General features: G+C 41.1%; 4 protein-coding genes across 4 annotated transcripts; 3 read left to right on the top strand and 1 right to left on the bottom strand.

Annotated features, from left to right (window-relative positions):
• Positions 1 to 9916: 9916 nt before the first annotated feature.
• Positions 9917 to 46234, top strand: col28a1a (collagen, type XXVIII, alpha 1a). The gene is made up of 35 exons (XM_069176782.1): positions 9917 to 9996; positions 11126 to 11273; positions 12470 to 13035; positions 13350 to 13370; positions 13545 to 13604; positions 15628 to 15681; positions 15780 to 15824; positions 16419 to 16445; positions 16636 to 16680; positions 16792 to 16836; positions 21092 to 21145; positions 21253 to 21321; positions 21448 to 21516; positions 22713 to 22781; positions 22970 to 23038; positions 23127 to 23195; positions 23291 to 23359; positions 24151 to 24219; positions 24327 to 24398; positions 25337 to 25405; positions 25717 to 25788; positions 27179 to 27247; positions 29101 to 29169; positions 29376 to 29444; positions 29526 to 29594; positions 29796 to 29864; positions 30002 to 30070; positions 34880 to 34948; positions 35060 to 35140; positions 36491 to 36526; positions 36626 to 36662; positions 36982 to 37536; positions 39571 to 39719; positions 40813 to 41080; positions 44922 to 46234. The coding sequence occupies exons 2-35, from the start codon at positions 11144 to 11146 to the stop codon at positions 45092 to 45094; spliced, it is 3525 nt and encodes a 1174-aa protein (XP_069032883.1). The 5' UTR covers positions 9917 to 9996; positions 11126 to 11143; the 3' UTR covers positions 45095 to 46234.
• Positions 46235 to 46978: 744 nt separating this feature from the next.
• Positions 46979 to 50078, bottom strand: c1galt1a (core 1 synthase, glycoprotein-N-acetylgalactosamine 3-beta-galactosyltransferase 1a). Its single transcript, XM_069176563.1, is given in 4 exon segments — positions 46979 to 46982; positions 48279 to 48343; positions 48477 to 48614; positions 49473 to 50078. Coding segments are annotated over 4 exon segments (813 nt in total).
• A 6527-nt stretch (positions 50079 to 56605) lies between these two features.
• Positions 56606 to 104801, top strand: LOC138214405 (rho guanine nucleotide exchange factor 2-like). The gene is made up of 23 exons (XM_069176005.1): positions 56606 to 56838; positions 67510 to 67672; positions 68314 to 68381; positions 73843 to 73891; positions 74178 to 74310; positions 75059 to 75168; positions 76394 to 76537; positions 76889 to 77139; positions 77365 to 77490; positions 79077 to 79194; positions 79832 to 79908; positions 81142 to 81313; positions 83171 to 83247; positions 83382 to 83554; positions 90185 to 90252; positions 91287 to 91475; positions 92382 to 92465; positions 93317 to 93366; positions 95318 to 95353; positions 95434 to 95481; positions 97811 to 98137; positions 99863 to 100025; positions 100949 to 104801. Exons 1-23 carry the CDS (start codon positions 56776 to 56778, stop codon positions 100975 to 100977), a joined length of 2718 nt encoding a protein of 905 aa, XP_069032106.1. The 5' UTR covers positions 56606 to 56775; the 3' UTR covers positions 100978 to 104801.
• Positions 93374 to 95309, top strand: LOC138214406 (uncharacterized). Its single transcript, XM_069176006.1, has 2 exons — positions 93374 to 94483; positions 94520 to 95309. Exons 1-2 carry the CDS (start codon positions 93919 to 93921, stop codon positions 95008 to 95010), a joined length of 1056 nt encoding a protein of 351 aa, XP_069032107.1. The 5' UTR covers positions 93374 to 93918; the 3' UTR covers positions 95011 to 95309.
• Positions 104802 to 108778: the final 3977 nt, after the last annotated feature.

Below are 108778 nucleotides of genomic sequence, written 5' to 3'. Positions count from 1 at the left end.
CAGTGTTTTCCCAATGTCCAAGAGAAGCCCAAAAAGTTTTGATTAGTCCACAATCAAAATATTCAGTGTATTATCATGGAAGGAAACAAATTATTCACATTTGAAAAGCCAGAATCAGAATTTCATCTTTTGTTTTCATGAGTTCAGGTAAATGATAAAGTTTGAGGTCATAGTTTGATGCGTTACATCATAAAACTGGTGTTTTTTTTGTTTTTGTTTTCCTCCTCTCAACAGTACTCATGCACATTTAGTTGAAATAATCCAAAGAAGCAGATGGCTTTAATACTTTTTAATACCGTCAAATCACACAAACAACTTTCAGTTAGTTTTCAAACCTTTCAGACTCGATCCAGAGCAGCTGCTGAACATGCGGAGGGTTGGACGCTGGTGACGCTTCTCTAAAGTTCTGTTCATGAGGCAGCTTCACTTCAGCTGCCCTGATAAATGCCTGTGATGAATAAAATCTTTTAGAATTTAGACAGAACATATTGAGTGGGCTACGTACTGAAATCACGTCAGCCTACACCGTACACAACACCTCTGCAGGCTGTAGAATCAGTTTGCTTTTAAAGCTGCGGTTCCCGACCTGTTGTGCCTGTTATTGCTTTCCCACCTGAGACGTATTCTGTAACTATCGGTGTGCAGGTGGGTTCAGTTCATTTTGTGTTGGTGCAGCACAGTACAGGTTTGGTGCCCCTCGTGTACCTGTACATACCTGTACATGCCTGTACATCCATGTCAGAGCTTTCTGTTGCCTCCTAATACATTGTGTATTTCTGAGGCCCTGAAGGGTTACAGTGTAGAACATCACTTAATTTACTCACTTTCATGTACAGCTGTTTCCAGGTGTTACAGCAGAGTCAGTATGTACGTATCAATCAATATCTATTTGATTGGATTTTTAATCACTTCATAATATTGATCTTTTTTTAGAAGCCCCAAAGTCTCTCATTTTCACCCTTGGCAGCTGCAGAAAGACCCCCTGAGGTACAAGTCGTACCCTTTGTTGGAAACTAAACTGATGACTGTGTTTCTTGGTTGCTTGTATATTATGTGTATATTATATATATAGATATATACTGTACTATATGTATATGTATATATATATATATATGTTGACTGTGTTTATTGGTTTGTTGTATATAATATATATAGATATTTAATGTACTGTATATATACTGTATATGCTGTGCATTTTATATTTTATATTTATATTTTTTACTACTATTTACTGCTATTTTATTTTATTGCTTTCTATTATATATTCTATTCTATTATTTTATTCTATTGTTCTATTATTGCTTCTGTATGTATGCTGCTGTGGTGAAAAAATTTCCCCTCGGGGATTAATAAAGTATATACCTACCTACCTACCTACCTACCTAAACTGGCAGCAAATTCCTACTGTGAACATGAGCTCTACTGAGCAGCAGGGGGCAGTATGAGCAGAGAAACTGACCTTCAGCCACAAGTCAGACAGAACAACAGAATTCAACTCCATCAAAGCTGTCTAATCACAGAGAAAGATTTGTACCTACTGAGAGCAATAAATGGTGGCAGCATTAAAACAGGTACCCTGAGGAAACATGTCTTAATATGGTCTTTGTATTGCAAATATTTGAAAAGCTGCTGCCACATGAAAAACCCAATACTACTAACACTAAATTCACAGCTGGAAACCGTTTTAATTATTTAAAATACATACAATACAATTTTTTAAAGAAAACAATATTTAAAAGAAATGTAGTATTGTCTTTGATGAACATATGACATGGTTACCTGTATGTACCTGAACCTGATGAAACCAGTGTACTGAATGAAAGCTGTTTTTTTTTTAAAAATGCATTTCAATTTTGTATTACATTCTAAAACATGTTTTAAACTGAGCAAAAAAATCTGAAAAGTCCTAAAAATGACTGTAAACTAGTGAGTGTAAACCTCACAACAATATTCAAGATTGATTGTTTAAAATCACTTGAATTAAGATTGGAATGTTCTGATTTTAAAGCACAACCACCAAAACAAATCACAAGTCTTGATCACAGCTGACTGCCGGGATAGAAAACTGTTCCAGAACCTGAACCCACGTCTACATTCAAGTGGACTCATGCAGAGTGAGGACAGGACCATCAGTGGGGCAGCGTACTGCTTCCTGAATCACTCTTTTTAAATACGCCTTCATATTATCCAACATCATGGCACCAGCTCGGTGTGGATGCTCAGAGCAGAGCTCATGGATTTGATTGGCAGATGAGAGCCGGTGCTAATTCAAACAAGAGAATCAATCAAACCCAATCTGAGTGCATGCTGCTAAGTGAATGGAGCCTGTCCAGACACAGACAGAAGGCATTCCTGTGCAGAGAAAAGATGCAAAGCAACAGAATGAATGTTATATTCTAGCTTTTTAATAAAAAGAATACATTCAGCATCTGTAATTTAATTACATATTTTTCCCAGTAACTGTAACTGCTACAGTAATGTTTATTTTCTAATTTATTACATATCATTAGTTAGTGTATTAGATATTATGTGTTATTGCCATTCCTTTTGTTCATTGTGGGACTGCTCAGTGATGCTCTCCTGTCCGATCATTTAGGTTATTGCACTCTGCTGGTCTATATAAACAGACCTGCTGCCTCTGTGAGGTCACTCTTTAAAGGACATCAGTGGCTGCTGCACCTCCTCAGAGCTGGCTGACCTGGGACAGACACATTAAACAGACTGAAGTGTCCTGCTGGCGTCTTTGTTTGTGCCCATTTAGAAACCTTTGTTGCTCCATGTCTCTTTCTCTTCACTTCCTGTTGTCTCATCTCTGTTTGCTGTCGAACAAAGGCAACAAATACTCCAATTATTGAAGCGAAGGTGTTAAATAATCAACATTGGCGTGGAACAGTCGGAGATGTTCGAACTTCAAGTCCCTTTAAAAAGGTTCAAAACAGCCACACCCTCCACTTCCCACAAGCCAGGTAATATCTTTTCATTCAGAACCCCAGTCTGTAACTCAGGCTGGAAGTTTTTCTTCTGTAAAACCTCAACACTTTGTTTCTCTGGACTCCCAAATTCTTCAAACTGTATATAGCAACTAATGATATCTTTTTTATTTATGTTGTTGTTTTGTAAGTGTCGGTCAAAATTTCCTAAAGAAATGTCTTGCTATAAACAAGTACTCATCATTCAGAAGGACCTACTGCAGTTATGTTAGTATGGATTGTTATCATGTAATAATTTGGATGTGATATTTGAAAGTTGCAGTAAATCAAGGTGGAAATAATTCAACTATAAAACAATGGATTTAAGAACTGAACTACCTGCATACATCAGGGTTGGGCAAACACACTTTCTGTCTTTTTAACCTTTATATCTTTTATATTACATTGTATTTTTATATTTCATTTATATTTGATATTTCCCTTGTGTTGCACCGACTTGTCGTACAGTTGTATTACATACAATGACGATAAACTGAATGATAAATGCCCAAAACTTCTGAGCTGTGACAGAAACTGTGATCAAGGAGGAAATTATCTCCATAAAATATAGCTTTAAACTGGTGTATGGATGCGTATATCATTTGAGGAGGAGGTGATAATGTCAGCAGCTGTAAAAGAAGTGTGTCCCTGCTGCGTTCAGCGTGAGGTTGGAAGAGGAGTCGCCTGGAGGAAAGCAGCTGCCGTGTTCCAGCAAGTCAAGACACTGCTGTTATTGTTGCAGCATCTGCTCCATCGGCCTCCACCCACGCAAACTATCGCCTCCATCTCCCACACTTCGTCATGGAAACGTCTTCATCTGCCGTCACTGCTCGTCTCTGTCAAACCCTGCACACACGTTCAATCATCTTTTTGGGTTATGGTTTACTTTGGAAAAAAGAATCAATCATTTTAGAGAATCTCAACGCTGGTCATTTGCTTTAAGGAAACAAGGGCAGAAACATTTAGTTGCTGTGTTTTTGTTAATCACTGAAATAACTCATTTACTGGACACAAATATGTTTTTTTTATCACTTTAAAACTTTTGTTCTGTTTTGGGAAAAAACAAGATATATAACGTAAATTCCAACCAACAACTTGCTCACAAGTTTATTTTGTCACTGTAGAGTATACTACTCAGTAAACATCAATTCTCCTGAATACAGTATTATTATTAAATTCTTCAGATCAGTGTAGAGCTCAACAACAAGGTATCATCGAAGCTATATTCTGTCGACATCATCTTGAGCTGTAACAAATTTTGATCAGCATTTTTTCTTTTTTCTTTCTTTCTTTTGTTTAAAAACTCTCTTATGACATTTCATAAGCTAATTCTGGAAATTACCTTGGCTGTCTGATATGGATGATTCAAAGAGCAACATTTATTTATACCTTTGGCCACTGGGGGGCAGCAGAGCCAGCTGAAAACATAACGTTGATTTACATGTAGACTTTTTCACGGAGGACTTGTAGTCACAGCAGGAAACACATGAGTGAAACACATTTTGTTCATGATGGCTCTGTTCTATGAAATGTCCTGGTGATCCAGACAACATTCATCAGCAACCACAGGGTGACATTGACGTCATTGTAGATGTGTGTCAGCCAATTCATGAATAAAGTCCGATAATCGCTCTTCTTTTATTTTTATTTTTGTCTTTACCAACTTCTGAGAACAATATTTGTCTCTTTATCTGTGGTCACCAGCTAACCAGCAGCTTTTCCCTTCTCTCCTGCAGTTTGGAGGCCACCACTGAATTTATTCGAGCTTTTTGTGCTAAATAAGCTGCCTGGTATACAGGGTTCAGAAAACCAAAACAAGTAACTAAAAGAGGCTGATGAGCTCTGGAGAACAGAGGGCAAATGCACTGAATCTGTGATCATTTAAAATGGGTCTGTCATCGTGTGTGTCACGTTTCACATTATATATACTGTGTGATCATTTAATCCATTGTTAATATAAACATATCAATTAGTGCAGCTTTCATTGTGTATCTAACAAATGTTCTGCTTAAAGTTTAGTTTTAATGGGAAAGTAAAACTGTTCAGTAAAATTCTTTGAGTTAGCTGCTCTGTGGGCAGAATGAGGCACATTTCACTGCAGCTTTTACAGACATAAAATGATCTTCATCATCTTTGGGGGTCGAGACTGTCCACACAAAATCTGTCGTTATTTTTAAATTATCTACACAATTCATTGCGCTCATGCATCACTCTAAGTTTGTCTTGGAGTTAATCCTTCAGAAGTGTCCTTTTCCTTTGAAGGGCTGATGTTTATGATGCTGTTCTGTTCTCCTTGTTAACCTCGTAGTGACCACAGTAACTACCAGACTGAGCTGTGGATCACAATCTCTGTGTTGAACACATTACCATTCCGCCAAAGGTTATTAGTTTGTATTTTAGATACCACAGTGGACTTTGTGTCCCCCCCCCCACCCCCCCCCACACACTAAAGCTGGCCATGAATAAGCATGATGCAATGTGAGCAGACATGTCAAAAAAAATCCAGTGCATATTTTTCACATGCCTACCAGACCCCGGAGCGAGGCTTTGGGACTGATAGTATGAAGCTGTCACACCTGCCACTGTCTGGAGTGCCACAGGGAGCTTTAACAAATGATCCAAGCATGGCAAGTTGAAGAAGACTTCATACCTGCGAGAACCTCATGTAAGCATCCACAGGCTCTAAAACTGTCTCTCCAGCCCGGTGCTGCAGCACAGATAGTGACATGTCCCACTTTGAACTTACATTTAGACAATGCTTCTTTTGTAAAAGTTGAGCCCAGTCTGGGTGAAGTAGTGCTCGAGGCACAGTGGCTAGAACAAACAGTTTAGATGTCGCTGCTGAATTGTGTGGTATTCATGCTGATTAAGTGTTTCCTTGAATAGATAGATTTCTCTGAATAAATCTCCAACAGTGTCATCAGCAACTGAGTGTAATATTGCTTAATTAAATATGGGTATAGTTGATTTGTAAATGATTGCATTCTGTTTTTATTTCCATTTTACGTCCCAACTTTTTTGGAAACAGGGTCGTACTTGACTGTTGAAAGCGACTGTTCCCAAAGTCAAGAATAACTATTTTATGACTAACAACCTCACACACTGGTTTTCAGGTTTCTTCCAAAACTATTGGTATGAATTCTCCTCTCATTCATTTCTTTTCAACATTACTCGTGCATGGGAGCCGCAAGGCCTCCACCAATAGCAGCGCTCCGCATCGCTGCGCTTGTGTCCACTGAGTGTGTCAGCATGCAGCCGTGTGCTCTAGCCCATTGGCCTTATCAAAATATGTTGAGCTACGGCAGGAAGTTCCCTCTGAACTCGCAGTCTGGTATTGGTGTTGTTGCCGCCTGGCTGTGTTGTCTTTAGGCAGAGCTGTCTGCAGACAGTGCCACCACCAGCTTTACCACCAGTCTCTTCCCATACACCCAGCAGCATCAGGCAGGCACCCACGGCTGCTTTCGGACCACATACGAGCACCACACATTCAAGACAAAAAAACAACCTTTTTGGGGCCCTCAGCAATGGCATTAGGAATGTGGGGTGTTGTACTGAAAAGCCTGACAAAAGGTTTTCCATGTAAGGCTGGCAGTGACATGGTCTTCAGATGGAGCCTGCTCACTTGTCATGCGACTATAAACCTTTTAGTTTTCTTTGAACTTTTCCAACCTTTCATCTAAGTTGTTAAACTGAGCTTGATCGTTCAATCTTTATATTACAAACAGTAGTTGAAAAAAACAATCTGCGCTCTTCCTGATCCTGACGCTCCAGTGTGCTGCTGACTGGTTTATGTATATAAAAAAATCATTTCAGTCTACATTTTCACCACCAGCTATTCTGCGGAGGTAGCATCCACGCTCCTGACATGACAGGAGCAAACTTTATCTGCTGATAAAGATTGGACGAGATGGTCATCAGCTCCAGTGGACCTTTTGAGTTCAAGTAGCTTTAATACATGTTTAAAGTTGAATAAAAAAGACTTTTAAAAAAAGTGCAAATAAAAGCTTAGGCAGGCAACAAATATATTTTTATGAAATATAGTCAATATTCGAATGCTTCTAGGAACAGTCATGTCCCTAAGAAGACACACATGATGACAGCTTTAAAGCTGCACTAATCAACATTTTTATAATAAGAAAGGATCAAAAGTCTTACTGTATATTGTGAAAACCTTGCACAGAGTGACACACCTGAACTATCTGCGACTCTGCAGTTCCCTTCACCTCCATGGAGCGGTTTAGCTTCTTTCAGCTCATTGTTTTAGTTTTACCGCCCATGGCCTTTTAGTTTGGTTCAGTCTCACAGCTCTCATCAACCTTGTTCACAACAGCAGAGCAGTCTATTCAGTCACAAAGCTCTGATAAACATCAGACACTGTTTCATTATCACCTACCAAAAAAAAAAAAAATTTCCCCTCGGGGATTAATAAAGTATATACCTATACCTACCTACCTACCTACCATTAAGCAGCAAACAGACAGTTAGCTACTGTAGCTCGTTAACATAGTTGAAAACTAAACGCAGTATAATTTAACAAAGGTGAAGTGCCATTAACAGATTTTAACACGTTTTTGACCAGCATTTTTGAGAAATAACCATTTTCTGTGTTTAAAAGAAGCTTTTTTAACAACAAATTTTCGAGTGTAGTTTAGTGTGTATGAGGACAAAGTGCTATCAGATTGATATATCATATAAGTTGAGGTTCTCTGAAGGAATGTTTTCTCCAATGTTCCAGGTAATATTTGTTGAATGATTGCTAAGTCTTTGCAGAGCCAGCAGTGGCAGTGCTCAGACATATCAATGATTTATGTCAGGAATTGGGCATGAAGCCTTATCTGCAGCCTGTCTGTTTGAATTATGGGAGCAGCTAATAGAAGTTTCTCCTACTGACATCCTGCAGGTATAGTTTCACAGAACTACTCAACGCTCTCAGGTTACCACTCAGAACACAACTCCATAAAGATTAGCTTCAAAACATCACAAATCGACCTTTTACTCCTCCACACCCCGAATCAACCGTATTTCAGTCTAACCCCAGGAACTGCCCTACTTCTGTCCTCCTCACACTATAAGTCATTTTAAGTGTGCATGTTTTGTATTGGACTGAGCGGGTCATGATTAACGCTGGCTCACATTTTCTGCCCAATGAATGAACCTTTACCTGTACCACTATACATTTTTCAGTGTATTGGTAACACTTTACAATACTCTGCACAGAAATATAGCAATTACTAGGGAAGGAGCGAGAAAGCACTTGGTAGTCAATGCTTCATTAATTAATAAGTTCCCTGATCCTGCTAACTCCCAGTTCAGCACTATACATAATTATTAGTTACCTGAGAATCTTTTTTGTATTACCTCAAATTTATATTTCTGTGTCCCTGCAAGTGAAATAAAGCATCTTGCTGAGTAATTCTAAAGTATATTCACACCCCTGTCATTTATTGTAACACTGCAGATGCACTCTCTTTAAAAATAAATGTAGTATACTGTCAGTAAGACATGAACACTTCACATAATGTGTCTATCAATAGTTATTTGACAAGTAATTTAACCAGCAGGGTGTGCTCAATCACTACTGCAGCTCACTTCAAGGCTGTTGGAGCCAAAAGGTACCACCAATCAGACAATTTGAGTTTGGTGTAAGTTAATGATCAACAATATAATTTTGCAAAATTAAAAAACCTTTTATTTTGTCAGTTACTCCAGCCTGAAACTTAACAGGTCTACTTGAACTGATCTCTCAGGGTCATTTAAGAAGCTGCTGAGAGGAAGAATCAGGACACCAAGTTCATGGAGAATGTGAACAAGAGATGCTATATAACATCGTTCAATGACATGAGGTAAAAAAACCTAAATAATATTGATATGCTACCAACAAAAGTGCAAGTGCCTGTGAAAATTGTGAAGGAAACCAGTCAAAGAGCAGCCGCAGGCCCCTCACACAGGATGTATATGGATTCAAACACAAATGAACCGAAAACAAATTCTTTGCTTTCTTTGGATAACGTCTCTTTCAGGGCAGGCCTTGCTTATTTCAGCAAAAAAAAAATAAAATAAAAATGCAAAACCATGTTCTGCATGTATTCCAACAGCATGGCTCAATAGTAGTACTGTATGCTCAAAGTGAGCATATATATTTGATAAAACAATACATTTAAATATGGGTTTACATGATTTGCAAATAATTACATTCTGTTTTTATTTACATTTTACACAGCATCCCAACTGTTTTTTTTTTTAGAAACGGGTTGTACACAATTGATTTTACAGCTGTAGTTACTAGTTAGTGTGCAGACGTTTTCCATCCAGCTCCTGTGACAGATTGACCAGCTAAGCAGCTAGCATCGACTGCACATGAAAAAGGTGCGCTAATATGCTCCTAACATGTAGTTTAGTTCTATTTAATCATGTTTTTTGGTCATTATTATTATTATTGTTACAGTAGCTGCTACTGCTCTACATTTTAAATTCAGGGCGTTTTGGAAAAACATTATAACCTTGCTTTTGGTGCTTCTTCTTAAAATAAAAAATAACAAATTGGATTACTTCTTGCCACCCATACGTTTTAATTGTAGTATTCAATGCTCTATTTATGAATGCAGTAGTGTAGAGCATTTGGTCACTTTATCCCAGACAGTAGCAACAAAGTGATGCAGTGTTAGTTTGTTTCCAGAGAGATGCTTTGCAAAATAAATGCAGAGAATCTGTCATTCAAAGTGTTGGAGCTTTGTAGAACAACACACACCCTTTTTAAATATAGGTTACTGCAAATGCCATCATGAAGTTATGACTGAAATGTAATTCTAACTGCATGTTAATGTAATACACTCGTGCCTTGTCCCTTAAGTAAGGTTTTATTGCGAAGGCAGTGACGGGAAGTTGGCGCTGTTGCAGAGTGTCTGTCTTGTCAGCGGTGCTGTGCTGCAGGTTGGACTGCAGGCGGCTCGACAGAAGCAGCTGCAGCAGAACACAGGACTTCATCTCTGATGGATTAACCTCCAGCTCTTCTTTCATCAACACGCAGGTACGGGACCTTACGACAAATTACGTGATGTGTGACGCAGACTCAAAACTCTTTAAATCATATAGTCTGCTGCAGTTCAACTCTTGAGCAGCATATTCATATTATTATTATTATTGCTGCTGCTGCTGTTGTTGTTGTTGTTGTTTTTAGCCAGTTATTAGTGCAGACACACCATACCTGTAATTTCGACATTATTTTGTGTAGCAACAGGAGCAGCAAAGTAAAGCAGCTGTACTTCTATAAAACATTTGATTCCTGTGTATAATTGAAATATTGCGACAACAATGTAATTAGTATAATGAATAGCAGGAATGGGGGAGTTATAGTTGGAGTAGTAGATTACCTATTTTAGAATGTACCCGTGGGCCTATTACACCAGATATTAATATGATCAGATATAGTGGTAGCAATAATTATATCAGCATACTGATATAACTTTTTACTAACTGCAGTAGTGATGAGGGCAGTAGAAACAATATTCTATCATTGTATGAGTCATTTTTATGTCATAATATCCGTTTTTGAGATGTTGTCAGTGTCTGAATTAATTAACCAGGGAACGGTTTCTGTTTCTGACACAGATTTACTGTATTGATATAAATCACTGCTGATTGTGGACTTGCCCACAATAATGGAAACACAGAATAAACAGCTTTTTAAAGACACTTCAGGATTTTGTTTTATTATCTTCCAGTATATATGATGCTGTACTGTCTGACCCTAATATACTAGCAGCAGTAGGTGTCTATTTGTTGTGGTAATTATTTTGTTGCAGTCATGGCAGTGTTCATTGTACTCGGAGCAGCAGATGTTAGGTTAGGTTAGGTTAGGTAGATGTATCAGAAGTATTGATAAAAAACAGCAGCAGTAGTGATTCGTACTGTAAAAGCAGCCATAGAGGTGACAGTAATGATGTCAACCAGCAGAGAGCAGATAGCTGAGGCCACAGACTAAAGTATCTTCATCATCATGGGACAGACCAGATCCAACTGTAGATCCAGGGAGCACTTTGAGTCCTGTCTCCCTCCTGTGTCCATGTCACGTCACTGCAGCTCTCCTACCTTTCACTAACAGTGGACTGAAGTCATAGCAGCACAATCTACCACTAGAGCTGCTCTCTTCTCTGCAGGCCAAGCAGCTGGACTCTATGATGACGTTGCGGTGGCTCATGAAGGTTTTGATTCTTACTCTGGCGCTGTCCGGCCCAACCCGAGGCCAAAAGAGAAGGAGGAAGGGACAAAGAGATGACAACCAGGTCATCGTTAATGAGGCCAAAAGTAAGTGTTGTAACATTTATCATAGCTATACATCACCTTGGCCAAAGATATGCTGCTCATGGAGAAGTTGGGCACTGATGAAAATGTAAAAACTATCTCCAATGACGCATGAGCCATGTAGAAATGTTGATGTGTCGGGGATTTGTGTGTGTTATGTGTGTTTATTGTAATGCTCTGTTTGACTGCAGAGGTGATGTATATATGTATATGTATGTTATAGCTCGGGACACATATGATTTCATTGTGACACCATGGTCCATCTGGTAATATTTCTCCATGAATCCTCAGCGGACTGCGATTATCCAGCATGACACTGTTGAAAATTAGAGCCTTTCCAATGCTGGAGCTTTGAGACCTACACCACAGATGGAAAACGCACCGATATGTTTTTAGCAAAGTAGCAAAACTATAATGTAGAAATGTGCTGAACAAGTCAATGTCTTGTTTTAAAAAAAAAAAACACACCTACAAACACATGTGTAATAATCATTTGTAATTATAGCACTACATTGTATGTTGCAGTTGTTAAAGTAGGGTTATAGGGCTGCTAGGAAGCGTCATCCATAGAAATATATAGTCATCATTTGTTGATTCTATTTTGTGTTAATCTGAATCTGTAACTAAATCTGCCAAAATAAAAGTAGTGGAAGGAAAGGTACAATATTTTCCTAGAAAAAGTAATGCAATAGAAAGATGAAAATACCGCAACATGTATTGACCAGTACCTATAGCTATGTTTAAGAATAAAATAAATCAAATATTAATACACTGGATGTTATTGATATCTGTTAATTATTATAAACATTTAAACATTTTAAAGAAGGATCTGTACTTAAATTTATTGATACTCATATAAAAGTGTCGATAGCAATATATCTGTAATAAACCAGTATGATGTGATGATACTGGCAGAGCCAGTCTGTTGGTGAAGCTTTGAAGTTGTCTTGTTGTTCCAGGAGAACAACTGAAACATTACAATTTGACCAAAATAATCAACAATCTCTATCCACTCGTTCTAAAGCTTCTGGTCAGTGGTTGTGAAGATGTCTTGTTCTGGACTCAAGTGGTGGATGGGTGGAGGGATCAGTTCTTAGGATCAGTTGCTGGAGAAACAATGGACTTTTTGAAATATACAGATGTGTACTTTGTCTAGCTTCTGCTGGAAGGTAAACCTCCATCTCTTCCTTCCTGCCTAGTCCTGATCTGTCCAGTGGAAATCATGTTCATCGTGGACAGTTCAGAAAAAGCCAAATCTCTACTGTTTGAACGACAGAAGGAGTTCATCCTGCGCTTCAGCACCAAGCTCATGCAGCTCCACTCGGCCGGCTGGCGCGTGCGGCTGCGCCTGGCCGCTCTGCAGTACAGCAGCACCGTGCTGGTGGAGCACAACTTCAGAGACTGGCAGGACCTGGACGTCTTCCACAGCCGGGTGGTCTCCATGACCTTCATCGGTCACGGCACTTACTCTGCATACGCCATCACCAATGCCACCAAGGTGTTCAGCCACGAGACGTCCCCCAGCAGCCTGAGGGTGGCGCTGTTGATGACGGACGGAGCCGACCACCCACGCAGCCCCAGCGCTGTCATGGCTGCTGCTGAGGCCAAACAGCACAACATCCGAGTGTTCACCATCAGGCTGTCCGGGCTGCCCAGGGACGGCAACATGGGGACAAAGCTGCGGTCCATCGCCAGCGCCCCCCCACAGCAGCATGTCCTCAGCCTCACTGACAGCCAGCTGGACAACAGACTCTTCAATGAACTGGTCAGTGATGTCTTATAATCTGCTCATCATTGAGACTGACACGATGATGAAGTTGTTACACAGACTACTGACATTCAGAGGGAGTACAGACGGTATAAACATACACACACAGTACTCGCACTGGACGACCCGGAAATATGCATTCAAAAAAAGAAACTAATAGTAATTAAAAGAGAAATAGAGAAAAGAATATACAATAAGGACACATTTTTAAGAATAAACTGTGAAAGCGACCATTCAAAAGTTCTACAGATGTACTCCACAGGTTGCCTGTTAAATAATATTTTGTTTGTTTCTTTATTTTCTTCTTTTAGAACACGGTTGTTAAAACTGGGGTAAGTAAGACAAGATTGTTGAATAATACACTAATTATCTGAGTAAATATATTCAAATAATTGTTGTGTATTTGGAATTTTATTTGCATTTTTTTCTTATACTTTGTTCGAAAAAGAAAAAATATATAATTAATGTAATAAGATATTTTGTTGTTTTCCATGTCTTTATTTCAGTGCCCACAGCCCAAAACCTGCCTGTGTGAGAGAGGGGAGCGGGGTCATCCTGGAGGTCCGGTACGTCTGTTAGTGCACACCCATAGGGACGTCACCATCCCAGATATTTGGACGTTTTTACGAATACTATTTAAATACCATGATTCTCTTGAACAAATTCAATACAAAAAAAGCTATAAAATGGATATAGTTTGTCTCTTACTAAAAATAAAAAACTGTTGCATGTATTATGTTAGCCTAAACAACCTTTGTGAACGTTGAGTGGATCATTGCTACAGCGATGCAGCGGCAACAATGCCCTAAAACTAATAATACCATTTCAGGATGTTGTTAATATATATTATATTAAATTAATGACTGGAACGCTCACACCTTGAATTCTGCGAACAGATCTGGATGTCTGTCTTTGATCTGCTCAAATAAGTTTGAAGTGTTTCCTTATTTTGTTCCAGACGCTGTGTGACTTGTTTGTATTCTGGCTTTTAGTTTTCTATGACTGGTCTCCGATAAGCCGACTCAAACGCAAAATATCTCCAGACTCGTGGTGTTTTCTCTTTGAGAACCAGTGGACCCTCCCACATGTTGTTGCTCCTGTCCAGTATCTCCAGCATCTCCAGTACCACAGGAAGATGAATAGAAAAGTATCAGCACGTTTTTCATATTTTGGAATCATTTTTCTGTGAATGAGGCAACCAGACCAGATGTAGTTTGTTAATCTCTTTACTGGATGACAGGAGTCTCACTACTGACCAGTAGAGGATGTGTTTCTTCTTTACATCCAACACTGTTAAAATTTGGGATCGAAAAAACTATTGTAATAATTGTGGTATTCTTACAATCATATCGTTAGTGGAATCAAAAATGTATGTATATATTAAAAGACTTCGATCCGTTTTTTTAAAATCAAGCTGGAATTATAAAAATGGTGAGAAGATTTCATGGAGACCTTCATATTAGATTATGACATAAATTGTGTATAATAATCAAAACTCATTTTGACCCAGTGGTTGATCTAAAAGGGAGGTCAGGTGGTCCCCTGTAAGCACTAGAGTAGAAACTATCAAGGTCTGGACAATAAACCTCGTATGATCTGCTCATACAGTATGTATCTGCACCATGTGTGTGTTACATGCATACATTTACACAATCCACAAGTTTCTAAAAATTAACGTCCAGCCAACCAATCAGCCAAAAACTCAACTGTAATTTAGCAGGAAGTGAGGCGACATGATAAAGGAAATAAAAGGAAACTGGTGTGTAAAGAAGGTACATTTATTCATGTATATTGACTGACTTTGGAAACAGCAGTTTCTCAAAACAACCCCGACTCTCGGTCCACTAACGAGCTTTTTCTGGAGCTTTCAGTCATCTCTTGCCTTGGGTTGGGACTGTTTGGTCCAACTATGTTGATCCTGACTTTAAGTGATATTACCCAGCCGTTGTATTATTCTGTAGAATAAAATCTCTACTGTATTTCATTGACGAACTTGCTAATAGCTGCTTTGCACCAAAGTGATGAACAGGTGAAAAGATCCAACTGATCAGCTGATCAGGACAAATTCAACTTCTCTCATTAACAAAGTGGATAAGAGCTGCTGATATCTTACAGACTGGCCTGTTGTGGTCCAGCCAACTGCAGGTTGACAGTAACTTCTTGAGCCACACTGAGCCCAGTAAGTTTCACATAGGGACTTGTTATACCTCGATTGCCAGGCGGTCTCCACCAGCAGGTGCATCTGGCCTTTTTCCAAAGCAATACAGGGAAGAGACGTGAAAGACCAGGAAATGTTTCCCACAATGCAAGTGTAGCAGGTGATGAGAGTGCTGTTTTCTCTGGCAGTGCAACCAAAGAGAGGCCCTTAGAAAGACGCAATGGTTAAGGATGGAGGATTAGCCGAGAGCAAACACACCGGCTGGGATGATCTGAGAAACTGCTGCACTGAGGTGCAGGTTTGTGTTGGAGCGGGGTTACAGAAAGGTCACGCTGAGAATGCCCTACCTCACTTTAACATACACCAGTCAAAACTAAAAAGGGGCCTGAATATTCTCATTCTGCACAATATTTCCCTTTACTTTCATCTAGGGGAAACCAGGCGAACCGGGGTCTGATGGAGCTCCAGGTCCAAAGGGATCTCGGGTAAATCTCTATTGTTTCCATAATCCAGCGCTGGTAACGGAAAGAATTGCATGAAGTGTTGTTTGATGTGCTGTTTTGTCTGGGCTCGGTCACTGTAGGGGGAAGCTGGTATTAATGGACGTCCAGGAATGGAGGGCCTTGAGGTAATCATCACATACTTTCCTCTCGCCTGGGCTGTTGGTTTTCAGCACATTGTGTTGATATGAGTAATTTGACAGTGTATTTTCAACCCTTTGGATTGAATAGACCTCTCTTCAGGTTTCAGGTTAGGTCTACTTTACACTTGAAATGGTGAAGAAAGTGTAACATTCAAGGAAATATATTAATTTGCTTTCTTGCCGAGATTGAGATGAGAATTCAATACCTTCAAAAATACTCCTAGCTTCTAACTTCTAAAATTCACAAGTATCACGTTGTAACTCATGTTTGTACACAAAGAAATGTAAAAAGGACAGTTTGTGGGGGAGTTATTTCTTGATAAAGATATCATCGAGGTCTGTACGGTGACAAATGTATTCGTTTGCTTCTGAAGTTTTTTAAATGTCTATAAACTAGCAACTGCTTCAACAACCAATATGATATAGCCAGACGTTTGGCCAACCACTAACCAGCATGTAAAGAGAGGACAGAAAGTAAAGTTAACTTTGGGTGGTTGACAGACATTCTTCTATATTGAAGTGATGTTCATTGGACAGTCCACTATCTGATGGGAAAGCTTTAAATATTTCATTTTATAGGGACGCCTCGGGAGCAAAGGAGAAAAGGTATGTATTATTATTATTATTATTATTATTATTATTATTATTATTATTATTTCAATTACAGTTTTTATTTAGGACAAATTCCCCTTAAAGAACATAGATAGTCCATTCTGACTTGGCTCAGTGCCCAGATCAGAATTTTTTTTGGTATTGAGCTTGACTTACCTCTTTTCTAACTGGTTGTATTTTCCAGGGAGAACAGGGTGAATGTGGTGCCGCCGGTAAAAAGGGTGAACAAGTAGGCTTCATGTTTTGTATTTGTTTTTTGTTTTTTTAATTGACATGATGACTGAGTGCTGTTGCAGAGTGCTGTATATAAAAGCAGTGATATTGTTTTGTTAATCCACAGGGTTCAAATGGACCTCTTGGCCCCCAAGGCCCCAGAGGAGAGCAGGTGAAGTTTATACCATTTATCCTAGTAACCAATGTTCTTTACACTTTGTTGAATGTATAGTTACAGAACATTTGAAACATCAGTATAGCCTAACACAATCCTGTACAACAGCTCTGCCAAGAATCCTATTTTCATAAAGCTTATCAACGTCAAACCTTTGGTGACATTTACACAAAGGCAAAAATGTAATTTTTTTCCTCCTTATGTACAACTCTGTTTCCAGAAAAGTTGTCACACCGTGTAAAATGTAAATAACAACAGAATACAATGATTTGCAAAGCATTTAAACCCATATTTAATTGAAAATAAAACAAAGGCAACATATCAAATGTTGCAACTTTGACCTATTTTTGTTTTTGGAAAATGTATTTTGACTATAATGGCAGCAACACGTTTCAAAAAAGTTGTGACAGGATCATGTTTACCACTGTACTGCATTATTTTAACAACACTCTGTAAACATTTGGGAACTGAGAAGACCAGTTTCTGGAGTTTTGAAAGTGAAATGCCCCATTCTTGCTCGATATAGGATTTCAGCTGCGCATTTCCTTTGTCGTAAGTACCAGATGTTTTCAATGATTGACAGGTCTGGCCTGCAGGAGGCCAGTTTATCAACGGACTCTTCTGCTACAGAGCCATGCTGTTGGAATATGTGCAGAATGTGGATTGGCATTGTTTTGTTGAAATAAGAAAAGATTTCCCTGAAAAAGATAACAAGCTGGGGTGTCCCTCTCCTATTTCGCACAGATAATGGTTTCTTCTTTGGAGAGTTTTAACCTGCATTTGTGGACGCAGCGATGAACTGTGTTCTCAGACAATGGTTTTTGTGATTGTTCCTGAGCCCATGCAGTGATTTCCACTCCAGAATAGTGTGTTTTTAATGCAGTGCTGCCTGAAGGCCCGAAGATCACCACCATCCAATATTGGTTTCCAGCCTTGTCCCTTGTGTTCAGAGATTTCTCCAGATTCTCTCAATCTTTTAATGATATTATGAACCGTAGATGAGATGCAATTTTAAGTTGAGGGACATTTTTCTTAAATTGTTGTTAAATTTGCCCATAGTCTTTTACCAAGTAGTGTACCTCTCTGTCTTCAATGCTGAGAGACTTTGCAGCCCAATCCCAATTTCCACCATCATAGACTTTGAGGGTTTAGGGCAGCCCCACTGTCAAATTGTCAAGTTCCTGCGGGCTCTCAGGCAGACATTTTGAGCCCTTTTAGTCCACCTTCCCCCATGTCTAACTTTGCCTAAGAGAACTAACGACGGTTCATAACAAAATTGGTGACGTATTAAACGTGGTTGTCACGGAGCACAAAGCAAAAAAAAATATATTGTTGCACTATTTGCCCAGCGCAGTATTTCACAGAATGGTGAACCCCTCCACATCTTCATGGCTGCCAGACTCTGCCTCATGGGATGCTCTTTTTATACCCAATAATGTTACCGACCTGTTGCCAGGTAACCTAATTAGTTGTGAGATGTTTCACCAGGTGTCTTTTTTTTTTTAACATTTACGCAACTTTTCCAGTCTTTTGTTGACCCTGTCCCAACTCTTTTGAGACATGTTACTGGCATCAAATTTAAAATGAGCAGATCTTTTTCATTAAATGTCTTTGGTCTACTTGCAGTTAAATATGGGTTTACATGATTCCCAAATCATTGCATTCTGTTTTTATTTACATTTTACACAGCGTCCTAACTTTTTGGGAAACGGGGTTGTACATCTATTTAAGTAATTGTAGTGCGCAGCATCTTCATTGAACGTGACATGGTCAGTAACTTTTACAAAATAGTGAGGAGTTTTAATACGCATAAGAAATCAGCTGAACCAAAATTACTGGAGTGGTTGAATATTTTTCATACAGACTTGAAGCAGGTGGAAACAACTAATCTTGCTCTGTCTAAAGTTCAGAAACATAAAACATGGTATGTTTTTATGTATTCTGTACACAGACAGATGTTTAAAAAGACAAACCAACTGGTTTTAGAAGTTTTTGTGCTGGGACAGTTTTTGTCCGTTTTTGCAGTCAGCTGCAGTGACTGCATCCTCCCAAAAAAAGCAAGGTTACCAGGTTTGCTAACATCGTGCCTAAAGTGAGAACAAAACCAAGAACCTGCACTCACTGATCTGGCATCGTGTGCTAGTTGTCTATCAAGAATTTGTTCCAGCAGGTGACTCATCCACAAACTGTTAGCTAATGACCAATAGAAGTGTTGAAGGGTATATTTCTAAACTTTGGACGGTATCAGGTTAGCTGTTTCCCTCAAATTCCAGTCTTTATGGTAACACAAACCATGTCCTGACTCCAGCTCTGCACTAAACTCACAGACATTGATTCTCACTCTCATAATAAAGTGAATATGTTGAATCAACCTTAAAAAATATTTATCAAAGTGTGGGCTTCATATTGACCTAATGTAGACTAGAATTTCAGTTGGTGTTTGTGCTTTTAAACTGGCCCCGACCTTCAAAGTAGAATTTAAAAGCCTGATATTCATATTATGGAGTAAACCTTTGAAACAGACACGTTTTGGGTGTGTGGTCAAATTGAAAGATTCCTGTGTCCCCCCACATCCGCGCCGAAACAATTAGTGCTGCAGTGAAAGCTACACACTCTGAGGCCATCTCCTGCTCTGCACTTGTGGAATGTGAGTTGTGGATTAGGTCTTATCCCCTTCCTAATGTAGCCTTTCTAAAGCAGGGAATCCAAGCTTGCAATGTTTGGTTGTAGTCTTTGGGCAGACGTGGTCCCAGAGGATTAAGATTTGGGCACATATTATCCATTCCCTCTTCTTAAATGCTTGTTGCCCCTTTCAGCATCAGGAGAGCAACAGCAGCCATCGTCAGAGTCTGACCAAGAGTCTGTCTCCAGTTCCCATGAAATCTACCTATACACACACACACACACACACACACACACACACACACACACACACACACACACACACACACACACACACACACACACCATTGTGAGGAACGCTACACACACTATCAGGGGTTTATTCATGTATCTGTCATAGCACATATTCCCCATCAAAATATTAGCATCCACCAGTCCTTATACAGTCTTAAACAGTATTTTATGTCCGACAGATGATAAATTTGTTTCCGTTTAAAGGACCAGTTGTTTATTTCCTGGAGTTTTCCCTGGTGGAAGCAAGGTGTCACAGAGAGGGGCAATAGTGGTGCCCATAATAGGATCATCTTCCAGGAAAGCATTCATGTTATTGAACTTGTTGGCGAACATGAAAAGTGGTGTAAAACAGGAGTTCTTAATATTTGTCTGTCGAGCACACCTTCAGAAGCCAAAAAAGATCTGGTTTTCATGTGCTCAGTGTCTTCATCAGCTTAGCATATCTTGTTTTATTTCTTAAACTGTGTTAAGCAAATCTTATTAAGTCCTTACCATTGTGTTAACTCCTTGCAGATGAACAATTAACTGACAAGCTCTCTGTTCACAAAGTATTACTTACCTGTTTGCTGCACAATAACCAACATGGAACCTGTATGTTGGCCTCAGCCTGACACCAAATGTTAAATCCATCCAATATGACCATGTTCACTTTAAGAAACTGTCACTGACCAGCACACAGATCAATGTGAAGGAGTGAGCCTAAGTAAATTACTCTTAAAGCTTTCAATGCAATTAATTTATTAACAACAGCAATGTGATCCAAACATCATTCATGTTGTGGTGTTCACAAATAATTTTGAATCAGGAGCTTTGATTGTAAATAATTGACTTCCCAATTAAGCTTCCGTGTGTAAATTGACCGAATCTTTTGTGCATTAATGCCTCAGTGTCACACTCTGTGACCTCGCATGGCTCGTAGATTACTGAACCAGATGAGTAGATGAAAAGGATTTTGAATTGTTTCCTCTTTATGTGTGATTTTATTGCAATTCATGTGTAATTAACCGGAGTGCCTTTTATATTTTATGGCTGAGATCGGCTGTTGCGTCATGACATGCGCCAACTGACACGACACCAGACAGGAGTCTATACTCTTTCTTTCTTTCTTTCTTTCTTTCTTTCTTTCTTTCTTTCTTCTTTTCTTTTCTTTTCTTTTCTTTTCTTTTCTTTTCTTTTCTTTTCTTTTCTTTTCTTTTCTTTTCTTTTCTTTTCTTTTCTTTTCTTTCCTTTTCTTTTCTTTTCTGTCTTTCTTTCTTTTGTCTTTCCATTATATTTTTATATTATTTATGAAATCAATTTTGCTCACTTGCCCTTTTGTGTTTTGCTCCTGTCCCAGGGATCCAGAGGGGCATCGGGAGACCAGGGTGCAGAGGGAGCATCTGGTTCTAAAGTAAGACTGGATCTAGATCTGAAGTCTCAGATATTTCAAACTACTTGGTATGCTCACAAATTAACGATATGGGCAAATCTCTACGTTTATTTTACTCCCCCTTAAAGGGTGAGCGAGGACCAAGGGGTGCACCTGGAGCCCCAGGAGATAACGGCATTGGATTCCCTGGCCCCAAGGTAAATTTAGGTTTAGTTTTATACTTGATTAAAAAAGGTACATTACCTGTCAAAGGGGAGGGGGGGGGGCAGTTCATGTCCTGCCTACTTCAAAGTTTATTCTCTAATCTAAATGTTATTTTTCAGGGTGACAAGGGGAACCAAGGAAGAGCAGGTCCTCCTGGACCAGTGGGTCTGGGTGAACCAGGGATGCCGGTGAGTTAACAACACTGAGTACATATATATTATTGCAGAATGTCCTGTGTTTGTTTAATATAATATAAACATTTAAAATAAAGCCTCATAATTCACTTGACTTCAGTTTTCTTCAGTATTCTTCATATAGATATTTTGTTCCATCCAAAATTACAAAACTTTCACTGTACTTTTAAATGGGTTAAAATACTGTATATAGAATCAAAAAACAGTGGATCATTTCTGTGTTTACTTACTTTGAAAACAGACATTTCTAAAATGATGTATAAATCAGGTTGTTTGGAGAGCTGCAGGGAGCTTGTGCTTTGTGTCGATCCTCCTTTCCCTCAATCTTTACAACAAAGGTTCACAGTGCAAAGTTAGCATGAGTTATGGAGCCACAATTGCCACATTAATGAAAAAAGGTCAGGGTTATCTAAACTGGAATTGTCCTTAAGCAGTGCTTACTTTTCCAGTGGTTCCAATTTTCCATTTTTCAGTTATTCATTTTTATATAATAATTTAAATTATTTGCTTTGCTTCCATATGTCTTAACCTTTCCAAAAGTAAATGTCTAATATTTTTGGATTCATTATTGCTACATTTTGAGAAATACACCAGGTGTAAATAAACTGGAGATATTTTGCTTGAAAACCATCCTGCTTATTCTTTTGTTGTTGTTTTGAACTTCCTTCAAGGTTCTTTCAACCGTTGCAGTTTCAAAACTTTGAAATTTTTTGTCATGAAACAACACAATATCACTTGTTAGGATTGTTTATCCATGATAGTAGTGGTGTCTGAATCGGATTTTCTATTTTAATTTTGGAACCCTTAAACATTTAAAATCAGCTTTATGAAATTTAAATTGTTGAAATCTGGGAAATTTAGATAACGGGATCTAAACCACATAAAGGGCTTTCAATGTAAAATACTCCAATCCGTTTACGTGATCTTTTAATTTCAATGTTAAGACTTTGGTTGCATCTGGAAAAGGTGTTGCATTGACAGGACCAGCGGATCAGTGGATCTGAAATGTTAATACATGTGTACCCACAAGGGGTAAATGTCATTTTTTTGATATAGGTATTTGGTGACTTGACAATTTGATACAAAACAAGAAGTACAGAAATGAAATTGCATTTGTCAATACAATGAAGCAGGTCTTTCAACAATTACATTTGATGAAGTTATTAATATCTTCGTGTTGATGGGTTTAGGGTTCAGCAGGGCCTTCAGGGATTCAAGGGTCTCCAGGGTTCCCAGGTGAGGGACTGCAAGGGCCCAAGGTAAGTTCCATAGAGTGACATAGAGGTTCACTACATTAAGAAAGTTTTTGTAATTATTATTTCTAATTAAGTTTTAAAGTTTAAGAATTAAAGAGACGGTGCGCTCCAATGACCGCTGACTCCTCTGGTTTAATAAAGTGAAGATGTGAAGATTATGGTTGTATGTTTTAACTCTATGTTTCTTACAGGGTGACAGAGGCTACGACGGCCCCAAGGGCAGTCGGGGACCTCCGGGAGTCGGGTACAAAGGTGATAAGGTATGTTATCTGTGACTGAGATTGACAACACATATTGTGTAAAGTGCAAAGCTGTGATACTGTAAAGGTTGACCTGCCTGACCCTCAGGGAAACACAGGAGGCCCAGGGCTGCCAGGTCTAGTGGGATTTCCAGGGGCGGGCATCCAAGGAGAAAAGGCAAGGCTAAGGAAAATGTCCTGGATTTGCTTCCTGTATTTATTCTTTATTTGTGTAACTACAGTTTAAATTCAAATTTTTCTCACTGGCTTTAGGGGGACCAGGGTCCTGCTGGGCCCTCTGGTCCCAGAGGACCTCCGGGACTGGGAATAGTTGGACCAAAGGTTAGTAGCGAAGTATCAGTAGAAAGTTAACACTGTGGATTTTATATTACAGACATTAGTAATACATGGAGAACTTACCAAAGGACTAAAATACAAGTATATAATCGTAAATATTAAATGTGAAATTGCTTAATGCATAAAAAGCCCCTGTGTGAGTGTAATGTATACAATGGTATTAGATTATTAGAACTCATTCATTAAAGGTTCAGTGTGTCGGATTTCAGGGAATCCAATGGCAGAAATTGGATATAATGTTCATAGTGGTGTTTTTATAAGTTTATATCCACCTGGAACTACGAATCATTGTGTTCTCATGACCTTAGAATGAGCCCTTAACATCTAGATGATGTTGTGCCAGGTTGCACCGCCATGTTTCAGTAGCCCAGAACAGTGATTCTAGAGAACATTGAAAAATTTGAAATTCTATTCTGAATTTTACAAGGAGCCAATCAGAGAAGGTAAAATTGGCAAAATCTGATTTTGTTTTTAGTTTACGTGAGCACTCTCTTCATTTTGGATCAGCTGGAGGCCTTTTCAGAGACTAGGACATCTTGATAATAAGCAGTGTCATTTTTTTGGGCACTGCCAGCCAATCAGTTATGTTAACCTGCAGATTTTGAGACTGCAACATCAAGAGGTGAAAAGAGGAAGTTGAACTGCCACAGGAGTCAAATTAAATGACACTTTATTTTCCTTAAGCCATCTTTTGACCACTTGAAAACACTCTTTTCATCTTTTAGTTGTGGCACATCTGATGTGACTTTCATTGTGTTATTTGTGTCGGTTCACAGGGTGACCAGGGGTTCCCCGGAGAGCCTGGACCTCAGGGCGAGAGGGGCATAGGTGAGCCAGGACTAAAGGTAAGACAACCAAACTCTTCTTGAATAACGCTGTTTCAAAAGAATGAGCAGGAGAACCAGATGGGATGCAGTGGATGTTTTGAGTTGATACATCAGTGGTTTTGCAGGGGGGGGCAGGACCTGATGGGGCTGCAGGGATACCTGGCATTCCTGGTGAAGATGGAGCAGTTGGGCCGAAGGTGAGTCTGGAGGTCTGGAGACTGGACTGGACTTTAGTGGAGGTCAAAGATCACACTTTGTAAAATTACAAGACTATACTGAGTGCAGCTTGGTTTAACATAGAGATTGAACTATTCAGAACTTTCTGCATTTTAGAAATAGGTAGTCCTAAAAAGTTGTGCAAAATATGCAAACAATATTTCAGCGGATTTGGTTAGTTACACTGCAACACTACTGCTTCACACCTGGCATTTAACACAATGAGACATGCTTGTTCATTAGAGCCTCATTCTAATATGCTGCCAATTAACCTCCTTATGACATATGTCATGTTTGTCATATTAATTTTTCTACCCAATTTTAATTGTCATAGAAAATTGAAGTGTTCTTGAACAAAAATACAATTAATTATCGCATATTATTGCAATTATTGAATTATATTTTTACTATAACCAGAAGAACCCTAAAGTGAACAGACAAAACAAGAAATGTAACAAAAATAAAAATGTGTGACCCCAATAAGGTCAGTTGTTGATGACATTAAATGCTAATTGGGGTGAACATAAAATTATCCCTTTTTGCATTTTATTTAAGCTGACGTGAACTTTTTTTTTCACACTCACATCACAGAATATGATGTGATTCATCTATTTAGCTTAATGCTGCTGATGCATTTTTATATTTAATATTTTTTACTGTTTTATTTCTTTCCTGTATCAATAAATGCTGGAGCGAACAAATTCCCCCTTGTGGGATTAATAAAGTAACTATCTATCTATCTATCTATCTATCTATCTGTCTGTCTGTCTATCTATCTATCTATCTATCTATCTATCTATCTATCTATCTATCTATCTATCTATCTATCTATCTATCTATCTATCTATCTATCTATCTATCTATCTATCTATCTATCTATCTATCTATCTATCTATCTATATTGTGTTGTTTATAATAGGGAGAGATGGGGTTGCCAGGTCTGCGAGGCCTAGAGGGAGCATCGGGGAAAGGCATCCCTGGAGAAAAGGTAATTTTAAGTAACATGCAGTATTTCTACTCTTCCAGAGGATATCCTTACTGCTGTGTGTTGCTTAAGAGCCCTCATGTGTGAATGATGTCAAATGCAGGCGTGGACGTCAACAGTTAGTCACAATTCACTGTGGTTTAGGTACCAACCTGTACAATGGTATCGTTGCTCTGTTCATAAACACACAACGATGACGAACTGGATCATTGTGTTTATCGGTATTTTCGGAGCAGAGAATAGGAGCTCTCCTTCTTGTTCCAGTATCAGAGGCGCTGAGATGTGTGGCGTCATGTGAATGTGTTCTTCCACAGGGAGACAGAGGTGATCGAGGCTCACGGGGACTTTCAGGGTCTCCAGGCCCGGTTGGACCCGCTGGAGCTAAGGTATGTTAAATACAGTTCCTGTCAGGGTCACGTCTTCTTGCTGTAGCATAGTTAAGATAGTTGCCACAGCAACACAAAGGTTTAAGATCGGGTCACATTTAATGGGCGAATGTTTTTTTGAGGGTTTAAAGTAAAGCTTCGAGTAATGAAGGGGTTGTCCCACAGGACCACTCATAGTGTCCACTTTTAAAGACCACAGTCAAGCTACAGATCCGAGAATACCTAAGAGATACCTGCTGAAAATGATTCAGGTTAGAGCAGTGAGACTGAACCAGTACAGTGACCTGAAAGATGCTAAAATGCTACATATAACTAATGGGGCGTGCAGAGTCAGGTCATAATTGGTGGGATTGCTAAACAAGCAATCGTACTATACGTTCTTCATTTCGGCCATAATCTTTATTTGTATTATTTTGTGTTTTTTGACACCGAACTAGTGCCGCACCGTTCGTCGTAGAAACGTCATTGATGCGGCAAAACGACCGGCTCGTTTGTGTAACGAGGAATTGAATGAAGAGAATGTTGGAATCCTCTGAAATGGCCTCGGCTTTGAGCTGTTACCACGTCGGCATACTTTCACCTGGAGACACCATTCAAACTTTCAACAAGCCACTAACGCCTCATCCCTTACCGTATTATACAGCTTTTCTCTATCTTTCCATAAAGTGATAAAGTCAACGTTGTATCTTGGATTTGCAGATCAGACGCGACAGACTCTGAACAACAACCACATTAGCTTTCTTGCTAAAGCTTCCTTACTATCTAAATTACAAACACACATGGTGTCCTGCATGTTACCTTGTTGAACAAACCACCAAACAACAACGTAATAAAACAACGTAATAATCGTAGCTGAATATGTCTTTCGGCTCCGTCTAAATGCTGCTGTGCTCCAGACTCTTCAACATCACAAACTGTTTCCTGTGTCTCCTGTTTCCTGTGTCTCCTGTTTCCTGTGTCTCCTGTTTCCTGTGTCTCCTGTTTCCTGTGCTGTAGACCTGTTATCAGTCACAGACAGCACAGCCCCTCGAGCTGGCTGAGACGACGAGGAGATGTTCTGATGTTTCTAGCAATAAAAAGCAAATGATCAAAATGGGTCATGCTGTTTTGAATCCTGATGATGTATAATTCAAAAATATTTACGGATATTTTGTAATTTCTTATCTTGTGCACTTGTTTTATCAAATATTTACATTTAAACGGTCACAATTTAAGAATGAACGTGAGAAGAAACATGGCCTATTTCCAGCTTGATGCAAAATGTTGGTTAAGAATCTTTTCTGATTTCTTTTGGAATCTCCTAAAGCTTGTGCACTCTGCTTGAGAAAAGGCGTGAGAAATGTTTACTCTGTTTGCATTTCCACGACATTTTACTGACTCTTCTGCTCAGGGAGAGCCTGGCAGCCCTGGAATGACGGGCCTACCTGGACCTGCTGGGCGTGGTGTACCAGGACCAAAGGTGAGGACACCCAGTCAGCCGGTGACTCTTTCACACACACTCATTCACAAACAGACCCTCTGAGTGACGAGCTCCGTCCTGATCATTTTCATTCATTTAAACTTGAGTGCAGTAGGCAGATGAGAGCACTCTATGCTAGAACATTCTACTCATCAACTTCATTGCTGTGAAGGTGCCACTGAGAATGAATCCAACAAGACAGAAGATAAAAGCAGTTTATGAAGCTCTTTAGGAGGATGAAGTGACGACACTTCCAAAGGTCCATTGGATGCGGCAGGCTCACTTCCTGTCTCACCATGACCTCATACTTACTGTCATCTTCTATGCAATGAGTGCTCACAATCAACCTTTCAGTTGGAGTTACTTTTACTTATGTGGATGTAAAATCATGTTCCTTCCCTCAGTGAGTGAAATGTGATGTTTGTGTGATCACTGTACAAAACAAGACACTTATTTAATTTGGTAGCTTCATTTCCAAAAGTTAGAAAAAGGTAAGCATGCTGGGAAATGGTCATTTGTTTATCCAATGTCCTATCACAATAGTCATGAGGAGGGGGTGTCATGAGGAGGTGTCATGAGGAGGTGGTGTCATGAGGAAGTGGTGTCATGAGGAGGTGTCATGAGGGGGTGTCATGAGGAGGAGGTGTCATGAGGAGGAGGTGTCATGAGGAGAAGGTGTCATGAGGAGGTGGTGTCATGAGGATGGGGTGTCATGAGGAGGAGGTGTCATGAGGAGGTGGTGTCATGAGGAGGAGGTGTCATGAGGAGGAGGTGTCATGAGGAGGTGGTGTCATGAGGAGGATGTTTCATGAGGAGGAGGTGTCATGAGGAGGAGGTGTCATGAGGAGGAGGTGTCATGAGGAGGTGGTGTCATGAGGAGGTGGTGTCATGAGGAGGAGGTGTCATGAGGAGGTGGTGTCATGAGGAGGAGGTGTCATGAGGGGGAGGTGTCATGAGGAGGAGGTGTCATGAGGAGGTGGTGTCATGAGGAGGAGGTGTCATGAGGGGGAGGTGTCATGAGGCCCACGTTTAGCACGATTTGATTCAAACGATGTATAAAGGAAGTCTCTTATTTGACTTCAACGTAAGATGAGATTTATTATTACAACACATCACATTTTAATACGGTCTACCTAATTACTCAGAGAGAGAGGTGGAGAAGAGTGAGAGAGAGGTGAAGGAGGTGGAGAAGAGTGAGAGAGAGGGGTGAGGGACATAGAGGAGTAGAGAGAGAGTGTCCGCATATTCACTTAAGTCTCAAAGTCAAACTTTTGATCAATGTCACACTGTTAGCAGGATCATCAGAGAACCTTGTAGCAGGGTTTATCGTTAGGAATCACAACGTCCATGTTTTGTTCTGATAGCTGGTGAGTTTTTGGTGACGTATGACCACGAGGGAGACGTGGATGTATTGGAGCAGTTGTGACCCAAAAGAGATTAAAAGGGATGTCTTGTGGTTTTCGGCTGGCAGGATTTCCTATTTCAAGATCTCCTATTTCAGGATCTCCAAAGTGACGTGTTTTATACACCTAAAAGGATGTGGATATCACTATATGTCACTTGTGGCAGAAGGTATGAGTTTTTACGAGGTAAAATGGTGATAAAGAAGGCCCAGAGCAATTTCACAAAAGCTCATCATGACGTGGGGGTTAAGAATTGGGAAAGGTGCATCCAGGGTCAAATGAGATAACGGGTGGGGAGATGTGGGTCTGGCACTTTGTGAAGGATACTTCAAAGTGGGTTCGCTACAAACCTCTGACCATCAACATATTGACTACAAGAACCAGAATCATTTTTTTTAAATACATTTCAATAAATGTAGTGACTTTGTTGCTCACTTGTCTAAATAACAGGGAGATCCTGGGCCTGTTGGACCAACTGGACCTATTGGAGAACCTGGAGTTGGAATCATTGGGCCCAAGGTACCATGAACACACATGACACACCAGTATATCAGACCTCAGTGCACTGTGTAATCAAGAAGGAAGTGCATGTCATTACACCATTTTCTTTTGTGAAAAGGGACTTTTCTGCTTCTTTTATAATGCAGAGTGTTAATTTATCTTACAATCAGTGTGCAATAGAACATGTTCCTGTATTCTGACTGCTCTCCGCCATCCTTCTTCAGGGAAATAAAGGAAATAGTGGACCAGTGGGGCCACCAGGGATGAAGGGAGACGGCCTGCCCGGACCACAGGTAGAGTAGTACAGATTGAGGGTACAGTTGAATGGCCTTTGTATTCAGTTTGTAAATGAACATCCCTTCCTTCATTGTTAGGGTCTCCCTGGCTTACCAGGAGTACAAGGAGAGATGGGGCCTGAAGGGAAAGGACTACCTGGACCGAAGGTGAGTGTTATTTTAGGAATTCATGAGGTGGATAAAAGTCTTCAGACGGATGTTTGCTGTGGCTGATGGGACAGGTCATGCCATTCAACATACCAAAGGGAGAAAGGACAAAGACTTGACAACATGAAGAACCAAGAAGTAGACGGGTTTAATAAGATGCAAAGGAAATGAAAAGGTTTTTTTTTCTCTTTTATCTGTTAGGGTGACCGAGGCTTACCGGGCATCTCTGGGCCATCAGGTCCTCCTGGAATCGGACTTTATGGACTGAAGGTCAGTTTGTATGTATACAGGATGAAGGAATTTCTGTTGTCTTCATAAACAATTTCCTCTGTATATCATAACTACATTATGCCGTCTACCTTGTAGCCATATACGCTGACAGTTGCTCTATGGGATTGTGTTTCCAGGGATCTACAGGGCAGCCTGGTCCACTCGGTCTGCCAGGGCCTCCAGGAGAGGGCATCCCAGGACCAAAGGTAGGCAAGAAAGACGCCTGGTAGTGCTGGTGTATCAACAGTCAAGACAATTGGATCTCAAATTTATACCAGCTGTATTATGTTATTTACCAAGGATGCCTTAGGTACTTCTGTTTGAGCTGATAGTGTTCCCTTGTCTTGAATTAAAAGGATGTGTGTTGTCCCTTCTTGAGTCATTAGTTGTCTTGTGCTGTAACTTCAGATTAATCAATCTGTGTTGTTTCACTCCATGTATAGGCCTTTAAAGCTGTAAATTGTAAGACTTAAATACAATTTCTTTATAAATTCACTGTAACGTCCAGCAGTCTGGCCTCAGTTCAGTGTTACGCTGAAATCTGCAACACATCAGTTGGTTCGGTTGGTTTGGTTCAGGGATGAGGAGGGAAGATAAGAATGAGGTCACAGAATCTGATGGGGGACAGGTTTCAGTGTAAAACCGCCTCCAAGAGTTTCTGCAGTTTGGCAAGAGAGAGATATGTGCCCCACTGTCTGGAAAAAAGTGATCTATGACCCCGAAACCCCGCCCTCTTTTTTGACTTCCTCCAGTCATGTACCCCGTTTGATCTTGGCAGGTGTACTTTGATGAAAGATTTATGACATGCAATAAACTATTTAATTACCATGGGAAAGGAAGGAAGAAGGAAGGAAGGACCCTTTGATCTTAGCTGACCTTAGCCACCATACACGCTATCCCCCGATCACGTGACCCTGAGGTAGAGTTTGTAAACGAACCAATGAGACTGGGGTGGAGTAGGTTGGCTTGGATGAATGGATTCATACGGTCAAAATGAAGTCGTCGCTCTATGCACTGCCATGACAACAGATAACTACAAATGAAACCATCCAAGTCTCTGATTAACTCATCCATTGGCCCAGAATTAAACAATGTCCATGTAAGCACTGTTTATCAAACATTTAGGGTATTGTGTCAGACAGTCAGCCTTCAACCACAGAGCACACAGATCTTTGGAAGTCACCAAGTTAATGACAGCAGTCAAAGCACAAGTGGAACATACTGAGCCAGCAACTACAGTGCTATTCAATTGTCCAGCCTTTTTCCAGTTCAGCTTCACTGGACTCTCCATAAGTCTTCTGTCTCTAGCTTTTCTTATCTTACCTTGAAACCCTTCCCACAGAGATTTACACCTGAAACAGCAAACATTCCAACAGTTATTAGGTTTAAAATGTTCACTTCTGCACAGTTATACTTACTTTAAATGGACAGTAATGGATATTTGTCACTTTGTGTTATGACAACATTTTGTAACCGTAAACTGTAAGTAACACATTAAGTCACCACAAGCATGAGAGACATTAAGACATCAATTTCCTTCATTGCACACGTTATCTGAACATGTCACGATGCAGAGTACACTTCTGCATGCTGCCACAAATTATGCTCTCTGTTTATGACAGTTGACGTAAAACAAAGAAGCCAAGTATAGTTCAGTATAGCCGATACCAATCAGTTAAATAAATGCTTTGATGACACTGATATCAATCTTGGAGATCAGCTCAGGATGTCAGTCACATCACTCAACCTCAGCCAACATGATACAGAGGACCAAAACAACTCCCTCATTTCCTGGTGTGAACTTCTTGAAAGCAGCGACCTGCTCTGTTTCATTAACTCCTTTTTGGTGTTTTGTGGGATTTGAATATTCATGTTTAACTGCTTCACAATCAGCTAGTTGCTACCAGTGCATCTGCAACAGCTTCGATCTCACACTCAGTGATTTGCTACCCTCTGGTCACATAGCATAGGCAAATTTAAACAAGCTGTTTGAAGAAAAATGAAACACAATCTGTAATTTTAACTTGATTTAAAAATAAGATCCAATAAATACAAAATATTCCAGTGCCTGGTGAGGCCTTCCCAATAGGAGTCCCACTGTTCAAATGCTGAGCTGCTGCAGACCGTCTCGCACTCTCCCACACCCATGAGCTGATCCCTATACCCGTCCACCTCCTTCCCCCCATCCCCGATCCCCACAGTGCTGTCCCCACAGGGGCTCCGCCGGTGGCTCATGTCCCCACAGGGCTTCCGCCAGTGACTCATGTCCCCACAGGGCCTCCGCCGGTGGCTCATGTCCTCACAGGGCCTCCGCCGGTGGCTCATGTCCTCACAGGGCCTCCGCCGGTGGCTCATGTCCCCACAGGGCCTCCGCTGGTGGCTCATGTCCCCACAGCTTAGTGTGATCACTTTTAGGACTATAGGTTTACACAGTTTAAAAAACACAAAACACATTTGTACTTTCCAGTCGCACACTGGATCATTGCCCTTTTGTAGACCAGTTTTTATTGCACAGAAAAAGATTGATAAATGTTATTAATACAACACAGCTAATAATCTATGTATCTTCCCCCAGATTATGTAGCTTTGTTTTAACAGCTTCCTGTTTACTTTTTACAGCGCTGCACGTCTGCAATTTCATTTGAGTGTCAGAATTCTCGGTGTGTAATTGTGTTCAATGTATTCAAAAATTTCACCGAGCAATAAAAATAAAGTAGTAAATTACTGTGAAACTGGGGGCTTCTGTGAGACCAGGCATCCCCCTAGCAAAGCCTAGATGATAAACTAATATTCCTCCAGGTAAAGCGGTATCACAGTGTGTAGTAATGCAGTTATTATCCAGATATCAGCATAATTGTGGTAACAATAGATGTTCCATAGGGCAAAAGCATTTTGACTACTAACGGCCTACTATTAATTTTGAAAGGTAATGAAATGTAATCTTCAAGCCTTTGGTGCAAATCCCTGTGAGAGAGGAATGCCCCTCAGCTTGATCAATATGTTCAGGCTGAGAAAGTTTCTTCATGAAATTCATTTCCTGATAAAGAAAGTTTAGAAATCAATTTGTGGTTATTGTTAATTTCAGATAAAGTACATTGTGGTGTAGTCGCATGCTGCATATGCAGACATTTATAATCATTGCCCAAAGGTATTCTTGAATAAAAATTAATGGGTTGTTTAACTGGAATTTCCCCCAAAATCAAACAAACTGATTTTTGCATTTAGAGCTAGTGGTTTGCAGATATAGTTTGTATTCTTGACCTTGGAAAGAGTTTATTTACCCCCCAAAACAAAACCCAAGTTAGCTAAAGGTTTGCTTACTTGTTTTTCTATAAGCTTCCAAATGCATGTCATGGTCTTTGTCAGCAAACTGTAATGTACAAGCATGTATAAGTCATTCAAGGGTTTTTCCTTAACTTTTGCCTTTTTTTCTACACTGTAGAAAAATACTGAAGACATTTAAAACTAATATAGATTTCTTCTGAAATCTACTTTTCAGCTGTATGGCTACACACTTACAGAAATAAGTAATGCTCACCACAAATACATTTAGAAATCCCTTCTACTGGTACTTTTAATACTTTGATACAGATTGAATTTGTATGGTATGTACTGCTTCCAAGAAACAGCTGTAAGCACAGACTAAATTCAGACACTGAAAATGTCTCCTGACTTCTCCCTTCTACTTGATTTTATCTATCACCAAACCATCCGTATAAATGGAAACAGTAGAACCTCAAATAATGTTAGAAAGTAGCTTTTTGATCCCAACCATCTTTTGAGCTCAATCCAGTTGCATTTTATGCACAACACAATCAGACTTCTTTTGTCGGCTCGGCTCTACTCAAATATTGAAGCACTAAGGTTTAGATGATGAGGAGAGAGAAAGTTATTCAGCATATGAGAATCCAGAGTTCTGCTACAGGTACAGACCTGTACTGAGCCGGCCAAAGCAGGGTAAAAGAGCTAAGGACAATTATTTGACTTTTTATATCAGTGTTACTCACCTTCGACCATGAACATGAAATGGGAGGTCCTATTCATATTATATCTTAAGGATTTATTGATAATCAACGGCATTGAGAATTTTGTTTGCATTTGAAATTGTCCAAACAAGGTCGGTACGCCTAGTTTGTCTGCAAAATAAAAAGACCTGTGTTCTGTAGATAGATGACGAGCTCGTCATGTGAGCTTTTGTATCTGGTCTGACCGGTGTATCAACAAAAAGCAAACTAAACACTGTCAGTAATGTTATACAGAGCTGTACTGTGTAAAGAAACTCAGCGATGAATTCATCAGCTGGTCCGGACCAATAGCAACACGCTCTCATGCGCAGTTTGAATCACAGACACACAAAGGGAAAAAGACCAACAGCAATGGAAAAGAACTATGAAAATGTTAAATTTTTGCTGGTTCACCGCTGTGCAGTTGTGGCAGCTCACAGGGATGAGTCTCCGTATGACCGATGGTCAGAACACCGCTGACGTGATACTGTCAGGTGCCTTTAAGAGCCATCACTACACAGCAACCGTTAGCATTAACAGCTGTTTACTCACCAGACACTTAGCGAGTTCAGCTTCGAACTTTGTTCCTTTACTCTCCAACAGTTGTCTCTCCAGCGGAGGATGTTAGCTCTTGTTCTGCTTCTGGTTCACCAGGAGTTTCACTCATCGTTGTGTTTACACTTCCATTCATCGGAACTAGAAGTTCAAATACACTACTTTTTCTTCTGATGTTGGAATGAGGCAGACTTTACAGGGACTCACTGAACCATCTTGTGGTACAAAGTTGTATTACGACACATGGCAAGCTAATGCTTGCAGGTTAGCATGCTAACATCGGTAGATATCTCTGCAACAAATACTTTGACATCAATGACAAAACATCAACACGGCTATTTTTACTCATACTGTGGATAGGTTTAATACATTTTTGAATTTTTTAAACTAAACATTGGGCAGATATGCTGATGACACCCTTGTTCCTTTTACCAATTCACCCATCTTTGTTACCAGGGAGAGCCTGGGTTTCAGGGACCCATTGGCCCTCGGGGGACATCAGGGGATGGTCTTCCTGGAGAGAAGGTACAAACAAGTCAGCTGATGTGAGGATGATTGTATGACCTGTTACATATTGTCTTCAATTACCAGTGCTCCAAATTTGCTGTCGTAAAAAGTGCTTTCACACACATTTAGGGTGATCGAGGCATTCCTGGAGACAAGGGAAAGAAAGGAGACAAGGGAGACTATGGAGAACCTGGATCACCTGGATCAATGGTAATGTAGCATGTTCCACCCTGTATAACAATGTCATAAATACTGCTGAAGTAGTGTTAAAGTCAACATTGTAACGCCAACTTAGGTGGTTGAACTAAATGTACTTAAAGGTCTAAAAAGCACATTTATACTCAAATGCCTATACTCTTATGCCTAATGTTAGCTCCACATATCATCTATATACATGTCAAATTCGGTAGTTGTGTTCTTCCCAGGCTCGGCTGCAGTCAACCTGAATTAATGCTCGTTACACTGGATTGCAAAAGTCACATTCTCTCAAAACACTCCTGCAGCCAACGTACTACTGCACAGGTCGTCAATATATTCGGTCCCAAATGACACAAGAAGCTGTGGGGCAGGCACCAACTTTAATGATGATGGTTCGCATCAAATTGTCAGTGACACAAATTTGGACTTTTTTTTTTTTTTTTTTACACCTAAGTAGGTAAAAGCATATTATCGACTGTCTTAATGTAGGAAATGACTCATCATGTTGGTGAGCTCCAGAAGTGTCCTACTCATGCAGTTACAGGAGTCCAGGCTGAAACTTATGAATGCGCACGGTACCATAGATGTTCGTTGATGAATGTCATCTTATTAAAAGGTTTTGGCAAAAATACAATTATTATTAGTGGACTTTGTAAAGGATACAATGAAAAGCACATCCTGTTTATTAAACCTCACAACAGGAAAATGCCGCGATACGAGAGATGATTTTTAGGTCTTAAAAATAATAAATCAAAGTGTGTGAATCACAAGATGTGGAGAATTCACATACATTTTTTTCCACTTAGTGTCAAAATATGGCAAATCAAGCTGCATTCATGCATAATCACACATCTCTTTATCTTAATATGTATCTATATGTTTTTTTTTATTACTGATGCAAATTTAAAGTTTGCAATGAATGTCAGCTGATAACGAAATGGATCAGAGCATCCTTTACATGAGGTCACCATTAAGTTGTGTTAGAGAAATTACTCAGAGGCTGGATTCAAAATCAAACATATCGGACATTTATTCTTGCAAGAAGGAGCAAATACATGTACACTCAAAGAAAGATGTCCAGCATTGCTCAACGTCTCTCCTCCATAGGGCAGCTTTTATACTGTGTGACAAGCAGTTGACAGTCACCCCCACTCCCTTTAGATCTAAGTTCAGTTGTAGGTCACAAGATAAGGACATATGGACATCGTCTAGTAGACGTCGTAAAAGACGTTGTAAATGAGACACTAGGAACTTCTCAAGCCACAGGCAAAGAAAATAAAACTCATCTTATTTTCTTTCCATCAAGTTATCTTGCCCAAACACGTTATTATTCTACTTCCTGACCTGAGTTTAACCTTACAGGGGAGGTCTGGAGAAAAGGGGGGACCAGGGCTGACAGTGAGTAACTGACTGACAGAAATCCCACTAAACTGTATGTTTTAACGATGAAAACAAAGACCTTAATTTTTTTGGCTGCTTTTGTTCTTTGATACACAGAGAGAAGAAGTCATCAGGATAATTAAGGAAATCTGTGGTATGTTTTATTGTTTTAAAGCAGTATAGTCTTCAATCATTTGTCATCTTTTTGTGTTGCTTATTTAGAGGCAAATGTTTCTGATAAATGAGAATTAGGTTGACATTTTTTTGAAACAACATAGATCATACTCAGGACATCAACTTAAGCAGGAAGTGAAATGAAATATTGAAGTGTATTCAGTTCCATTAAATGACAATATAAGCTGCTCAGAGATGGTACTGGTTGCAAAGATTTTTTTTTAACTCTTATTCTGGTTTTTGTACCCACTCATGTAGTTTTTTTAATGCCCAATTTATCTATTCCATTTGTTGCCCAGGCTGTGGTCTCAAGTGCAGTGACAGCCCTCTGGAGCTGGTGTTTGTGATTGACAGCTCAGAGAGTGTGGGTCCAGAAAACTTTGAGGTGGTGAAGGACTTCGTGAACGCTCTTATCGACCGGCTGACGGTGAGCCGAGAAGCGAGCCGGATAGGGGTGGTGCTGTACAGCCACGTGGACATGGTGGTGGTCAGCCTGCAGCAACAGTCCAGCCAGGAAGATGTTAAGGCCGTCATCAGGAAAATGCCGTACCTGGGCGAGGGCACCTTCACGGGCAGCGCCATCCATCGAGCCAACCAGCTGTTCCGGGCCGCTCGGCCCGGTGTGAGGAAAGTGGCGCTGGTTTTAACGGACGGTCAGGCTGACCCGCGTGATGTGATGCAGTTCGAAGAAACAGCCGCAGTGGCCCATGCAGAAGGAATTGAGATGTTTGTTATAGGAGTGGTGAACAAGACCGACCCTCTGTATGAAGACTTCCAGGCTGAGATGACGGTTATTGCCTCTGATCCTGATGAAGAGCATGTCTACCTCATTGATGACTTCAGGGCACTCCCCAGTAAGCAAAAACACAACGTTGGCATGTTGACACAACTATTAACAAACTGGTCTATACTCAACCGCTTTACTACAACATAATGTGAACCCTTGAAATTTTACTGATGCACTTTGCACCAAAACTCAATTTAAAATTGAAATGAAATTTGAGCTCACAGACATCACACTCAGCTGCTGGTGTTTATATTATTCTGTCTGTCTTGTGTTACCATTATCTCTGCTCATCCAATCCAATGTTCTGGCTTCTCATTACCAGCTGCAGGGGATTAAGTTTGACTTTTCATGGTGGAGATTCACAATGATGTATAAAAGCACAAGCTATACAAAAATGACCTACTTATGCCTTGTTTCATACCTCTCACCTGAAAGCCTTGCGGCCGCTGCCATCACTGCTACTGCTGTTCATACGCCCCTGCAAAGCCCCTCCTCCCCCCAACACAAACCCTGGGGGCTCTAATTAAAATTCATAACTTTCCACTCTTGGCCATGCTGAGCTGGGTGTTCCTTGTGGTGAGTGAGATTCACATTAATTCCCTCCACGTGACATGACTGTCATCTGACAGTTTGGCTCATAATGTTTCATCCACATTGTTCCTGTACTCTTGGAAAACTGTCTCTTCTCATGTTTCTTTAGCCTAACTGTCAGTATGTAGCAGGAATAAGACAGACATGTAGGAACTATACAGAAACCCTGTAAAAAAAAGGAGTGAAAATGGGAAGAAACATGCTTATGGATAAAGGAACAATGCGTCTTTGTATTGTCAAACACGGACTGAGATACAAATTCTCACCCATTCCATTTGACAAACACACTAAGGGCCCTATTTCTGTAACCAGTGCAGGTTTAGCAGTGAAAGTGGCTGTTTTCTGCACTTTTTTGTAGATCAACGTGAACCCGGCTGCTCAGAGATGAGCAGAATGATGCAACAGGATGTAGAGATGTGCAGTGCAGTTTAGGTGTCAAATTTGTGCCTCCGCCAGCTCAAACCAGGTTTAAAGTGCAGTGTAGTCAGTGGAGGGCTATTTCATGGCATCAGTGGGCAGAGCGTGGACACATGAACAGACCTGTCTAAAATCCCACAGACTGGTTTGGTGGATGTTCTACATATTTAATCCTAATTACATAAATAATTACAATAACATTTTTTTTTTAATACAACCTACAAATGAGTTGCAATTAAATTAAATATAAAGGGGTAACAATTTAAATCCTTTTGATCTACTCATCTGGTTCAGTAATCACAGAGTGATACTGAGTCATTTTATGCACAAAAGACAACTTTCACAAGGCAGCTTGGGCTTTTTAACTAATGATTGTAAAGTAAATCGGGCACACTGAGAGCTCCCGATGCAGTTTATTTATTAACACCACAACATCAGTGACGTTTGGAGAATGTTGATTTTTATCAGTGCTGTTAATAAAGTACATCAGAGACTAACCAAGATTATAATGGTGGTCCTGTCTGACATTCGTGGGGTTGTGCGCCGTGAATTTGTCCCTCAGATCAGACTGTCAACAGTGAGTTGTACTGTGAGGTATTGAGACATCTGAGGGAAAACATTCGGGACAAAAGCCTCAACCTTAGGTTTTCAAACATTACAACACACTCGCATAGTTGAGTTTCTCATGACAGCGAAATAGGGAGCGACAGTTGTTCCCTCCTTACCTGCCAGATTTGTCTGCCTGCAACTTCTTTCTGTTCTCCAAAATTCAATTAAACCTAAAGGGTCACCGCTTTGACACTGTTAACATCCAGCATGAGGATTGATCTGAAGAGGATGACGGCTAAACTAAAATCTTGGAACTTTTTGATTGCCCTTTGTATGTCAGGTGACCAGCGTCACAGCATGGGGGGACAACAAGTCACACTAGTGCCACTGACAACCTGTAAAAATAAGTCAAGCACTACTTTGTTTTTTTTTGTGTAAATCATCACCTCATACAATTCTTTTCTCTATATCTCATGTGATGAGTTCAACCTAGAACAACCTTTCTTCTTATGTTACCTCTATGTTTGTTGTTTGTTTGTTACAGCTCTGGAAAGTATCATACTGAGTCAGATATGTGAGCAGGATGACACGATGGCCTTTCTACCAAACTCGGTCTTTCCATCTGTGGAAACCCGCCCAGGAGCTCCGGAGGACAGCCACTCCCAAGAGTTCCCAGTGGAGGAAAACATACAAGTAAGGCATAACAGATAGACTTAATGCATGAAAATATAAAGCTGATGCTTAGTTACATTAAGACTTGTTATCTTTTGATAAACTCACACCGTATTTTATACATGATCATTGGCTGTGCCTTAACTTTCCCTAAAAGCTGTAACAAAAAAGGGTTACATTTTGTAGAGACTGGTGTTTGTTGTCTTTTAGCCGTGCTAGTAGCATGGCTCTCAGGATGCTGGTATGTTGGTCAGTCTGCTTCTTCTTAAAGTTCAGTCACAGCGGGGCTGTCATATAGAAATGAAGAGTGTATCAGTAGGATCATTACATGTGCATAAAATAAACTGCACCATGTTTTTTCCTTTGCAAGTAGTTTAGTTATCAGGTCAACAAAAAAGTAGCCTATGGATTAGAGCCTGAGTAAAATATATTTTTTAAGACAAATACTGATATGGACATTTGAGGTTATAAAGAGTTGACAGTATCGCTTTATGTTTTTGTTTGTTTGTTTAATGTTCAGTCACATTTTAACATTTCTGTCCATGTCGAGCAGAAAATCTAACTTTTCCAACCTGGAAGACTTCACAAATGAATCAGTGCTTCAACTGCAATTTCAGGAAAACAAAAACCCTGAAGACAAAACATCTGAAGTCATTTTAGAGGAAACATGAATGTGCTCATCAGACACTCTGTCAGTACAAGTTGAAAACTGTGACCTGATGGTGGCGCTAGAGGACAGGTCATTGTACAGATTTAGCTTCATCCTCTGGGGAAGATGACCATCCACAGCTCATTTCATTCAGTCTGGTCAGCATATTTTCAGATGGTCATCAGGGTGAAAATCTGGCTGAACAATAACTCCAGAAAAAAGAAAAGTGGAACACCAGATCATCCTCTGGGAACAATACATATTACTGAACTTCATGGTGATCAGGCTGCAGAAAGATGATATGATGCTCACCTGGTTGTGTCTCTCAAACATGTGTCTGGAGGTGGATTTTCATCCTCTGAAATTATGCAAATTCACTGGCTGAATGGTGGCCTGAAGAGACTGCATTCAAACTATAAGATGTATTTGTGTGTATCTGACCTGTGCTCATTCTCTACTTCTCAGCTTGAACTCCCAGAGGAGGCAGTAACAGTTCGGCCTGCTGAGTCGGGGCAGCTCGATGAGAACCAGGTTGGTACTGAATTCTTGGTGGAGCCCTGGAACGAGCTGCCGGACATCACGCTGGCCTCTCCTGGTGGCACGGGGAAGCAGGGCCCAGGAGAGACCTCTTTGGTGGGTCCTCAGAGTCCCACCGACTGGCTGTACGAGGCAGAGAGCACTCAGGCACCCTTCAGCCCTCCTCCTCCACCCCTGACAGACTCAACAGCATCAGGTAAACAAGCAGATAAATACCTGACACACCCCGCTGCTCAAACATGTCTCTTTCCTGGAAAGACTGTTTCAGTCTTGTACTACAAACACTTCAGTACAACCTGTCTAACAACTCCATCACATTTATTTTGGTGAAACCAAACATTCCCTTTAGAGCAAAAAGTATAAACCATAAAAAATAGAAATTTTTCAGAGAGGGTTATGTGATTTTATTTGTGACATGTAAATAAACTGCACTGTGAGTTGGACAGGTAAGAAGTGGAACTTCAGTACTCCACACAGCTCAAAAAGACATCAACCTGTTAATGGGGCTCAGTGTTGCAATGGACATTTAATCAAATACTGTAAATTTCATGCTTCTTTCAATTTTATGAAAATATAACACTGTCAGGAGCCATTCTGCATGACAAGTACATTACTGCAGATCCGATGAGAATATTTTGTTGCCTGTAACTCAACAATAAAACAAAAACAATAGCATTTAGAACTTTTATAACCCCGTTCCCAAAAAAGTTGGGATGCTGTGTAAAATTTACATAAAAACAGAATGCAATGATTTGCAAATCATCTAAACCCATATTTTACTTTTTTTAAAAAGGAAAAAAAACAACATATCAAATGTTGAAACAGAAATTTTATTGTATCATAAAATGTACATCCTCATTTCTATTTTGATGCCAGTAACATGTCAACAAAAGGCCTTGTTAAAAAAAAAAGTAAAAAAAAAACAAAAACACCTGGTGGAACATCCCACAACTAATTAGGTTACCATGGCAACAGGTCAGTAACACGACTGGGTATAAAAAATATGATATCAGAGAGGCAGAGTCTCTTAGCAGTGGAGATGGGGAGAGGTTTCCCACTCTGTGAAAGACTGTGTGAAAATAGTTCAACAATCTAAGAATAATGTTCCTCAACGTAAAACTACAAAGAATTAGTGGATTTCATCGTCTACGGTTCATAATATCATTAAAAGATTCAGAGAATCTGGAGAAATCTCTGAACACAAGGGACAAGGCTGGAAACCAATATTGGATGGTGGTGATCTTTGGGCCCTCAGGCAGCACTGCATTAAAAACACACTATTCTGGAGTGGAAATCACTGCATGGGCTCAGGAACACTTGTGGAAACCATCGTCTGTGAACACAGTTCATCACTGCGTCCACAAATGCAGGTTAAAACTCCAAAGAAGAAACCAGATAGAAACGTGATCAGTTTCAACATTTGATATGTGGTCTTTGGTCTATCTGCAATTAAATATGGATTTACATTATTTTCAAATTATAGCATTCCGTTTTTATTTACATTTTACACAGTGTTCAAACTTTTTTGGAAACTGGGTTGTACTTCATTTACATAAATTATGTAAAAACCTTCCTCTACCACTTGCAGAGTATGCCATATCCTCAATAATAGGGAGCTGAGATATAGATAGATAGATAGATAGATAGATAGATAGATAGATAGATAGATAGATAGATAGATAGATAGATAGATAGATAGATAGATAGATAGATAGATAGATAGATAGATAGATAGATAGATACTTTATTAATCCCCAAGGGGACATGTTTTCGCTACAGCAGCATTTATAGATACAGGAAAGAAATAAAATAACAGTAAAAAATATTAAATATAAAAATGCACAGTATATACAATAATAAAATAAAATAGAATAATTAAATTAAATTAAAACTAACTAAACAATAGTGCAAAGTTTATATATATATATATATATATATATATATATATATATATATATATATATATATATATATATATATATATATATATATATATATATATATATATTTAAACAAACAAGAAACACAGACAACAGTGTTATTGTTGTGTGATGGATTTTGCCAGAGGTGAGTTGTTGTACAATCTTATTGCGGTCGGCAGGAATGATCTCCTGTATCAGGAATGATCTCCTGTATCAGGAATGATCTCCTGTATCTGGAATGATCTCCTGTATCAGGAATGATCTCCTGTATCAGGAATGATCTCCTGTATCTGGAATGATCTCCTGTATCTGGAATGATCTCCTGTATCAGGAATGATATCCTGTATCAGGAATGATCTCCTGTATCAGGAATGATCTCCTGTATCAGGAATGATGTCCTGTATCAGGAATGATCTCCTGTATCAGGAATGATCTCCTATATCTGTCCTTGTGACAGCAGCTGGAGGAGTCTTTTGGAGAACGTCCTCCTCTGTCCCTGCAGCAGGTGGTGGAGAGGGTGGTCAGGATTATCCAATATGGATAATAGTTTCCTCAGTGTCCTCCTCTCCACCACCTTTTCCAGGCTGTCCAGTTTGTAGCCAATGATGGAGCCGGCCTTCTTAACCACATACACATTTTATTGGTCCTTTTTAATGTGTGAAGTCAATTAAGGCCCACAATTTTCTATTTAATCCAAATTAGACTTGTGAAAAAGCAGCAGTGCCTGATGTATTATTGAAAAAAAAAAAACAGAAACCTGATCTAAAATGTGTTCTACCTACTCAAGACAATGGATGACTTTAACAAGGAACCGCATTTACAAAAAAGAAAACCAACAATGAAATAATAGAGCTTTTAATCAAAGCTTACTGTATGATCTGATCAGACGTTGTCAGATCCATTTCAGATGGTGAGGGAGACTCTGTTCTTCTGCTGATTTATTGATAGCTGACGTTACTAGCTAGAATAAAAAGCTCACCACTGAGACAAAAATGTAAGTCTGTGTCTAGTTCAACTCATTTGTTTCATTATTCATTTGACACTATGGGCATATATAAACTCCTGCAAATACAGGACAGGATCTTATTGTTATTGTTCAAATCAAACATCAAAATGGAGAAAAATTGTGATCTCAGTGACTCTGCAACAATATCTGAAGTTTACCACTGCTGACTGATGTGTGATTGGTTGTCCCTTAGATCCAATCAATCATGTTTTTAATGTCAAAGTTATCTTATAGTGGCTACTGCCAGCATGCTAATGAATCATGTCGCAGAGCAGAATTCATCTCAAACTGGGATAATGTCATGAACATGACAGTGAGTTCAGTGGCTTCCACCCTTTGGAATGTGGTTGAACATGAGACTGGCAGCATGAATGTTCAGCTGATAAATCTGCAGAGGTGATATTATGTCATTTATCACTTAATTCCTGCAGACGTATTCTGCTCCATGTTGACACATCATGTCGACTTGGAGCAGAATCTCAAAGGAATATTTCCAACATCTGTTGGAATCTATGACACCAAGAACTGAAGCTCTATTCATACGGTGTTCCTCATAAAGTGGTCAGTGAGTGTATGTTTCTCTTTAGAATGCTGTGGTGGCGGGGTGTGGTTAGCTCAGCTGCAGGGGGTAGAGAGTGGGAGGGAGGAGTGGTTCAGGGAACGATGCCAGGCAGGTGTAATGAGCACAGCTGAGCCAAATAGGGACTGATGAGCTCTCCCCTATAAAGGGAGCAGGGAGAAGGAGGAAGAGGAGGAGCAGTTGCACGGAGACATTGGTGTATGGGCAGGGCAAATAAAGGCATTTTACACCCGAAGGTACGACTGAGCGTGTCATCTGTGTCCAGGAGAGACCCCGATAGCACCAACCTTGCTACAAATGCCTTTACTTTGACTAAAATTCCATTTTCAAATTCTGGCTTTTACCAGTGATGGAGTGTTTGTATGTTGTAGCTGATCAGAAACCCTTTTGAATATCTCATTCTATCTCAGTGATGCCAACAGGATTCATAGAATGACCTGACAATGTTGAAACTGTGAAATATAGCTGAAATGTCAGCAGTAATTTATCAGTCCAGGTGAAACAGTTTACACCCTTCTTGTTGTTTCAGGTGAGGAGTGCGGTCAGCCTCTCAACCCCGGTCCCTGTCGGCAGTACGTGGTCCGCTGGTACTACGACCCCGAGGCCAACGCCTGTGCTCAGTTCTGGTACGGAGGCTGTCAAGGCAACGCAAATAACTTTGAGACTGAAGCCGGCTGCAGGAACACCTGTGTCTACACGTAACAGACTGTTTGGAGAAGGGTGCGTACAAAGCTCCATCAACGTCACTGAGCAGCAGAGTGGACTGGTGACGCAGGATTTGCCGTTTGACTGGAGTCCTGGTCGCACTCTGTGGACCGCTGCAGGTGAAGGAGATGATGGAGAGCAGATCTGGACCTCCACACCGTCTCTCAGACCGCATTCACACTGCAGGTGCTCTTGTTCAATACTTATTTTATTCTCACTTTCTTTCCATTGTTGTCAAGTTTTGGTTCAGGCTGACACACAGCTTCATTCATACACCGACCTGTAGGGGTCCATGTCATGAGGCAGGTTCACCGTAGTCTGCCCCTCTTTGGATTACCTGGATTCATTAAGACGAACACTGATGATGACCTGTGTTATCTCAATTACAAGCCACCACATTCAACATCAGTACCATGAGTAATGTACTTACTGTTATATGGTAGACAGTATAATCACCAATCTGAATCCGTTTCAGTCAGGAGAAGTGGTTTGTGGGTAATATCTGTTACAGAAAAACAAACAGACGAAGACATACCTGTTTTCCCTCCGTGTCTGAAAGTGTTCCTGTTACTCGTCACAGTGTGTTTGACCAGGATCTCGCAGTGTTCACGTCAGCAATGAATGCACAATTAGTTTGTTCTAACTCTGCATCCCTACATACGTGTCTATGTGAGTTGTTGTGTCAAGCAATCGCCGAATAACTGATAGTTGCATCTTAATCTGTATGACTAAACACTAAATAATACGGCACAGACCAAAAAACAAAGGTCAGAATTGAGGTACTTCCACCTGCAATGTGAATAAAGTCTACTGTATATACTGTTGTTACAGATGTAGTTTATGGACCCCAAACATTTTATATTTTAATTGAGGGTATTAAATTGTGGGATGTGTAGTGTAGATGTTTCTTTAAGATTGAACCTTTGAGGAAACACAATGTAACCTGTTTATAGGATGTCCACATCATGCTGTAGCTATGTCAGTGTCCCCTTCTTAAGTTGTAGTTGTTTGACTTCCTCTTCACTAAATCTATTAACCTCCAATGAATGTTGTATGAAAAGAGGCACATGACTGTAAAATATCCTTTATTGTTTAACACTGTACAAGTATGAGAAGGAATAGTAAGTAGATATACAAAATAACCTTTTTTTCAATGAATAAAATAATTTCTTACAGAATTTAACGCTGTCCATTTTAATAACCTTTTTTTTAAAGTGTAACCGAGACAGAGCTTTGACATCCAGTACACACAACTGGAGGTCTGAAGCCTCTATCAGCATCTCAATTCTGACATTAGAGACTGTAACAAAATGTCCAGTGACAATCAGTGACAGAAACACAGGCAGGAATGAAAGGTCCCCAGCCAAGACAAGCAACTGTGGATGCTGTGATTGTGGGGTTAAATCTCCTGGTTCCATCACGATGCCCCAAAATATGCTGGTATGTGAGGCAACTGTTCAATTACACTTATTTGAGAGTTAGATGAGTCCATTGTTCTGGTAAAAACACAGCAACAACTAGCAGCCATGGAAAACGTTTTTGGATTTATGTACTTTTCTTGGGCAGCAGCAGTCACTTTCTGGTGTTGCAGAGAAAGTAGGTGCTGCTCCTGGTCATAACCCTTCCATAACACCACCATTTGATACCTTTACACCATTTTTGTACAGATAAAACAAATGAAATACAACATATTGATGAGTGAGTTTAAGAGGTGCTGGCAGGTGACCTTTGTGATTGTTGGACAGAGACAGGGTAGCCGTGTTTCCAGACTCTGTTTTAAGCTAACCGGTGGCTAGCAGTAGCTTTATCTTTATCACATGAACATGAAAGCAACATCTATCTGAACATGTAATGCTGTGTTCTGTCCACATAAAAATAGCATCACCTGAAAGGCAAAGGGTGTGGGGACAAAAAATGAGGCACAGTACTTGATCATTCATTCCTGGGAAGTGTCTCATGGACGATGGCAACTGTGGCATCTTGGACACAACGTTTCAACAAAAAGAGCAGCTTTGGGTGCCAAGATGAAGTGCTCAGGCTGTCAGGTTCACAATCATATTTTCTTCCTTTTTCAGGCTTTTCTAAAGACAGACTCTGTCAAGCACACAGCTTTAAAGCATTCGTCTGTCCTTGGCATCTCCTTCCTGATGACATCATACAGGTCATAAAAACAGCCAGCTATGATTGGTCTTCATTAGTCTCGTCAATAATGAATGAATCTATAATAGATTAATATGAATCAAGTATTGTGCCTCACTAATATAAATTAGTCTCCAGGAGAAAGAATAGTAGTGTGTCCTGTAACATTGATCATCGAAATGTGTGGATCAGACGGTCCCATTATTCTTCACACAGTGACACTTTTTGATCATTTTTATTGAGACCATTAAAAGTGATCAGCGAGTGTTGTATTGCAGCAGCTGAGCTACATGAAGTGAGTGTGTGGTGACATTTAGCCACATTGGGGTTGCAGGTGATGTCACCAATCAGATGGCTCCACCCATCTCCATGATAGTTTGGCTTCACTTTTGTACAGTGGGATGAAGTGGTAAAACATCTTTATACAGAATCTATGGTCTTGACATGGCAACAGTCCTGGCTGGGTTTTTGAGCTGCTGGATAGTGCAGTGAGCTGATATGTGCAAAGTATGAGTATTGATAGTGCATTATTATCTTGATGTCCTATAAACAACAAAATGTAGCTTTATTTTCAGGAAAAGCAGGTACAACAGCATCTTTTTCCTTTAAAAAACAAACAAACAAACCAAATACATTTTTTGGCCTTTCTTCCAGCTTTTCTGATCCCTATTTGCAATATACAAGCCTTTTTTATTTTAAATATGCCACTCAATAAATTAGCCTTTTCAATATATGGCAAAAGTATTACTGGATATTCCCCCAGATTTGACTCAAAAACTCCGCCTGTCACAACATCTGCTTTATCCAAGTTGCTGTCAAGCTGCACGTTAAGCTGGTGTTCAGTAGCATCAACACAAAATGTCTGCAGATGTTTTTTTCAGAGAGAAAAGTCGCCCGTCTTCAGGTACAATGATAAGATCACTCTTAGTAATCGTCCTATGTGATGATATCATCACAAAAGGAATATTTAAGGGATGCATCACTTGAACATTTCATTTTCCATTAGTCGCCTTACACGAGGCGACAGCTTAGTGAAACGTACCCACTCACACTCCCGAACATCATGGACACAGTCTTCACAGTTGATATACGACCTTGGAAGGAACACTTGGGCAGGTGGCGGAAAAGTTTTATATTTAGGGTAACACAAAATGAACTGTATTATGGTGAGAAGTTCAACATGGCTCTGAAACCTGCAGATACAGCTGGCCTCTCCTCCAGTTAGTGCTCAGACACTAACATCGGCTTTTTCATCAGGACTAAATCTGTATTTGTATCCGTATGGCCGCAGATGGTATGCGAGGTAGTTCAACACATACAGCTGAACGTTGTAAATGTAGTGAAAGGACACAACAAAATCTGAGCAGCAACCTGGACCCTGGAGAGAGACAAGAGCGGTTAGAGTTACACTGCATGCATGTTTGAATGTTGGATGACTAACAAGATAAAAGCACAGCGTGCTAAACACAATTCACACTCTGCTTTCCCAACTGTCCAGCTTAATCATTACCACCCTATTTACTGTGCAGTAACTCATTTAAAGCCTTTTTTTGTTTGGTATATTCAACATATTCTCAGTTTGGTTTGCATGTTATATGTGAGCGCCTCCTGTTTGTGTGGATTTTGAACACTTAAAACCTTATTTCAAATTGCTTTCGTATTCATATCTCATGATTTCTGTAAGTGAAACTTTCCGAGCATTTGTATGCAAGTGAAACGGAGAGTTAGAGGTGTGGACCGGAATAATGTTAACCAGAGTACATCCCTGCAGACTAGTTGTAAATGAAAGTACTGCCTTGCACTAAACACCTGGTAGAGACTGTGGCCAATTATTCTTAAACAACCTGCTCACTTCTTTGGCCCAGCACTTCATTTATGGAAGAATACCACGAGTAACATTATAAAATGATCCACATCACATCTGTGAGCAGGGTGGTGTGTATTTGATAACACACAAAGCTTTCAGACTTTGGCTTGTTTGTTATTTGCATCTTCCTTACTTTAGCCATCCATCATGTGGAAATAGTTTATTCATTTTTACACCCATGGAACACTTAACCAGACTAGAACCTTGATATGGCTGTAAAACCCCACGTTATATCAAATGACATGTTTAATCTAGGGACAGCAGTTAGTCAACCACTTTGGTGCAGACAGAAATATCTTGACACCCATCGGAGGGCTGGCCACCAATAGTTTAGTACTAATTAAAACTTTGTACAGACTTTGCGCTTACCTCAACTGGTTCGTAGTATTCGTACAGCAGAAACTCAGCCCGTGGTCTCAGGGGCTTTCTGACCAGATCATTTTCTGAAGGAAAAAGATGAAATGTTTGCCTCCCCATCACGTCTCTGGAGTCTGTTAGCTCCACCTTCATTGTCTCCATACATTTCCCCAGAGCCATGTCCTCCATAGTTGAGAAGTGGGTACATTCTCCAGTTTTGAACCCTTTGATAAACCTTCTAAGTGATTCCTTGCTGAGGATATAACCTGCTCCTCCACTCATGTAGCCTTGACTGACCAAAGGTTTAAACCTTCTGCCTAGATAAATCGGATTCTCTGGATCATATTTGGACAAGGCGTAGCGGAGATTCTCTTTGACCACAAACGTGTCGTTGTCTGCTTTCAGGAACTAGTCGGCTTCATCCAGGTGGTGCTCGTAGATGTACTCGAAGGCTCGGATGATCTTCCAGTACAGTTGGTCCCTCCCCTCACCCACATTCAGCCCCACAGTGGGGAAATCAGTCTTCACTGAGCTGATGTAAAGCACTTTGTCGCAGCGTTTGGCCCACGTTTCCCTGATGTGCTTGGTTCGAGACTCCATGTACTTGGGTCCTGTCATAATCCAGCATAAGATCCGTGTTGTCTGAGAGGAATGAGCTACCGAGTTGTTGTTCTCCCCTGGTGGTAGCACAAACGCAAAAGATCAGATGTTGCATGGGTGTAACTCTTCAGGATTATTAGTACAAAATATCACTCAGACTGTCGAGACAAAGCTAAAATTGATTTGCTTACATGGAACACTTAACCAGACAAAACATTAATATTCGATGATTTTACCAAACTTTGGAATACAATAATTGACCATTTTTTTTGCAAAGCTTCAACCAGTTAGTTGGACAGGCTAATAGTTTGGTTCTGACCACAGAACTTGTATATAAAGGTGTTCCTACGTTCCGGGTCTGAAAAATGAGGCCGATGCAGAAGTGCCTTCAGCTGCAATACCACCGAGTGCCACTAGAGGTCGGATCCAAAAAGCCTCCTATTCAACTCGCCTCATAGAATTTGCGAGGGGCAGCATTGGAGCCGGAGACACCAACAGACTTAACAAACTGGTTAAGAAGGCCGGCTCCATCATCGGCTACAAACTGGACAGCCTGGAAAAGGTGGTGGAGAGGAGGACGCTGAACAAACTATTGTCCATATTGGATAATCCTGTCCACCCTCTCCACCACCTGCTGCAGGGACAGCGGAGCACTTTCTCTAAAAGATTCCTCCAGCTCCGCTGTCACAAGGACAGATACAGGAGATCATTCCTGATACAGGAGATCATTCCAGATACAGGAGATCATTCCTGATACAGGAGATCATTCCTGATACAGGAGATCATTCCAGATACAGGAGATCATTCCTGATACAGGAGATCATTCCAGATACAGGAGATAATTCCAGATACAGGAGATCATTCCAGATACAGGAGATCATTCCAGATACAGGAGATCATTCCTGATACAGGACATCATTCCTGATACAGGACATCATTCCTGATACAGGAGATCATTCCTGATACAGGAGATCATTCCTGCCCACTGCAATAAGACTGTACAATAACTCACCTCTGGCAAAATCCATCACAGTACAATAACACTGTTGACTGTGTTTCTTGGTTTGTTTGTATATAATATATATAGATATATACTGTACTGTATATATATATATATATATATATATATATATATATATATATATACATATATATATATATATATGTTGACTGTGTTTCTTGGTTTGTTGTATATAATATATATAGATATATAATGTACTGTATATACTGTGCATTTTATATTTTATATTTTATATTTATATTTTTTACTGCTATTTACTGCTATTTTATTTTATTGCTTTTCTATTATTATATTATTCTATTCTATTCTATTATTTTATTCTATTATTTCTATTATTATCTTATTGCTTCTGTATGCTGCTGTAGCGAAAAAGAATTTCCCCTCGGGGATTAATAAAGTAAATACCTACCTACCTACCTACCTACCTACCTTGCTGCTGAACTTTACCTGTGTCCTACAGGATATTCATTGTTGTTGCTGTGGTACCATTCCTGGGACCCGTAACACGAAGCTAAAACATTTGGTAAGTGACCACCAGCAAGTTTGTTGGTTCAGATGGCCAGGGACATGAACCACCAGTGGAGCCCCTGTGAGGACATGAGCCACCGGCGGAGTCCCTCTGGGGACATGAGCCACCGGCGGAGCCCCTCTGGGGACATGAGCCACCGGCGGAGCCCCTCTGGGGACATGAGTCACCGGCGGAGCCCCTGTGGGGACAGCACTGTGGGGATCGGGGATGGGGGGAAGGAGGTGGACGGGTATAGGGATCAGCTCATGGGTGTGGGAGAGTGCGAGACGGTCTGCAGCAGCTCAGCATTTGAACAGTGGGACTCCTATTGGGAAGGCCTCACCAGGTACTGGAATATTTTGTATTTATTGGATCTTATTTTTAAATAATATAAAAAAGGATCGTAAATACCTAGACGAGTCACAGGTCATCCACCATAAATACCTTGCTTACTTGCTTAATGGACCTTAAAACGGGTGGGGATTAGCGGTCATAAATCACTTGACAGGTCAGGTCAAAGGTCACCATCCATCACGTTTTGACAGAAGGTGGGTTCTTCTCTCTACTTTCAATTGACTGACGAGCAGATGCTTCCCTTCAAAGGCCACCTGTCTCTCAAGCAGCACATTACCAAGAAGATCAAACCCTGGGGTGTTAAAGTGTGTTTGGGCAGTGTTGGGGGGCTCCTCCTGAAGTCCGGGTTCAGCTCCAGGTGGTTCTGACTCCACCAGAGAACCAACTGTTCAACCTCCCGTCTGTATGTAGACTCATCACTGTCCCTTATGAGGCTGATGACCGTCGAGTCGTCTGCAAATGTCAGTAGTTTGACAGATGAGTCTCCTGCAGTAAAGTTGTTGATGTACAAGGAGAAGAGCAGTGGGGAGAGCACACACCCCTGGGGAGCGCCAGTGCTGATTGTCCTGGTGCTGGATGTTAAGTTTCCCAGTGTTATGCCCCGTCTCGGGGTGGCCAAGACATAACATGCGTATATGTTTTTAGCCCCCGTTTTCTCAAGGTCCCAAGCAGCCACAGGATCACGTGAAGCCTTTTCAGACCATTAACAATTTATTCATACGATTTAGAAAAACTGAGAATCTGAACTAAAAATGCCTTCGGGGTGAGCCAAGGCCAAAACAACAAACAAATCAAAACTAGCTTCGGAACATAATCATCTAACCTTTCTAAAAATCCATGAAACAAAATCACAAACTCTTACCTCCCTAACCTAACCAAACACAGGAGAAAATGGTTAACAGAAATGGCAACTCACCCCTACAAGCTCCACCACTAAAGGTATGCAAAGTCATGAACTGCCGTGTGTGTGGCCAGTTGGATCCTGGGGGGAATTCCTCCTGCCTTGAGCAACGTCATGGTCGGCTTCAAGTAGTCGACGTCATCTGGCCCGGAGCCCAATCATCATTGCCAGGACGCTTTCCACCAATCCGGATAGTGCACCTGCACAGTCATTTGCATACACACCAGCTGCAACTCTCATTCATACTGAAACAAAAGAAAATAGACATGCCCAAATACAACACTACGACCACAGTCGTAACACCCAGCCCCACCTGCTGCGTGCAGTCAGTCAGGAAGTTTGTGATTCACTGACAGGTGGACGCTGGCACAGTGAGCTGGGTGAGTTTGGTGTGGCGGGTGAGTTTAATGTTGGAGGGTGTCTGGGATGATGGTCTTGAACACCGAGCTGAAGTTACCAGCTGTGACTTTGTTAAAAAAAAACCTCAAAATATAGTGAATTTATAGCTGGGAAATGGGTTATAAGGGAGTTATAATTTCATATAGTGAGTGGAGATTTTACATTAAATCCAATAAACTGAGGTAATGCAACATTTTGGATTCTAACTGCAACAACAAAAAAATAGGAAGTCAACTTGGATTAACACAATTTATGAACACGTATTATTGACCTGAACTATGGTTTTAAAAAAGAAAAACTCGTCCCCTCCTTCCATCTCTTTCCCCTTTGACAGGCATTTGTTCACAGCATTTTATCATGATTAACTATGGAAGTCTGTCTTCATGAACTCCTCCCTCCAGAGGCATAACTATGTAACTGCAAATGTCAAAATAAAACTGCAAGCAGTGATATGCGGGCCCTCGCACGGTGCACGTCGGGGATCCGGCGGTTCGGAGCCCCTGGATCCCCGATGTGCAGGGCGCGAGAGACCGCATATCCCCGCTTGCAGTTTTAATTTTTGTCTTGTTTCCTGTCTCCAGCAGGGGGCGCTATGACTATGAGTAAATATTACCATACAGGTGTCTTCAGAGCAGGACTGTTATCAAAGATGTAATTTTTGAGGAAGATCGGAATATGTACATAAAAGTTACAGTCAGTTGTAGGTTCATGGCGAGATGCTCAAAATGGCCGCCACGTCACGTGCACACCCTTGGACGAAAACAAATTCATGATGCCAAGAGACTTTTTAGTACATCTCGGTGTGATACACATGTCCAATAAATTTGGTGCATGTAGGTGAAACCAGATGCCGGGGCTGCAGTTTAGGGGGCGCTAGCGAGCCATTTGGCCACGCCCACTCACAAAACCCATATCAGATGTATCGTCTCACCACGCCGGATGTATGTAACATGTTTTGTGAGGTTTCCAGCATCCTTTAACCTCACACATCAACTTCCTGTGTCACGGCGAGCGAGCCGTTTGGCCACGCACACTCGCAACTCCACTAGAATATGACATTTTTCGCCGGGAGACATATGTGTATCAACTTTCATGAGTTTTTGAATATGATAAAGCAAATCACTTTGAGAAGAAGAATAATAAGGAACGAGAAAAATTAAAATAATTCCTTGAAAAACAATAGGGCTTTTGCACCTTCGGTGCTCGTGCCCTAAATATAACTGACATGGGGGCTCAGTTAGTAAGATCATATCTGTCTTATTCTAAAGATTGAAGGTTCAAGACATGACGGTCATCACAGAGAGCACCACTACATCTTGTGCATCATGAATTGTTGAGTTCCACTCTAAACGAGTGTAAGGTCTTGACCCTATTTGACCCTAAATTGAATTGTCAGTAGGATTGATCCTGTGCGGCTGATCCATGTTGCTAACATTGGTTAAAAAAATAGATTTGAGTAAAGACAAACCTAAAACTTGATTGTGCTGATGTTTTTTTCTGCTCGTCTAAAAACAGTGTGTCAAGAGGACTGCAGGCTCTGTGTTGCAACATTTCCTGCTGTACTGGTGCAGACTTACTGCCACCTCACAAAGGAAATGCTAATATTCACTTGTTTACACACACACACACACACACACACACACACACACGCAGTGTTCCTCTATCTGTCTGTAATGATCCATATACTTTTTTAATTTGCTCTTTACTATGTTTCACTATGATTTCCATTTCCAAATTTTAGAGTAGAACCCCCAAGACAGGAAACTAATTACTGCCGAGTGTTTGTATGCCTCCGCTAACCACTCAAGTTATGAAGTACATCATATCTGCCCAAACCCATATAGATGTTGCTGCAAAGAAGCTATCAATTAAAAATGCGTTCACACACAACTTCAATCCTTACAGTACAGAAGATCTATACATTCACCAACATTTCTAGATGGACACCTGGGGTGATGTTACCATTTCATTAACTGTTATAAATGTGAAATATGGTCATAATATCCACCTCTGCCCCTCAGTTTTGACTTTGAATAATAGGCAGTCAAGAATAATAAAAATGTTATCCTCTATCCTATTTGTGTGAAATGTCATCATAATTACCATATGAATTATTACGTTTTGGCCACAAATGTGTTTTGGGAGATTACAGGTACCTTTATCAGTTCATCTTTGTGACAAATTTAAAGAAATTCTCTCAAGGCTTTCCAGAGATATTGAATTCACGAGAATGAAATAGACGGATATGGGGGGCGTGAGGTCATATTGACCTTTACCTCTGACCTTTGATCACCAAAATCTATTCACTTCATCCTTGAGTCCATGTGAATATTTGTGCACTGACAGTGTGAGATTTAGACCATAAAATAGATGTGTTAATGCTAAACAATGCTGTACTTCTGGAAGACTGAGAATGAAGATGGTGGATAATTCATGTGATGCCAGTGTTGCATGGCTCAACGGTGACTACTGGTCATTAGTAAAAGTGTGAATGGCTTCTGTGAGTGGACCACTGTTGAAAACATTCACATTTGTTCAGGTGGGTCTGTTTAATTCTCGCTGGCTCTGAAGCTCTTTGTTGCTCCACCATTTCACAATTTGCTTTCACTTGTACTGTTTTGAATCTGAAGTTTATTGTGTCAATGTGTCCACAGTGACATTTAAAATAAATATTTTTTATTTTACTCGAAAAGTGGCCCTGACAATGCAGTAATCCTTATACGCTCCCATTATAACTTTAATTGAATTCAAAGGCCCACGTTGGCCTGCCTTCCCCACCCAGTAAATTATGTGAAACGTATTTCAAATATCTAGTGTGAAAGAAAATGTTTTAAATGATCATGTATTAAACCAATTCAATACCCCTTTATTACTAAAGACTTTATAATAGCGAAATAAACTCCACTCACCTGTCTGGTCCCACATTCTATTCACCTGCGTACCTACCAAATATTTTCTGACGCTTGTGTGATCCTTTGAGTTTTTGTCACGGTACCAACACATCACACACAACATGCTCTCAAATTTACAGTATGATTGAAAGTTCTGATAAACAAACAAGCTACAAGCTACAGTTTGTTTTTTCTTGCTTTAGTGAGAATAGTTACTGTAAAATTTCAACAATTTGGAAATGGTTTCACAGTGGGATGGAGTAAAGAGCAAATAAAAGTCTATTCCAGGCATTCACAGACAGACAGATGAACATTGTGTGCGTGTGTGTGTGTGTGTGTGTGTGCGTGTGTGTAGTGTGTGTTTGTGTGTGCGTGTGTGTAGTGTGTGTATGTGTGAGAGTCAGTGAGAGAGAAAGAGAGAGAGAGCGAGGGGGCGGTGATGATTCAGAAGTCAGATTTCTCACAGGAACAGTCACTTCACTAGAAGCAGAAGTACATTGCAGTTGACCAGTGAGGAAATATTTTTAGTTTTTTTTGTCTTTGGTAGGGAATTGAGAGATCTACATAGAAGCATACAAAGAGTAATATTGGATATAATATTTTCTGACTTGCTTGCTGCCTTGTTAATCTGCTGTAAGAAAATGTCCAGAGTTGCCAATCTGTCAAAACTGCGCCAAGAAAGGATGAAGGAGATCAACCTGCGGGTGAGCTGATATTATGTTCCTCACTGAGTTTGACATGACGAAATCATGAGGTAGTGGCATGTGACTGACATCAGCTGATGCGTAGTACACAATGTTTTAATAGGACATGAAAAACAACTACTTTTGTGTAATATGGTGTAACTTCAGTGGTTAGTGGTTATTATAACAGTATTAATTAGGTCCGTTAAGTAGAAATCACTGTTGAACGATGATGTTTTTTTTCTTTCCTGCCCCTCCACTTTCTACATCACTGTCATTTCTTGTTTTGCATTCTCAACCTATAAACATTTCTTCAGTGTGACACAGGGCCTGCTCATTAAGACAGGAGGCCTCTCATGATACGGGTCCTTGTATTGCTGCATTGGCAGCACATCATTTCTAATCTAGGTGTACAGGATAAGTCTGCCTTCATTTGTGAATGTAGGTGGTGGTGTGTATGTTTGCTTGTACACAGTGTGCTTGCTCACTGGATATTTGACTGTAGCAACTGTTGCCATAGAAATGAGAGAGTGTGTGTGCTATTACGGATTTCTTTTAGAATGTTGTAGGCCTGAAATCATGTAAAAATACGTGCATCAAAAAGTAATCGGATGTAGATGGATAAAGGCTTTTGCATCAGTGTTGCAGGGGCAGATTTGAGGTATTCTCATTTGCCGGGTGGGTTTGTCTTTATAAAAAAAACAGTCATACAAAAATAGGTGGTGACAAGTTAACCTTGGTTGATTATGTAATCGGCATCTCACATTTTGCAGTTCTCGTAATTGGCTGCGCACCATTGTCACACTGCACTCTTGACCTTCTGCTTGATCTGATATACCTCTTTTTCTCTTGTTTTATGATTTTATTGGTAATGATGTTTATTCTCTGGATTTGAACTGCAGCTGAAATAACAGCCAAGCTAGCAAGATATTAAGTGTTCTCTTGACTTCAGAAATTTTATTTATTTGACCTTTATTTAACCAGGTAATATCAATTGAGAACCAATTCTCATTTACAAATAACTAGACAGATCCCACCACTGAACTAACACCCAAAATACACCAGCAAGTCTTAGTAACTGGTTTTAGAGAGGAGCTGCTTTTTGTTGTCTATACATTGTATGTATTGCATTGATCAATTTAATGCATGCCACACTGTTTGGATGGGATGATGGTTTAATCACATTATTTCTTGAACTTCTTGACTCTGACTAGTAATCGCTGAAGCTTTACTTTGGGTTACAAAACCCTCTTTAATTTTTGGGGGTGTAAAGAAAGAAATCATTTTGACAAAGATATAAATATCTTGCTGGGATAAGAGCATGGCAAAAATATGATCGCAAGCTATATTGACAGAGCCTTCATTCTCTAATGTTGCAAACTAGCTAAATAGATGTGTCTTGTATTATAAAATGACGTAGTTAAAACATGTACCAAGTCAAAAGAAAAATGGTGAAGAGTCACGGAGAAGGTGTTAAGAGGAAAAGAGGATTTAACAGGACTTTTGCAAAGAAATCCCATTAATATTGTGAAAGTTTTACATGCAATATGATTTTTATAGTTTAATTTGCCTTATATCATATAAGTGCATGGTCACCTGCGACCAGAAGTATGCAATAGTTTTTGGAAAACAACCCATATATTTTAGGCTCATGATTAGAGAAACAATGTGGGGACATCAGGGGGCTAACAAGTTAAAGATGGTAGTGCTGTCCAACAACATCTTGGAAGACAGAATTGAACAGCAGGAAATGTAAAGAATGCACCTTTGGAACGACTAAAAACAAGCCCCTTTTCAATCCAGTGGGTTAAATCTCCCAATTCTGTCAGAGGAGTCAATATGTACAGTACACTGAAGAAGCTGAGCTGAAACAAGACTTTGGACCCTGTTTTCATCCGCCGCGGTACAGCGCAACTTGCACCGGCGCAAGTAGGTGTGGCAAATGTGTTTGGTATTTTGGTGAACACAAGCGCAGGATGTAGGAGGAATTTATATTCAGCAGGTGTGTCACAGCCGACCTTAACCATGTTCAATCAAACCAGCTCCTCTCATCCCCTTTAAGACCCCCGTTACACAGTACACTCTCAGGTTTTTATGAAGGAAGAAGGAGCAGACCATGAGCACCATGAAAAGATTCACACAGGATGAAACTGACATACTTGTCTGGAGGTTCGGGATCTAATCAATGAATTTATGGGACAACGAGTTGGCCTCCACGGGCTGATCACAAGCTTGGGAAGAGGTAACTAACATTATAAATAATTCTTGTAAATTGCTTAAAAGGTTACTGCTTTGTGCGTAAATAACGCAGTTCCACACTGTAGTCTTAGGTGGAGGCAGAGTCTGGGGCCTTTAAGGAAGGCTTGCCAATTTATCTAGTGGAGGTCATAGAGGTGGTCAGAAAGTTTTGTGGTGGTCCAATAAAATAAATAGACTGATAAACTCGTCCCCAGAACATTATGGGAGCTTTCAACAGCAGCATTAAGAGGGGCATTTCATCTGGAGCTGAAATCATATTTTCTGTTAGGAAAACAAAACAGTCAACATTTTCTGGCAACAGCAGGGACCTTTCATCATTAACATTCTCCTGCAGTTGAAAAGACATGCTGTCCGCTGTTGGCGCTGGCCAACGAGGCAAGAAGGGGATTGACATGGTCTCTGTCCTTCCACCATTGCAGTGGAATAGAGCAGACAGAACCAGACACACTTGTGTATGATCAACTCCTTTTTTTCACCTGTATGTTGGTTCCATTGGAGTACACTCTTTGAGTTTTAAAAAAGGTCCCCAAATGCACTCTTTCTGTGGGGAGGTTGGTCTGAGATTAGGCCCATCTTTGCTGTCTACTCTGTACCTGCCAGACCGGACTTGCTCCTCTGTATCTCGCTGGATTTTTTTTATTTAAATCAGTCATAGGCTTGCTGTCCTTGTTTTTTTTTTTTAGGTTAACTATAGGAAGAGTGGGATTTCATTGTCTCAATCACGTGCACAGACAGACACAATAAAGTACTTTGTCTTGTGGTGAAGATCTGCTGACATCTCCAATATCTGTGCATAGACAGGTTCTCCTTGCTTGTCTTCTGGTTGAGGCAGGGTTTTAAAGCATGGATTCAGCCCTGTGCTCGCTAGAAGGACATCTGTGTATAACTTGCTTGTGTATCGTCCTGAGATGTCTGGGTGGACAGCTCAAAGCAGCCGCAGTGGGTGAATCTCCTGCACTGCTTAACATGCTCTTTTCTATCATGCTAACGCATGGGCTCTTTCTCATCACAAAGCTGCAGCTGTTATGTGGTGGGGTGTTTTTCCAGGACCCAAATGCAAGCTCACAGACTCAAGGTTTTCAAATTCCAAAAATACAGTCTTTATTGTCCAGCGAAAAAACAAACAAAAAACTACAAACCAAAAGGTGGCACCGAGCGTGTCCACTTTACGTCCAGTCGGAAGGGCAACTCAACCGACAGCTCCAGGGGGACACGGGTAACAGGGCAGCCGGCAGACCAGCGGAAGGGACGGCGTCAACAATCTTCCAAGCCGGGAGGGCAACTCCACCGACTGATGATTTTGACGGGGATATCCGCAGGAGACACAGAGGCCGGAGGAACGGGAACAGGAACAGGACTGACGGAGAGCTGACGGGGAGCAGACGGAAGACAGACGGAAAGCAGACAGAGGACGGACGGGTGGCTAAACAAAAATGCACCGACAACCAGAGTTGTGCAGAGGCAGGTTACATATAGTCTGGGGAGGTGATCAGGGAGATGCAGTACACCTGCAGGTGGTGATCAGGGGTGAGTGGCTGCATCTGCTGGGACTGGTGAGGGGCGTGGCCACGGGAGGTGAGTGGCGTGGCCACAGACAAAGACAGGGGACACAGGAGGAGAGGTGATCGGGGGCAAAACGGTGGACAAAACTGAACTCCTGACAGTACCCCCCCCTCAAAGGGAGCCTCTCGGCGACCAAAACTGGACCGGACCGGGTGGGAGGAGGGGGGACCGGAGGACAACACTAACACAAGACATGAGACAGGAAACCTAGGTGGACGGAAGAAGGCCACGGAGCAGGACAGGTTCAGGGGCTCTCTCCGGAGGACGGCCACGGGGCAGGGCGGACTGGGGTGACCGCTCCGGAGGACGGCCACGGGGCAGGACAGGTTCGGGGAATTTCTCCGGAGGACGGCCACGGGGCAGGAAGGCCTGGGGTGACCGCTCCGGAGGACGGCCACGGGGCAGGACGGACTGGGGTGACCGCTCCGGAGGACGGCCACGGGGCAGGACGGATTGGGGTGACCGCTCCGGAGGACGGCCACGGGGCAGGACGGGTTCGGGGGACCTCTCCGGAGGACGATGATGAGGCAGGGTTTCGACCGCGATGGAGGATGGAGCCGGAGGCGGGGCGGCGACCGCGCCGGAGGCCGGAGCGATGACCGAACAGGAGGACGGAGCAGGAGGCGGGGCGGCGTCCGCGCCTGAGGCCAGAGCCGGAGGCACGACCTCACCGGAGGACGGGGCCTGAGGCGTGGTGCCGACCTCGCCGGAGGCCGGAGACGGAGCGACGACATCCCTGGAGGACGGAGCAGGAAGCGGGGCGGCGTCCGCGCCTGAGGCCGGAGCCGGAGGCACGACCTCGCCAGAGGACGGGGCCGGAGGCGTGGCGCCGACCGCGCCGGAGGCAGGAGGCAGGGCGCCGACCTCGGCGGAGGCCAGAGGCGTGGCACCAACCGCGGCGGAGGCCGGAGCGACGACCGAACAGGAGGACGGAGCAGGAGGCGGGGCGGCGTCCACGCCTGAGGCCGGAGCCGGAGGCACAACTTCGCCGGAGGACGGGGCCGGAGGCGTGGCGCCGACCTTGCCGGAGGCCGGAGACGGAGGCGGGGCGGCGACTGTGCTGGAGGCCGGAGCGGGAGGCATGACCTCGCCGGAGGACGGGGCCGGAGGCGTGGCGCCGACCGCGCCGGAGACGGGGCGGCGACCGCGCCGGAGGCCGGAGACGGGGGCGTGGCGACGACCGCGCAGGAGGATGGAGCCAGAGGCGGGGCGTCAACCTCGCCGGAGGCTGGAGATGGGGCGGCGACTGCGCCGCAGGACGGAGATGGGGCGACGACCGCGCAGGAGGATGGAGCCGGAGGCGGGGCGTCGACTGCGCCGGAGGCAGCAGGGGCCGGTGGCGTGGCGACGACCGCACAGGAGGATAGAGGAGGGGGCGGGGCGCCAACCACCCTGGAGGACGGAGTCGGAGGCGTGGCGACGACCACGCCGGAGGACAGAGACAGGGGTGTGGCGACGACCGCGCCGGAGGATGGAGCCGGAGGTGGGGCGTCGACAGCGCCGGAGGCAGCAGGGGCCGGTGGCGTGGCAACGACCGCACAGGAGGATGGAGCAGGAGGCGGGGCGTCGACCCATCCGAAGGCAGCAGGAGCTGGAGGCAGGACGTCGATGACCCGTCCAGCGACGGGGAACGAAGGAGCAGCATTACTGCCGCATAGGCCATGCTGCAGGTACTTGAGGGCCAACGCCCGGGCCCGGATGGCGCCCGGATCTCTCGCCGGCGCTGCGGGGGTAGAGAGTTCGTAGGGGGGACCGACGGGGCTGTGGGCTCGCTCGTAGCGACCTACGGGGCTGTAGGCTCGCTCGTAGCGACCGACGGGGCTGTGGGCTCGCTCGTAGCGACCGACGGGACTGAGGGCTCACTCGTAGCGATGGACTGGACTGACGGCTACACGTCCAGAGATTAAGGGCGCAGCAGGACCGGATGGCAGTGACCCCGGCGTCGCCGCCTCCCTCTGGGGGGGTCCCAGAAGGCCAGGCGGGTTCCCTCGAACCCAGTCCGGGGTTCAGCGGAAACCGTGTCATTCAGGCGGGCCTGATTGGAAAAATATTGAAATAAAGTCACGTATTTAGGATTCGAGTCTGTGGCTGCTGGGTCCTTCCGTGGTCGGTGCATTCTGTTATATGGTGGGGTGTTTTTCCAGGACCCAAATGCAAGCTCACAGACTCAAGGTTTTCAAGTTCCACAAATACAGTCTTTATTGTCCAGCGAAAAAACAAACAAAAAACTACAAACCAAAATGTGGCACCGAGCGTGTCCACTTTACGTCCAGTCGGGAGGGCAACTCAACCGACTGCTCCGGGGCTCTCTCCGGAGGGCAACTCAACCGACAGCTCCAGGGGGACACGGGTAACAGGGCAGCCGGCAGACCAGCGGAAGGGACGGCGTCAACAATCTTCCAAGCCGGGAGGGCAACTCCACCGACTGATGATTTTGACGGGGATATCCGCAGGAGACACAGAGGCCGGAGGAACGGGAACAGGTACAGGACTGACGGAGAGCTGACGGGGAGCAGACAGAAGACGGACGGAAAGCAGACAGAGGACGGACGGGTGGCTAAACAAAAATGCACCGACAACCAGAGTTGTGCAGGGGCAGGTTACTTATAGTCTGGGGAGGTGATCAGGGAGATGCAGCACACCTGCAGGTGGTGATCAGGGGTGAGTGGCTGCATCTGCTGGGACTGGTGAGGGGCGTGGCCACGGGAGGTGAGTGGCGTGGCCACAGACAAAGACAGGGGACACAGGAGGAGAGGTGATCGGGGGCAAAACGGAGGACAAAACTGAACTCCTGACAGCAGCTGTTTTTATTGGTTTAAGCACATTAATAATGTCCTTGGCATCTGATACAGTATATTCACTAACTGCCATCCAGCATGTCAATGTCTCTTGCATTTCTTTCTGGGGTAACTTGCCCATTTAAACCTGTGAAGCCATGCCTTATAGTAATATCATATAATTGCCTAATGACAAGATTAGTTTAACTGTTCACAAATCCGCCTGGTGCGGGACAGTAAATAGAGTGTACAGTTTGCTATTATCTCCCTCTAACCTCACCCCGTTTCAACTGTTTCTTCCCATGCGTCACATTATGGGATGAGATATAATCACCTGTTAATGAGAGGGACGATACAAGATGTGCCTTTGGTGTTGAACTAATGTGGTTCCTACTCAAGGTATTTTGTCGTTGCACAAAAAGGGGAGCTAGGGCTCCACCCAAACTTTGGCTCTGAACAGACATCTCATGTCTTGCAAGTCCAGCATGCTACCACACTCAACCCTACTGCATTTTGAGTACCCTGCAACTAATATACGCTCCTTTCAGGTTTTTCCTGAGGTTTGCCTTCGAGGGCAACTTCTACAAGTCTATAGTCCTTCTATCCAGGTTCTTGGTAAGCCCTTGGGTGTTTGTCAACTGCACAGTGGCAGCTTCAGGAACCAGGAAATATGCATAGCCACGTAGCCACATAAACAATTGGCTTCTCGCAGCAGAGTCACACCAGAGGCTGCTGGAGCAAACAAGGTTCTTATTGCAGCACCTGTTTGTCAGTGTAGAGAGCCACGGCATGTCTTGTGTGCCTAGCCCTCTTTCACAGGAGCAAGTTGTTGCCCCTCAGGACATGCTTACAATTGCTGGGACTGATGGCATCGGCTATAGTGGAAGTTCCCTAAGGCTACCTGTACACCCGCGGTTTTCAATGCTGGGTTGCATTCCTCAGCCTGGACCACACTTGTCATGGCCCGCCTGGTGGAGGTTTCAGTGGAACATGTTCCTCGGTTTTTTGACACAGGGGACCCCAATGGGATCTGTCAGGGGTTGGGAACCACCCATGAGCACAGGACTGTGAATGCAGTGTGGGTTCTTCATCTTTTGGAAATCAGACACAACTGTGTTAGCATACTTTTACAAACAAAGTGGATTGTGCTCCACTCCGTTGCAGAGACTTACTTACTCACCAACTTTGTGGAGCAGCAAGAATCTCGTCACTGAGAGCACCCTCCATCCTGGACGTAGGGTCCCATTTTGCACCCCCTCTCTTCAAAAGAAATCCTCTGTACAGGGAATGGAAACTCCATCCAGAGGTAACCAATCAGATCTGGGTGCCCGTAGTGTGCCCAGCATTTATCTGTTTGCCTCAACGGACAATGATCAGTGCCCCACATTTTGTGTCCCAGGATGCACCAGTGGGGATAGTCAAAGTTGACTACAACAAGTGGCTGCAACTTCTTCTTAAAGCTATTCCCAACTTTGGCCCTGACCCCACCTTTGCTGCCCAGGTATGGAAGAAGGGCATATTTCTAATTCTGAAATCCCCTTACTGGCAGGGCTCCTTTACAATCAACCTTGCAGGCACAAGGGGGAATATTGCATCCCTTCCTAATATGGCTGTTGGTCTGGACTTGGCCCTTAAGAGGCTAAACCTGGATGAACTGGAACTTCCACTGAATGTCATTACAACCATCAGGAATAATGTATCCTTGTCTACCAGGTCACTGTATGATTGTAAGCGGCAGTGTTTGAGGTTCCCTTCCAGTGCTCTATACCCATAATGTTTCTGCAATAATTACTGGACAAGGGCAAAGCCTTCTCCTTGATAAAGGTTTACCTGGCAGCTATTGCAGTGTGCTGTACAGGTTCTGATGGTAAGGCTGCATGACAACAATCCCTTGTCAGAGCCTGAGACTCATTGTGGGACTTGTCACCTGTTTTTGATGTACTGTCTCAACTTCATTTGAACACTTTGATTGAGTGGATCTGAAGTTGCTCTCGCTTGAAACCGTTCTTTTGCTGGTTCTAGTGCTCAGCACTGTCCACACACTTCTGGTGCACCCTGACTCCTGCAGGAGGCCCGTGTGGAACGTCAAGGCCCAATCCTGCCTTTATGCCTGAGAACCCTGCTTTGCTGTGTCTTTCCATTCCCCCCATGCAGTCATCATGACTGCTAGCCATTTGAATGACAGAATGCTATTGAACTTCTGAGGACTAACTGGTGAGGCATTGATGCAAAGAAAATAAGATGAGTTTTATTTTCTTTGCCTGTGGTTTAAGAAGTTCCCAGTGTCTCATTTATAACGTCATTTATAACGTCATTTACAACGTCTTTTACAATGTCTAATTATACGACGTCCATATGTCCTTATCTTGTGACCTACAACTGAACTTAGGTCTAAAGGGAATGGGGGTGGATGTCAACTGCTTGTCATACTGTATAAAAGCTGCCCTACGGAGGAGAGACGTTGAGCAATGCTGGACATCTTTCTTTGAGTGTACATGTATTTGCTCCTACTTGCAAGAATAAATGTCCGATGTGTTTGATTTTGAATCCAGCCTCTGAGTAATTTTTCTAACAGGCATACACCATAGTGACATACCTTACTCATTTTATCAGAGAACTGCGACTACCTCTGTAACCTACAATTTTGTGCAGTGTAAAAACTTACACTTACACTGGTATCTGCATTTTTGTGCACAACAAACAAAAACATTTGCCACTTGGTGTACAAACTCATTGTTTAAGAGATACTGATCTTCTTTGCACTGTTTTTTTGCAGATAGGAACAAAAAGGCACTCATTTATCACATCACTGTTCTTATAGCCAATTTGTGAACAATTCAATTTTTGACCATTCAACATAAAAGAAGTGGCTGTATAGCTAAGCGATGCTAGCGGAGCCTGTGTTCAGCATCAGGGCTAATGTGCAGGGGAATAAACCTTTAACAAATGAACCCTATGAACCAAAGGCTATTTTCAGAAGTCTGAAACAAGTCTGCAGTTTAACAACACGTCAGGAATCTGACATAGACTTTTCTTCGATCCTTAAATACTAATTGATAAAGTGATAAAGTGATAAAAGTGGATGACTTTAACATTCATTTTGGTGACGTGGATACTAGCATCTTGGTACAATTCACAAATGCACTCTTTAAAACAGACATTGCTAAATCCTGGAAAGGATGTGGCATCCCACTAATTATGAGTCTAATAGCATATAACAATGTGCTCCATAATGCCTGGATCGCTTATTATTCATCATTAATAGAGGAAAACAAGAACAACCCCAGGTTTCTTTTCAGCACTGCAGGCAAGCTGACCAAGAGTCACAGCTCTGTTGAGCCTTTTAGTTATTTAGCTCTTTAGCTCTGATCTCAAGGATCAACTGATTCCATTTTGGGCGTCAATGGTCAAGGTCAGTGTCATCTTACATTGACTCATGCTTGTGAGCACGATATGTAAGGAACGCCCAGAGGGAATATCTTCACATTTGGCACAAATGTTCACTTGGCCTCAACGATGAAGTGATTCGATTTTGCTTTTTAAAGGTCAGGGGTGACATTCACTGTGACTTTAAATCTTTCCTGTTCTTGTAAACGCGATATCTCAGGAATACCTTCAAGGACCTTTTTCAATTTTGGCCCAAACATTCACTTGGACTCATGGATGAACTAAGTGCATTTTGGTGATCAAAGGTCAGAGGTCAAGTCAATATGAGCTCACATCCATCCTACCTATCAGCCCCATTCTTTTGAATGTGATATGTTAGGAATATGTTAAGGTAATTTCTTAAAAACTGGCACTGACATTTTGTGGCCATAACTCAATAATTGACAACTTTTAATTAATACAGCTGCTGTAATTTACCTTGACCCCACTGACCCCACAGTTAGTTTGACACATCCACATGGTTAGCAATAATGCTGTTTTCATGACATCTTGCTGCTTTTAAGTCCTATCTGTCTTTAGACACATGCAATAAGCATGATGCTGACAGACATCAATGAGCAGAAGCCATGCATCAGTTGTAATATGTTTTGTGACATTGACAAATATGCAAGAAGTTTTTCACATTTTCTTTGTGTTTCTCTTCCAGAATAAAGAGAGGGAACGCATAAGGGAGCGAGAGAAAGCGGCGAGGGACAGGGAAGCACGTTACAGCAATGGTCACCTCTTCACTTCACTCACAGTCTCAGGAACCACTCTCTGTTCAGCATGCAACAAGAGCATTACAGCAAAGGAGGCCCTCAGCTGCTCTAGTAAGTAACATTCTTCAGCAAATGTATTTCTATATCTACATACACTATACAGTGAGGGGTGGGTAGAGTATCTGAGAAGCAAAAAGTTCAGTCAGTTTTGACTTCAGTAAGAGTATATACACATCCACTGAAAAACATACAGCCCCCCACTCTTATAGGGTGTGGGGGGCAGGCATTCTATTTCTAGGTGCCTGCACTCTGAGAGGGAGGGTGGTAGGCAGTCTTTGAGATTTGCTTTATTTGTGATTTAAAGTCCTGGTACAAAATAACTAAATTAGTTTCCTTACAGTGGTGCTGGAGGCCAAGGGTACACCATCCAGAGTAACCATGTCGGTGGATTGAGAGTTTCTGAGGTCTTAATTGTGTTCAAATTCATGCTACAGTTATTGTGTACTCCAAATATTTAGAGAAACTAAAGCAACATTATTTTTACCTTTCATGCAAATAAAATCCCTTTGAACTGAAATGAATTAAACTGAAAGTCATCTAGTCCTGAGTGGGGGATTGAACTCCTGGTGAAGCATGCTTAAAATAATGTCTTAGTGTCCACATTTTTGGATACAGGCCATAATGAGTTGTTTTAGGTGAATGTTATGTGTTCTTTATTTGTTTTTATCTTGTGTCTTTATTTTTTTTTCCAGCATGCAATATTACTATCCACAACCGATGTCGAGACACTTTGCCAAACTGTGCCAAAATGAAACAGCGGGTAAGACACAGGCTTCACCGCACATCATCATGACCACATTTTTAAGGATGTTATTAATGAGTTCAGGACTTTTGGGGTGGATCATTTCTACACGTCTGTGAAGATTCTTAGTCGGCAATTGGACTTACTTGAGGTTCCTGGAGGCTTTAAGAGTTGAAACGTCTTCAAGAGCCACAAGCAAGTCCAGTTGCATTCAGATAACACTTAAATATTTCCACACACCCACATATTTAGAGAGATCGGATTGTTTTTTGTTTTAAAAATATTTACATCATGAAAGAAAAAGAATATTCAACAGTCGCAACATTTTTCTCTCTTCAAGGCCGCTTTACACTACATGATTCTGAGACAAAAATGGACAATCATGTGAGATACATGTTTAAAGCTTTCATTCAGGGCTGAATGGTGGCTTTAGACATTACTGAGACATTTCCACTGGACGATTTGGAGCTTTTGGTGACCAAAGAGAGCCTGCAGATATTTAATCCAAACTTTAGCAACGCATGGTCACAATTTGACTTCTGCTGTGACACTAAGTATAAAAGATGTAATTTTAAAATTGTACATTTTAGTGGGGAGCGGCATAGTGGTGCAGTGGTTAGCACTTCTACATCACAGCAAGAAGGGTCAGGGGTCTGAGCCTTGGCTGGGGCAGGAGCCTTTCTGTGCAGAGTTTGCATGTTCTCCCTGTGCCTGCGTGGGTTCTCTCTGGGTACTCCACCTTCTTCCTACCATCCAACAAATGCATGTCAGGTTAATTGGTTATTCTAAATTGCCTGTAGGTGTGAATGAGCGCATGCATGTCTGTCTGTGGTGTCTTTCTGTTTTGGCCCTGCGATGGAGTGGATGTACCTTGCCTTCACATAAAAGTCAGCTGGGATAGGCTGCAGCAGCCCCGTGACCCTCTTCAGGATAAAGCAGTTGTAGATTATGGATGGACCTTCAGTGGGATTTGAGCAAGAGAGTTCTTCTGTGAGTTACAGTCTACAGCTTTAACAAACAGGGTTTTCCATTCATTATTTATCAGTTATAAAATGTTCACATTGAAACACTGCTTGAAACAATTGTTGGAGATTTGTGGTTTTCAGCTACTTTATCCTGGGTTGTAACAACAATATAACTGGCAGCATTAACCAGTTTTCACTGATGCTGGCAGGTTACCTTCTTTTTTTAATCTAAATTTTATCACTTAGTTGAAAGAGGTAGTGTTAGGTTGGCTTTTCAGTTTGACTGTTTTTGCAAGATTTCATTTTGTTAAATGCATGCTCAATGTTCCTTTTGATTGGTCTTCTAATCCCAGGAAACTATCTTCCAAGCTCTTCTAACCTCTTCTCATTACGAGGCTATTTTATTGAAATTTCTAGCAGAAAAAACAACCCTGAATGGAAAATTACAAAAGTGACACTACTGTCAACAAATGGATTATTGCCTGAGAGAATGTGAACATTAGAAAATAGTTGGTGCTTACATTATTTCACAGCAGCATTCTTGTCATGAGTCATGACTCAGACAGCATTATCATGAATAAAGACCTATTTAGTTAATAGGACACGCTAAGACTTAAAATGAAGTTATTCAGTTATTAGCTCTGTAAGGTATGGGATGCCTTAATGAAGCACTTTGGGGCCATTGCTGTACATTTTTCCACAAATGACCAGTTGTCTTCTATGGTCAATATTTAAATGTTTCCAGATGTTTCAACAATGTATATCTCAGCATAAACTGACGATGAAATAATATAGGTTTAAATTTTGATTTGCTATTCGTTGGTCCTGAATGTATTTAAGACAAAAAGTATTGCTAAGTTGCTAATAGTTGCTAAAATGAGAAATGATATTTCTGTTATCAAAAGATGTGAAAAATATTTTGGCTCAAAAAACAACTAGACACTTGACTCTGGTTTTATGTCACAGACCGAATCAAAGAGAACAGAGAATGAGAATGAGACAAGTCAAGAGTGCTGCTAAAGAAAAAGTAATTCATTTTACAACAACAAAACATAATCACGTACAAACAATTATCAAAGTAAAAAAATAGAGCAATAGTTATCATTTGATCCAGAGAGGAGGATTGCCCAACAATTTGTGTTACAGTGAACAATATAAACAAATATTACAAAACAGAGCAGTGTTGTGCAATGTTGTAACAAAAGAAGGGATGTTGCTACGTTGCATTATTGTAGAGCTTAGTTATGTGTTAAAAATAGATTATTTTATTTATTGCTTGTATTTATCAGAAATGTTTCATAGACTCTTTTTATTTCGTATTAGATTTTGACTGTTCTACCAGACATGTGATAAGGGGAATCATTATCTAAAGCAAAAACAAATTCAGTCAAGCCAACAGTGATGTACCAAGCTGTGCACTATTGGAATTTACTCAATAGACATATCAAACAAGAAAACAGCAAAATTACATTCATAATGTTAAAAAAAAAAGTCATGAAACACATGGAGGTGAAAAGTGCTCCAGATGCAGACAGGCAGCAGCTCCTCAAGATACACATGAAAAGATGTTTTTAAAAACGTGGCTGCCTCTTGTAAGTTGAGTGTGTGTGTGTGTGTGTGTGTGTGTGTGTGTGTGTGTGTGTGTGTGTGTGTGTTTTTGTGTGTATCCTGTGGTTGTGAAGGGTCTGTCTATAGTGTTACTGGGATATTGGACTAAAACGGAACATATAATGGCCACAAATGAGTCATGAAAGTTGTTCCTCGTGTTTTTCAAATGTGATGTGTATGTATGTTATAATTATTTCATTATTGTACTGTCAGGAGCTCGTCTTGTCTTTGTGTGCGTTCAAGTCTTTTGTCCTGTTCCTTTTATGATGATGTAAGATGTTATGGTTGCATTGTCACTTTGAACATTTTCTTGTGAACCAGAGGAAGAATAGATGCAGCAAAGCAGCAGCTAATGGAGGTCCCAATAAACTAAATTAATGTAATAAGCACAATGTTTTCTTGTATAGAAAAAACAGAGTGTAGACACCAATCAATAATGCTGTACATATTTTACACTTACACAATCTATTCCATGGGAGTTGTGTGGTGGATAATTATAGTCTGGTACGAACCAGAACCAATTTCACTACGTGAATATGGGTCTTGGTACCGTCCACAAGTAATAGTTTGCAGTCGTTCATCCTACTGGGAGTAGACCTCGGGTTAATTTTAACCAATCAGCATTGGTGCCAAAACCGGCAGATACTCTGCAACCACTGCAACTACCGAAGCGTTGAACGTTTGGTGATTTTGTTCGAGAGTTGAAAAATAAACGCTGCGCTCATCAATGTCACCAGCTGTCCAATCACAGTAAAGGAGGGGCGTGACAAACACGGTTAACCACCGATCCTGGTTGCTGATTGGTCCGCTCTTTAGAGTGGCAGTGCAAACGCTAGTACGAGCTGAATTACCAGACTGTAATCACAGACAAGAAAACTGAAGCTGCGAGCGACAGTCAGCGCTGCCAGGCTAGAATAATCCACCGGTGGGGCCAGAATGGTTCCCCTTAACCCCTTCACACCATTCACAGTCCTTATAATCAAACACAAAGACTGCCTCATGACTGAGACTTTGTACTGTGAATTACACAAAACAATACTCCTACTGACCAAGCATTCAAAATTAATATTCAACCAAACATAAGTATAAAGATATAGGTGAGTATAAAAATAAATCTACTACAACCACGAATAATAATAACAACAATATTCAATGGAAAAATAAAAGACTATATTTCACAAAGAAAATGTGTCACGTGAGTAATACAGTGTGTGAGGAGCTTCTGAGCGTGTTAATAAACAGAGGTCTTCTTCATTCTAATGATGTGTGATATCACTGATTTCCTTTCTGCACTGATCTGTCTTCGCTCATACCAATACGATACACTTTGTATAAAAGCTTCATGTCATCAGAAGAAGGGAAATAATAAACACGGTGGTCCCATTCATGGACAATTACACAGTTCATTCAGACGGGAAGAGCTACACCGCACTGTATGCTAAATCATATTCAGCTTTAGTTATGAATGCTGCTCTCTATCAGTTTAAAAAAGCTTGTTATTTCACATAAAATGTTATGTTTAAATGAAGTTAAATGACTAAATGCCATAACAAATACATAAATAAGTCAATATTTAAATTTTCAAATCATTTGTCAGCTGCCAGTAAAAACAAATGACACTGGATCAGTGAACATTATTGGCTGCACATGTAGTACTGTAGGAAAGGTTTGTAGCTCATAACTTTACAAAAGGAGCTCTGCCTGTTAGTAATCTGGCATTATACCACAAGATACCCTAATTCAAATCATGCACATACTGCTGACTTTGTTGAAAGGGTCAACAAGAACATCAAGTTCATGCTGTGGAGGTTTGTACAGAACTTTGTGTTGGACTGGGCGATTTTCACCTGTCCAGCTGCAGGATGGTTATTCAGTGAAGGTGGTCTGGGAGGGGCCTCAAACACAGCAGCAATAGAAGAGAACATAGAGAGAATTATTTTGTTTGTGTGTGCTCATTTTCCAACTGTACATGCAGCCTGTTAGCTCCTGATCATTTTTACGTTTTCTTTCTTTTGTTACACTTTTTTAGATTATTTCAAATATTTTGTGGAGCTGTGCCAACTCTGTACATACTGGATGGGAGACTTCTGCTTTGTTTTTCATAATTCATTCAATGATTCTACCGTTGCCAAATAACTCCTCACGCACACTGTCCACACAAGGACCACCTGATCAAGCAAAAAGCTGTCATAATGGCAACCAGAACAACAGCTATAGACATCCCATCAGGAAACCTGAGAAGGACATGCAGAGGAGGAACTCTGTAAGGGTACTAGCATGCCACATGATACTTTTCAGTCAGGAGAGACTTGATTTCAGTGAATAGATAGAGCATTATTTTGGACGAGCTGAGGAACAGACCTGACAGCTGTTGTGGAAGAGAGGAGGACAGATTTAAAGTCTGACAGCAATGGGATGATTGGCTGATTGAGATCATGACGAAGTTCGATAGGTTTATCCAAAACACCCACAGTCAGGTGATCAGAGGAAGCGGGAGAATGAACTGAGGAGGTATGAAACATAGAGATGGTTTTCCCTATTTCAATCAGGACTCAACGCCAACCACAGTGCTAAATTAACAAGTTGATCAGTGACCTACAACTAAAATGATGATAATAAGTATATTTAAATATTTGAGGGTAACATTTGGTAGATTTTATCACACTAATTGAAAGTCTTGTAAAGTGGGTGTGACTTTCCTGTTCTGTTCAAGTTTTTCCTCTCTACGGTCATTAAATGCTTACTCATGTAGTAAACATGAGTAAACAGTTGGGTTTCTCTCCAAAGTTGTGTTTTGGCGCTACATAGACAATGTTGAATTGTATCGAATTGGAAATGCATGGCTTAAACTGTAAGAATGTGGAAAAGTGCAATACTGGTGTAACTTGTGTCTTTTATTATCACAGCAGCAGAAGATGACCCTGATGAGGAATAATGTTACGCTGCGCACAAAAAGTAAGAGCTTTTCTCTAACATGTAACATTCGAGTCTATTCAGTCTCCTCCTTTTACCTCAACTGTTTCTCCCTTCATTACACCTGCTATTGAATTCTTCTCCCTCTCTGTTCTCTATGTTGCTGTTTTGCATGACTTGTTTTTTTCCTTTCTTCTCCTGTTTGTTTTATATTCCTCCTAATCATGCTGTCATATCGTTCTTTTTCCTCCACCTATATTGTGACTATTCCAGTCACACCTCCTCATCTTGTTCCTTCTCCTCTGTTTGCAACATTTTCCGTTGGCAGCTCCAGGAATGCGTGAACGTCCCACTTCAGCCATATACCCTTCGGACAGCTTCAGACAGACTCTGCTGGGATCCCGCCGCGGTCTCTCCGGCCTGTCCCTGTCCAAGAGTGTCTCCACCAACAACATTGCAGGGTGAGCCTCACTGTCATTGGCCAGCAGGACTGTTGTATATCTGTCATATCTTTTCATTAGTGTTATAGTTTGATTTAAAATAAAATAGGGACGTGATTGATATTTAGCGTGTCTTCTGTACACAGAGAGAATATCAGTGTGTCTTTGTTGTGTCAGAAAGGTCTACATCACACACATTATTTTAAACATAGATTTTGGATTTGATATTGACGATTAAATAATTGCTGGTCACTGCCTAGTTTCCATTTGTCTAAAGATACCTCTGACTTCCTGGGCTGTATTTTTAGAAAACTATTCAGACCATGTTCCTTCATGTACTAAACCAAATATCTGAAGTAGCACTTCCTGCAGATACCAACAGATTTTTTTTGATACATTTAAATGTGCTGTTTTAACCATGCAGTTGTCCTCAGAATGGCTAAATATCAACAACAACATGAGGCTACTTTATTCAAAATGAATACAATTATTCACAATCAAATTTGGGTGAAATTACCCTTTAAATAGCCCCATAGACGAGATACTCTGGTGTATTTGTTTTGGTATGTAACAACAGTTTAACTGCGGCTTATGAACTTTGTTCCTAACATTGGTGCCAGCTCACCTTTCTGAAAAGTCTCTGTGTCTAATTCATGATGAAGTTACCACTGTTGCAAATTCTCTGTGTGTTTGCTTCTCCCCTTTGTTTTCTCTGTCTGCTCTGCTCTGCACAGTAGTTAGTTCTCATTGATATGTGTGTGTGTTGTAGGACCCTGAACGATGACTCTCCTCTGGGGCTGCGCAGAATTCTGTCTCAGTCCACAGACTCCCTCAGCTTCAGGGCCAGAGCCATGTCAGTGGAGTCTCTCAATGATGACGGTATTAAAACATACAGACCATGAGTAGCAGCAAAATGGGGTGCAAGGTGCAAGACTACTTGCACAGTTCAAAATCACTACTTCTGTTACAACAAAAATGCTGCAAAGCTAAAACTTGGAGACAGAACACACATTGTGGCAGGTGAATAGGCTTCTGTGCAGGTGTAGAGTATGAACATTTTTGATGTTGGGGTCATGTCTGCAGGCAGGTGTGAGGTCAGGACACTGGTAAAGGTAAGAAGATAATGGGGACAACTTGTGAGCAGGGGAAGAAGAGGAGAGTCCGAAGATGTCCGATGATGGTGGATGTTCGTGGACAGATAAATGAGATTAATACATTATTTCTCCATTAAAATGTGGATGAAGTACTGACAGAAATCTATATATACAAATGTCTCCACATATCAATGTAATGGATGAAAAAGCACACTAATGGTCGAGTTATGGTACTTCTAACACAGGCCACAATAAAGGCTTTAAAAAAAAGAGAGAGAACTACAGCAACAGCTGGCAGAAGCTTTGAGAAAGTTGAAATAAGGTTTGACATAAGAATCTGAAGAGTAAGCCAACCAGTTGACCAAACGATGTCTTCATTGTACTTCAAAAGGTAGAAATATATTTTAGACTGAGCTTTCTTTTAAGCAAGAAGAAAGAGATCTTCATGGAATTCAGAAATGTACAGAAGAAACTCAGTGAAATATCCTTTTTTTCACAAATAGGTCAAATGTTTCACAAACTATTTTACAGAATCTTAAACCTCTGTGGGATAATCTAGTCCACATTTGACCGGCCTACATATTGTGTTTTTTGATCTGAACAAAACAGACAGCTTGATGTAAAAAAATAAATGCAATGTCTCTTTTTTTTTGCATTTTCACAAATAAAATAGTGGTTTGACAACTTTCAAAGTGGGTTCCATCAGTTAGTCAGTGCTGTAAGTTAAGACTCCCTTAACTTTCCCCTTAAGTGCTGAATTAGAAGCTGTGTTCAGCTTAGTCAGTGACTGACTAGTAAACACACAAACTAACTAGGTGGGAAAGTAAGTATTCAAAAAGTAGTGTCAAAAGTAGCAGTAGGCAATGCATGCTGGTATCTTTCAGCATTACAAGGTATAATCTGTGGATGCATTTTAAGGTAACTAACTGTATCTGGCACTGCATGTCTGCATAGGAGCACTGCATCATATTTTACACGATTCTTATAAGATTTGTTTTCCTCCTGTTTAGGAGACATGTACTATTCTTCATTACTGGAGGACATGGACCTTGAGGAGCAGGACTTTAAGGCTGACTCGTGGAGCATGGCTGTGGACAGCTGCTACTTGCAGTCACACTGCAAAAATGTCATCAAGAGGCAGGATGTCATCTATGGTGACAAAAATATAATGTATTTTTCAACAGTAGTTAATTGACCTTTATTTTATCTCCCATTATTGAAGACATTCTATTGCTAAAGATTACTTTCAATGTACTAGCATCAGTGCTTTCAACTATATCTGATGGTCTCCATTCAGCTCAGTGAACGCTGATTGAGGGTTGAAAGTTATGTTGCTAGTAAGAGGACGTCTGTACTGTTAACTTTTGATAGAAATAATTGAAATTTCAATTTTAAAAATGCACAAAAAACAGTTCTCATTACATTTTCTACAAAGAACCATTATTACTGCTGCAGTCAGTTCGATTATTTGATGTTTGAGTGTGATGTGGGTGTGTCCTTCTTAGAACTGATTCAAACAGAGCTGCACCACATGCGAACGCTGCACATCATGGACAGGGTGTTCCGGCAGGCCATGTTGGAGGAGCTGCAACTGGAGCTCGCGACTGTGCACACCATGTTTCCCTGCTTGGACCAGCTGACCAGGATACATTCCCATTTTCTGGCACAACTTATCTTCAGGCGCAACAACAGCCTGCAGCCAGGATCCGGCCGCAACTTCACCATTTATCAGCTGGGGGACATTCTCCTAGAGCAGGTTACCTCCATGGTTTCTCACATTGGACTTGTTCATTTCTAAATAATGATTTTTGCAACTTCTCTATTGTCTGCAATGATTTTTACCTGACACAGTGATCTTATAGTCATGTCGCAAATACAGATGTTATCATGACTTACAAAGACTTTCGTTGACATTAAAGCAAAAGATCTCTCTTTTATATTCACACAGATAAAACAACTTGTTCATGTGTTCTTCTGCCAGTTCTCAGGCCAGTGTGCAGATGACATGCGGAAGGCCTATGCTGAGTTCTGCAGCCGCCACTTGAGGGCTGTCAAACTATACAAGGAACTCCTGGCTAGAGACAAGAGGTTTCAGTTCTTCATTCGGGTAAGAGAACCACAGAGCACATCAGAGTACACAGCATGTGGTGCATGCACATGGGAATTAAAGTGACTTTATAATAAGAAACTAAAGATTTTCAAAACAAAAGTTACTAAAGGCTTCATATCAAAGACATTTTTATTTTACTACTAATACTACTGAAATTCATTGAGACAGGTTACTTGGAATTGTACAGTAATATTGAATGATTAGATTCTGACAATGAGAAATGTCTTGATGTCTTGAAATGTCTTGATGTCTTGTCTGATGTGTCTTGTTGTCCTAAATGAAGGGAGGAGACATGACCAGGGAAGTTTGAAATAGGTCTCTAGTTATTTTGGTTGGGTTGGCTCAAGAGCAGCTTTTTAAAATGGGATGGACGCATGCCATTTTCAAACCATCAGGAGCAGAGCTAAAGGTGAGAGAGAGGTTAATTATGGAGAGTAAAGCAGAGCCCAGAGTAGGCAACACTTCTTTAATGAATGTGGGGGATTACGCCTAATGGACAAGAGGACAGGAACATATGGGACACTGTTTCAAACAGACTATGTAGAGAGACGGGAGAACTCAGACAATAAAGTAGATCAGAAGAAGCAGAAGAATTATTAAAATGAGATCAAATGATATTGATTTTGTAAACAAAGGAAGACAAACATTTCGGTCTACTGGGGAGGAGGCAGCCGGATGATCAGTGTTTACAAGGTGGTCAATGGTGTTAAACAGGAACCTACTGCTTCTGATTACGGCAGCAAATTAGGCAGCATGCACCTTTTTGATGCTTTTTGTTCAGTATGGGCATTAATTCTTTCAGACAGAGAAGATGAACCCTGCATTTGAATTTCTTCCAGCTGCACTCCACTCTTTTAACTTCTTATTAAATCTGACCATTGGCATCATTGATCCAGGGATGAGAGCGAGTTGAAGAGAAAGACTTGGTGGTGATCCTGTGTCGACCCTGACAGTAGTTACCCATGACTGCAACTGGTCTCGTCCTGCAAACCCCACACACAGCTGTTCCACTTTAATTTTAGTAAAAGATGATTACTGTATTTGGGTTTCATTAGCACCACTATAAATATATTATCATGGATACTCCTAGTTTGGATATCAAGAACTGTCTTTTGCAGTGTAATGTTTTCTTTCTTTATGTCCGTATGAACAGTATTTCAACTGAGGTTTGACAGACTTCTCTCTGAAGATCTCTTTTTTGCTTGTAGGTAAACTCCATACTTGTCTTTTGGCATTCAGCGTGGTTATGAAGCATAAGAAGAACATCCAGTTTAATAAATGTTGTTGGTTTCAGTGTATGATTCAGTTGTTACCCTTTTTGGCTGCTTGCTACTCTGGTTGTCTGGGTTGTTTTCATCCTCCTCTATTATGCACTTACAGTATTCAGGTCAGTAAAACCCTCAAAGTCCTCCACTCTAACTGAGCTACTGGGCTTCTCTGAGCTATTTCTGTTATGTTTATAATATATACAAAAATTATACAAGTAACATCAAGGACTGTTGGCCTTACAGTTTTCTTTCTTTTTTTTCTTTTTCAATCAACTTGTCTTTGTGTTACTAAACTGTAACCTCTCACTGTCTCAGCGAGTGAGTCGAGGACCCCTGCTGCGTTGCCATGGTGTTCAGGAGTGCATCTTGTTGGTGACTCAACGGATATCCAAGTATCCTGTCCTTATTCAGCGCATTCTGGACAACACCACTGGTGAATCACCTCAGTTATGGTGGCCTTGTTATCTGTTTACTTTTTTAGATAATACTTACATGCCTATTTACATACAACAAAGTAAAAAAAACAGCCAGCAATATACGTACCTGTACACAGCAAACATGACACAAGAAGACGTTCAATGTATCCATCAACTTGCATTCAGCAGCTTTTTGGCAGCACAGATCTGGCAAAAAAAATAAAAATCTGATTTAGTTCACAGAGAAACCATTATGTAATTTTCCTCCTGCACCAACATGATTGGTGCCAATGACCAAGAAGATAAGAATCAATTACCAGACCTGTATATTTGACCTTATCAACCAAAGATTGTGTATCCATTGCTGCTGCACTTATATGAACAAAAATAGCAGGTGCTCCCATCAACAGAGCCAAAATTAATTTCAGCAAGAGGAACTATAACTTTAAACACTTAAAAAACTCATCTTACTATACGGTTTTATTCAAGTTTAATTTTGTTATTGTTTAGTCTGAGCAACTGTCATGAATAGTTTAAGGATTAAAAAAAAAATGATGGATAAGGCTGACTTAATGATAATATGTCTACATGGTGTTTGTTGTCTTTGTTTCTTGTACAATGACAATAATGCCTGTGTGTTTGTGTGGCATCCAGATGATGAAGAAGAGGCCTCCTCTGTGGCGCAGGCTCTTTCGATGGTCAGAGAACTTCTTAGCTCAATAGATCAGCAGGTACCAAACTTCTGTCTGATTACTACATTAGCGAGAATATGACAACTCACAACACCATGCTGAATAATCTGTGTATCGTTTGTTCCTTTCAAATCCAATTAAAAAACCCAAATCCGAAAATGAAAATGATATTTGTATTTTGTCATTCATTCGTAACTCTAATACAAAAACAATTATGTTCAAGGCAAAAAATAGGAAACGAGAAAGGTTGCTTGGATCTGAATTTGATTTTGATACTGAATCTGTCTGATGGCCACTAAGGTGAAAGAACAGCTGAAAAAAAATTAAACGACAGTAAGTCAATGCATCTATACTTTTTCTAGTAGAGAAAAAAAAACATTTTTTTACATAATTATAACTCACTATTAAATAAATAAGATCTTAAGGTTATTAATCATTGCTTAGCTTGACAAGACATGAGTGAAGGCACCTGATTGAATGTAATGAACATAAGCTTGGATGTTAATTTAAGTGTTTATTTTTTTTCATCACGTTTAAAAGCATTACTTGTGTGAACATATGTAAGAAACATGCCATTAATACATTAGGTGCACTGTCCAGCATCAGCCCCATTTTATATATTTCATTATTTAATAATTATCTAAGTAGCTTACACCAAGTAACCTATGTCCTAATGTGCTGGTGTACTGACAACTATCACTTAGTTGCTTTGATATTGAAGAAATCTTAAAACCCTGAAGATTCTCAGGCACATTATGAAGCATTGTTTTAGTCTGTTGTGGATTACTTTGTTATTTTAGAAAACTATCTCATAATCAGGATCATAAATGTGGCTGTGCATCTTTTAAATAATGACTGTTAACTGTTGCTACTTCACTTTTAAAAAAATCAAACTCAAGTGTGAGTTAACAAATCAGACACGTCAAAGACAACTTTCATAGTCCTTCCAACCTTCAAGGCTACGTCTCAGAACATCTCAGCTGATGATGCTTCACTGCTTTATCACTTTTCATTTCTGTCTGTCCCAGTTGCACCGACTAAATGTTCCAGTCTGTTAGAACTGAAGAAGCCTTTCGGATGAGAGGGGAAGACTTTTGGAGGAGAGTTTTTAATTTCTCATCCAAAACTCAAGAAAGTCCACTTACCTTTTGAAAACACTTAGATTGACCACGACCTGGATGACTGAGAATACATTCATGTTGAATCCAATCTTTCGGTTAACTCCGTTTCATTAATCCACTGTTTTTCCATGACTTTTACCCTGTTTGGCAGATGGAGGAACTGGAGAAAACACAGCGAATGCAAGAGATCCAAACCAAGCTGGACCCACGGGCGGAGACCAGAGTGAGGGACGGTGGACTCTTCAAGCCTGGAGAGTTGCTCCGCAGGAAACTGGTCCATGAAGGGACCCTTCTGTTTAAAACTCCAGGATCCAGGATTAAAGGTACTCAACATGGTGAAAAGATCAGTTTGGGTTCAACGTAAGTGAACTTTAAGTATGTAGTGCTACATAGAGCAATATTTTCTTTTAACAATGGTAGGTTAAGTATAGGTATAGGTTAACACTGACTACTGGCTACTGTAAAGAAAGTTACTGTTATAATTTGTCAGTTTTATTTATGTAGCGCTAACAAAGTAAGGTTGTCACAACAGAACTACACAACATTGTAGAGGAAAACCCAACAATTCAACAACAATCTATCTGGCCCAATGTTAATAAAGAATATAGAACTGAATAGGCCAAAAGTAAATCTTAAGAATTTTTAGTTTACGTTGGACGAAATACAAACAAAGGAGTTGATTGCTTTTTTGATTGTTTAACTTTCAAACGACCAATATTATTATTATTTCTGTCACACACTAAAAATACTCTTGTAAAGTTCTTGGAACCAGTTAATTTTGCTCCCATGTGATATTTTTTTGTTGACTCTTAACTTAATAATGTAAACATTTTTATGGTTTTTGGGCTTGACATTTTCTGACACAGTGTGACACTGTATTTCTCAGCTTGACAGATGACTCTCTATAGTCACTGTTTCTGGTCCTGACAGGATCATGAGATGCCTTCAAATTGCTGTTTTTTCTTTTTGACAGCAAAACAAGTAACATGAGCTGAAAAAAAACACAGAAGATGACAGCAAAAGCTTTGGGGATTGATATCCATCCATCCATCCATCCATCCATCTATCATTTTTCGCTTATCCGGGGTCGGGTCACGTTGGCAGCAGGCCAAGCAAGCTGACCCAGATTTCCCTCTCCCAGGTCATGGTCTGAAGAGGCCAACAGGACCACGTCATCTGCAAACAGCAGAGATGCGATCCGGAGACCCCTGAACCTGACGTTCTCCTCCCCCCGGCTGTGCCTAGATATCCTGTCCATGAAGGTCACAAACAGGACCGGTGACAAAGGACAGGTCTGGTGGAAGCCAACACCCACCGGGAACGTGTCTGACTTATTGCCGAGAATACGAACACGGCTCCTACTGATGTTGTACAGAGACCAGATGGCCCGTTGCAACGGGTCCGGCACCCTGTACTCCCACAGCAACCCCCACAAAAAAAAAAACATGAGACCCGGTTGAAAGCCTTCTCCAAGTCCACAAAACACATGTAGACTGGATGGGCAAACTCCCAGGCCCCCTCCAGTCATGTTGCAAGGGTAAAGAGCTGGTCCACTGTTCCACAACGAGGACGGAATCCGCACTACTCCTCTTGAATCTGAGGTTCGACAAACGGTCGGAGCCTCCTTTCCAGCACTCTGGCATAAACTTTGCCTGAGGGGCTGAGTAGTGTGATACGCCGATAGTTGGAGCAACTCTCCGGTGCCCTTTTTTGAAGATGGGAACCACCACCCCAGTCTGCCAGTCCATGGGTACTGTTCCCGACCCCCATGCGACATTGAAGGGGCGTGTCAGCCAAAACAGCCCAGCAATGTCCAGTGCCTTCAGCATCTCAGGACGGATCTCATCATCCACCCCTGGCGCCTTGCCACCGAGGAGCTTTTTGACTACCTCAGAAGCCTCTGCCAGGGATATGGGTGCGACTCCCCCCAAGGCTTCAAAAGCTGGTTGGGTTTAGGAGTTCCTCAAAGTGCTCTTTCCACCGCCCGATGATGTCCCCCGTCCGAGTCAGCAGTCCTCCACCTTGATATGACTTTAATATCCGGATTGATATGACTTTAGCTTTATATGTGTTCACATGATGGACAAAGACAACTTCTGACTGTGTTTTCAGTGTACTTTTGTATAACGTATCTATGTATGTGTGTGTGTGTGTGTGTGTGTGTGTGTGTGTGTGTGTAGATATGCAGGTCTTGTTGATGAGAGACATCCTAGTTTTACTGCAGGAGAAAGACCAGAGGTTCATCTTTCCGTGTCTGGTAAGACATTTTCTCACAGAGATACAAAAGCACACTAAAATTAAACTGAATTCAGCAATGGATAATTTCATTGTCATTCTCTCACCTTTTTTCTGTGTCACTTTCTCCAAACAATACTTTGTTGTGTGATTAAGGACAAACCTCCAGTACTATCACTTCAGAACCTGATAATCAGGGATATAGCCAATCAGGAACGAGGCATGTTCCTCATCAGTGACTCCTCCCCTCCTGAGATGTATGAGTTCCATGCTGCCAGCAAGGAGGACAAGAACATCTGGATCCGCCACATCCAGCACACTGTCAGCAGGTGGGCAAACACACCAACACACACACAGCACTTTCCCTCATTTTAAGGAATAACTCCAAAATATTTTGTGAGTGAGACCGAACAATCTATCAGAATTAAAATCCTTAGTGTTGGCCGAGTACAGGTGTACAAGGAGTTTCACTTGGTGCAGGTGTCAAAAATAAAGAACAAACTAGAGGAACAAATCAGTATATAAACCTAAGAAAACTAAAGAAACATACATATATATACTCACAACCTTACATATACACACATGCACACATACATTTCTGAGATTAAAAAAAAAATGAAATAGACCATTTACACTAATAGAACAATAAGAATATCTACAGTGTTTTGTTTTTTGTGTTATTTGATAGGAAGTATTCAAATGATCAATGCAATCAGATGAGGTCATGTAGTACTGGATACAACATAGTATAATATAGTTGCAAATTTGAGCAAACTCTGCAATATTTAGCTTGCATTTTTTTTTTCCCTCAATTTTTTGCAAAAGATGTGGTCAGAAGAAACTGTGCTAAAAGTATTACGGTATGAAGTAAAATATTTTAAAACAAAACTTTTAAAAATAAATATCTCCTCATTTTCAATCAGGAAGGCTCTGCTCCTGTTTTCTCATCACCAAATAAAACCAAAAGAAAAACCAAAAGTGACGGTATTTGCTGGAAATGTGGTCTTCGCATTAAAATTTCTAATTAAATGTTCATTATCAAAGGAAGTGATTCCATATTACTAAATGTTAAAATAATTGTATACACACGTGAAGTTGTAAGAGACTGCACTTTGTTTGTGTGCATCCAGCAGGTCTGTGTTGAATGAACATGGATTCAACAGCATCTATGGCTTTTATTTTGACAGCTGATGTAGTCGTTGTTTCTGTATTAGTCACAGACCGTCTGTTCTGTTAAACTTTTATGCCCATTGTTTTCCAAGTTCGATCATTTAAAAAAAGATAACAACTAAAATAATTATGTGATGCACAACATGATTATTATCAAAGTTAGTGACTATATATTTATTCCTTTATCGGGTAATATTTAAAAAAAAAAAACATTTTGCTTTCTCGACTTGCAGTTTTTTTCTAATTCACGCAATTGTACAAACAAAACTGACTCCACAAATTAGATCACAAGTTTTGAAAAAAAATCTTTCTGTAGCAACAATCACAAAAATACTCCAAGCATTGATTGTTTATGTCAGATTCATGGCTGGTTATATATGACATGGCAGTTTTGTGCAATTGCAGAATCGGTAGTGTGTTGTGTATTTTTCACACAGGAGGGATGAGTGAAGGGTCCTTGTTTATGTGAATAATAGCCCTGGGAAAGTTGTGCAAGTGGTGGTTTGTCCGAGTTCATGGAGCTCTTACAGTCCGTCTCCTCTCTGATGGAAACTGCTGGAACAGTGTGCGCATTTTCCAGCATCCTGCCCGCTCACCTCTTCTTCCTGAATGAATGCAGGTGTGTGAGAGGAGAGTGTTCAGATGATGACCTTCTCCGTACATGTGCTGCAGCTGCAGTGTGAGGATGCAGAGCTGAACCAGATGAAGATGAAGGATGTGGTGATGGATTTTTTTTTTGATGGCTGTGTAGAACTGCACTGTTCGTGTCAAATTTTCATGGGCCTGGTTGCATGGTGGAAAAAAAAAAAACTGTTGCCGAGCCTGCAGGTCTGAGCCTCGAGTCCACCGGACAGATGGCGGTAGCTGAAAAAGTCTGTGACTGGGATGATGTCTTTGATAATCCTGTAGGTTCAGAACACTAAACATAGTAAAGTCCTGACAACATTACAGGACTTTACTAACAACAATTCCCATGTGCACATTAGCTGGAAGTAAAAACTACCTATTAACAGCAGAAACCTCCGACGGAACTAAACTCACAGATGGGTGGCCATCTGCCTCAACCGGTTTGGGGGCAGAAAGAGCGGTGAGAGAAAAGAGCAGCATAGAGAAACAAGAGATAATTAAAACTGCAAGCAGCTTCACGTCGGGGATCCAGCAGGTCGAGGCAGGTTAAAACTCTCCAAAGAAGAAACCAGATAGAAACATGATCCAGAAGCAGCAATGAACATTGTTGCGTATTTAATTTATTTTATCTTGCAAGTATTTTGAAGTTACAGCTGTTGTCCTCTTTGTGTAGTTACCATGGTTACACGTGTTACTTTGTCCATGGTACTTTTGTCTCTCCGTTCTGCTGAACCTAGCATTAGCGTTACTGCAGTAACATTCACTGAAGATCAGAGAAGATGATTTTAGAAGATGGTTCACTTACTTTTTTATTAAAATGTTGTTTACTGTCCGTGTTCAGCTTGAGAAGAGAATTGCTGGATAACATTAATACAGCTATTTGTCTAATGTGAGTATGACTGAGATGGAGTGCCTTCACTTTACCTGAAACAGACTAATTTCTTCTGACAGCAACATGAAACATATGAGACTGAAAGTAATGTTGGCATTACATCTGTCACCTGTGTTGCATTAGATAAATAACGTAGATAAACATTAGCTTATTGTGACAAACCTCTTGCTTTTAAGAGGTTGAGGTGGTAGAGCTGTGTAGCTCCTCCCCTGTCAGACCGCACCACCTCATAGTCAACATCCCCTACTCACCGTGTGACCACAAAGGGTCCTTGCCGCTTGGCGAGGAGTTTCAAGCTGGAAGAAGGAAGCAATACAAGTATCTTTTCTCCCGGTGTGAATTGCCTCAGCTTGGCCCCTCTGTTGTACAGCCGTTGTTGACGTTCCTGGGCCTGGAGCAGCCTGGTGACAGCCTTCCCAGTGTGAGGAATTTTGCTCGTAGGTCCAGGACGTATTGAATTTTTTTTTTCTGGGGCTCGGACCTTCCTCACAGTTTTCTTTAAGCAGGTCGAGCACCCCTCATGGTTTCCTGCCAAACAGCAGTTCAAAGGGAGAAAATCCCGTGGTGGCATGGGGAACCTCCCGCACTGCAAACAGAGGATCAAGCCATTTATCCCAATTGTGTTCATCTTCGTGGATACATTTATGGATCATGGACTTTAAAGTCTTATTCAGACGCTCAACAAGACCATTGGTCTGTGGGTGGTATACACTGGTCAGAATAGATTTAACCCCCAGTAATCCGTAAAGTTCTCTCAGTGTTCGTGACATGAACGAGGTGCCCTGGTCAGTCAGAATCTCTTTCGGAATTCCGACTCGGGAGATGACCTGAAACAGAACCTGCGCGACACTCTTTGCAGAAATGCTGCACAATGGCACTGCCTCGGGATATTGTGTTGCGTAATCCACCAGAACTAACAAAGCGATATCTGCGTGCACTCCGGTGAAATGGCCCGATGAGGTCCATGCCGATCCGCTCAAATGGGACCTCCATTAATGGTAGAGGACGCAAAGGTGCCCTCGGAATGGCCGGCTGGTTTACCAGCTGACACTCCGGGCAGGATGCACACCACCAGCGCACACCCCCCCCCCCCCCCAATAAAATCAGGTCATTATCCGGTCCAGTGTTTTAGCATATTCCATGTGGCCAGCCATCGGGTTATAGTGAGCCACCTGGAAAATTATTTCCCGGAGGCTTTTCGGCACCAATAACTGGGTGTTTTCCTGTCCTGTTTGAGTGTCACGACTCACTCTATACAGTCTGACCCCTGCACACTGCCCCATTAATTTATGAAACCCCGGCCAATCTGTTCCCAAGATTAGGGGGTGCGTAGGTGGGAGCTCACCGCAACCTTCACACTATGCTTTTTCCCCATGTATCTAATTTCCACTGACACTATGGGATACTCGTGAACATCCCAATGCATACAACTAATCTGCACCCACCATGCCTCCACCAACGCCCCGGGCTGAACCAGGCTCTGGTGAATCATTGACTGTATACAGCCAGAATCCACCATTGCCTGATGTACACCCCCTGGATCCTTACCGGAACACGGTATGTCGACCCTGGACCGGGGGAGGGTGTTGGAGGGCCGGCAACCCGGATCACCTGGTCTACGTCCAGGAGTGGACACTCCTTCCGGCAGTGCCCGGGCCGCCTGCACCTCCAACACTCCTGCCCTGTTGTCTGAGGGGCCTCCTGTAGGTTGGGAAGGCGCCGGCAGCTGCAGGGACCTGTTGAGACAAGATATGAGGGAGAGGGTGAGATGGCGGAGGTGGTAGTGCTGAGCCAAGAGCAGTGGCTGGACCCTCCTCCGAGGGGTGGGAGTCAGCTGAGCTGGAGCCAGCGGGCGCCTGTCGTCTCCCTGACCACTGCAGTGGACAGCGAGGTGGTCCTCTGCCAAAATGATGGCAGTATTTAGCGATGCAGGATGGTGGCAGTGGACCCACGCCGCCATTTTGGCTGGCAGACCCTTTCAGGAATTGTTCGACCACCACCTTCTCTAGCAAAGCCTGCTCCCCCACCGAGCTCCCTGGTCGCAACCACCTGGCTACGGCATCCCTCAGCCGCTGGGCATGCGCGAAGGGCCGGTCCTTTGGCTCCAGCCTGGCCTCACGGAACCTCCGTCGGTGCTCCTCTGGTGAAAGGCCCAGCCGGTCCAGGATGGCTTTCCTGATGTCAGGAAATGTGTTCCTGGCAGCCGGTGGAAGCCCCAAGGCCCAGAGCTGGACTGCCCACTCCACCACGGGCCAACCGCTGGCCTCCGCCACTGCCTCGAACTTGTCAAGGGATGACTGAGCGTCATCAGCTGCTGTCATTTTCTGTAGGGCCGTCCCCTCCAGCATAGAAGAGGCCGGCCGACTGCTGCGAGCCCCGAGTACCTGAGCCTGCCTCTCCCCCTGGGCCAGCAGAGCCCCCAGGAACTGCCTGTTGGTCTCAGCAAGGTCCCGCTGCATGGTCGCGATCTCCCCATCATCTGTCCAATGGTGAGGACCGGCTGCACTGGCATGCCCATCTGCTGTCTGTCCATCTCCCTGCTGAGCCCCACATTGGGCGCCAGTGTGACGAACATTTTTGCCATCACCGTGGATTCTTCCAGCGTGAACGAACAACACTCAGACAAAATACGGTTTCCGATGTGTTTATTCAAACACAAACAATAGCAACTACCGTGTGCTTTCCTGCCGATCCTCTGAGCACACATCCCACGACCCACCTCCAGTGTGCAGCCAGCCTGCTGCTCAGTCTGTCAGGAGTGCCACCTGTCTGGTGACCTGCTAGGGCTTTTATCTGGGGAGAGACAATCAGTGATTCCCTGCAGCTGTGCCAATTAAGCCTCTTCAAGGCACCGTTCCCTGAACCACTCCCCCAATCAGTCGCTCCTGCAGAGGAGCCAAACCACACCCCGCCTTTACCTTTTTATAAATATTGGCTTCTCCCTGCATGTTCGGCTGTTGCTTCTTGTTGTGATTTATAGATGAATTTAGTTCATAAAACAGTAACATCAGATAACATTACTGACAGACACAATGATACTGAATGTAAGGTTCTAATTATTACCAGCAGTGAAACACGTCAGCTGCTTCTAACCAAGAGTTATTCTGTATTTACTGAACAGTGTCTGATTCCACAGACGTTTTTTGGGGATAAAACAGTAATTAGCTAATCTTTCAATTTGTTCATCTTGAACATGTTTGTTTTGTATTCATGTGTTGAACAAACATGCAAAACATTTTTGTCATAATTATCGTATTGACATAGATTTAAATTCAGTTTTTGTTTTATTTTCATTGTGAAAAAAAAGGTCATCATCAAAACTTTTTGAAAAATTGCTCACATTGAAAAAGGAAACTACTCCTCCGATTGCTGTAATTGGGCCTCATTACCATCAGCATGAATAACGACCATGCTATATTTACCAGCAGTTTAACATATGACTCAGCATTTCCTGCTTAGGTCCCAGGAATATGTTTACCAATGTTTTTTACGATGGAGCTGCCAATTACCAGATTTGTTTTTTCGGTGATTGTCTCTGAGTGGGGAAAATCAATTGGACAAACGGACTGGTTGGTGATGAACTTTGGATTTTGCTTAGGCATATGATTCCTAAACACAGCTGTTAGCTGACAGATGATTCAAGTCTTATTCTGAAGATGATGAACTAAGAAAATTCCATAAACCGCAGCACAGCACAGTGTGTTGGCAACAGAAAGTAACAAAATATCATTACAATAATGACAACTGTGTCAGCTCCTCATGCACAATTCAAAGACTGAGCAGTATGATCTTATTAGCAGCTTTGGTATACAGTAAGAGAAGCACAGAGGGGCTTACTTGTGTCTCCTTACAAACTTGTACCATGACAGGTGAAAAACTTCCAGCTTTGATTGAAGTTATTTGTGCTACATAAGAACGCGTTTCTTCTTAAGCTGCCTTAAATGCTTTGTCATTCAAGGCATTGTGACCTCATTACTAAGAAACTCCTCTATCCTGTATGTTGAGTCATGTTATATTGTTCCATCAATCAAAAAACAAAAACAATAGCAGTGATTAGTAGAAATCCAGAAGTGAAACCTAAGTTGGTATAAAACTGTTTTTCTTTATCTCTTCTGGGAGACATGATCTGTGGTGGTGCAGCATTATATCTGCCTAATAATTTGTAAATATAGCCTGTCTAAAAGCACAAAACCCAACGAATCAAATTGAAAAAACGAAACATTCATATCCATCATATCACTAATAACAGAGTTTGTGTTACTTTCTTTAGGTGCCCATCAAGAGAGGAGTTCCCCCTCATTGAGACTGAATACAAGGCTCACCTTCGGCGGCTCAAAGGTTAGAAGACAAACATTAATTTCATTTTTTATGAATGAAATGACTGATTTTTAAAAAAGCAATAAAAGCAGCTGATATACAGACTCACTACATCCTTAATTGAAGAAAAAAATTTAATTGGAAAGTTTTTACATTTGTAAGTCACTTACAACAATCTGTGTCACCACTTTTGTTTGAAACTGATTGTTTTCCAAATGAGGGGAGCTACCCATGAACTCAACACGAGACCTACACTGAACAATAGATGTGGATGGCAATTCAGAAGTTTACGACTACCCTACTATAAAAGTGTATTTTAGGAGTTCCTCTGAATTTATAAATGTCTAAACAATCTCAGGGTATTTGATAGAAAGTTCATAAACCAAACAGAAGCGTATTTCCTCACACCCGGTGTAAGGCTGCTCCAAAACTTAATAAAAAAGAGAATTGTTACTTTGTTGTTTTTTTCAGTTGGTGTCTTTTCAACTTAAACAATCAATGCACGAAATGTACAAATGTGAGCTGTTCCTGTAACCTCCCACTAACCTTGTGAGTGTGTGTGTGGCTTTGTTCATGTGACACTCAGGTTGCTCAGATTCTTTTTCTTCCAGAGCCTTCTCCTTTTCTCTTGTGCCAGTTCATCCAAACTTTATGCTCTGTTTGAAATATTTTCAACTTGCATTTGTCTTGTTTCCATTTGCTCTAACAAGGGCACGTTGTTATTTATTGTTTTTACTTATATATTTCAGTGATGTCAGAAAATGTGCTTCTAGCCTTTTTCTTTCTGTTTTGATTCTGTTTGAACCATGGTGTTAATGGCACTTTCTGGGGTTTCTGTGTAGAAAACAATGAACCTCTGTTTTAATTTACTGTCTCTATTGATCACAATATTGCTATGATGCTATAATATGTTGGGTGTATGTATTAGGGCTGTGTGTCGCTTAAAGTATACATGTGTTGACCAGGGGATTTAGGAATAGGCAGAATTCATTGTCTTTTGTCGAATTAAGTTGTGTCTGATCCATGATTAATTAATCTTCACCCACCACCCACAGCTGACCTCCAGCACAAGGACCAGGAAATGCTGGAGCTTCTACAGGAGAGGGTGACTTTATTCTGTGAGCTGGCAGAGGTGACAAGTGGTCAAGAGGGCCTTCAGCCTCCCATCACTCGCTACTTGTTCAGGGCGGACACACCGCAAGCTCCCCGTGCAGAAAAACTCCTGCTGGATGCCACAGCTGAGGGTAATTCTTCCAGATTTATTGTGTGCCAAAAAATATTATTTACAACTTTATATATATATATATATATATATATATATATATATAAAGTTGTAAATAATATATATATATATACATATATACATATACATATATATATATACATATACATATATATATACAACTTCAACAAATAATCACACCCATTAGTTAGTTTGGACACAACTTCCCTTTTTTACAGTTAGAAGTAGTAGTTTTTTAACTTATTTTTGTAGCAGACAGAAATTAAAATTAGGTTTTCTGACTGGGTTAGTGACAATAACACAATTAAATTTTTTGCATGAGTGACATCATCTAAATGACAACCCATACAAGTTACACTCAAGAAATATTAAGCAACAAATAAGAACAAATTCAATTTACTAATTTACACTTTGTGCACACTTTATTGTACAGAAAGAGTAAAAATGTCGAAACACATGTTTTCACTCAAGCGGAACAGTGGTCCAGTGGTGAGCATGGTCTCATCGCAAGAAGTTTCTGGGCTCCAACCTCAGCCGGGAGCTTTCTGTGTGGAGTTTTGCATGTTGAGGATTTCCTCTAGGTGTGAATGTGAGAATCCATGCTTGTCTGTATTTCTGTGTTGGCGAGCTGTCCAGCGTGTACCCTGCCTTTTCCCAAAGTCATCTGGGGGAGGCTCCAGCCCCACCGTGAGTCTGTACAGGTCAAAGGGTAATAGATAATGGATGAAATCGAAAACACAATAAAGTGTGCAAAAAGTGATTGAGTATGACTAGATTCTGAAGTGACTGTATAAGTTAATAGCAAAAATGACATCTGAGTTATAAAGATATATATGCATGTGTGTGTGTGTGTGTGTGTGTGTGTGTGTGTGTGTGTGTGTGTCTATGTGTGTGTGTGTGTTCACAGTGGACAGGTTGTGTGAGCTTCTTCTGGGCTCCGGCATGGACAACCCTGCTTTGTGCCATCACAACCACATGATGGTAGAAACCAGTGAGTCAGTAAAAATTCCTCTCTTACAACACAAACTAATGTTTTATTGCATTCTTCATCATTTTCCAGCAACACAAAAGTATAATAATCACTAACAATATAGATGAACATAGAGGATACACAAAACAGACAGAAATCCAGTGTGTAATACATACAGAACAACTTTAAATGGTAAATGGTCTGTACTTGTATGGCGCTTTATCCCCTTTTGGTCTCAAAGCGCTTTAACATGGTTTTCCCATTCACACAATAATGAGACAGATCACCATGCAAGGTGCTGCCGTCAGGAGCACATTCACACCGATGGTACACCATCGGGAGCAACTTAGGGTTCAGTGTCTTGCTCAGGGACACTTAGGCATGTGGACAGGAGGAGTTGGGGATTGAACCACCAACCTTCTGATTAGTGTGCAACCCAGTCTACCGTCTGAGCCAAAGCCTCCCCTACCAATGTGCTCTTTACACATACAGTATATGTACGTATACTGTATGTGTAAAGAGATGTTACATTAATGAAATGCTAAAGTTTCACCTAAGTTTGACAACAGTGAATACATTAATAACTTGAGAGTTGAGCAGGTGAAGCAGGACACAGTGTTATTACAACTACCATATTGAGCCATGCAACCAAATGCTCATACAAATAGTTCCCCAAAAAAGTACAGATACTATCCTAATGTGATTTTTACACTTGACTGAACATCAAATTTAAATTCAATTTTAATAAAACAAAACCATAACTCCCTGTCTGATCTTTGTTTGCTGTAATAAAATGGTCGGACATTGGTATAAATACATTTTTATATTTCTAGAACAAGTTGTAAGTGACTGCTGTGTTTCTCTCCTCTCAGGTGATGAAGATATGTTTCTCAATGGAGCCCATAATTACTTTGCAGCAAAGGTGAGCTGGGGACCAAGGTGTAGCTGAAGGGAAAGGAGTTTTAGAGCAGTGGCTCTGGCTGATCTGGAGCTTGATACTTTCTCATCATTTGAAAAGTGTTAGCATCATCTTACCAACTTTATATATCTGAACAGTCATGTGGGAGTGTCAAACTATCCCTAGTTTGCTTACACTGAAACAGTAAATGCGGCACATGGCATGGTGGTTTGAGCCATGGATGTATTATTGTAACTACAGTTATGGCACGTGATGCTGTCCAGCTACTTTCACACTAAAACACTTTGGCATTATAACATTTATTTTACTAGGGAAATTAATTTGAGTCTTTAACTCATCTTCAAGGATGACAGACAAGACAAGCCTGTTTATATTCCCAGTTAATCATACACTGACGTTTTGTCAAAGCCTCAGAGGGACCCGCACAAGGTGCCCTTTGGAGTCGGACTGTGATGACCCAGGTCGAAGAAGGAAACCATGTAATGAATTAGAAAGAGTGATGAAGTCAGGTCACTTGGAGACCACTGTTTGAGTCAGTGAGAAAAGCTAAATTCAATGTGGATGTATTTTAACTTCAGTAGATTACTTATGCAACATTACACTTTTAACTTATGTAACATGCCCGCAGTATGTATGGTAATACATAAAACTAAGTGTCGTAGCAACCATTGTCGTCGGTGTTGTAGTAGGTGTTGTAATAGGTGTTGTAGTTGGTGTTGTATCAGGTGCTGTAATAGGTGTTGTAGTTGGTGTTGTATCAGGTGCTGTAATAGGTGTTGTAGTTGGTGTTGTAGTAGGTGTTGTAGTAGGTGTTGTAGTAGGTGTTGTAGTTGGTGTTGTATCAGGTGCTGTAATAGGTGTTGTAGTTGGTGTTGTAGTAGGTGTCGTAGTAGGTGTCGTAGTTGGTGTCGTAATAGGTGTCGTAGTAGGTGTTGTAGAGGTGTTGTACTAGGTGTTGTAGTAGGTGTTGTACTAGGTGTTGTAATAGGTGTTGTAGTAGGTGTTGTAGTAGGTGTTGTAATAGGTGTTGTAATAGGTGTTGTAGTTGGTGTTGTAATAGGTGTTGTAATAGGTGTTGTAGTAGGTGTTGTAATAGGTGTTGTAGTAGGTGTTGTAATAGGTGTTGTAGTTGGTGTCATAATAGGTGTTGTAATAGGTGTTGTAGTAGGTGTTGTAGTAGGTGTTGTAATAGGTGTTGTAATAGGTGTTGTAGTTGGTGTCGTAGTAGGTGTTGTAGTAGGTGTTGTAATAGGTGTTGTAGTAGGTGTTGTAGTAGGTGTTGTAGTAGGTGTCGTAGTAGGTGTTGTAGTAGGTGTTGTAATAGGTGTTGTAATAGGTGTTGTAGTAGGTGTCGTAGTAGGTGTTGTAGTAGGTGTTGTAATAGGTGTTGTAGTTGGTGTTGTAGTAGGTGTTGTAGTAGGTGTTGTAATAGGTGTTGTAGTTGGTGTCGTAGTAGGTGTTGTAGTAGGTGTTGTAATAGGTGTTGTAGTAGGTGTTGTAGTAGGTGTCGTAGTAGGTGTTGTAGTAGGTGTTGTAGTTGGTGTCGTAGTAGGTGTTGTAGTAGGTGTTGTAATAGGTGTCGTAGTAGGTGTCGTAGTTGGTGTCGTAATAGGTGTTGTAGTAGGTGTTGTAGAGGTGTTGTACTAGGTGTTGTAGTAGGTGTTGTACTAGGTATTGTAATAGGTGTTGTAGTAGGTGTTGTAGTAGGTGTTGTAATAGGTGTTGTAATAGGTGTTGTAGTTGGTGTTGTAGTAGGTGTTGTAATAGGTGTTGTAATAGGTGTTGTAGTAGGTGTTGTAGTAGGTGTCTTGAGGGGGTGTCTGGTAGAACCGATGCTCGATCACATTGGGCATGAACACATGTCCAGGCAACCATTTATGTCAGATTTACAACAATGTAAATTTGAACTGTTTTCCTAATGTACTCTTATAATGTGTGTTTTTACATTCTAAAGGATTGCATGAGGAGCCAAGACAAGTCACCACCCACAGTAAGAAGGATGAAGGTTTTTAAAGAATGGGACTGTTTGAGACAGACATCAGTAATAAGTGTGCTGCTTGTGTTTGACAGATCTGTCAGAGGCTGGTGAATCTCAGTGTTTATCTCCATGCACTTCAGGTGAGTGGGTTTCTCTAACTCAGAGTCATATGGAACAGCGTATATTATGCTACACACTATGCAGTCTGTAAATACTGGGCAGTTAATGGAGAGTAGAGTAGGGTAGAATTAGTTACTGAGTGAAACCTGTTGCTCCTGCCTGTCTTAATAGGGACTATAATGTTTATTTTATGGGCTGTGTGTTGTCACTACCAGCACACAGCTTACACCAAATATTATAACATTCTATAGTTACACATGATTAATGAACAATAACAACATAATGTGTTTGTCACTTAAATAGTCATCACAGGGTTGGATCAAAAAGACTTTCCCTGTTGCACACGAACAGAGCGCAGCACAGTAATGTGCATGGAGCAGGGGGAAGCAATAACTTTAAGAATTATTCCCACTGGCATTGGCAACTATTTTACACACTTTTGTGACCACTGTTAATTGTGCATTTGCAATTTCACCATGGACTTGAACAGAGAGTGCCCAGCACATTTTGTGTCAGACTCAGAAAATCTGCCACACAGACACAAATCTGTCCCTTAAGTTCACCCCTCTCTCCTGCATGACTCACACAGCAGGTTAGTGGGTGCAAGATGTCTCTCCCCAACACCCCAACTAACCAATTTGACCAACTGCAACTTCTTTCTGCTCCCCAAAAATCTGAAACTAAATGTTATGTCCACTCTCTGCTCAGTATCAAATCCATGGTGAAATCACAAATATATGTGTAACACAGGTGATGATGATGATCAAGTGACATAACGAGAAATACTTGCTCACGAAAACGATTCCTTCCACCTGTTCTATGCTCATCACTGCTGGCACCATCCGGCTGTAGCTCTGAGTCTATAGGTGTGTACTGAAGATCACAAAATGTGGGCCTGATTTACTAAGATCTTAAATAAAGGGTACTAAATTGCCTGTTCCTTCCAAAGGTTTGCAAAAACGTTTTGCACCCGTTTTACAGGTGATTTATTGAGAGTATTTGCGTCATTGAAATCAAATGCAAATGGTTGTATTTAAATGAGGGGTTTGCGTGTGTTAAAGTGATTCCAGCGATGGAAAACAGAGCGACCGCAAAAGGAAATGGAAATCTGATCCCACTGAAATTAAGAAATATAAATATAACAAGAAAACGCTATACAGAAGATTATCAGCGAGGAAGTCAATACTGTGGGGGAAAAAAAGGCGAAAAACAGGCTTGATAATAAAACGTCAGCAAATAAAACAGGTGGATGAGATCCTCTAACAAACACCGAGCAGCAGGTCCAGATTTTTCTGTGATGAACAGGTGACTTTTTATTCATCGGGAACCTTATGAAGCTACCTGTGAATTCTGCGGGACACATTCAGGATGTGACAGCAAACCCGAATAACAGTTCCTCCTCTTTTATTTGCCGACGTTTTATTTTCAAGCCTTTTTTTCGCCTTTTATTTTTTCCCACAGTTTAGATTTCCTCGCTGATAATCTCCTATTTAGCGTTTTGTTCTTTTTATTTTTAGATTTCTTCATTTCAATGGGATCAGATTTGCTTTTGCTTTTGTTGTCGCTCTGTTTTCCATCGCTGGAATCTCTTTAACACATGCAAACCCTCATTTAAATACAACGATTTGCACCTGATATCAGTGACGCAAATACTCTCAGAAAATCACCTGTAAAACGGGTGCAAAATAAATGTGCAAACGTTTGGAAAAAACACGCAATTTAGTACCTATATTTGAGATCTTAGTAAATCAAGCCCTTAGTGTTCTAGTGAGTATTTTGAGAAACAGGTGTGTGTTCATGGTAATGAAGGAATCCAGTGCAACAGTGTGGCTCATTCATGTGTTTCTAAAGGTTTTTTGACAACAATTCAATTCAACTTCATTTATATACCGCCAAATCACAACATAGGTTATTTCATGGCACTTAACACATTAAAGTGACAACAATGGAACTCTATGGCACAGAGGACTGTGATATACCACACATTAGACTTGTTTTGCAGCTTTTAATCATATATTCACTGATAAAAGAGTTTACCTTGAAACAATCAAGCTAGATGCACCACCCACCCAAATGAAATGAACAGACATCTTTTATTTTGAAATCATTACGTGTACAAGGACAATTATCCTAAAACAGGTCTTTGATGAAATTCCTTTTCTCTATAATAGCAAACTGGTGAAGCTGTGGCCTATTGCTTCACAAGATCATCATGATATGCTCTTATTTTCAAATTTCACATCGTAGAAGTGCAGATGTGACAATTAAGTGTAGAGTTTAATGCAACCCACAATAGTGCTGCCAGTATTCTCGTCCTATCAGTAAATGATTCTCTATCCTGTCCTGCAGGGTGCTGTCATCAAACAAGACTCTATCTTGGAGTTGCTGCTGCAGTCACAAGACAGTGTGGCACCAGCTCCAACAGGAGCATGGCAACCCCGGTGGCGAGATGGTGGACATCGGGAGGCCAGTGTGGGGTCAACCATTGGAGAACTGGCTCTTTTACAGAGACAACACAGCCTCCTGCAGGAGGAGCTGTTGAGGCTGCGGGACACTGAGAGCCGGTTCAAAGACAGCGAGAGGGCCCGGGTTAAGCTTGAGAGGCAGGTCCGACACATGAAGGTCTGCACTGGGGTTGCACCGGGTTCCCAGCAGCAGGGGGAGCAGGTCTCTACAGTAAGAACAATTGTATTGAAATTCCATAATGTTAGGAAACTAGCAAACATCTGATTTCAAGAGACAGATATTCTAACTCTAAATTCCAAGCTATTTCTAGTTTCACTAGACCGTACAACTTAATAATAACACTAAGTGGCATAATTTTATTAAACCTGCTTTGTCTAATAAATACCAATGTTTTTCGAACTCCTCACTGTCAGTCTTTAAAAAAATGAAAGTTTCAATCCCAAATTTAGCAGAATCTTATTGCATAAAATCAGGGTTAGAAGATCTGTCAAGCAAATTCCATGCAAGAACCTGTACCAGAAGGGTCTCCAACTTATTTCCTTTGAGAGCTAATTTGACAAAATAAAAAAGTTACATTTAGTAACATTTATTCACATAGCTGAGCTCCGCTTAAATAAGCTGAATCATCTTCTTTTATGTGAACAAAAACAAATTGATATTCAACACAAACATTTTATATTACAAGTTTAAATTCAACAGCATGTGCATGCTTTTTTCTATTAGCATGTATTCACGTTTTCAATTGATGAAGCTCACTACTCACATCTGTCACAGAAAACAAAACAATGTTTATTACTTACTTTATTTACTATTTTCTTTCCATAGGTCACTGTTTTACACCACTTGCCTTCACATTCCTTCTGTCTGTAGTTCACATGCATTCAGTCTTTTAAACAATTAATGAGGTAACTGGCACAGCATGGAATCATCAAGAGAGCTGTATGAAGTCATCAAAACACCACCCAAATGAAGACAGCCAGCTGGGTTGTATCACTGGAGTCAACCGACTCATCACACGCCATCGAAAACCATTTGCACCTGTCCACGTCCCATTTGAGCAGCTATGCTACATCTGCAGCCAACACTCTTTGTCACAGTGTTGGCACCAAAGTTTTACATCGGCAACTGCAGACATAATTTGTCTTTTACCTTCATTGGCCAACGCAGTCATTGCGTCTGTTACAATCCCGCCGTTGGTTAAGGGCTTTTTGTGCTTGGTTAAGATGTGCACCACTTTAAACGGAGCCTCCATTGCTGCATTGGCCTTTGTTGTTGGGTTGATAAACAGAGACTGCTGTCTTTTAAGCAGTGTTTCCAACTCATTCCTCATCTCTGTTTGTTGAGTGCTTCCAGTCAGAAAGTCCCTTGAAAAAGTACTTTGAACTTTTGTGAAGTGGCGCTTGACGTTTCATATTTTACCGACTGATACGTTTGCACCACAAATTAGACAAACACATCTGTCATTTACCTTCGTGAAAAAAACTCCGTTTCCCATTCTTCATGAATGTAGTATACTTTTTGCCTTATTGGCCTGGCTACTATCAGCAGTCATTGTCAAATCGGCTGCATGCTTGCTAGCCTGATGACATCACCTGATGTTAGTGTTTCTTGCGTAACCAAACTTGACCGCAGCTCAGAAATATTGACAGCTGGTTGGCAAATAATCACTTTGTGCCACAATCTGTGAATTTGATTGGATACAAATTTAAACAGATTTATCAAGTGACTTTGAGTTGTCAAACTTATGTAAATATTGTTCGTACCTATAACGAGCTACTCGGAAACGGGTAATGAGCTACTGTTAGCTTGCGAGTGAAGTGTTGGAGACCCATGCTGTGCAACCATAAAGAGTAAACTGTGGTCCTTTTGGTAAGCATTTTTCTATGGATAGATGAATATATCAGTCTCCTTTGCTGTATTTTTTTGCTCTTTTAGCCTTTATCACTTCAGCCAGGAAGAGAGACCTTCTTTGGAGCTGATACCCAACGAGCCGGCCAGGAACCTGTTCATCAATCAGAAGGGCTCCAGGAAGGCAGTGATCTAGAGGTAGACGTGACATCAGATGATGATGATGGGACCGCATCTGAAAGCTCCAAAGGTTAGGATACAGACAGAAAACAAAATGAATGGCTCCACTCAGACAGTCTTTGTCCACTGTTCATTGGCACATTATTAGAATACTTTTCAAATTTCATGTTTAAAATTTTACTCTTGAATACACTTAATAAATAATACATTTCACAGTTCAGTTAAGTTGGGAAGAAACTGCTTTGGGGTATTAAGGTACTGTTTATATACAGAATGTAAAATTGGAAATATGAATTTAGTTGGAGTGATGATGAGCAGGCTGTGCCAGTATTCCATGACATCATTAGTCGGTGTGGTGACAGGTTTAACCATAATGCAGTGGAACAGTGCTTTCAGCCTTCTCTCAAATTCATGAATACAACTTGAATTTAAATAATGGCTGAATCTCAAATAATGTAACAGCAGCACAAGACAGATTAAAGACACTGAATGATGGTGGAATTACCCTTAGTCTGACTAATTCCAATTATTTGCTCTACTTTTATCACAATCACTGCTTTAGGTTAGGTTAGGTTAGGTAGTTACTTTATTAATCCCCGAGGGGACATTTTTTCGCTACAGCAGCATACAGAAGCAATAAGATAATAATAGAATAATAGAAAAGCAATAAAATAGCAGTAAAATAGCAGTAAAAAATATTAAATATAAATATAAAACTTTAGTGACTTAACATGCACTAAAGACATGTGACATCAGCACAAAAACAGGAACATAATGAAATATGCCCTATAAGCCCTCAGTGGCTTTTATTGTGAAGCATCAGTGCAGGATGTGTTTACTTCAACAGTTTGTCCCCACATGATGTTGTAGCAGAATACTGGAATTGCACCTTTTGACAGATGAGTTAGATTATAGAACCACGACACGACATAAATGTTCCTGTGTATTTAGAGGAATATAGAGCTGAATTCTGGTTTGTTCTCTCTTTTTCAGATTTTCAAGAGATTGCAACAGAAATCTGATCCTCGGCATGTTTCACAGTGCTAATGAGCATCTATTTGATTATAATATGTATTGATTGACTCCAATGAGAAAATGTTGTTATGCTTTTTTGCATTGTAGCCAACAATGCACATGTTTATCTTAAGTCTTCTTATATATTTAGGTGCTTTGCTTTTGAATAGATGGCTTGTGACAATGAGCTGTTTTATTTTTCAGTTACGCTTCGAATCGTTTAGATTTTCATGATTCTGTGACTTCACTTGACTAAACAGGTGAAAGAGGAATTTATAATGTAGACAGACAAAGTCAAAAGCATTGAGGCCTTGTTATGACAGCATCCAACACATCGATAATGAAAAGAGGATTTCGCAATAACTTTATCTTAAAGAGCTTGTATTTTCTTTACAGGGCTAATTAATAGTGTGAAAGTGTGTCACAGCTAAATTTAATCATGACCAGCCTCAACACTCTCAGCTGTGACAGTTGAGGGTATTGGGGTCATCGAGGTCGGTATATCAGGTAATAAAGTGGAAATGTAGATTATTTAACTCAAAACCTATTTGCTATTTTATCATTAATTAAATGTCAACGTGAACAGAGAACACTCATCCAATATAATGAAATTGGGTGCTGAAATAATGTTAAGGAGTGAGCAGAAGAAGATTGTACACACTCAAAGCTCCCAATTCAATCCATTCATTTACAACACCAATGAAGACTAACGTGCTCGATACATCACTGATTTTGGGGTGTTAATGAATTAATTGCATCGGGAGCTTTCAGTGTTCCCAATTTACTTTCCAATCATTAATTAAATGTCTAAAGTGTCTCACTTGGTGGCCTTGCAGGGCTGGGTAAATTACTAAACCAGATTAATTGGTGAAAAGGTTTCTCAATTGGCACCCCTTTGTGTGTAAAGTTCATTTGTCGGTAACCTGAGTTGCCTTTTATATCACCAGGGGTGGATCAATGAGCTCCCAGACTGCTCCTGTTGCGTGCAAACACCTGAGTTAAGAACTTAAATATTTATATTGACAAACATTTGAGAGGCCATTATTCTCATCAGTCTCAACAAAACATATTTTCAGAATAAAGTAATAATCATCTGGACATTAATAATAATACCTTTACGCAACTTTCAGTGACCAAGCTATGAAATCTCTGATGCAACAGCAGACTTAGAGGGGCTTTACATTTGTAGTTAACAAGTAGTTATTAGTCTGCTTGGCATGTTGATTTGCATGTTTTTAAACCTTGAAAGTATTATCTGACTTCAAGATCTTCCCTTCAGCTTTTACCTATTCTGTGTTTTTATCCTTAATTTGTATGTACAGTTTTTATGTACAATATATATATATATACACACACTTTGTATGTCAGGGCTATCAATCAATCTATCTATCTATCTATCTATCTATCTATCTATCTATCTATCTATCTATCTATCTATCTATCTATCTATCTATCTATCTATCTATCTATCTATCTATCTATCTATCTATCTACCTACCTACCTACCTACCTACCTACCTACCTACCTACCTACCTACCTACCTACCTATCCATCCATCCATCCATCCATCCATCCATCCAGGTTTGCATATTCTATAGAACACATTTTCTACCAGGTGGCAAACTTACATACATCTACCAAATCAATGCAATATTTTGTTTAAGATATACAGTTGTGTGCAAAAGTTGTCACCTCGAGTAAAATTACGTAATCTGTTGTTTGAAAAGAAAAAAGAGTAAATAAGACCCCTGCAGCAAACAGTTAGTAAAAATGTGCAAAAATGTGGGCACCCTACTAAGTGAGTACTAGGTAACCTCCCTTTAGCAGATTTCACAACTATCAAATGCTTTCTGAGGTCAGCTAAGAGACTTCGTTGTTTTAGATTTTGTCATTTTCATCCTCGCTTTCTTACCGATCACTTAAATTTTTGAGATATTTAAAACTGTTTTGCACACACAGCATGTTTAAGATCTCCCCATGCATTGTCAGTGATGTACCGGTGACGAGACTCAAAAAGGTTCTGCTTGCGTTTCTTGAGAAAATTCACAATGGAGATTTACTGTATGTCTGCTTTGGATCACCAACCTCTTAATCACTTTCACTTTTTTGACTGACCATGTGATATTCGCATCCAAAATTTGCTGACATTAGTAGAATCCACTCTTCTCTCTGTTTGTACGATGTTTGGTGCCACTGACTGCCACACTATCCTGATCCCGACCATTATACCTATTAGTAGTGAAGGTGTTCTTTTCATCAAATGGACCACCGTTGGTTTGTGCAAAACTGTGTTTGGTGAGTTAGGCCAGATAGTTGAATTTTAACTTCTTCTGTCTACAACAATTGTTTTCAATTTAACTCTATTTTAACCAGATGTTGTTTTGCAGACTTCAGATGTTGACTTTTGTGAAAACGTGTCAGAAAAGTTTTCTTCTGTTTAGTGTTCCCTACAGACCCTGTTTGGGCATCAGTGCTGAACAGTGGATAAACACCACTCCTGTGTCAGCAGAACCTTCCTGCTGCTCCTTTGTAGTGATATGCTTTATCTTTCTACCCAGCAGATGTGCAGTTTGATCTGAAAATGTTATTGGTCTTCCAGATGTTTTGATTTCTGTAATGATACTTCATACAGTAGAAATTGAAGCTGGATGCGCTTTGATATCCTTCTTAGCCTTCCCCTGCATTGCAGGCATCAGTGAGCCTTATTTTCAGATGCTCAGTCAGTTGCTAAAAGGAGCTCATGGCGGAGTGTTACTGCAGGGTTTGAAAAGTCCAATGATTCATCAGCTCCAGAACTGTCATCACCTGACAATTTCTAATGGCAATTTCTGACCTGTTATAGAAGTCCTAACATGTCAACTAAGGCCTAAAAAGTTAAACTTCTGTGAAGTAGTACAAGTGGAAAGGGGCTCAAACTTTTGCAAAGGTTACAATGGCGGTTTGTGTTCTGCTCTTTAAATTCATGTAAATACGACCAGTGCATTAACATTTAAAGAAAGGTGTTTAATGTCTGTTTGCTGCGGTGGTTCTTCTTTTTGACTCAAAAAGCAACCAAATTGAATGTGGGTTGCAAACTTTTGCATAAATCTGTAACTTTTCAGTGTATGAAGTATTTTTAATGCAAGCATTAAAGATCATTTTTGCTTGCATTAAAAAGACCTGACTCGCTACGAAAATGTTTTTTGTCACAATAAAGAGGCTAGCTTTCTCAGCAAAATGATCAAGTCTGTGCCCAAAACAAACAGACCTGTAAGGGATAATGTCTTTGCAATATCAATCATTTTTTGCTCTGTTCATATGTTTTCACTTACATACTTAATTTTTGATTCCAGTGCTTGAAACATGCTCTCAAAATGATCTTTTATGCATGCATTAAAAAGACAAAAATGATTTCATATCAGTGGATTTTGAATGTAAATATTGTGGAAAGAGGTTTGAGCTAATTATAATATGTTAACTAAGTTATGCAAGTTTTTCTGTGGCTGCAAAAGGATTGTGACCTTTCCACAGAAATCCTCATATTAGAATGCTCCAACTGTGGGCTTATTTTTCTAATATGAGTTAATTATAGTCCATAATCTCTTTGAAACGTAATAACTTTTGTCAGAAAGGATTCATAAAATTTTGATAGCAAACAATATTCAAAGCCAACATAGTAATGAGATATGATATATTAGTGGCATAAGGTCTATATTCCTCTGATACAGTTTATGTATTTCAAAGTGTGAGGTTAAATAGTGTAAGCCAAAAACTGCACACCTTCTTTTGCACACCTTTTGTCATTCATGTGAATTGTGTTACCATATAGAAAATAAAAGATATAACAGAGAATGTTTGCTATTGTCATCATGTCATCATCTGGAATTGGTCTGCTGAGGCAGCAGCATCGGCTCGACAGTGAGCTCATCCTAATGTCTGAGCTCATTTTGGTGGTCTGTATCCACAATTTCATTATTCTGGACATTACAAGTGCTCTAGGCTAGGTGAGGATAAGAACAGAGATTGACTGGTATAGATAGTTTTATTTTTAGGCTCGGCTCACCCTTTAGCTGCAGGACAGACCGAGTGTGTGCAGTAATACTCCAATCTGCCTGTCAACCCTGAGAACTCCTTCAGCTGATGGAGGAACATACACAGCGATAACAATGGCGGACGTGAACTCCCTCGGTACATAATACGGGCGCATCCCCACGGCTAGAAGTTCAATGTCCGGGCTACAGAAGCGTTCCTTCACACACACGTGGTCGGGATTACACCACCTCTCGTTCACATAGACTGCAATCCCTCCACCTTTCTTCTTGCCGCTCTGTACAACGTCTCTGTCCGCCCGAACGGTCCTGAAGCCGGGTACGGCCGCGCTGTGGTCCGGGAGATGTGAGTGCAGCCATGTCTCGGTGAAACACATGATGCTGCACTCCCGGTATTCCCTCTGGGTCTTTACCAGCACGCCGAGCTCATCCGTCTTATTGGCCAACGACCTCACTCATATCACATTATATAGATCCACTTCATGATAAACATTCAATCCAGAAAAGTATTTAGTGCCTGTAGTAGTCAGCCATAACTATTGTACAAACTACCTAGTGTTAACTCTTTGTTGCTTCACATTTTAGACAGCATCCCAACTTTTTTGGAAATAGGGTTGTAGAGACACATCTCATTTGTACAATGTATAAGCCAATTCAAATCAAATTCTACTCAATATTTCATCACTGTTGTCTAACCATCACATTCTCCACCCCTGGAGCGCTGAGGAAAGGGCTGCACTAGGTTTTGTGGTCAGTGGTGGAGCACTGCAGCTGCAGGATGATGCTGGAATGTGGCAGGTGGCAGGGTTCAGTAAAGTCTGACCTGTCTTTCCCCGATAAGTGTGAATATATGCTCCTTCCTAAAGAGTCCCTCTTATCTCAACCCCAGTTAACAAGGCTAACTGATTGATGAGACTTGCAGAACAGAACTTCAATAGTTTTTATTAATATTTTCTAATACTGTGCATAAATCCCCGAGTATGAGTTTTCATTTAGCTTGTGTGTGTAAAAGCACTGCAGTGAACATGTCAGGCCATGCAGCACACTGGAGACATCAAGGTGACTTCCACACACACTTGTTTGTATAGAGGCAGCCCTCCAGAAGCAGCCATGGTGGGATGCAGTTCTTTTTTTGCACCAACCTTTGATTCTGACTTTGAATCATTTCAGGTAGGCTGCTGTCCTGCTTGAACTCACCACATTTACTGCAGCAGCAACATGTTGCTACTTGAAGCATTTTATTTAGTTTGTGACCCCCCCTGCTCCGGCCACAGAACAGTTGCTCCACCTCACCCACAAGTACTTTGATTTCTGTGTCAAAAATAATTTCATGGTCTTCCTCTACGTTGTTGCTCACCACTGACAAACCACTGATCAGCCTGCTTATTTAAATGCAATGTTCATAAATTGATTTGTGATTGGCAATTTATGGTTGAATGTGTGTGCAGAGGGTGGAATACGAGGCTGATCTGCGTGCACACATTTCCAGGTGGCCTGTGATTTTTAAAGGACACATTGCGTGCAGGTTAGCATGCGCACAGTTTTATAAATCGTATTATTTTATGCCGTTATGTGTAGTTGTTGTGTGCACCTACACTTCCAGAAGGGATCCTTCACACTGTTTTACAAATGAGGCCCCAGGTTTTCCTCAGGAAGTATTTAGGTTGTCTATGAAGGCCTTATTGTTTCCTCAACAGCAGGTGGTTCAATGGCATGCAGCTGTTTGTGGAATCATTGTTGAGATTGGGCAGGAGTCCAGAGAAACATTATGGAGTCAACATTGTTTTGGCAAAGTTACACGCTGATTAAACATTCAGTTTTGTTATCTGCCATAACCAGTTTTTATTACTGCAAATATAAATATAAATTTTATTTTAGTTATAGTTATAGTTATTCAGGAATACATTTACCCTTCATCTCAAACATCTCAAACATGCTGTTTGGTGCACAGACAGTAATCAGAGCTTTCCCCACCACAACACCTCTTGTCCTGCAGGGAAAACTCCATCACAGAAGTGTCAGCTGGTGACTTGTGAGTGTGAGACCCTCCTGTTTTTTTTATGAATGGAAGAAAAAGTGAGTCCAACCCCTCTGCACGAGGTTGCTTTGTTAAATCTAGTTGATATTGCAAAACCTCACACATAAGTTCTGGGTCCTCCCTCCTGTAAGATGAAAACGATGTTCAAAAAGCTCAGCTTCTATAAGCAGAAACCAGGGTGTCCCACCTCCGGGTGAGGTGGGTCTTTACTGCACTGATGTCAATTTTCAAATTTCTGAATTTGTACTACATAGCTTTGCACTTATTATAAATATAATCATGTTTCTATATTGTTAGTTTCTCATTTCCCAGTTCCTGATAAATCATCTGTTTTCCATCACATTTATTTAGTTATACAGTATTTACAGTGTGTTTTGTGAATAACATGAGTCATGAATAGAACTGTAACACCGCAGACTCCAAAGCGGGGTCCGATGTTCCTGATGGTTGGACAACAGCAACAACGTGAATTGTTTTTAATCTTTAATCTGAAGATGAATTGTTTCACATTCAACTTTCTAATCACGGATGCCAAATACGCAGATAAAACACATGCTGTCACCTACATTAACATGCGCAAACACACACACACACACACACACACACACACACACACACACAGACGCACACACAGACACACACACACACACACACACACACACACACACACACACACACACACACACACACACACACACGTACACACACACACACACACACACACACACACACACGCGTACACACACACACGCACACAGACGCGCACACAGACACACACACACACACGCGTACACACACACACACACACACACACACACACACACACACACACACACACACACACACACGTACACACACACACACACACACACACACACACACACGCACACAGACGCGCACACAGACACACACACACACACGCGTACACACACACACACACACACACACACACACACACACACACACACACACACCCCTTCACAATATGCAGAATGTAAGCCCCTTCCTGCTGTACTGGTCAACCGATATGAACTTCTTCAGACACCCGTTACAGAGAAGGTCACTGTTTAACACAACAACCCACCGACACACAGAGGGTGAAAATGACACCAACCCACTGTTTCTTCACCGACAAATGTGTTTTCCAGTGTGCCACAGAGTGCAGCTAATCATTTATAATTCCAAAGTACAGTAAGAAACCTCAGCAGTCATTGTGTCCCCTCCTTTTTATCTGCATTCATGTCTGCCTGCGTGCATAGCTACAGACACCGTCTCTCATTCTAATCCCTCAGACAATGTCAGCCAAAAGATGTTTATTAATAACCCAACTGGGGCCTAGAGGGGAATAAGTGACATATTCCCCCACTAGGCCTGTACCCCATCCATCCCCAGCAGAGATCCAGTTATAGGCATTACAGGCCAGGTGATGGAATACGGTTACAGGACAGGCATTCATCCCTGCTGCCAGTTGTGTTTGTTCTCGCCCACAACCTCCCACCTCATCACTCCAAGTCTTCATGTACATTAATGCTTCAAACATTATTTAAACATAAAGGAGCATCTGAACAGTTTATTTTTATATTCAAATGTTCAATTCTTGAGTGTGTGGTTTTAGTTATGATTTAACATGCTTTATTGTTTAGACACTGTTTAAAGTCAGTACTAAGTTTCACCGAGGATGCAGCTCAGTCATCACATTCTTTTGTCCTGCCTGAAAAGTGAAGAATGTCTCCAGCAGTGAA

The sequence above is a fragment of the Embiotoca jacksoni genome, unplaced genomic scaffold (assembly GCF_022577435.1).
Source record: "Embiotoca jacksoni isolate LCO1_2020_lvr unplaced genomic scaffold, fEmbJac1.0.p SCAF_7, whole genome shotgun sequence".
NCBI lineage: Eukaryota > Metazoa > Chordata > Actinopteri > Embiotocidae > Embiotoca > Embiotoca jacksoni.
Note: the sequence above shows the minus strand (reverse complement) of the source record. Positions and strands in the feature narration are given on the sequence as shown.

Coding starts and splice junctions, on each gene's coding strand:
- LOC138214405 (XM_069176005.1), top strand. CDS start 56,776: ATGTCCAGAGTTGCCAATCTGTCAAAACTGCGCCAAGAAAGGATGAAG. Junction 56,839..67,509: donor TGAAGGAGATCAACCTGCGG/GTGAGCTGATAT, acceptor TTTCTCTTCCAG/AATAAAGAGAGGGAACGCAT. Junction 83,248..83,381: donor GGTTCATCTTTCCGTGTCTG/GTAAGACATTTT, acceptor TGTGTGATTAAG/GACAAACCTCCAGTACTATC.
- LOC138214406 (XM_069176006.1), top strand. CDS start 93,919: ATGTGGATGTATTTTAACTTCAGTAGATTACTTATGCAACATTACACT. Junction 94,484..94,519: donor TGTAGTAGGTGTTGTAATAG/GTGTTGTAGTTG, acceptor GTGTTGTAATAG/GTGTTGTAGTAGGTGTTGTA.
- col28a1a (XM_069176782.1), top strand. CDS start 11,144: ATGATGACGTTGCGGTGGCTCATGAAGGTTTTGATTCTTACTCTGGCG. Junction 16,681..16,791: donor CCGGTAAAAAGGGTGAACAA/GTAGGCTTCATG, acceptor GTTAATCCACAG/GGTTCAAATGGACCTCTTGG. Junction 25,789..27,178: donor TTGGACCCGCTGGAGCTAAG/GTATGTTAAATA, acceptor TCTTCTGCTCAG/GGAGAGCCTGGCAGCCCTGG.